At 32.9% G+C, this 123,279-nt stretch overlaps 12 protein-coding genes and 1 long non-coding RNA gene across 20 annotated transcripts; 8 read left to right on the top strand and 5 right to left on the bottom strand.

The window, feature by feature from the left end:
* Positions 1–1,618: 1,618 nt before the first annotated feature.
* Positions 1,619–5,521, top strand: LOC107621126 (uncharacterized). Of its 3 annotated transcripts, none has more exons than XM_016323165.3 (5): positions 1,619–2,035; positions 2,858–3,441; positions 3,523–3,780; positions 4,740–4,950; positions 5,034–5,521. In XM_016323165.3, the coding sequence occupies exons 1-5, from the start codon at positions 1,841–1,843 to the stop codon at positions 5,385–5,387; spliced, it is 1,602 nt and encodes a 533-aa protein (XP_016178651.1). In that variant the 5' UTR covers positions 1,619–1,840; the 3' UTR covers positions 5,388–5,521. The 3 variants fall into 3 exon arrangements, with proteins under 3 accessions (XP_016178651.1, XP_020970113.1, XP_020970110.1); XM_021114454.2 differs by having other exon boundaries at positions 1,722–2,035; positions 2,891–3,441; positions 5,031–5,521; XM_021114451.2 differs by having other exon boundaries at positions 1,722–2,035; positions 5,031–5,521.
* Positions 5,522–5,922: 401 nt separating this feature from the next.
* Positions 5,923–10,391, bottom strand: LOC107621155 (peroxisome biogenesis protein 19-2). Its single transcript, XM_016323195.3, has 5 exons — positions 10,143–10,391; positions 9,992–10,043; positions 9,618–9,903; positions 7,324–7,640; positions 5,923–6,299 (listed from the first exon to the last, which is right to left on the bottom strand). The coding sequence occupies exons 1-5, from the start codon at positions 10,189–10,191 to the stop codon at positions 6,254–6,256; spliced, it is 750 nt and encodes a 249-aa protein (XP_016178681.1). The 5' UTR covers positions 10,192–10,391; the 3' UTR covers positions 5,923–6,253.
* A 4,938-nt stretch (positions 10,392–15,329) lies between these two features.
* LOC107621108 (uncharacterized) lies at positions 15,330–17,535 on the top strand. The gene is made up of 5 exons (XM_088505066.1): positions 15,330–15,901; positions 16,023–16,283; positions 16,377–16,508; positions 16,622–16,804; positions 17,267–17,535. Exons 2-5 carry the CDS (start codon positions 16,035–16,037, stop codon positions 17,342–17,344), a joined length of 642 nt encoding a protein of 213 aa, XP_088361192.1. The 5' UTR covers positions 15,330–15,901; positions 16,023–16,034; the 3' UTR covers positions 17,345–17,535.
* Positions 17,536–22,517: 4,982 nt separating this feature from the next.
* Positions 22,518–26,280, top strand: LOC107621075 (propionyl-CoA carboxylase). Of its 3 annotated transcripts, none has more exons than XM_016323132.3 (12): positions 22,518–22,619; positions 23,051–23,117; positions 23,220–23,421; positions 23,637–23,711; positions 23,804–23,905; positions 24,126–24,166; positions 24,244–24,357; positions 24,439–24,744; positions 24,823–24,927; positions 25,006–25,313; positions 25,572–25,611; positions 25,704–26,280. In XM_016323132.3, exons 2-12 carry the CDS (start codon positions 23,073–23,075, stop codon positions 26,229–26,231), a joined length of 1,866 nt encoding a protein of 621 aa, XP_016178618.1. In that variant the 5' UTR covers positions 22,518–22,619; positions 23,051–23,072; the 3' UTR covers positions 26,232–26,280. The 3 variants fall into 3 exon arrangements, with proteins under 3 accessions (XP_016178618.1, XP_016178610.1, XP_020970104.1); XM_016323124.3 differs by having other exon boundaries at positions 22,519–22,619; positions 24,808–24,927; XM_021114445.2 differs by lacking the exon at positions 22,518–22,619 and adding an exon at positions 22,622–22,674 and having other exon boundaries at positions 24,808–24,927.
* An 841-nt stretch (positions 26,281–27,121) lies between these two features.
* Positions 27,122–28,608, top strand: PLIM2B (GATA type zinc finger transcription factor family protein). Its single transcript, XM_016323138.3, has 5 exons — positions 27,122–27,384; positions 27,500–27,599; positions 27,784–27,809; positions 27,903–27,992; positions 28,075–28,608. Exons 1-5 carry the CDS (start codon positions 27,250–27,252, stop codon positions 28,411–28,413), a joined length of 690 nt encoding a protein of 229 aa, XP_016178624.1. The 5' UTR covers positions 27,122–27,249; the 3' UTR covers positions 28,414–28,608.
* Positions 28,609–42,694: 14,086 nt separating this feature from the next.
* Positions 42,695–50,811, top strand: LOC107621069 (K(+) efflux antiporter 2, chloroplastic). Of its 2 annotated transcripts, none has more exons than XM_021114437.2 (21): positions 42,695–42,851; positions 43,023–44,657; positions 44,820–44,991; positions 45,082–45,172; positions 45,250–45,386; positions 45,477–45,536; positions 45,649–45,768; positions 46,068–46,136; positions 46,394–46,459; positions 46,900–46,989; positions 47,094–47,198; positions 47,323–47,451; positions 47,673–47,882; positions 48,145–48,294; positions 48,662–48,715; positions 48,789–48,847; positions 49,249–49,315; positions 49,395–49,571; positions 49,816–49,872; positions 50,304–50,378; positions 50,530–50,811. In XM_021114437.2, the coding sequence occupies exons 1-21, from the start codon at positions 42,796–42,798 to the stop codon at positions 50,656–50,658; spliced, it is 3,708 nt and encodes a 1,235-aa protein (XP_020970096.1). In that variant the 5' UTR covers positions 42,695–42,795; the 3' UTR covers positions 50,659–50,811. The 2 variants fall into 2 exon arrangements, with proteins under 2 accessions (XP_020970096.1, XP_088360619.1); XM_088504493.1 differs by having other exon boundaries at positions 42,714–42,851; positions 42,958–44,657.
* Positions 50,812–51,547: 736 nt separating this feature from the next.
* Positions 51,548–53,234, top strand: LOC107621057 (small ribosomal subunit protein uS19m). 3 transcript variants are annotated; one of them, XM_016323108.3, is made up of 2 exons: positions 51,548–51,685; positions 52,695–53,234. In XM_016323108.3, exon 2 carries the CDS (start codon positions 52,697–52,699, stop codon positions 53,087–53,089), a length of 393 nt encoding a protein of 130 aa, XP_016178594.1. In that variant the 5' UTR covers positions 51,548–51,685; positions 52,695–52,696; the 3' UTR covers positions 53,090–53,234. The 3 variants fall into 3 exon arrangements, with proteins under 3 accessions (XP_016178594.1, XP_016178590.1, XP_020970122.1); XM_016323104.3 differs by having other exon boundaries at positions 51,559–51,692; XM_021114463.2 differs by having other exon boundaries at positions 51,577–51,680.
* Positions 53,235–56,875: 3,641 nt separating this feature from the next.
* On the bottom strand, positions 56,876–61,308 carry LOC107621047 (N-terminal nucleophile aminohydrolases (Ntn hydrolases) superfamily protein). Its single transcript, XM_016323096.3, has 11 exons — positions 61,048–61,308; positions 60,902–60,952; positions 60,276–60,396; positions 59,932–60,016; positions 59,506–59,587; positions 59,300–59,426; positions 59,029–59,123; positions 58,759–58,922; positions 58,408–58,531; positions 57,538–57,642; positions 56,876–57,216 (listed from the first exon to the last, which is right to left on the bottom strand). Exons 1-11 carry the CDS (start codon positions 61,225–61,227, stop codon positions 57,142–57,144), a joined length of 1,209 nt encoding a protein of 402 aa, XP_016178582.1. The 5' UTR covers positions 61,228–61,308; the 3' UTR covers positions 56,876–57,141.
* A 4,005-nt stretch (positions 61,309–65,313) lies between these two features.
* On the bottom strand, positions 65,314–68,154 carry LOC107626524 (uncharacterized). The gene has a single exon (XM_016329428.2). It carries the CDS (start codon positions 68,152–68,154, stop codon positions 65,314–65,316), a length of 2,841 nt encoding a protein of 946 aa, XP_016184914.2.
* A 1,654-nt stretch (positions 68,155–69,808) lies between these two features.
* On the top strand, positions 69,809–70,635 carry LOC107626523 (uncharacterized). Its single transcript, XM_016329427.1, has 2 exons — positions 69,809–70,018; positions 70,144–70,635. The coding sequence occupies exons 1-2, from the start codon at positions 69,809–69,811 to the stop codon at positions 70,633–70,635; spliced, it is 702 nt and encodes a 233-aa protein (XP_016184913.1).
* A 6,560-nt stretch (positions 70,636–77,195) lies between these two features.
* On the top strand, positions 77,196–78,881 carry LOC148572775 (uncharacterized). The gene has a single exon (XM_088504763.1). It carries the CDS (start codon positions 77,196–77,198, stop codon positions 78,879–78,881), a length of 1,686 nt encoding a protein of 561 aa, XP_088360889.1.
* A 6,884-nt stretch (positions 78,882–85,765) lies between these two features.
* Positions 85,766–87,451, bottom strand: LOC148572774 (uncharacterized). The gene has a single exon (XM_088504762.1). It carries the CDS (start codon positions 87,449–87,451, stop codon positions 85,766–85,768), a length of 1,686 nt encoding a protein of 561 aa, XP_088360888.1.
* An 18,203-nt stretch (positions 87,452–105,654) lies between these two features.
* Positions 105,655–108,922, bottom strand: LOC148572773 (uncharacterized). The gene is made up of 4 exons (XR_015904758.1): positions 108,308–108,922; positions 108,143–108,240; positions 107,917–108,062; positions 105,655–105,885 (listed from the first exon to the last, which is right to left on the bottom strand). It is a non-coding gene; the product is annotated as an uncharacterized LOC148572773 (long non-coding RNA).
* Positions 108,923–123,279: the final 14,357 nt, after the last annotated feature.

Genomic DNA, 123,279 nt, shown 5'->3' with positions numbered 1-123,279 from the left:
AATAGAATCCAATTGTTGATTTTGTGTATGTATCTGCATATCCGATTCGCATATCCGTGTATCCGCAAAAATAAAGAAATAAATAAGTAAATATTTTTTTATGTTTTATTTCAACTAATAATGATCATATATGTTGTATTATTTTAATTTATTATTTAAAAAAAGTATGTTTAATATTATTTTAAGAGTAAACATATTTAAAATTAAAAGAATAAAAAAAATAAATTTTATTAATATTTTTTTTAATAAAAATAAACTTTTAAAAATATTTTTGTATTTTGCGATATATTTGATCCGATCCGCAAATGTGCGGATCAAATCGGATCCAAATTTAAAATTACGGATATTGGATCAGATCCGATCCAATAATTTTAGTACGGATTTGATTAAAATTTTGGCCATATCCAATCCAATGCGCTTTTCATCCCCTACATTACAGTATTACACACACATTCACTCACTCTCTCATATACACTAAAAGGAGTTCTATATTCCACTCTTGAAATTTAAATCCTGTTGTAGTTTAATGAGAGGCCTATAAATCTTTCATCTATATATATTCTATACCAAACCTTAGCTGCAGACAAAGTAAGACTGTAAGAGTATGATCATAGTGGACTTTCAAATGGATTTAATAATTTTTTTTTTATTTGTTATTCTCTTTTGCAATATTGAGTTTGAATTTTGCAAATAGAAAATATTTGTATTAAAAATGATAAGCATTATCTTTTTTAATCAAATTATGGGTTGAATTTTCATAATCAGAGATGCCAATGACGAATAGTAGTGATGAAATATAAAAAGATGACTACATATAGGAGTCTTCCGGAATCGCATATGTAATGTAACGTTTGATTTCCGGCATAGAATTGAGGAGCAAGTTAAGCCATGATACTAGAGCAAGCACCTATTACTATTTATAATATTTTACAATATTATGTGTTTACACAATGAGATTTTTTTTATATGAAAAGTATCCATCATCATCTTGTTTATTTGTTTATTTATTTTGCTGTTTTGATATAAATGTTATTTTCCATTTTCCCATTTCAACTTAATAATGGTTTTCAATTAGGCAGTTTTTTTTGTTGTCTCTTATTGACTACATTTTCCCAATAAAATAAAATACCATTATATACATAAATGAATAAACATGAATTTTGAAAGGAAAAATAAACATAAAAAAATTGTAGAGGAAAAAAAATAGAAAAAGTCTCAAAGTCCAACACTTTTATTAAAACCTATCAAAGAGTGCATGTATAAGGACATATGGCATAAACTTTCTCTTCTAGACGTCTTGTAGAATTGTTTAATTTTCTTTAATAAAAAAATATTATTTGCAAACCAATATATTTGTGTATAAATATATGTGTGGTTTAATTTATTTTTAATGTGTATTTATATTTCAATATATATTTTATATTGATAACTGATTTTGATGTACACATAACATAACTCTTCTTTAATTTAGTCAGGCTTCCTATTTCATAATGACAGCTCTAATGCTCTCTACTAGTGTTTAATTCTTACAGAAATTTGAGGGGACCATATGATATAATTGCATATGTTCATTCTCCATATATATATATATCCCATATAGTTTCTTCCTCGCTCCTTTATTCAATTCTCTATATATTTTCAGAATCCTTAGTGCTGAAAAGAAAGAACATAAACTCATATATATACAAATAATATATCAACTCCGCATGCAACACCTTAGAGATATATGTATGCATGTATATATATATGTATTGATTCTTAGCTTGGAGTTTGCAGGTACAAATTCAAATTCAATTTAAGAACTAATAATCATCAATCAAAATATATAGGATATAGAGGGATGAACAAGGACAATGAGACATACCTTAAACTCTTCTGGGGTGGTGGTAGCTCTTATTATCATCGTCATCAGCATCATCATCACTATCACCATAAGGCAAAGAACAAGAATACTATTATAGCAGTTGCAAGCACGTTGATTGTGCTCTTTTGCGTTGCTGTGGCCACTTTATTTGCTTCTGTAGCTTGGAATCAGGTCAGTTTATTTATATAATAATAATAATATGCACATTAAATCTGTGCCATTTTGTTTGTAATTTGGTTTTAATTTGTGCATGTTGATATACTGCTTCTTCCTCTCTCTTTTTTCTTCTTTTTATGTTTCTTAAAAAAAAAATTCCCTGTCTTCTCCCCCTCTGATCTCCCCTTTTCTTTCATTTTTTTCTTCTAGAAAACAGCCAAAGATGTATATGGTGAATCATCTACATATATATTATTTCATGCAAATATAATCTATATAAGTTGCACTTGCATGATCTTATTCTTAGTATAAGTTTATTTTTTGGTTGTTATTGGACGAAATTTAAAAAATAAAATAAAATGAAGAGAATCACTTCGAAATAGTATTTAATATAAGTAAATGTTGTTACAAAGACATTTTAATATAAAGATAACATTGTAAACCGTTAGATCTTTCGGTCAACATATTCAATTAAATATGTCAAACGATCTGACAGATTATAATTTTATCTTTATAGAAGTATTCATTTTAATTGTATTGGCATGAATATCTTCATAATATAATCCTTTAATTTTAGGGGAAATAATATTAATTAATCAGGAGAAGAAATTTCAAACCCAATTGTTTTCTTCCTTAATATATAGAGAAATATAAAGGAATATTATTTTTGTTGCTGAAAATTATTATTGTTTCTTTCCTAATACCATGAAAATATAAAATCATGGATATTCCTTGCTTATTAGCATTATTTCTAGTATAGGTAGCTAGATTATCTTTGGGGCAGCTTTTAATAATGTGATAAAAATAGTCTAATATTGAAATTGTTATATTGTGAAGTCCATCTTTGAAGTTTTTTTCATTCCAAGCCAGAACTATTCAACAGTCCACACAATTCCAATGGTATCCCGAAAACAAGAATTTCCACTTAGATGCAGCAATTTGAATTTGGAGAAGAATGAGACACAAACGTGTCCCAGAGATAACTACCCTACATCACATAACCCAACAAAGAACAGCAATCAGAGCCGTCCATTAATGTGTCCGTCATACTTCACATGGATCCATGAAGATCTAAAGGCGTGGAGAGAGACAGGGATCACAAGGGAAATGCTTGAAGGGGCAAAAAGGACATCTCACTTTAGGGTAGTGATCCTGAGCGGAAAGGTGTACGTGGAGAAGTATAGGAAATCAATACAAACAAGAGATATGTTTACTCTGTGGGGCATCGTACAACTACTAAGGTGGTACCCTGGCATGGTTCCTGATTTGGAGCTCTTGTTTGATTGTGATGATAGGCCTGTGATCCATAGGGACAGGTTTCAAGGCCCAAATGCTGTTACCCCACCACCCCCTCTGTTTAGATATTGCTCAGATCAATGGAGCTTCGACATTGTCTTCCCTGATTGGTCCTTTTGGGGATGGTAAATTTTAATTATTCTACTATGTATTTACAATGTTATAATGTGTTAGGCACATTAATAGAACTTGTACACTTTTAACAGGGCTGAAATAAATATGAAGCCATGGAGAGATACGTTGAGAGAAATCAAACAAGGGAACAAGAAGATGAAATGGAAGGATAGAGTACCATATGCTTATTGGAAGGGGAATCCTGATGTGGCTCCAACTAGGAAAAATCTTTTGAAATGTAATGTTACAGACAAAAATGACTGGAACACTCGTCTATACAGACAGGACTGGGACCAAGAATCTAATCAAGGATACAAAACATCCAACTTAGGAGACCAATGCACCCATAGGTATCTTCCTTTGCATTTGCATATATATGCCTGCGTTTGTTACTTTGTTTACATAGACAAAATATTAGGGGTGGCAAAGTAGGCGTGCCCCGTTAACTAAAATGGTTCAAAATATTAGTCCACTCCGTTTTGTACCGGATTGATGGGCCGGCCGGTTAATTTCTTTGATTTTTTTTTAAATAAAATTTATTAAAATTAATCAAAAAATAATAATTAAAAAAATTAAATACAAATAAAAAATAGTTAAATTATAATATAAATTTTTTATTATTTTTAATTTCAATAAAATTATTCATAATAATATTTATCAATAAAATTATCTTTATTTTAAAAAATAAGTCGCATAATTTAAGTATATATACGAAATTATAAATTAAAATAAATAAAATTAATAACTAAAAGAAGAATAAAAATAAAAAATAAAAATCCTTGGTCTGGCGGGCCAACCCGTCCCGTCCAACCAAAATCTGTAAAATTGGCAGTGCGGATTTAGCCAATTTTTTTAATTTGGCGGGTTCCAAATTCTAGTCCAACCCGCATTTTTTAGCGGGTTCGGCAGGTCGCCTCGACGAATTCGACCCATTTTTCTACCTCTACAGACTATGAGACAGAAACACAGAGACATAGAATCGTGTTTGATAGAGAAGACATGAATAGAGACACTGTATCCGAAGCACAAATTAGTGTATTTTGTGTTCATCCTGATAGGAAAGACACATAGACACTAACAAAAAACACATTTTTTTCTTTTATTATTTTTATTAATTTTTTATAATTACATTTTTTATTATTATATTTTTCGCTTAAATTTTTTAAATAAAAAAATAAAAATAAATTATAATTTCATAATTTATTTTAATTTATCACTAAATAGAATATAAAAAAAATTCTTTATGTTTTATTCTCAGCGTCTATCTTATAATATGAATGACATATTTTGGGGTTTTAATTTTGCACAGGTATAAGATATACATAGAAGGGTGGGCTTGGTCAGTAAGTGAGAAATACATTTTGGCATGTGATTCCATGACTTTATATGTTAAGCCCAAGTTCTATGATTTCTTTATAAGAGGCATGGAGCCATTACAGCACTATTGGCCCATCAGAGACAATAGCAAGTGCACTTCTCTTAAGTTTGCCGTCGAATGGGGCAATAACAACACTCATAAGGTCACCAACCTATTTCTCAATATTTCATTTTCTAATTCTTCTTTGTTCATCACTTTATATCCCTCAATTTAATTAATTAGCAGGCACAAGCAATAGGTGAGGCAGCTAGCAAATTCATACATGAAGATTTAAGCATGGAGTATGTGTATGATTACATGTTTCATCTGCTTAATGAATATGCAAAGCTCCAAAAGTTCAAGCCAACTATACCTCAAGGGGCAGTGGAGTATTGCCCTGAAACAATGGCATGTTCTGAACAAGGTATTGGGAGGAAATTCATGGAGGATTCAATGGTGAAATCTCCTAGTGATTCATATCCATGCACTATTCCTCCACCATATGATCCTTCAACACTTCAAGGCATTCTTCACAGAAAAGATAGTTTAACAAAGCAGGTTGAACTTTGGGAAGATGAATATTGGCGTAACAAACACTAAGAATACGTTTAATAACCCTCAAATAATTTTTTTGTTTTTTTTTTTTTTTTTTTTGGTGACTAATAATTTTTTTGTTTAAACATAGTGTTTGTAGACATCTTTTGTATGTTATAATTTAAAGACGGTTTACTTTATATTTTTATTCCATTTACATTGGCTGTTACAAATCATATTTGCTTAAATGACATTATTAAATAAAATGGCACTATAAATTACACAAATGCAACCTTTTGAGATTTGGTTATATTGAAATCATCTTCCATTGATTATTTTGATATTTACATAATTTAAATAAAAAAAATTGAAAAATTCATCCATTGATTGTTTTGATATTCGAAATGTTTCTGTAGCTGCCGCTGAGAAGTACCGAATTACTGTATTTTTAAACTAATAAAATTCACAAGCATTAGATATGAACATACAAGTCCAATGGTGCTTCCCCAGAGGTATATATAATTTATTTTACACCACCAATATTTATTGACTTGTGAGATTAAAAAACATGAAATCATAAAAATTGGAAGACAAAAAAAAATACTAGTTTATGCCTCAGGCCATTGGAAAATTATTATTAATTCACGAGGCAAACATTAATCAAACATCCAGCAACTAAATAGGAAATGATTATAAAAAAATCAGAAAGAAAATTTTGGTGGGGGCAACTAGCAATAACTAGTACCATGATTGCTGTCACAAAACGTTACAAAATCCCTGATATAATATACAAACTTAGCTTAACTATGAGTAGACAAAGGGGGAAAATAGTAATGCATAAAAGCCTTCTTATTCTAACAAGTTAAAAAACAAATGTTCCTAAGAATCTGAAAAACCAGCAGCTGCCAAAGTATAAGGAGGAAGAAATTGCTTCACATTATAGAACAATTTGTCTGAGAGTCCATCATTTCTGGAGGTCTGCAGAAGGAGAAAATGTTTTTATTAGAGTTGATACACATAAATACATATGTAACATGGCGAAAACAAATGCTAAGTTTAAGTAGCCTTTATACCCAGAAAATGAAAACAAATGCTACCAAGTAATTTTAAGTTTTAAAATCGTGTCCTGAAAGTATAAAGGCAGTTGCTCTATTGCATTTTCATCTGTCTGCATTTTGTGCATTCTTGTCTGGTTTCTTCCTCAAATTTCCATTTAAATTCTCAGATTCTCAACATCGTTCCCAATTGGTAGTGATAAGGCAACGGTCAGTGGCAAATGGAAACACCAGTGAACACTCGTGGTAGGTTGAGGCAGAGCATGGGGTAGTGCTTGTCAATCATACCAGCAGGTTGGTGCATATAGCAACTATTGCTGATAGAGTTTTTCTTATTAGGAATGTTGGAGCAGGATTGTAGGAAGCCACTAGTATGGGTTGGTGGTGACCAATGGCAACAAGAATGGTTTACATTTAGATTTTCAAATTTGCAGATATTACAACAACTCATCTTTTCATTGGTTTAGAAACAAGAAATGCATTAAACACCATACCAAGCGCCTTAATTAAAGAAAAATGATTCTATTTTTAAGTTATACTATCTGCAAACAAAGATAAAAATCATAAATAGCCAATTTTGGCCATTTATTGAGCAAGCCGTGCTTTGATGCACGAAGATAATCCCTGAATCCCATGGTATAAATCTTAGCATAATGTTATAATTTTTATAGTTTCTATTAGATCTACATCATTGGATTATCTTGGTGCATCATGCACAAAGTTTAACTTTGGTGACCCTAGAAACAGCTACTCTACATAGTCAACTTCTACCCATTAGTAAATTTCCATGACAGATCATTCATTTATTTCAGAATATATGGAGCTAACAATTTGATTTAGAAGTAAGAAAATTGAGGCTGCAGTTACAACTGTACAGTACAACATAAACACGAAAACAGCCATAGCAATCAGTTCAAAGATAAGATAAGATGGGATAGAACACTTACATCTGGCCAAGACTGGCTAGATCAAAATCAGGAGCAAGCTCTTGGACAATATCATTTGGTGGTTGTCCACATTCTTGCATCTTATGCATGAGGTCAACAATCTTGGTGAAGTTTTCAGAATCATTTTCATAGACTTCATTCAGATTCTGTATCAGTTCATACTGATGTGAATAACGATCATAGTCTTCTTTGCTTAAGCTGGATTTATGCTCTTCCAACCACTTTGGATATCTTTCTCCTATTTCCTTCATTGGATCATGAAGAATCTCCTTGGACAGAAGTTGCCGCATCATGGTCTCCACAATAGATTCCATGTCCTAAACAAATTAATGACATTATCAGCTTGACTTCCAGAAATCATGCCAAGATACAGTGTTCTCATGATGAGGAATTACGGAAGAGAACAAAAAGTGGGGGTAACAGAAGAGCCAACAAGGAGAAAAAGACAAAACATATGAGTATGTAGTATGTACACAATAATATGTTCCCCCTCCCTCATTCCCATATTTGAAAGAACAGAATAGAAGATATAGTACAAGTAGCTAAGTTTGTGAAACACATTTCCAGGCTGGGCTGCATGTCTCAGCTAAAATATTTTGCTAGTTGCTTTTCCATGTCAAACTCAAACAAAATCACATCTGCATGGAAGTAACCTCCTAAATGTGGGGTTCAAACTTCTCTTTTCAGAAAGTACGTTGCAGTTCCTAGAGTCCAAATTCCTGTTAGCATCTATTATCCAAGTCCAATAAATTTTCAACTTGAGTTCATAATTAAAAAAAATTTGGACACATTAATGCAAGGAAAGATGCTGATCCCTATTGCCAAACAAGCAAACTATAGGCGATTAATTGTAACATAAGATAAGAACCCTCATATTAATTGCTTTGATTTACAATAAAAAATAAAGCACTTAAAGAACTGATTTACAACAGAAATTACTTCTCTTCAGAATGCCATGGCAAGTATAAAGCAAAACATACAAATAAAGGACCACAGTCCCATAAAATAAACTTCATACAGTTTTACAAACCGGGAATATCAAACAAAAAATATTAAGAACATACAAAAGTAAAAAGTCATCTATCAATCTTAAGCTTAAATTTGTGACTATTTTGACAGCCTTCATTATTTAACAGCTGAAAATTGCAAATGTTCTATAAAATTTCAGTAATCAATACCTTTATTTTTGAATTCTTAAGCAAGATTATGAGTGAGATTTGCAGACGCAGTTAGCGCAATCTCTTTAAGTTAAGAAGCAGGAAATCCGTAAGAGTTCATTACATAATGTATTCTATACAAACAAAAAAAAGTACACTACCATTAAAAGATAAATAGGTTTTTTTCCCTCACAGTATAAGCACTATTTTAGTTCATTCAAATGCTATTTGGAAAGAAATATGGACAACTACATTTCATTAAAACAAATACTCTGGCATAATAACTAAGCTTTAGGAATTTTAATATGAAAACTGGATGCCAGAATATATGGTGAACTTGATTTCATATCCCATTCAAAATCAGACAAAACCAAATGCAAGAAGTGGAGAGCACTACCAACATGATTTCTATACCACGAGAATGCGGACTTGTCATTACATGAAAATAAGCAGCCCAATTTTCAATTTTAATATTAGAAAAAGAATCATAAAGGGAGAAAAAGCCATATAAACAAGAGTCATCAACCTCCTTGTCAATAATCTCTTGACCATTCCATACCTAAGTACACATTTCAGTCAAATCAAGATAAGAAAACTGAATATATTTGATCATCCAATGACAGCAACAGGAAAATTATTTCATGCTTGTAAAAAGTTAAGCAAACACCAAATACCATTTTAGTGGAATGATGAAACAAAATACAACTTTCCGCAAGACCCAACATTCACTATTCACTCCACTTCATAGCTTAATCATGTATTATCATGTATAGAAACCAAGCATTTCGTTACAGAATAACTCAATTTGTGCCAAGGACGTGAAATCCTTTTACTAATTCATGGTTTCATACATGTCTAGAAAATTATGGTAAAATTATATGCCCCAATGATAAGCTTAATGCTTACAGAAGACACTATAAAAAGAAGCAAAACACAAGGTGCCTGTAAAATCCATGAGTCTCTTACTCATTTCACAACTTCATGAACTCAACCATTTTACTCAAACTGTAAACCACAGCACAAGAAACAAAGATTTGACTTTAAACTAGCATAAGCGATTTTCAACTGCACCATTTCCCAACAACACAAAGCTTTCAACTTTAAAGGAAATGAATGGAAGGATGTAAACTTAGTTACCTGAGAGCCAGCAAGGTCCTCAAACTGCTTGACCCAATCCTCCATCATGGCATCCTTACCGAAATCATCGGCCGACGACGGAGCCATGAATTCGAGACCCTTGACAGCCTCCCTGGTCTGCTCCCTCAGCTTGTCGAGTGCCTCGCTGACGTGGGCATCTTTGGGAGCCTTCTGTTTCCCCTTTTTCTTGTTTTTCAAATCGGGTAACCCACCACCCATCCCCAATCCTTGAACCCTAGAAGGAAGAGAAGGTGCCTCCTTTTTCACCACAGTTGCTTCCCCGCTCCTAATAGATTATAACAAAGTAGAAAAATTCAGACAACAAAATTGAAAAGATTGAAAGGGAAAGTGATTATATTGAAGAAAATAGGGACCTCTGAGCGGAGGAATTATTAAGGTTGAAGGTTTGGAAATCATCCAAAGCACCTGAAATGATTAAATGCAAAAAAATAAAATTAAAAAAATTAAATAACAAGGTGATAAGTGTTAAGAGTGATGAACATAGAGAGAGGGAGAGGTCGTTACAGTCGAGGAGCTGGTCAAGGTCATCGGTGGAAGGGTTTCGGTCAGCCATGGTTGTCGCCGGAGAGAGGAGGAGGAGGAGCAGGAGGAAGAAGAAGAAGAAGAGGAGTGTGTGGCAGTGGGAAATGGATATTACGGATTGGAATGGAGTAAAATATCCCCGGCGGTGGTAAATGGCACGCTTTTCGATTGTGATTTCCGGAACTCAACCAAGTCTAATGAGTAATGACACACGGAAAACGAAAATTTCGTAAATTGATTTAATCTTAATTTTATTTTTAAACTATTTTATTTTCCCTGCCTTGTAAGGAGAGATTCAATTTAATTTAAATTATAAATATTATTATAAATTATATATATAATTATTAAAGTAGGTAATATTTTATGATTTTGTAATATTCATTTTCACAATTTTTTTTATCATTTCTATTTATGAGTTAATTTATTTTAATTTTTTAAAATTATTAAAAATTTAGCTATTAAAATTTTGAATTACATAAAAATACTTAATATTTGGTTTTAATATTCAGTTATTTACAATATAATGAATTAGTCCATATAACTCATTGTTTTGAGTAAATTATTTTTTTTAATTTTTGAAAAAAATGTTTTTTATATTTATTTTTTCATAATAAAATTTAATTACTTTAAATTAAAATTTAATTCAGTATTTATCTACCATATTTATTAAAATAAAAATATTATTTGTACACTAAAATTAGCTATTAAAATCAGCTACCAATGTATTTGTGTATAAATATATATGTGATTTAATTTATTTTTAATGTGTATTTACATTTAAACATGTATTTTATACTGATGGATGATTTTGGTATATACATAGCATAATCCTTATTAAAATTAGATCTTTTATATTTTACTTTAATCTTTTAATTTTATCAAAAGAATTTTATGATTTAAAAATATAATTATTAAGTAAATTAACAAATTATCGATGTGTGTACATTAAATTGAGTCGATTTTTTTTTAAATAAAATATGTTAATGTTATTTACTATTTTAAAGGTGGTGAGAACTGGATTGATCATTGAACCGATTAAGTGACTAATTTAATAGTTTAATGATTCAATCGAAATTAAATCATAATTGAACCGATTTAATTAAATATAGAATAAAATTATAAAAAAATTAATATATAATTTTAAATATTTAAATTTAATTATTTTTAAATTAATAACATTTAAAATTTAACAATTTCACATAATAAATTATCTATAATTTATTACTAAAAATTTATAAACAACTTCAAATATCAAAATTTATAATTAAAGAAAATCAAAACGAGCATATAAATGACAAACACAAAAGAGATGAAAACGCTGACATTTGTACTCATGAAAGTTCGAAACTAATCTTGTACCCATGATAGATGCTGTCCGTGTGACAAAAGTGCCCTGACTTTGATCTGAGCTTGGTTCGTGGGTTTCCGAACCTACGTGGCACTCCCACCCCTCCCCCCCCCCCAAAAGCCATATCTGAACCAACCATTCACCATCATCATCTTCATCTTCTTCACCATCATCCCCATCCATCACTGTCTCTTCCCAGCCACCATAACCTCCATCACCATCACCTCAGCACCGCCACAGCCACCTCCCTTCACCACAACCTTTGGCGACAACCCATACCGCCACGCCCCTTTTTCTTCTTCTTCCCCTCTTCTCACCTCCGCTGAGCCCAGAAACCACAGCGCCAGCTCCTCTTCTCCACCAAACAGCCGCGACACCCAACCTTCTCGTTCTTACGACGTTCCAACCCGTCACCACTCCCCTGTCCGAACCCTACCTCCCCCAAAGCTCCCAGCAGCATCAGACAAGCCAAAATTTTCAAACAGCAGCATGAATTAAAACAGCAAAATTTTCAAACAGCAGCATGAATCAAAACAAACCTAAATCCACTATCCAGCTCAGATTATCTAACAACCTAAGCAACTAACATGCATTTCTAACTAACCAAATTAAGCAAAATGAACTAAAAGCAATACAATGAAAGAAACAGAACTCAACAAATGAAAATGGGAACCTGGAAAGCAGAGAATGAACAAGTGAAGAGAAGATGATGGCTGAATTGGCCGGAGCAGAAGCGGTGGCCTGGTAGTGGCACTGCTTCAATTGCAGCAGCGGAGAGTGAACGCAGCCATGAAACAGGGGAAAACGGAGGGGATGAAAGACACAGGGGCTGCACCCTGTTCTGGTCGTTCCATGGGAGAACGGAAAACGGGGCTGGAATCGCGATGATGCTAGGCTGGTTCGCGATGGTGAGACGGGATGACAGAGAAGGAAGAAGAAAGGGGAAAAGGGGCTCATCGTCGATGTCGCTGTGGCTCGTCGACGGCACGGCGGTTCGGCCAGTGAGAGAGAGGGAGGAGAAGGTGGCCGGTTCGTTGGTGTGGCTGAGAAAGACAGAGAACACGCAAAGGGGAGAAAAGGGAAGAGAGTTGCGGTGGCTCGTAGAGGCCGACGGTGATGGTTGGCGGAACTAGGGTTCGAACAGGGGAGTGGTGACGGGTTGGAATGCCGTAAGGACCCTGCGAAGAAGGTTGGGTGTCGCGGCTGTTTGGTGGCAGACGAGAGGAGACCCAGGAATGGAGAAGGTGTGGGTTGTCGCCGGAGGTTGTGGTGAAGGGAGGTGGCTGTGGCGGTGTTGAGGTGATGGAGGTTATGGTGGCTGGAAAGAGACAGTGATAGATGGGGATGATGGTGAAGAAGATGAAGATGATGATGGTGAATGGTTGGCTCAGATATGGCTTTTGGGGAGTAAAGTACCAACCCGGTCCCTGTCCATTTCCCAAAATGACAAGACGATCCTTAACCAAAAACATGTTCCATTACGGTCCCTAACCCTGTACTCCGTCTGCCAACCCGGTCCTTCTGTCAGTTTTCCGGCGAAAATTCGATGGAAATTGCTGACGTGTCAGGTTAAAAAATGGACAGGGACCTAGTTGTCTCTAAATTTAAATTTGTTAGGGGTTTATTTGTCTTTATTATTCTTTAAACAATATTTTTAATTATATTTTTATTCATTATATTAATATTCTTTTTTTAATAAAAAAATACAAACTAATTAATAAATTATTCAAATTTAAAAATATCATTTATTATGAAGTCAAATAAATAATTTTTAAATATAATTTTTAAATATATAAATAATAAACATTAAAAATCAGTTAATACATTAATAATAATAACTAGTGACGGATCCAAAAAAATTTGATAGTGGGGTGAAATATATATAACATGATAATAATTTTTATAATAAAAATATTACATTTACATAAAAAATTAGCTATCAAATTATCTACTATAAATTTGAGTATAAATACATATATTAACTTATTTTTAATGTGTATTTTGTATTTCAAAATTTGTATTTTAAGATTTATTTTGTACAAGTGATTATTTTATATTTACGTAGCATAATTGTTGTTATAATTATATTTTATTATTATGAAATATGATTAGGTTTCAAGATATCTAATTACAAATTAAAATACGAAAATCGTAATTTAAATAATAACACATAATTTAAAATTAAATTTTTTATATTTCATATTTTGAAACCTTAACAATATAATCAAAATGTTCCTTTTTTTAGTTACAAAAAAATGTCTTTTTTTGTATATGTCTTTAAACAATCATTTAAAACTCAACTTTCATACAATTAGCTCTTGATGATATTCGTAGTTGAAAATTTTCATTCAATTAGTGTAGTTATTATAAAAAAAAAACTAAAGCTAATTTGAAAAGAAGAAACACAAATGGATAGATAATATTCTTTTGAGCTGATTTCTAAAAAAGAACACCAATCTTATTTAAATTTAAAAATTGATTATTATAATGGAAATCTAATTTGAAGTTCTCAAATTGATTATCAAGTGTCGAAAGTTGAATAAAGAATTATTGTGGGGTCAAATTTAATAATTTAATGGAGGCAAATAAATATTATTATTATATACTACTCAATAAAATTTCAAACTGTAGTGGGGGCGCTTGCCCCCACACCTATAGGAGTTGATCTATTGGTGATAATAACCCTATGATATACTATTAGTATTATAAATAATGAACACATTATTTGATATATAGTAAACTTTTTTTTACTAGTAACAAATTTAATTTTTTATCTCTTTAAACTAAATTAATAATTCTATTATGTTTTATTTCATTTAGTATTAGTAGCCTACTCATAGTGTATTTTAGTGTAAAGATATCAGAATTATTAATTTAGTTTAAAGAGATAAAAGATTAAATTTGTTATTAGTAAAAAGAAGTTTACTATATATTAAATAATGTGTTCATTAGTTTTCACTTTATTATAAAAATTAGCTAGATCATAATACTAATAGTATATCATAGGGTTATTATTATTATTAATGTATTAACTGAATTTTAATGTTTATTATTTATATATTTAAAAATTATTTATTTGGTTTTATAATAAATAATATTTTTAAATTTGAATAATTTATTAATTAGTTTGTACTCATTTATTTAAAAAAATATTAATATACTGAATAAAAAAATAATTAAAAAATATTATTTAAAGAATAATACGGACAAATAAACTCCTAACCAATTTAAATTTAGAGACAACTAGGTCCCTGTCCATTTTTTAACCTGACACGTCAGCAATTTCCGTCAAACTTTCGCCGGAAAACTGACAGAAGGACCGGGTTGGCAGACGCGAGTACAGGGTCAGGGACCGTAATAGAACGTGTTTTTGGTTAAGGGTTGTCTTGTCATTTTGGAAAATGGACAGAGACCGGATTGGTACTTTACTCGCTTTTGGGGGGTGGGAGTGCCACGTAGGTTCGGAAACCTACGAACCAAGCTCAGATCTAAGCCAGGACACTTTTGTCACACGAACATGATCTATCATAGATACAATATTAATTTTGAGCTTTCATGGGTACAAATGTCAGTATTTTCATCTCTCTCATGGATACAAATGGCCATTTATTTTTTAGAAATTTATATTTTTAAATACATTAATATAAGAATATACCAAATTTTTGTTGATGACTTGATGCTATAAATATTAAATAAAATGAAACGGAACCAAATTTTTTTTTGTCAAGATCCGGACCGCCAAGCCGGCTCAGATCCAAAGAGAGCGAAGCTCCAAATCCAACCCGACCCGGATTCTAAAACACACGGATTTGTCTACGAAGCATGCGATTCAAGGTGCGATCTTCTTCTCTTTGTGAAGCGCTACTGCCCGTATCCGCACCGTCGTCCATTTCATTGCCTTCGCCTGCCACGTTGTCGTCGCCTGCGTCACTGTCGTCGACCGCAACCTCGCCCACCCCTGTGTCGTGGTACTTGCCTTCCCTGCCGCCGTCGCCTGCGCCTCTGTTTTCGTCCACCACGCCGTCGTATCCTGCATCACCGTTGTCGCTTGAAGTCCGAACCTGCCGACATTGAAACTTCGCGTCGAGTTTCAATGAAGCTTCGCGCTTATCGCCCGGCCTGAACGAAGTGATTTGTTCCCTCTCTTCCTGCGCCGCCGGAGAACGGAACCAATTATAAACCTACAAGAACATCTACATGGTAGTAAAAATCATGAAAATAAACCCAACAAGCAGCCCAATAAAAAGGCCAACGTATAAGCCCAATAAACCACTTACCTCCGTGAATTCAACGTTGAAGGCACCAGGAAAAAATTAATAAAAACCCTAACCCCAATTCACCAGAATCAGAATCGTCGACCTCTTTGTTCATATCATACGCTCCGGTGATTGTCGTAAGTACTCCGCCTTCTCTTCTCCGATTCACACGTTTGATTTTGTGCATCATTGAATTGAAACTCCGTGTGCTTCTATCCTGTTTCGTTGTTATTTATTGATTGATTCTGAAATTGACAGTTAGAGAGAGATATGGCTCATGTCGGACCTAGAAGAGGTAGTGATGATGTGGATGGTAAACAGAAGAAAACGGTGAAAGAAACTTCTACTGTACACCGTCCGACTAGTAAGGCTTCTGTCGGAGCTAAAAGAGGTAGGGATGATGGGGATGGTAAACCGAAGAAAACGGTGAAAGAAACTTCTACTGTACACCGTCCGCCTGATGAGAAACTCACTAATGAACAAATTCATGAATATTATAGACAGTTCTTCCGCAGTCAGGTTCTTTTAAATTCACCACACGCTTTTTTTTTTTTTTTTTGATAATCTCATAATTTAACTCTTTAGGGTTTTTTATCTTTATGTTGTTTACAGGGATTCATTGTTCCTGACTATGGAGGTAGAATGTGTGGCGGAGTTGGACCCTATTCGATGACTGATAAGTATAGGCAGAAACTTGTGAAGGATATGATTCAGAAAAGCTTGCGAATCTACAATCGCAAAAATGTTGTGTCTATGATGGTTTTTGCTTTATTGTGTTTTATTTATGTCCATAATCTTATTTATGTCTATAATCTCATTCACTAATGATTATTTTTATTCTTGTTATTACTATGTAGAAGGTGAATTTTGAGTTTGATAAGCTTGTCAGCGTTAATGCTGGTGCTGTTGCTGGCCTTATGTTTTACATTACTTTCAATGCACGCTCTGGTGATGATGCACCTCAAACCTTTTACAGCAAAGTATGGAAAACATTCAATGGCTATATCAAAGTCCAGTTCTGTGTGATTGGTAATGCGCAGGTACCATCATCATTTATCCATATTTTGGGTGTATCTTAGCATTTTAATTTGTTTATTCTAATTATGACTTTGTTGTTTGTGTGTGGATACATTTTTACTTTGATAGTATGGTTTTGCTTTGTGATTACTTTATCATAAGGTTTGCTTATACTGTGACTCATAATTATGTGATTGTTAAGTTCCTTGCATGAGTAATCATAGCTACTGCCTATCATAAATCATCAAAACTATTAATGATATTGTATCTATTTTTTTCTTGTCAAGATGAAGATATTTCATTTGATTTTAGCTTCATGTTCCTTGTATATATATTGATAATTGGCTTCAAGTATTTCATAGTTTTGATTGAGTATTGTATTTAAACATTTCTCCTTATATTTCATGTGGTTGCGGTAGTCTATTTTTTTCATTGATTATTTGCATTGGAGTTAATGTAGATTCTCTTTTAATGTATTTATTCAGGAAGTTGGTACATCTCAGGATGCTGGTACATCTCAGGATGCTGGTACATCTCAGGATGCTGGTACTTTTCAGGCCTAAGTTGTGGAATCTGAGTTTAGGTTCATGTTCTATTTGTGTGTATATGGTTTCTTCACGAAGGAAAACTCTGATGTTATATAATTTCAATACTCATGAAATAGTGCAGTGTGTATTAGCACAATGATAGACATAACTGACAACTGATGAGCACTGTTTACAGAATTTATGGAATTTGTTAGTGTTCTAGCTTCTATCATTAACTTAGCTCCATTAATATAATTTTCGATTTGTGAATGGTGATTTTAGACTGGAAGTGCTTCAAAATTTTCTTTCAGAATACCAATTGACAATGTTCTGTGTTGTTTCAATAAAATAAATGACCCTAAAATTGAACATGGATAAGTTTTACTAGCTGCGAATTGTCAACTTTAAAAATTTTGAGCTTCTTCATGGTCTATAAAATATATTTTGATCATTAGGTAAATATATAAATGAGTCTTATTTGAATTGTGAATTTCTAATTATTGGTCTATAAATATTATATATTTTGATCATTCGGTCAATATATAAATGATTCTTATTTAAATTGTGAATTTCTAATTATTTGTTCTACTTCTGCAATTTGTAATTCAAGTTGGAGATGGGAAAAATTGGTGCCGAAAATTTTGTAATCAGTATGTTTGTGATGCATTGTCAATTATTTTCATTGCAATTGAAGATGATTATTTTGTTTGGACAAGATTTTTTTTATATAAGTCACCATTCTATTCTTAAATGAGAGCAATTTTATTATAATTTTAACATGAATGGAGTTTATTTTTTCAAAAATTTTAAATAGTATAAAAATTAATTACTCATAAGAATGCATTATTTTAAATTAAAATAAAATATTTATAAAAATTATTTATTTATTATTTGTTAATTTTGTGAAGTATTTTAAATTTAAATTAGTAAATCTTTTCATCCTATCACAATTTACATTAAATTGTTGTACCGGTCCTATAATGGTTTAACATGAGATATAATATTATTAAACGTATTAGTTATGTTTAATCAAATTTTTTGCTTGAGAGACTAACTGTATGGCCAACAACCAAAAAACTTATTTATAAATACACAATATTTCACCTACATTTTTTTTACTAAGTATAATATTTTTTATTGCATAAACTAATGTAATCTCTACTAAATTCGATTAGTTCACACATCATACACAAATCACAAAAAATGATAAAACATGACGTATGTCTAGTGGTAACTAAATCATACAACAATTAGGTTGATTTGAAAAAAATGGAATTGATAGTAGACAGAGTTAGTTACCACTGGAATAAATAATAAGGTTAGATTAGGGTATAATTTAGGTTTTAGTATTTTGTGATTTGTGTATGATGTGTGATCTAATAATTGAATTTTAGAGAGATTTCATTAATTTATACTAACATTTAGAGATCTTTAATAAATTTATAAGTCATTTTTCTTTTATTGTGTTAGAACTTGATGAGTGGGATAAATTAAAACAATTGTGATAGTTTTATTAAGTTTGTTTTTTAGATTTTTAACCGTTATTATGTTTCTAACTATTTTGTTTTCATGTGATATAAGAATGGACCTAAATTGAGATGTACATTGTGAAAGAATTTCACAAAATAATTCATTGAGTACATACAAAATTACCCAAATAGACAGTCTATTATTATATTAAAATTTAGAAAGCTTAAGAGTTTTAACTATAAATATTTATTTCTTTTTTATAGTATTTTTAGCTATACATATATAACTATAAATTCTAAATAATATATTATTTTGTAATTTATATTAGTGTTCCGGTGACGTTACTTAAGAACATAAACTAGTCAGATGACTTATATAATGGTACACAACTACAGGTTAAGAGACTTGAAAATCAATTGATTGAATGCAAAATAATAACAGAGATTAAAATAGGAGGAATTGCATTAATTCCAAAGATTATTATGGTTCCAAATAATAATAACATTCCAATCAAGTTTTAGAGAAAATAATTTCCAATGATAGTGTCTTTTGGTATGATAATAAACATGATTCAAGAATATATGCTGAAAACCGTGGATCTATACTTATCGAGATTGATTTTTATGCACGAACAGTTATATGTGACATTTTCAAGAGTTAAGAGCAACCAAAGGATAAAGGTTTTAATTCAGAATCACGAGGGATCTCTGAGAATTGTACGATTAATGTTAAGTATAGAGAAGTCTTTGAAGGTACAGTTTAATCAATTAGTATCTCTTTATTGTTAATTGTGTTTTTCATTTCTTTTTTTTTAGTTGGATAGAAAATTTTATATAAATAATATTTAAATTTTATTTGATATAGGAATAGAGATACAACCTATAAATTAAATGTGCAACGATTAATGTTAAAGACAAAAAAATATGTACGCACATTTTTTCATAGAAATTAAGACATTAATTTATTGTATATTATGTCTTTTTTTCAATAAATCTAATTATTTTGTGAATTTCTTTGATATATATTATTGTTTGGTATTTACATGAATAAAAAAAATAAATGGAGCTTAATTTAAAATTAAATATATTAAAAAATATATTTTTAAAAAATACTTCAGATATAAATAAAATATTAAATATTTTTCGTACATTGCACTGATACATACACCAGTATAAAGTTTATGAGTCTAAGTTTTAGAGGCAAAATATTTTATTTAATTTTTTAATATGTTATTTTTCATTGACAACTTCATAGAATAAGGTTGTATTCTTTGTTTTCTATTGAAAACTATTCTTTTAAGGTACAAGTTATAATTTTTTATGATATTTTATTGATATACCTATTCTATTATTCTTTTGATAATTTGATTATTGTTCTTACTCATGTTTATTTTTTTCATCTAACCTTATAGTGCGATTCTCTTTTGTCGCAATCGTTTACAATGCACCACATCCATTAAATACCACATCGAGTTGTATTCACTGATTCGGGTTCTAATTATATGGATGTAAGAGTTTAACAAAGGGACAATGAACTCTTTTTACTGAAGGATGGTTGGATCTATTCATATATTATGATCAACCCAATGAAATGTGGGTAAAATTAGTTTTTTCTTAGGAGGAGCTCGATTTTTTATTTAGCAATTGCTTCTAAAAAATTTTATAGGCCAAGTTCAAATTTCATCTCTTCTATGCTTTCTACGTCAGCCATAAAATCTTCGAAGTGGAATATATAATGAGATTGAGTTTTCTCAATTTAGGTTTAGTTTTCAAAAAATTATTTCATCCTTGAAAATACAATTTCAAAGATTAGTGCTTTGTTTAAATGTTTTTTTTTTTTTATTTTTCATAATTAAAATTATAATATATTGTGATTTTTTTTTCAGAAACTATTACCTTCTTGGTGCGTCAATGCAATGCCATTGATGAGAATAAAGGTCAATTTAGTTACTTGATATGACTATTCTATGTCTTGCCACATAACATAAATAACGGATTATAAAACTTATTTAACAAGAGAATAATCTAAATTTGCATAAATTCTAAATTTTAAGGTATGTCATTATCTTAGTTGATTATTGTTTCGAGAATGATTATAATCTATTTGTATCTAAAGTCTAGAATAACTAATATATTATTTAAATAATTTAGTTTTAATATTAACATTTGATTAGATTAGTTTTAGAAAATTTTAAATTGTTACTTCAATTTATATATTACAGCTATTATTTTTGGATATATTATTTTTAAATTTTTTAATATTTTTTTTGTTTATAAATTTATTTTTATTGACTCTCAGTATAACTAAAAAAAATTCAATAATTAAGTTAAAAACATTACTAATAGTAAATTATATTTTTAAATTATTAATTTAACAAAAACTAAATCCTAAAAAATACTATTAGTTGCACTAAAAAATTTTATTGACGTTGTAATAAAATATCTATACAAAATAATTTAAGATACGACGAAAATTTTAATCAATTATGTAAAGTTATTGTGAACAAATAATAAATAGTGGCTTCATTTCTGTATAATTTAAAATTATTAATACACAATAGTAATTCTGTAAATATTAATAGTTGTACTAAAAGTTTTATTAACGTATAAAGAAATACTCATCAAGTTAAAATTTAGTTATTTACGAATATATATTTATATATATAAAAAATAATCATAGGCATAAAATATATTAAGTTAATAGCTACAATTAATAACTATAATAAATATATAATTATATTAATTATCAATCATTTTAATTGTTAATTTAGTATTGATTAAAAATTTATTTTTCTTATTTTAAAGTAGACCAAACCTATCATTATTACTATTAAATAAATTTATAATTATAATTGATAATAATTTATGTAATCATAATACTCTCCAAAATTATTATTATTCTTATTATATTATTATTTGCTTGAATACATTATTATTTAAAAGAAAATTATCATATATTATTAAATTATTCACAAATCATACATGCTAATCAAAATTATTTATTTTATTATTATACATTTTTAAAGTGATAATTAATTAGTCTAATTTTTTTATTAGACACAATCAATTGGCGTACAAATCCATATAATGATTTATAAAGATTACCATGAGTCAAATAATAACTTTTCTTACAAAGTGAAATATTTTTTAATATTAACAAAAAAATATAATAATAATACATATATATATATATATATATAATCGATCAAATAGTATCTCTTTATTATTAATTGTATTTTTTTCGTATTTTCTTTTGTAGTTGGATAAAACTTTTAATATAAATAATGTTTAAATTATTTTTGATACAGGATCAAAGATATAGTCTATAAATATGTAATGATCAATGTTGCATATATAAATTAAAGTTTTGAATGTTTACAAAAAATATATACACACAATTTCTTATAAAAATTAAGACATTAATTTATTGTCTATTATACTTTTTTATTTAATTAATCTAATTATTTTATAAATTTTTTTGTTTTATACTTTTATTTAGTATTTGCATAAATAAATAAAAATATATGAGCTTAAATATATTGAATAATATTTTTTTATTAAATAAAACTTAAATTTAAATAAAAAATAAATATTTTTTTGTTGTAGTATATGAATAACAAATGATAAAATTTATTTAACAAAAAAATGGTCTAAATTTGCACGAATTCTAAATAATATTTACGTGTATAAATAAGCAATTATTAAAATTGTTTAATTTTGGATGGGACAAAACTGGTCCCTTCATATGTCATGCATAATAATGCTCAATCTTTTTGTGCCCCCTTCTCAGAATTATATCTGCAGTTTTATACTTATATCTCATTCCTTCCAAGTGGAAGAAGGTAACAATAACTTTTTCTTCGTTATGCTTGTATTACCATTATTCACTTATAGCATGTAAATGATTGCTTTCTTGATGCCTTAATTCCTTATCATCATTCAGTACTGTTAGCACCGATGGTTCTTGTTTAATTAGTCTCTGCTGCTTAATTTTATCTCTTGTAGAAAAGAATTAAAAGTGCTGTGTTCTTGTGAAATTGAAAGTAAATTTCAATTATATATATGTTGATTTGATATTATAAATAGTTGAAGGTAACATTAGCTAGGTCGGATTGGCGCTAGATTAGGAAAAGTCGCAGTATTCTATCATGACTCATGAACCATGTTTTAATAAAACCATTAAATAGTGTATGTTGCATTAAAACGTTCCTTTTCTTAATAACTCAGGGAGCTACTTCTTCATGTTGGACTAACTTGTTTTATGTTTGTTCAGATTTCATTGTAGAAGAAATTAAATGGAACCTGATGAAGATGAGATTCATAATTGTTTGATCAAGCTGGTTAGCTAAATACTCCTCACATTTGGTTTTGTTTCTAGTTGTGTTGTGTTTTAAAGCACCAAGGAGATATTCAATTAACCATGTTGTTATTAAATTGGACAGAGAAGTAGTCCTGAAAGACGGAGGAATAAGGTTTACATTGGTTGTGGAGCAGGGTTCGGGGGTGACAGGCCTTTGGCTGCTCTTAAGTTGCTTCAAAGAGTCAAGGAACTAAACTATCTGGTTCTCGAATGCCTGGCGGAGCGCACTCTTGCCGATCGCTATCAAATCATGATGTCTGGTGGCGACGGTTATGACTCTCAGAGTAGGTGTTTCCGTTAGTGTAGTGTTCATCTTTGTTGACCTTGTAAGGTAGAAACTCAGGTACAGTTATCTTCATGTGAAGTTGATAGCTGAGAGTTGTTAAATGATTTGACAGGGCTCTCATCTATCAACTTCACATGAAGTTAACTGTTCCTGAGTTTCCACCACCTTGTAAAGTATCAATCAAATTCCGACCTTGTTATTTTTCCTTGGCAGTTTCAGACTGGATGCATACACTGTTGCCTCTGGCTTTGGAAAGAGGAACTTGCATAATTACCAATATGGGTGCTAGTAAGAATATCTAAATTCTGTGTTTAAATGGATCACGTTATAATTGTAGATATATTATATGGTTTAATTTTCTCAATTGTATTTATCTATAGTGGATCCTCAGGGCGCACAACACAAGGTATTAGAACTAGCTAGAGACATGGGGCTTAATGTTTCTGTGGCTGTAGCTCATGAAGTGCCTACTTCAATTTTAGGTATTTGAGTTTCGCTGTCAAATTTTGTTTTTTTTCACACTGTTACCTGTGAAAAGTCTACTTTTGGATAAAGGTGTGTGGTGTGAATGTGATAGTTCTTGTAATTTCAATTTTTTATCTATCTTATTACTAGTATTTTTAAGCCATAGAAATAAACCAAGTTGCTTGCGAGTTTTGCTTATTATTATTCTCTGCATTCTACAAATTACAATATTTTCAGGTTCAGGATTGTCACATGTGAAGTCCTATACCATGGAGGGTGTAAGATTCTGTTTCCTTGTATTGTGTTGTAATGAAGGCATGCATTCACTTAGCAATTATTTGTTTTCCATATGAAGGGTATCAGCACATACATGGGTGCTGCTCCTATTGTTGCCTGTCTTGAGAAATACCAACCCAACGTAGTAATCACTTCAAGAGTTGCAGATGCTGCTTTATTCTTAGCACCTATGGTATTTATATATCCTTTTTCTTACGCTATTCATCTATATATACCTCCTTCTGAATGATGAAGCTGGTATTTATATTGGTAGGTTTATGAGCTAGGTTGGAACTGGGATGAATGGGAGCATCTTGCTCAAGGATCCATGGCAGGGCATCTTCTAGAGTGTGGTTGTCAACTCACAGGGGGATATTTCATGCATCCAGGAGACAAGTACCGAGATATGTCCTTTGAGCAGCTACTGGATTTATCACTTCCTTATGCAGAAATCTCTTATGATGGGCAAGTATGTGTGGCCAAAGCTGAAGGAAGTGGTGGAGTTCTGAATTTCAGTACATGTGCCCAACAATTATTGTACGAGATTGGAGACCCCAGTGCTTATGTGACCCCAGATGTAGTAAGTGAGAGGTTTTCCTTTCGATCTCATGAAGCATAGATAGTAAGATAACAAAAGGAACAGGTAATTGATTTTCAGGATGTATCATTCGTTCCATTATCGAGCTGCAGAGTTGTGTGTCACGGGGCAAAACCATCTACTACTAATTCAGCTCCTGATAAACTTTTGCAGTTGGTTCCAAAGGTGAATTTCTTGTTATTATGATTGTTGTTCTTGATGGATGATGCAATGCAATGCTCACCCCTGACCTCAACTTGACAGGAATGTGGATGGAAAGGATGGGGAGAGATATCATATGGTGGATATGAATGCGTTAAACGCGGTAAAGCAGCAGAATATGTGGTTAGATCATGGATGGAAGAAACATTCCCCGGAGGCGGACTCAATGAGTGTATACATTCTTGTATCATTGGATTTGATAGCCTCAAGGCTTGCAGCCTAGACAATACTAGTCAAGATATTAGGTTACGCATGGATGGACTTTTCCAGCACAAGGACCACGCTCTCCGCTTTACCACGCAATTTACGGCATTGTATACAAATGGACCGGCTGGCGGTGGTGGTGTCAGGTGGTGGAATCCATAGAGGAGTGCTAGGGGGCAGCAATTTTTGTAATTTGTAGCCATCAATTAGCCATCATTAGTGTTTTTAATGGTGTGAGATTACATCTAATAGTATAGAATTGCTTACTTTCTTTTTACTGGTTAAGTGCGGGCCAAATTTTAATAAAACTGCTGCCCTATAGACTTTCTCGACTTGGATATTCTACGAATTACACTACTTACTGTTGTTCGTTGTTGATGTATTTTTTATTTCTTTCAATGCAGTACTGGATATAAGAAAGAGATTCTTCTAGAAAAGCAGCTGGTACTTTCTTTCTTTCTTTCTTTCTTTCAAGTTTGGAGTCATCCACTCATCCATTACCATTTTTAATAATAAAGTGCTTTCTGTTACTTCAGGTTAGGCGTGAAGATGTTTTCTGGCGAATCGCACTGAAGCAGAACACAAATAGTAGTCTGTCCAATAAATTGGTTCATCCTGAATGCAGCTTCACAGCACTCTCACAAGCTGATACTCAACAAGTTGCTTGCTCCCCGGCGCCGTCGGGTCGAAACATTCCACTCTATGAGGTAGCACACAGCAGAGCCGGAGACAAAGGAAATGACATCAACTTCTCTATCATCCCACATTTTGGTCCTGATATTCACAAGTTGAAGCAAATTGTTACACCTGAGTGGATAAAGTCAGTGGTCGCACCACTCATAGACTCCTCTTCAAATCCTGATCTTGATACAAGAAAAAATAGAGACAAATGGGTCCATGAAAATGTTAAGGTTGAGATATATCAAGTTAAGGGAATCCAAGCATTGAATGTTGTTGTTAGGAACATTCTAGATGGTGGTGTCAATTGTTCCAGAAGAGTTGATAGGCATGGAAAGACAATTTCAGATCTTATACTTTGCCAACAAGTTGTGTTGCCACCATGATATTACCTGATCTTTTTAAAGAATAAAATAATGCAAAATTTGCTACTAATTAATGTTGCTATGTTTCTTGTGTAATGGTGATTATTAGAACTACTTTATCTGATGTAGAAAAGAAACAATTAACAAAAGAAGTAGTTACAACTTACAACATTGGTTCTATTGAGGTTTGTGGCAAATGTTTTGAACAATTACACTTTTGTATGGTATATAATGCATGGCGAGCTTTTTTTTTTTTATGTTGAAATAATCAAATTAATTTGGATTTGTCTCCTCTAATTATAGGCCAAAGTCCAAAACTTATAGTTGGAGACGATAAATCAAATGAAATAACATATTACATTCTCTTCTTAATTTATTCTAAATATGATTTTTTTTTAAAATGATTAATTTAAACGTTGCCTTTCTGACAATTCTAACATCTAAAAGATATCTTGGACTCAATCCATGACTAACTTAATTATGCAACCATGAACCAATACATTCAACTAACAGGAATTTTTTTAAATAAATGATAAATAGTAATTTTTCGAATAAGCATCACCAATACATGTAACAAAATACCAACAGAAATAAAAAAGAAAATTGATGAGAAAAACACTGAGCAAAGTATGGGGGTTCACAATTTTTTATGTTCCATGTTGATTACTAAATATTAATCAATTTTTATTTTTGTAACATTTCTATAATTTTACACAAGAATTGAAATGGTCAAAGGCACCAGCCTGTTTTCACTCCAAACAAGTAGATTATATCCACAAATTAAAGCACTAATTTTTGCAAGTTTTCCTCAATATTTTTGGTGTCCAATCACCCTCTCCACCAATTACTAATCCACTAATAGTTTGATATAAGTTTCTTTTTCTTAGACATATCCAAGACTTTGTTCAATACCCCCTCTTTTAATAATTTGTCTGAGGTGTGTGTGCACCTTTGTTGGAAATTCTTACATTTTGTTTCCTCAGACAACAAGTTTGCTGGATTAGAGAAATTCAAGAAAGTTCCCATTTGAAGAAAAACAATGTCATTCACAGGAACTCTTGATAAATGCACTGCTTGTGAAAAGACTGTTTATGTGGTTGATTTGTTAACTCTTGAAGGCATACCTTACCATAAAAATTGCTTCAAATGCAGTCACTGCAAGGGAACTCTCACGGTATATATCCCTTAAAATTTAATCATATTTGTCTCCTTAATTCATATGCTTATTTTAATTGTTCTGTATGGCAAAAGGGTGGCCAATGATACCAACATTTTGATGTTGTTTTCAGATGAGCACATACTCCTCAATGGATGGAGTCCTCTATTGCAGGCCACATTTTGAACAGCTCTTCAAGGAATCTGGCAACTTCAGCAAGAACTTCCAGAATGGTTAGATGATCAAACTCCAATTTATTTATTTTTTTCTTAAATAATTAAAATGTCATCAATGCAACAAGTTAAAAGTCTCTTTGTTTTCTGTTTATTCACCCTCAAAAATTAATTCACATGTCACATTATGTTACTTCATTTGGCTAACTGGATGTGTTGGTTTCATGAATTTGAAATGTGGCAGCAAAGTCTTCTGAGAAAAATGACCTGGTGTGTTACATTATCCTACCAATTTTTATTATTATTTTATTTGATTGTTCAATTATTCTTGTTTCTAAGATGGAAATATAATGATAATTTCAGAACAGGACCCCAAGTAGACTCTCTTCCATGTTCAGTGGAACCTTGGACAAATGTTCGGTTTGCTCAAAAACAGTGTATCCACTGGAGAAGGTTTGTGATGAAAATTTGCACACAATAACTAATCTATATATATAAAAAAAAAAGACTTGAATTGACAAAAAGAATGAAACAGGTGACACTGGAGGGAGAATGCTTTCACAAGAGTTGCTTTAGGTGTGCTCATGCAGGGTGCCCACTGACACATTCTTCCTATGCTGCCTTAGATGGTGTCCTCTATTGTAGGCACCACTTTGCACAACTCTTCATGGAGAAAGGGAACTACAGCCATGTCCTCCAAGCTGCTGCTCACAAGAGGACTAATTCCTCTGATCCTTCCGAGATCCCCGACGAGACGGTGCAGCAGCCGGAGCCTGAGGCGGAGCCTGAAGCCGACAAGGAAGAGAAGAAAGCGGAGGATGAAACCGAGGAGGAGAAGAAAGAAAAAGAGGAAGAAGAAGAGGCTTCCTCTTGAATGAAAATATAGGGAACATGATTTCATTTTTATCCCTTTCTTTCCAAAGCAAGAAGGGTCTTTTCTTTGCTCCAATCCCATTGTCATCACACATCTGATCACTCATTATTTTTGAGTTTACTTGTTGTAAGAGGTTTGGTTTATGTATTCAAATTATTCAAAGTTTCAAACAACACATCAATTGAGCAAATACAATATCTATATATACATATTCTTTTCTCTGTGTTTATACGTATTTGTGTTTTGCCACCTAACAATAAATTATCATTTATATCCATAAAAGATATTAATGTACCCATCTAAAAATAAAATTACAGAAAATAATTTTTGTGTGTCAAAAATACTTGATCAATTGCGTAACCAATATCTGAGTATTATTGACACACAAAGACCATCTTTCATAGTTATAATTGCTATATTTTTTATGGGTATAAATAATAATTTATTCGCCACATAATCATGTTAGTCATATCTCTTCTATAACAATCACGTGCCATTGGAATATAGAATTAATTAACCACCATAAATATATAAATTTATCCGCCCTTTTCATGTTACAGTACAATAATAGAAATTTAATTGATAGTTGATTTTTTTTAACACCTAGTACGATTGTTATATATCTTATACAAATTTGATTTTGCTAATCTCAAACTAAATCACTTGTTTAAGTAATAGATGATTCATATACTCATTTAGTTTCATATTATTCAAACTCACATAAAATTACCATAGTTATTAAATATGTACAAAGATCTTTTTTCAAAATAATTCTGTTTCACTTTATTTTTTGTAACCTCGACAAAATGTTGAATTAAGTTTGTATTAATATTTCAGTTCGCAAAAAACAAATTCGACTCACCTAAAAAAGAGTAGATTCAATCTAAAAATTATTTATGTTTGTGCCAAAATGAATAAAATGTATGAAATGCGAATAAATAAAAATATCGAAAAGTAAATAAAATTCAAAGAAAGCAATAGTTAAAATTAAAATAAACAAAAATACTCTATAAAAAAAATCAAAATAAAATAATCGTAAAGATAAAAATAACAAAACAGAAAATAGATGAATAAATAAAAATTGTAAATAAAACAGTAAATAATTTAAAATTTAAAATAAATAAAAAAAATTAAAGTACTTGAAAGGAAAACAAAAGCAATAAAATAAATTAGAAATAAAAGAGAAAATAAAAGAAAAAATAAAAATGAACAACAGAAAATTGACTCCATACACTCACTTGTACTGAAATTTCATAATTTTTGTTGACGTCAGTGTGACTTAGATTTTTGCAGAAAGTTAGTGTGATTGTGAAGTATTTTGATTGAAGTCGCTAAATTGTTTTGAACTTCTCTTATTTATAGACCATAAGAAGTGAATCGTAGAATGCTCCTCTCTTGACACGATCTAACTTTCTCTTTTTTCTCGGGGTCTTTATGACCTACGACCTTGTCTTGACTACGAAGAATCTTGACTCCCAAGTCTTGACATTCCACATCTTCTCTTACCTAGGTCTCTAAGTCCCATGTTTTCTATACCACTTCTGGATACGTGCAATTAGCGCATTTCGACTTTAGAGACTTCTGACTCAACCCATCTTATAATTGATATTCCACTTCCTTATGCTCAAGCTTTTATGGTAAGTCGAAACTTCTAATATAGATTAACCCTTGGGTCATATTATTTCGACCTGCACAATACTTCGACTTTCTCATGGATCGGACGATATTTTTTGCTTTACCATGGTCGAATTGTCTGACCTGTCAACTTTTATACCAACAAATACTCATCTATTTATCTATCTATTTATAATTATAATATATAAAAAAGAGATATTACCACAAAGTTTCACATTATCGTTGTATTGATGGCTGATTTTTAACTGGTCTATCAGCGACAACAAAATCGTTGACATATCATGTGATTGATCGTCAAAATCAAAATTTTTTTTAACAAGTCATTTTTATTGACAGCTTGATTAACTTTAGCACGAATTGGACCAATGCCATTCTCAATGGGTTAAATTTAAAAAATTAATTTGTAAACAAGTTATTCATGATAAAACTGCCAAAACTTTTTTTATTTGTATTTTAAAAAAATCTTAATTTATTATTTTAATATGTACTTTTAAGATATAAGTTAGATAAACCCTTAAATTTAAATGTCTTTACTGAAATTAAAGTGTCAAATTATTGGTATAATTAAAGTATTAAATTTTTTTTTAGTGACTAATTAAAGTATTAAATTTAATTTTTTAAATATGTTACTTACGGTTGTGTCAATACTCAATAACAAATTTAATTTGATTTTTATCTTTTAGAAATTCAAATTATTTTTTGAACAATGAAACCATCAGTAATAATTAAATTATTTTAGTTCAAATTTCATGCGTGATTAATTTACCAATAGTTAGGTCAGTCGTAAAATTGAGAATTTTTTTAAAATAAATTAAATAAATATTTTATTTATCGAAATAAATATTTTTTTCAGTTTTTTACGAAAATGCGTCTTATTTTGTTTACAGTGTAAAAAAAATAATACTCTATATATTTCGTTTACACTATAAACAAAATAAGACTAAAAAAATGGTGGCCGTATAACATTTACACATGTGTTGTGTAATGAATTTATTTCGTTTACAGTGTAAACAAAATACGTGTCATGGCTCGAACCCAGCCATGACTGGCGCTCAAGGGACAAGTCCCTCCCAAACGACCAAATTTTTCAGAAAAACGGACAGAATTTTCTCTGTTTCTAGGACATTACCCACATAAATATTAACTCTCTGTATCAACAATAAACATCCATTTCCAACGACAACAACAACAACATACTCCAATCATATCCACAACCAAATATATCCAGAGTACGCATCATATATATATATCAAGTTGATAACTAGAGTATATAGTTAAAACCATAAGTCTTACATCACCAAATCATAATTACTACCTAAACAGTTCAAGATTCAAAATAACATAACCCACACGAGGATCCTGCCTGTGACATATGGAGCATTGACATAATCTAAATTTTGAGCAAGGTTCCATTACATAATTACTTAGCCCTTGGAAAGAAGAAGGGCTCACCAAAGTGACTAAGATCTACTGAGAGGCAGGTGGAATGGAACCTGGAATGACTCCTGTATCTGAAAAACATATGAATATAATAGGGTGAGTTTTGCAACTCAGTGAGCAAACATTACATCTATAACCCACACGAGACAATACAGAGTTTACCTTGAAAATTATATTTCCTTTCATAGATGAGAAATTCATAATAATTAATTATGCAAACAAATAGATAAGTAGTTAAGCGGATGAACTGAAATGGGAGTTCTCATTCCAGAAGTCAAATCAAATCAAATATTACACACCTAGGGCGGCTCCACCTCTAAGGGTAGCCCTTTCCTCTAGTGTGCCCGTACGGTACAACAGATCCAACGTGTGGCCTACACGTTGGGCTAGCAACGCCCCTGCTAGCTGAGGTCTGAGTTAGATGCATTTAAGTTAACGTCATAACTGCCGTTAACTACGATTTTCTAGTCAGAGTCTCCCAAACCAATCCAAACCAAATCATTTATAGCAAATCTCTAATAATTATAACATATTACTAAATTTTCATATTAAATAAAAATTATACATAAGAATACATACTAAAATTTAATTAAAATTTAATAAAGTCAAATAAAAAAACATGTATGCTTTACAAAATACGTAAATAACCTCTCGTGTGTATTTTTATAAAATTGTAAGTTTCACAAATCAATATTTATTTCAAAAATTCAACAATCACAATAATAAAATATTTCCAAACTCCAAAATTAATGGTTCAACAAAAATATTGATAATAATATATTTAAAAACAATTATAGATATAATATCCACTCACAACTTGATTCCAAAGAACCGGAAGCAACTCTGAGCGCGTCAACGAGCTACCAAATGATGTCCAATAATTCTACAACTCTAAAAATATGACAATAATGATATTTGTGAGCTACTAATATTGTCAATTAACATAATCTTACTCACCTTGACAAAAGCCCCAAATTTCCTAATCCTAATAACCCTAATTTCGGATTTTGCTATACCCACAAGTATGGGGATGCTAAAAATTTGAGATATAGCTAATTATTGAGTCAAAGAGTTACCTTGAAGCCTCAATAATAATAGAAACTCAGAATTTGAATGCTTCCTTTACTCATTAGTATGAACTTCTTGATTTGGGGTTGTGAAAAATAAAAATTTACTTTGGATATAGATGATATATTAAAATAGAGATAAAATAAAAGGGTAAAATGAAATTGGTGTGTTGTGGTTGGATGAAGATTTTGAAATGAAGAAGATGGAATGAAAGAGGAGACGAAGGAAAAGAGAGGGTTTGGTTTTGATTTGTATAAAGGAAATGAAAATAAAAGAGAGAGGGAGGGATAGGCTCGAGAGAATAAGAAGGGAGAAGGGGTTTAAGTGGGGGCATGTGCCCCCCACGTGACTATGCACTTCCGTTTCCCTTTTTTTTTTTTGTGTGGGTATAACATTCCCTCCCCCTTAAGAAATTCGGTCCCCGAATTTTGAACTCATATACTATGGTAGATGTGATTATTACCTTCAGACTCAAATAAATACGGATATTTGTCGCGCATGGCATCCTCCACTTCCCAAGTTGCTTCTTCTATCGAATGATTCTTCCAAACAACTTTCACAGATGCTATCTCTTTAGAACGTAGTTTCTTTACTTGGCGATCAACTATAGCCACTGGTTCCTCTTCAAATGATAAATCCTCCTTTAGCTCTATGGCTTGTGGTGCAAGCACATGAGATGGGTACGGAAGGTATTTGCGCAACATTGATACGTGAAAAACTGGATAAATCATAAACAACTCAGACGGTAGTGCCAAGCGATAAGCAACTGCACCTATCCTGTCCAAAATCTCAAATGGACCAATGTAACGAGGATTAAGCTTGCCTCTTTTCCCAAACCTCATCACTCCTTTCATAGGCGACACTCGAAGAAATACCTGATCACCCACTGAAAACTCTAAGTTACGCCTTCTGTTATCAACATAAGCCTTCTGCCTACTCTGAGCTGCTAATAAACATTCTCTTATTACGCGAACCTTCTCAACTGCATCTTGTACCAAATTTGGCCCCAAAAGCTTAACCTCACCAACTTCAAACCACCCAATAGGTGACCTGCATCTTCTCCCATAAAGAGCCTCAAATGGTGCCATTTGGATGCTGGCTTGATAACTATTATTATAAGAGAACTCGATCAAAGGTAGATAGCTGTCCCAATTTCCACCAAAATCTAGAACACAACACCTTAACATGTCTTCCAATGTCTGGATCGTCCTCTCTGATTGTCCATCGGTTTGAGGGTGAAAAGCTGTGCTAAGATCCAGACGAGTTCCTAACGCTTTTTGAAAAGATTTCCAAAAATGAGAGGTAAACTGGGGCCCGCGATCTGAAATAATGGACACTGGAATTCCATGTAGTTTAACTATCTCATCAACATAAAGTTGAGCATATCGAGCTGCACTGAAAGTTGTTTTCACCGGAAGAAAGTGAGCTGACTTTGTCATTCTATCCACAATTATCCAAATTGAATCAAAACCTTTAAAACTACGAGGTAAACCTGTTACAAAATCCATTGTAATCCTTTCCCACTTCCATTCAGGTATCTCAATCTGTTGCAATAACCCAGCAGGTCTTTGATGTTCAGCTTTCACCTGTTGGTAAGTTAAGCAATGAGAAACAAAAACGCCTATGTCTTTCTTCATGCCTTCCCACCAAAACAATTGTTTCAAATCTTGATACATCTTATTGGAGCCTGGATGAACGGTATACTTAGAATTGTGAGCCTCCTCCAAAATAGCTTTCTTCAAGTCGGGGTTATTTGGCACACATAAGCGTTGACCGCAACGCAATACATCTTGATCAAGAGAAAAGTCTGAGTTCCTCCCATTGCGAACATCTTCCATAAGCTTTCTTAATTTCGAATCATCACTTTGTGCAACCTTGATCTGTTCTATCAGGGAAGATTGGGCTCGAACATGTGCTAAGAAAACTCTTGATTCTCCAAGATCAAATTGAATTCCACCGGCCTCCAATTGATGGACTTCTTCAACAATTGATCTCCTTCCAAGAGTGATATGGGCCAAGCTACCCATAGATTTTCTACTGAGGGCATCTGCTACAACATTTGCCTTTTCAGGATGATACAAAATGGTACAATCGTAATCTTTTAGCAACTCCATCCATCTCCGTTGCCTCAAATTTAAATCCTTCTGTTGAAATATATACTTTAAACTCTTGTGATCCGTATAGATTTCACAGGTCTCACCATAAAGGTAGTGCCTCCAAATCTTTAAAGCAAAGACGACTGCTGCCATTTTCAGGTCATGAGTTGGATAATTCTGTTCATGCTTCTTGAGTTGTCGCGAGGCATAGGCAATAACGCGGCCATGCTGCATCAATACGCAACCAAGTCCTATCCGAGATGCATCACAAAAGACTGAGAATCCCCCAGACCCAGAAGGTAAAACAAGAACTGGTGCTGAGGTTAGACAAGCCTTAAGTGTCTGGAAACTTTCCTCACAAGCTTCTGACCATTGAAACTTCACGTTCTTTTGAGTTAACTTGGTTAATGGTGCCAAAATTCTCGAGAAGTCCTTGATGAATCGCCGATAGTAACCGGCCAACCCTAGAAAACTACGAATTTCTGTCACTGTAGTAGGCCTTGGCCACTTCTGAACGGCTTCAACCTTCTTTGGGTCCACCATGATTCCATCTTTTGATATCACATGCCCCAAGAATGTCACTTGATCAAGCCAAAACTCACATTTAGAAAACTTAGCATAGAGCTTGTGATCCCTTAAGGTTTGTAACACAATCCTCAAATGATACTCATGCTCCGTAGCACTTTTCGAATACACCAAGATATCATCGATGAAGACGATAACAAAGCGATCTAAGAAAGGTTTGAAGACTCGATTCATTAAGTCCATGAAAGCTGCAGGCGCATTCGTCAGACCAAAAAACATTACTAAGAACTCATAGTGTCCATAACGAGTACGAAAAGCAGTTTTTGGAATGTCTCCCTCTTTTATCTTCAATTGATGGTACCCTGAACGCAAGTCGATTTTTGAGAAATAGGTAGCTCCTTGAAGTTGATCAAACAAATCATCAATCATTGGCAATGGATACTTGTTGCGAACAGTTATTTTATTAAGCTGACGATAATCTACACATAGTCGCATCGTTCCATCCTTCTTCTTTACGAATAGAACGGGAGCTCCCCACGGAGAAGTGCTAGGACGAATGAATCCTTTCTCTAGCATATCTTCCAATTGAACTTTTAATTCTCGTAACTCAGTTGGAGCCATACAATAGGGAGGAATGGACACAGGTTGGACTCCCGGAGCCAATTCTATGGAAAACTCAACTTCACGGTCAGGCGGCATCCCCGATAGCTCATCAGGGAACACGTCAGGGAATTCTCTAACAATAAGAACCTGATCAAGACTAGGCACTTCGGCATCAACATCTCTAACAACTGCCAGAAATTCTTGGTTTCCCTTATCCATCAATTGCATAGCACTCATAGATGAGATGATGCTAGCTAAAGTGGAACAATCATCACCCTTAAAAACAAAAGGTGAGATACCCGGTATGTCAAACTTCACAGTTTTGGAATAGCAGCCCATATCAGCACGACAAGCTGCTAACCAATCCATGCCTAAGATGACATCAATATCTTCCATTGGTTCTAAAAGGATCAAATCAGCTAAGGATTCAACCGTATTAATTCTAACAACACAAGACCGAAACACGACTCGAACCACCGTGGAGACTCCAAGTGGAGTGCCAACATGAAATGGGTGGGATAACAGTTGAGGTTGTTTATCGAAACGAGATGCAAGATATGGAGATACATATGAATAATGAGAACCCGTATCAAATAACACTCGAGCATCTAAAGAACAAACTTGTAAAGTACCTGCCACCACAGCATTAGAAGCTTGAGCATCTTGACGTGTTAAAGCATACACACGTGGCTGACCTCTTCCTCTTTGGCTCCCTCCTCTGTTATAAGTCTGACTCCTGCCACCAGCTCCTCTGCCACTAGGACCAGAAGAATTTCCAATAGACATAGCTGAAGATGATGGTATTGGTGTTGTAGGACGTGCAATACCTGGAGCAAAGCCTCTTCTAGGATTTGGACAATCCCTCCTAAGATGACCAGATTGACCACAACCAAAACATGCACCAGTAGCCTTGAAACATATACTGGAATGGTAAATCCCACATTGCTGGCAGTAAGATTTAGTTGGTCTTGTCTGATTAGAACCATGTCCGCTAGATTGAGGGGTGCCCCCAATAAAAGGTCTTGGACTCGAAACACTCATAGGAACAGATCCAAAAGAAGCAACCCCACCAAAAGATGTTTGAGAACGAGCTCGATATCCCGAATAACCTTGCTGATTAGTCTGACCATGATGAGACTGAAATCCTCCTGAACTAGCTCCACCAGAAAATTGTCCCTTCATCTTAGGCTTCTTACCAACGTCCTTAAAAGCATTTCTCTCCGCTATCCCAGCTTCAATTCCATAAGCAGAGTTTAGGACATCCTTAAAAGACATGCGTCCAACTTCAGGCATAAGAGTAGTGAACATAGGTTCTGTCAATCCACGAACGAAATGACGAACTTTCATCTCTTCTGAATTCACCAAGTACGGAGCACTCTTAGAAAGTCTAGTAAACTCCTTAGCATACTCAGTCACTGTCATATTCTCTTGCCTTAATCTTTCAAAGGCAATTGAATTTTCTGCTTGCTTGTTAGCTGGATAAAATCGAGCGAGAAACTCTTCAGTGAACTCTTCCCAAGAAGGAGGAGGAAGTTCAGCTGCTTCTTTGCTTTCAAGAAGAGACTCATACCAATATCTTGCTGAACCACGCAAGTTGTAGGATACTAACTCAACAGCCCATTCCTTGGTGCATTTGAGAGCTCGAATAGCTTTCTTTGCATCCTCTAGATATTGTTGTGGATCTTCATCCAATGAATCTCCATTGAAAGTGGACGAATTCAACTTCAAATATTTTTCAATTGGCGGCTCTTGATCCCCAAACAATTGATGAACTCTATGAGGCTGAGGATTTGGCATATTAGGAATTCCTGCTCCGCCCCTGATTTGGTTTGTTAGAACCTGTAATACCGCATTAAGGGTTTGATTCATTCCCCTTAATTCAGCTGCTAAGTCCGGTTGAGTCTCTCTTACTGCGGGGTTCTCTTGAACTCTCTCGCGGGGTATCTCTCCTTCGCGCCTATCAGCTATTCTTTGGCTCCTTGGCCTTTGTCGAAGTGCTCCAAGTGGCGGAGAAACTGCCCTATTGGATTCAGCAGTATCAGGAGCACCAACAGCTCCACCACGCCTTTTCTTAGGTGGCATCTTCCACCTATCGAGTAAGTAAAGCGATTGAATCACCAACGACATATGTATTTGGAGTTCAAAGAGAATAGGACAGACAGAAAGAATCATGAGAACAAAGGATTGATGACAACTTCCTATAGGCCTCTAGTAACATCACACTTTGTGAAAATGGGCCGGCTTCCATTTGCACAATTGTGATCTTACTAAAGAACACTTGCTCCATATTACACAGGAAAACCTAAAGCTCTGATACCACTTTGTCATGGCTCGAACCCAGCCATGACTGGCGCTCAAGGGACAAGTCCCTCAGCAAGCCAAACGACCAAATTTTTCAGAAAAACGGACAGAATTTTCTCTGTTTCTAGGACCTTACCCACATAAATATTAACTCTCTGTATCAACAATAAACATCAATTTCCAACGACAACAACAACAACATACTCCAATCATATCCACAACCAAATATATCCAGAGTACGCATCATATATATATATCAAGTTGATAACTAGAGTATATAGTTAAAACCATAAGTCTTACATCACCAAATCATAATTACTACCTAAACAGTTCAAGATTCAAAATAACATAACCCACACGAGGATCCTGCCTGTGACATATGGAGCATTGACATAATCTAAATTTTGAGCAAGGTTCCATTACATAATTACTTAGCCCTTGGAAAGAAGAAGGGCTCACCAAAGTGACTAAGATCTACTGAGAGGCAGGTGGAATGGAACCTGGAATGACTCCTGTATCTGAAAAACATAGGAATATAATAGGGTGAGTTTTGCAACTCAGTGAGCAAACATTACATCTATAACCCACACGAGACAATACAGAGTTTACCTTGAAAATTATATTTCCTTTCATAGATGAGAAATTCATAATAATTAATTATGCAAACAAATAGATAAGTAGTTAAGCGGATGAACTGAAATGAGAGTTCTCATTCCAGAAGTCAAATCAAATCAAATATTACACACCTAGGACGGCTCCACCTCTAAGGGTAGCCCTTTCCTCTAGTGTGCCCGTACGGTACAACAGATCCAACGTGTGGCCTACACGTTGGGCTAGCAACGCCCCTGCTAGCTGAGGTCTGAGTTAGATGCATCTAAGTTAACGTCATAACCGCCGTTAACTACGGTTTTCTAGTCAGAGTCTCCCAAACCAATCCAAACCAAATCATTTATAACAAATCTCTAATAATTATAACATATTACTAAATTTTCATATTAAATAAAATTATACATAAGAATACATACTAAAATTTAATTAAAATTTAATAAAGTCAAATAAAAAAACATGTATGCTTTACAAAATACGTAAATAACCTCTCGTGTGTATTTTTATAAAATTGTAAGTTTCACAAATCAATATTTATTTCAAAAATTCAACAATCACAATAATAAAATATTTCCAAACTCCAAAATTAATGGTTCAACAAAAATATTAATAATAATATATTTAAAAACAATTATAGATATAATATCCACTCACAACTTGATTCCAAAGAACCGGAAGCAACTCTGAGCGCGTCAACGAGCTACCAAATGATGTCCAATAATTCTACAACTCTAGAAATATGACAATAATGATATTTGTGAGCTACTAATATTGTCAATTAACATAATCTTACTCACCTTGACAAAAGCCCGAAATTTCCTAATCCTAATAACCCTAATTTCGGATTTTGCTATACCCACAAGTATGGGATGCTAAAAATTTGAGATATAGCTAATTATTGAGTCAAAGAGTTACCTTGAAGTCTCAATAATAATAGAAACTCAGAATTTGAATGCTTCCTTTACTCATTAGTATGAACTTCTTGATTTGAGGTTGTGAAAAATAAAAATTTACTTTGGATATAGATGATATATTAAAATAGAGATAAAATAAAAGGATAAAATGAAATTGGTGTGTTGTGGTTGGATGAAGATTTTGAAATGAAGAAGATGGAATGAAAGAGGAGATGAACGAAAAGAGAGGGTTTGGTTTTGATTTGTATGAAGGAAATGAAAAATAAAAGAGAGAAGGAGGGATAGGCTCGAGAGAATAAGAAGGGAGAAGGGGTTTAAGTGGGGGCATGTGCCCCCCACGTGACTATGCACTTCCGTTTCCCTTTTTTTTTTGTGGGTATAACAATACGTGAAGTATTATTTCGTTTACACTGTAAACGAAATAAGACCACGCGTGCCTATATATAGGAGTTTCGTTCACAGCACAAAGAAAAATCTTAAACCGTATGTTTCCTGAAATTTTCTCCTCTTTTTATCCTTCTCTAATCAAATTTACAATTTACTTCAAGATTATGACACGCGCCGATCAGCAAGATGCGGACATTAATTGACTGAACGCGACGTGGCACGTTGCCGGGACAACCAACTTTGAGGTTGGTCTTGTTCTTCATTTAATGTTTATGTTAAACATGAAATGTATTGCCATAGTGTGGGTACTTTATAGAAGTACTGTGGAGTAGATATTAGACGTAGGAATATATTGTTCGAAATAGTTTAAACAACCCAGTGTAATGTTAGACATATTTTGACATGGATTTGGTAGTTAAATATTTATTTCGGTATGTTTTCCTTTGATGTAGGTTACTAAGTTTTTTTTTAACGACTTTAGTTATAAAAAAAGGGATTATTAAAAATTATTGGTAAACTTGATTATGTCCGAATATGTAGAGGTTTGTATTTAGTCAAGATAAAAATTCCTAAATTTTTAATTTAAAGTTGTTATAACTTAGATTAAGTTATTAAGTTGATGGTGTAGTCGTTGTTCTTTATTTTAGTAAATGTTTTTACGTAATCTACCTTATGAATTAGATGAAAAATGAAAGTTGTTATTTGTTTAAGTGATTATGTTTATTTACTTTAAATTACATAAACATTTGCTAATTTAGTTACGAATTTTTTATTTAGACATTTTTATTTAGATTTAATTATATAGACGTTTATTAATTTAGTTATTCATTTCTTAATTAACTGGTTTTATTTAAATGATTTTATATTGTAGACGTATGTCTAGTTATTTGTTAACTTAATTTTATAATTCAATTTAAGTTGTTATGTAAACGTCTGATGGTAGGATTATGTAAACCGAAATTTTTATAGCTTTATAGGTTGACACACTTTTGATTTGGATTTTTTATTATTTACCAGAGGGGTTGTCTATTTTTGCCCAGGAGAGTTAGTCACAGATTTTCACTACCGGATGTCATTTTCTCCTACCTGAGGGAGACTGGATTTGACGACACCGTAACACTGAGGGACTTCGTCTTTGATAACTCCATGATCACAACATTTATGGAAAGTTGGCGTTTAGAGACCCACACCTTTCACATACCGTGGGATGAGTGCACGATCACCCTCCAAGACGTTTCCTACCACCTCGAGCTATGTGCTAACGGAGAGTCCGTTGGTGGGTGCTTTAATTACTTTCATACTTGGTATCGGATCGGAATTTGGGAGTTGGTTGAGCGTTTATTTGATACCAGACCTCCTGTAAAGCATGGAACGCAAAAGAGAGAGATTTTCTCATTAAAATTTACATGACTTCGAGAACGTGTCCAACAAATACCGCCCAATACTAATGATTCAGAACCCTCTATCAATATGCAAAATGCTATATCATGTTGTTGATGATAAAAAATTACCCATTTACTGATAAGTCTAACAATACGGTCCATCCCCTATTCCCACTGCTAAATGACTTTGGAAGGTGTCATTCTTTTTACCCAAACCAGCACTTAGCTAACCATATATGCTCTAAGGGCATTAATATTGTGTATAAAAAAATTAAAATTTTTTAAGTTTTAATAATGTTTATTTTTAAAAAAGAAACATATAAAAATTAGAAATAAAAAATAGAGTATTTTATTAACTAATGCCCTTAGAACATTTGTCAATAAAAATTCTAAAAAAACTATTAACAATTTCAATTTTTCACACACTTTTAATATATGAAATAATGCATTAAAATCTTTTGAAAGTTATTAGTGATGACTATTTCTAAATTAAGATTATTTTATACGTCGTCTTTATAAATATATGAAAAACATGATCACGAGAAACACAAAGAAACTGAAAAAATATCATGTATTGTGATTCTAAAAATCCAATGAAAGAAAAGGAATATACACAAGCATATTGTGAATAGAACTCTAATCAAGACAAATTTTGGGTTTGGATATTTTTGTTCGCAATTTCGATATCCATTCATTACCATGTCCTAAAATAACGTAAAGGCATTAAGACTAACATCACGCGCTCACATTTAGTTCAATTTTTTTTTTTTTTTTGTGAAAAAATAATTCTGAATGCCAAAAGAAAGGTGTCGATAAGAAATGATTGCATATTCATAATTCATCATATAAAATTAGGTGATATTCCTATGAAGATATTATAATTATTTTTATGTGATATTTTTTTTTTGATTTTTGGATGATGAATTATAAAATTAGATTTTGATATGTTATAAAAATGTTGTTTTTATTTAAAATGTGGCTAAATTAATAAATCACATTTTTATATAAAACATCTTTATAAAAAGATATTTTTTACATTTTCATTTGAGTAGCTCCTATAAAATTAAGTTATGTGGTCGTTGAATAATGTTACTTTTTCTTTGGTCAGTGAGGAAAAGTTCATATAAACCAAGAAACCAAAAAGGATTATTATGATTATTATTCCTATTTGTTTTAGGAAAAAGTCTGAGCTTATCCTTAGTGAACAAGGTCAAGGATATAATTGGACGTTGTTATCCACGCGCGGAAACTGCGAGGGGAAAACGAAACTCGTAATGAATATCCATTGGCTTAGAAATTTCATTACAAAGCAACACATTTTCTCAGCTCAGAAATTTCATTTTCTTAGCTTCCAAACACAAATATATCTCTTTAAATTATTAATATAACCAATTAACCATCGCTATACTTGAAAGTTGATATTGAATGCATGCATATTCAGTTTTCAGCTCAAAAGCTCCATATCCATTTCAAATTTCCCGGTAATTTAACCAAAAACTGCTCCTTTTCTTTTAATCATAGATGAATGTGGAAAATGAAGTAGTGCTAGTTTGATTCTCTGATTCTATTTTCTGAAATTCTTTTCAGGCAATTTTTTTAGTAGAAGGAAAATAGTTTGAAAAATTGAGTTTGAATTTTGAAATGTGTTGAAGCTTGCCGCCCTCAAACATGGTGGTGGATCGTTTCGATTCTTGCATTGCTTTTGGTGGGAAGGGTTTTGGTTGTGCTTTTCTCGGGAACTCAAGAACTATCCTGAAAGCGCGGTTTAGCGGCATGAACAAGATTGGTATTGCTGCTGCATGTAGTAGTAGTAGTAGTAGTTGGAGGAGTAATAATTCAAGATTGGCTTGTGTAGGAGAGTTCAACTTTTCAAATGTGAAGAGAATAGGGAAACTTTGTGGCAACAGTTCTAATTTTCGCGTTGTGGGAGGTAGGGGATTTTTGTCTAGGTGCCAGGGTGATGATGATTCTTTAGCATATATTAATGGCAATGGCCGGAATATTGATAATGCTGGAGGTGGTCCAAACAAGGTGGGTTCTGATTTGGGTTCCATTTCAGGAGCTGCATCGAGTGAACCCTTGGAAGACGAAAGAACAATTGGGGGTGAAATAAAGCAAGAGGTACAGACAGTGGATGAATTGAAAGAACTGTTGCAAAAGGCCTTGAAGGAACTCGAAGTTGCTAGGCATAATAGTGCCATGTATGAGGAGAGGGTCAAGAAGATATCGGAGAGTGCGATTTCCTTTCAGGATGAAGCATCAAGAGCATGGAATGATGTTAATTCTACTCTTGATATCATCCAGGAAATTGTGGGTGAAGAATTTGTTGCCAAGGAAGCTGTTCAGAAAGCGACTATGGCTCTTTCTTTTGCCGAGGCTAGGCTTCAAGTAGCCATGGAGTCTTTGGAGGTTGTAAAAGGAACTTATGATCCTCGGTCACAAGGTGCCAAAGAGAGTAATGGCGATGAAGATATATTGGAAGAGGAGCAATTGCTTGTGGTTGCTCAAGAAGATATCAAGGAGTGTCAGTCAAATTTAGCGAATTGCGAGACAGAGCTAAGGTGCTTGCAAAAAAGAAAGGAGAATTTGCAGAATGAAGTGAACAAGTTGCATGAAATTGCGGAAAAGGCCCAGACGAATGCAGTAAAAGCCGAGGAGGACGTCACAAACATAATGCTTTTAGCTGAGCAAGCTGTTGCTGATGAACTTAAGGCTGCACAAGTCGTAAATGATGCAGAGATTGCATTATCGAAAGCAGATAAGTCTTCCTCTAGCATTATTGCTGACTCTGGTATCACTCTACAAGAACAAGAGGTTTTGGACGATCCTAAGGAGGAGGTGGTTCAAAATGTTTCTGGTGATGACACTGTTGATACAGACACAGATTCCCAAATTGACAATGAAACTTTGCTTGGCAAGCAATCATCAGACAAGTTTTCTGATAAAACCAGCCAAATTATTGAAGATACGGCACAGTCTGATTATCTGAGTGATCATGAAAATGGACAGTTAGTCTTAGACCCATCTAAAGAAGCTGAAGTTGAAGTAGAGAAAATAATGAATTCAGTTCAAATGAAAAAACAGGAAACACAGAAAGATGTAAGAGACAATCCACCACTTGTTCCCAAGGCATTGTTGAATAAATCTTCCAGATTTTTTCCTGCATCATTCTTCTCTTTTACTATCGAAGGTGATGATTATACACCAGAATCATTTTTCCAAAGTTTCGTGGAGTCAGCACGGAAGCTGTTACCCAAGCTAGTTATTGGGATATTGTTACTTGGAGGGTGTGTATGATCTATCTACATCTAGTTTCCTTTTTTGTTGCAGTTGTTCTTACTTCATGAGTTGTTCTGTCAATTTTAAGGATGATTATATTGTGCTATCTCATCCTAATATTCATCATGAAGATTCCTTTGGTATTCAAGAATGGTGTAATTCCCTTGCAGGATTGCCTTCTATGCAAACAGAGCAGAGAGGGGTGCGCAATTACTTCAGCAACCAGGAGTAATTACAACCACTGCTGAAGAAGTTTCCACAAGTGCAAAACCTTTGGTTAGACAGCTTCAGAATCTCCCCACGAGGATCAAGAATATTATTGCATCATTACCTGATCAAGAGGTATGTTTCTTCTCATGTTTCCCACCTTTACTACATTTATTCTTCTGCTGTATTTGCTATGTCTAACTGAATGCCATGATATTTATTCAGGTGGATGAGGAGGAAGCATCCCTTTTTGATATGCTTTGGTTATTACTTGCTAGTGTTATTTTTGTGCCAGTGTTTCAGAAAATCCCTGGAGGTAACTGATTTTCTTTTCAAAATGTTAAATTGAATCCGTAAAATTATAACAAATTGATTGTCTAACATTTTGTATAGGCAGTCCCGTTCTTGGCTACTTGGCTGCTGGTATCCTTATTGGGCCCTATGGTCTGTCCATCATTCGTCATGTTCATGGGACGAAAGCAATAGCTGAATTTGGAGTTGTTTTCCTGTTATTCAATATTGGCCTTGAGGTGGAGTTTCCTTTAAGTTGTTCGTCTACCTTAGTTTTGGTCATCTTTATAACCAATAGTTAAACTGAAGCTGTGAACTGTTTTATTTAGCTCTCTTTTGAAAGGCTTAGTTCAATGAAGAAATATGTCTTTGGATTAGGCTCAGCTCAGGTAATGGGAAACTCCATTTTCCTTCTCTCTTCTTTCTTTTTATCTTTTGTTTTTACTTGGGTTCTTCTTAACATATTAGCCAGCAATCCTTAGCTTTTGTGAACAAATGCAGGTTTTGGTGACTGCTGTTGTTGTTGGCCTAGTAGCTCATTATGTTTGTGGTCAAGCAGGTCCTGCTGCTATTGTCATTGGGAATGGCCTCGCATTATCATCAACCGCTGTTGTTCTGCAAGTAAATTATCAGACCAGTTCTTGTGCTTCTATTTATTCCAGATTTTCTAAACTTATACCTTCTTTTTCTGGACACAGTAGCTTTAAAATGATCCTGCATCTGCTAATAACTGAATTTATGGTAAATACTATTTTATAAAGCTTGATTCCTCAAGTTGGAACATATGCTCCCGTTGGAAAGATTCTACGAGTTTAAATATTAAGCATGACAGTCAAGCTGTGTTCTATCCTTTTTATACTTCTGTTTTCATGTCTGCTGAGTTTGCCATGCTACAACAATTCCAGTGAACTGTTTTGCAGGTATTACAGGAGAGAGGTGAGAGCACATCACGCCATGGACGAGCCACATTTTCTGTGTTACTTTTTCAGGTTACTTTGTACCCTACCCATCTACCCATCTTTCTGGATACTAACGATTCTTGTGGATTGAAGTAACAAAAACATTATAATCTAGATTTACCATATAGTATAGTTCTGCTTATATCCCCAATTATCGTCCTATACTTTGTAGCTGGTTGATATTCAGTCAATATGCAGTTTCTGAAATTGATTGTTCATTATTAGCTATTATTAGCTCTTGACTGCATTCGTTATTGCAATAAATTGATTTCTGTATTTCTTTTCAGGACTTGGCGGTTGTGGTCTTGCTAATTCTCATACCTCTTATTTCACCAAATTCATCTAAAGGAGGGGTAACATTTTCTAGCACTCCTTATCTGAATATATATGTATCAGATAGGTTATAGTTAGACTATGAACTACTATAAAAAAATAATTTTATGTCTATAAAAGAATACGAGAACATGGGAGTCAAAGATAAAAATTTCAAAACATTACTTAATGATAAATGTCATGGGTGAATCTTTTCTTCACTCTGAATCCTTGATGTTTTAGAGGACATGCATTTAATTGGATAATTCTCTTTCAGTTTATTTTTTACTACGTATCAATGTATGCATTGAATGGTTTAAGACACGTTTATCTCTTTCCAATTGAAGTTGGTTCATGCTGAACGCTGGACTGGAAGTCAATGACTTACCATACTTCTGTCATTTTCGTCATTATTCACCATATATATGTTGCTGTTCTGCCTATATTATCTTCAAAAGAAATAAGTAATCTCCATTGCCAGGTTGGTTTTCAAGCTATTGCTGAAGCTCTTGGTCTGGCTGCTGTTAAGGCAGCAGTTGCCATCACTGTCATTATTGCAGGTGGACGATTGGTAAGTGATATTCAGAATTGAGGTGTGTGATGTATGCGGAGTCCTATTATTTTTTGTCCTTCAATTGTTTTACTTTGTAATGTTTCCCACCCTTCTTTGTACAGCTACTTCGACCAATATATAGGCAGATTGCAGAAAATCAAAATGCAGAAATATTTTCTGCCAATACACTCTTTGTTATTCTTGGGACAAGTCTTCTCACAGCCAGGGTAGGTGTTTGAACCTATTCTTTTCCTTGTATTCCTTTCTTTTGACTTTTGAGACAAAAACAAGGTTTGACCATTTTCTTATGTCCATTGATGTTATTTTACTTCTTATGTTGTTCTTGAACAGGCAGGGCTTTCCATGGCACTAGGAGCATTTTTGGCTGGTTTACTACTAGCTGAAACTGAATTTTCCTTACAAGTGGAATCTGACATTGCTCCATATCGTGGTCTTCTGTTAGGTCTGTTCTTTATGACGGTAGGTTCTCTAATACTAGTATTCACACGTTCATTAGTCGTATTATTTATCTATCAACAAACAAATAGCCATATTATGATTTGTTAATCAGATGGTCAATTATTCAATTCTTATGGAGATCTTGTACAAGTAATGGTCATCTAATCATCTTGAGGTGTGATTTTTCGAATAAACCAGCTTAAATTATGCAATTAATGCAAAGTAGTTTTTGTGATTTTCAGGTTGGAATGTCAATTGATCCAAAACTTCTTGTTTCAAAATTTAAAGTCATTATGGGGACGCTGGCACTCTTACTATGTGGCAAGACACTGTTGATTACTGTGATTGGTAGAATTTTCGGTATTTCACTCATTAATGCCATAAGAGTTGGCCTCCTTCTTGCTCCTGGGGGAGAATTTGCATTTGTGGCCTTTGGTGAAGCTGTTAATCAGGTTTTGTTCCTGAAACATTATTCTGTCAAGAATTCTCTGGTTTACAGACAACATTCATTTAAAATAGCTCATTTTAAAAATTCTGATAGGTTGCAAACTTAAATAACCTATGCTTTATTTATTTATATCCCAAGAAGAGTGACCTTAAGAAATAACAAAATCTGAATGCATACCAGCTTATAAAAAGCGGCAAGATTTTGTTTCCTTACAACTGGAAATTCAATTGGATATAAAATAATATTTCTCATTGACACTGCTTCAGGGCATAATGTCTTCCCAGATGTCCTCTCTGCTGTTTCTTCTTGTGGGAATTTCAATGGCCCTCACACCATGGCTAGCTGAAGGAGGACAGATGATTGCTTCCCGTTTTGAGCTACATGATGTTAGAAGTTTATTACCTGTAGAAAGTGAGGTAAGATTGTTTGTATGAGTGGCTGAAACTGACTTTATTAACTGCAAATGGTTATAAATTTATAGCTTCACCACTATCCATTGTTGGGCTTTCTTCCTGGTTAACTTTTTTTTTTGCCTGTATTTAGTTTAATTAGGAGATTCTTTTGTAGTGCCTCCTGCATTTGTGGTTGTAGAAACTTTATTTGGTTAGATCATATTTGTTTAGCATCTATTACGTTTTATTTAATTTAGTTAGATCATATTGGGTCGGATGTTATTCCACTTTGTATCCATTTTCGGGATGCTATTCGTCATTCATTATTTTTTGTTTAGATTTGTCTTTAAAAATTAGTAGCTAACTTTGTTTTGGAGGAATTCTTTTATAGACAGACGATCTGCAAGATCATATCATTATTTGTGGATTTGGACGAGTTGGCCAGGTGATCTATTGCTTTTTTGGTTTAATTTATTTTCAATGATATGTTTGACGCTTTACCTACTTGTTATTTTTAGATCATTGCACAACTTCTTTCGGAGCGACTTATTCCTTTTGTTGCACTAGACGTCAGAAGGTAACTCAACTTACAATCATTTTTCTGGTTGCTTCTTTAGTTCTTTGTGATAAATTATTTTGTAATTATTTAGTGGTTTTTGTTATTAATGAATGCCATTTCTGTGAAAATGAACACAATTACAGGTATAGACAAGCATTAATCGTTTAGTAGAAATCAATTCAATTTTGATTTCCTTCATAATGCTTGGATTCTTTGTTTATTTCTCAATACATAATTCTAGAGAGAACACAATTCTTGTTAAAGAATGCTGATACTTGTTGAACAAAATGAGGGAGAAAGATTCATTCTTTAGTTTTCTTCAAAGAAGTATAAGCTACGATATATCATATGTACACTCTTAGATGGAAAACAACGAGTACATGACCTGCCCTTTCTTTCGTATTTGCTAATTTCCTCAGTGATAGAGTGGCAATTGGGCGTGCCCTGGATCTCCCAGTGTACTTCGGAGATGCTGGTAGCCGAGAGGTATTTCTTTCAGTGCCTGAGAATTGAAATCATATATATATGTCCATTACCCCTGACATGCTTTATACTGCATAACAAGGTCCTACATAAGGTCGGGGCTGAAAGGGCGAGCGCTGCTGCAGTAACTCTAGATTCTCCTGGTGCAAATTATAGAACAGTTTGGGCTTTAAGCAAGCACTTCCCGAAAGTAAAGACCTTCGTCCGTGCTCATGATGTTGATCATGGATTGAACTTAGAAAAGGCTGGAGCCACTGCTGTAATATTCTGATACTCTTCTATCTTCTGTTTGGATTATTTCCTCATGATATAGTTCAGGAAAAAAGATGAAAAATGGATTGTTGCTCCAAGCTAACCTACCATACTGTTTAACAAGGAAAAAAATGATCCTATGTAATGTACAGGTTCAGAGGTTCTGCACTGGTTTTTAGTACAACTGGCTATTATAGAAATGATTTTCTTGAATTTTGTCTATTTGAACTCTCTATTACATGCATTTGTAGGTTGTCCCAGAGACCTTAGAACCAAGTCTTCAACTAGCAGCTGCAGTGCTAGCTCAGGTAATGTCATTGGAGCAGATTTATTGAACTTATGAATAAACTTTGTATGTCCCAATATTTTGTTGACACTTATCTATAGAGGGGGAGAAAAAAGAAAGAGAAAAAGGAAAAAACTTAATGAATCTTTATGTCACAGGCTGAAATTTTGTTTGTTTTTTACCTCAAATTATTCAGTTTGTGGTCAAAGTCAAATTTTTTCATACTGATGGTATGAGCATATTTTCACTCTCTAATGCATAGTGAGATTAGCCACATCTTACTGAGGACTAAAGCTTCTTTTGAAACTGAAAACAAGAGAAAAAAAGAATTGAAAAGAAAATACTCAGAAAAGGTTTCTACATTGTGTAATTTTTCAAGTTAATGACATCATGACACAACGTTATAGCATGGAGATGGGCAATCTTAGCTTTCTAACCATTTGTAATCTTCAGGCTAAGCTTCCAACAACAGAGATTGCAGCAATCATAAATGAATTCAGATCACGCCATTTAGCCGAGCTCACCGAAGTACTTCTTCCTTTTAAACACTTACGCAGCCATTCACAATGGACTTGTCATAGTCCTCAGAAATTGCAAAATCTCTATCTACATTTTTTTTCACTCGTATTTATACTTGATGTTTTAATTGATTCATGTTACTTTTTTTCTATTTCTTCAGCTATGTGAAGCAAGTGGAAGTTCTCTTGGATATGGATTCAACAGAGCTATGACTATGAGCAAACCCAAATCTCAATCCTCAGATTTCTCAGATGATAACCAAGTCTCTGATGGAACAGTGGCAATATGAAGATTCCACCCTTATACACAAAACACAAGGAATAATGATACAAAATTTTGAAAAATTGTATAGAAGATGATATGTTCTATCATTATTATGTACAGAAGGAGCATATTATTATTTGAATGGAAAATGCATCATCTTTCTTTGTCTTGGCAGAAATTCTTTGTTCATGCTCCTTGGGTTTTGGAAAGCATGTATAAGATGGCCTATTTTTATTGCTCGTATCATTCCTATCTAGTTCTAATCAAGTATGAATCATGAATGTATAGATATTTCTCATTAAGATAAATAAAGCAAAATAACCGAAATTATAATTTTTATATTTACAATTTTACATGACCAATTTCATGTTTACAGGTGATATTAATGTCATATTCCACAAAATGCATGAAAAATCGATATTATATCTTATAAAATATTAAAGAAAAACACTTAAATGTCTCAAGAAATATAAAGATATAAGTATTATATGTTTTACATTTTTAGGAGAAATTGTTATATGTTTTTTTATAATTGAAAAAATTCTAAAGAGATATAATTTTAGTTTGTAAAAATAATTTATTTATTCAATAAACAAATAAATTATTGTAATATTTATTAAACTAAAATGTAACTTTGCTAAGAATTAAAATAGAGTAAATTTTTAAATTTGTCCCGACAATTTTTGCTTTGAAAAAATGTCTTATACTTTTTTTTTTAGTTATATTCAAATTCTTAACCATATAAATTATGAGATAAAATTATTTATTGATCGTTTAAAAATGAAAAATTTATCACTTATTTTTTCTTGTTATATAATTTTATTATCTTCTAGTAAAAATTCAAAATTTAGAAGTTGTAAATTCATATAAAAAAAGGGGTATGTATATTAGACCTTCCTTATGTATAAATATCTTGGTATATATAATTTCATTTTCACTATTAGGAAAAGTGGTATATCACTCAATGCTTCCGTGAGAACTGGACTTGCTTGCCGCTATGATTTGATCGGAACACTCAATTTTCGCCGCCGAAAGCTTTATTCAACAGTTAAGTAAGTGGTATATCACTGAATCCTTCCTCTTCCTTTTCTGCTTATTCAATGTCTTGTTCCTACGTTACGGTTTCCCCAAATTCCTTTCTTTTTCTTCTTTGATATTCTGCTCTGTTGGTCGGTTAGTTTCGGGTGCAGAAGAAGAGAGGAACCCTAGGCTTTGCTCCATTTCCGCCTCTCTCTCTCTCTCAAGCCTGGAAATCCTCAACCCTAGGCTTTGCTCCATTTTCGCCTCTCTCTCTCTCTGCTGTTTTTTTCTTCTAAATCCGCTGAATATGTAGTTGTTCTAAATATGCTGAATTGCTTTTGTGTGAATCTGCTCTGTTAGGCATATGATATACTGATAGTGTTCTGAATTGCTGAAGTGCTTTTGTTGAATTATTGAGTTGTTGTTTGTTCTTCAATTATTGTGTTGCTTTTGTTGTTCTAGTTTGTGGATCTGTTTGTAAGGTATAAATTATAGTTGTGTTACTTGTGACTTTGAGTTAGACATTTATGCCAATTATGTGTGATTAGTTTAGGTGAGACTTATGAAATTAATTTTATGTTGTCAATGTATATAATTTGCTAGTTCTATTTACATCCTACACTAGCCTTCCGAATCAAGGTAAAAAACTACGAGTTCACTCCCTTCTGTTGTTTCATCTTTTTCTTTTAGGTTTGTTTTCTTCTTTTTTTTTTTCCCCCTTCCCCGTGAATGGCCGTGATTGTGCAATTAATTATCAGCAAAGATAATTGAACATGTAAAACCTTAATCTAGTCCTTGACCAAAACTGTTTTGTAAGGGAAAACTAATTTCTCACCCTTTTCGATTGGTAATGGATGAAAATTTTGAATTTAGGAGTTAAATTGGACTTTTGCTCTTACATGAATAGTGTAGTAAGTAGTGTGTGGAACTGTGGATTTTAGAACTAGAGAATGAATGCGATAAACACGGAGTGTTTAAAATTTTGTCTAATGATTCTTCAAAATCAATTTATTTGTATTACTTTTGTTTGTGTTTGACTAGAAATGAGGCCTACAATGATGCTTAGGGCTCTCAACAAGCAGTTCATTGGATTGATCTCGGACAAAAGCTTGACCAGTGCATCCAATGCTGCTGTGAAGAAGCCACTGCCGCTCACGGCCTCTCGCAAACCAGCGTTCATTGATGCATTCCTTCACAAGATGAAGAACAACAAGACCCTTCTCATGAACAAGACAATTTGGTCTCGGAGATCCACCATCTTGCCCGAATTTGTGGATACCACTGTCAGAATCTACAATGGCAAAACCACCGTTCGCTGCAAGATCAATGAGGGAAAAGTTGGTCACAAATTCGGGGAGTTTGCACTCACCAGGAAGCGCAAGACCAGAGAACAACAATCCAATGCTAAGAATGTCAAGCCCAAGAAAAAGAAGTGATTTTTTTATCTGGGTCTTGGAGATTCCAAACTGATGGGTATTTTTTAGATGATGGTAGTTGTTTCGTAGGAACACTATGTTGTTGTAGAATGTTTAACAATTTTGCTTTCAGATAATAATAATATGACAGAGCGATTCCATGAAATTTGATTATAACAATTCTTTCCTTTATTGTTCTTGAATGAAATGAGTTTTATTTATTATTATTTTTAACAACTTTTTTTACTCTTGTTTCTTTTTTAGTTTATATTGTAGCTCATTGTTCTTTCCTTGATGAATTTGGGCTTGAGAGGAAGTGTGGAGCAGAAATTTATATCTGTATTATCTGTTTATGCTGAATGTCCTGCTTGCTTAGAGCTGATCCTGGGAATGGTATATTTAGAGAGGGAATAATACTTAAGAACTTAAAGTCTTAAGAGAGGATGACAAAAAAATTATAGAACTTGGAGTCTCTATCACTAGGAGGACTTTTTCAAAATAGTGATATTTAAGTAAAAAAAGCCTTGAAATATACTAGGAGAATTTTGCGTAAGTTTTGGTCCTTCATCCAAGTTGGTCTTTGGTAATTTTTATAACTCTGAAGATATTATCGAAAAAAAAAAAACATTGACAGTTAAAAGATTTAACAGAAAAATCAAAATGTATTTAAAATATGGAAAAAAGACAGATAGGTCCCTGACTTTTCAAATTTTTGACAAATACATCCCTGACAAAATTTAAATACAAAAAAGTTCCTGACTTTAACAAACGGAGGACAATTTAGTCCTTCCGTCTATTTGCCTCTCATACACCAAACGGAACTGGCTGACGTGGCTGAAACGGTGTCCAGGTGTCCGTTACGGTGCCACATTGGAAGGGGAATAAAGTTTGAAGGACAAATAAGTCCTTGACGTCATTTTGCAAATAAAGTTCGAAGGACAAATAGGTCCTTGAGAAATTTTTTTTCCATTATACTTCTATTATGAGAATTTAGTTTATAAAATTATGCTTGTATTTTGAAATCTAGTTAACTTGTTGTATTTTGCAATTTAAATTATTTGTATTAAAATTGTAGAAATTGGACTTGTTCTGTTTCTATTTTTTTTTTCTTAAATTGCATTAGTTCAGTTTTAGTGTATTTGTGTATTATATTAGAATTTGTTAAATTGCATTAGTTCAATTTTCATCATATCAGTGACATACTGACATTAGTTAGTATCAGTTCATTTATACATCAAGTTAGCATTAGTTTATTTGTGCATCATTCATGTATTAAGTTAACATTAGTGCATTTGTGTATTATATTAGAATTAGTATTTTTATCCATAATAACATTACGAGAATAAATTTTTTTAAAATTATAGTTCACCCTATTATATATATAATAATTGCTATAATTGTCTTTTCTAGTGTCAAAATTGCAACAAAAAAATATTATACATACACAAAATATCAGTCGCTCACATCTTTATATATAACTACATGCATTATTTCACATATTTTAGAATTAACATATATTTACACAAATAATTAATTTAATAACTAATTTTTAATTTACATTATACACCAAAAATAGTTTAATATAATTCAATTATTGTTAAGGTTGCAACTCACAATCATTCCTTCTCCCAAAACCATTATCTAAGTTTCTAAGTAAATGATAAACACAGTTTGGTTAACTTTGTTCCATCAGCATGTTGTTTCAATCATATTGATTATCATTACTATCAATCTCTCAATAATTATCAATTTTTGCTAGTTAATATTCGTTAAAATTTTGATCTATTAGAATATTAATATAGATTAAAGGATAGAGTTAACATCTTAATTAAAAAATGATTCTATTTTAGTTAAGATGTTAATTTTTATTGGGTTAAATTAACTCAAACTAAAACTAAAATCCAATTAAAATGTGCCACGTCATAGAGGATAATTTACATGTTGTTTTAGAGGAGGTTGGGTAGAACTCACCTTAATTTTAACATTCGTTATCTAAAATTTAAAATAATTTAATGTGTATACTTTTACATTTAAAATATTTTAATTATAAAAAAATATCGAATGACATATTTTGATTTCTCAAATTACTAATATAAAATATAATTATATATAGAGTAAAAATAGTAGAGAGAAATATAAAAATGAAGAGAGGTAGATGAAAGAATTTAGGAAAGGAGTTTATTAATTTTGAAAAAAAAAATTCTCAAGGACCTATTTGTCCTTTGAACTTTATTTGCAAAATGACGTCAAGGACTTATTTGTCCTTCGAACTTTATTCTCCTTCCAGCGTGGCACCGTAACGGACACCTGGACACCGTTTCAGCCACGTCAGCCAGTTCCGTTTGATGTATGAGAGGCAAATAGACGAAAGAACTAAATTGTCCTCCGTTTGTTAAAGTCAGGAACTTTTTTGTATTTAAATTTTGTCAAGAATGTATTTATCAAAAATTTAAAAAGTCAGGGAGTTATCTGTCTTTTTCCCTTAAAATATTAATGATAAAATCAAAGCGTATTATTTGCATTAGACTTTAGGCGTAACATTTTGGCGTTAGAAAGAAACAAATTTTTCTTACAGCTTGCTTGGACAAGCTTCAATGAAAAGATTTTATTTTAAAAGGATCTTAATTAAATCCTGTTATTAAGAAGTAAAAGCTGTTTTACCTTTAGATGTAAATTATTTTTTAGAAAAACTTTATGTTTAAATACAATATTGAAAGATTTTATTTTATTTTTGAATATCCTATTCTAAAAGATGAAAATTATAATTTTGCGGGAAGAAAACATATGCTTACTTTTTCTAATAATTTTACTTTTATTAAAAAAAATTTGTCAAACATATATTGAAAGACAAAATGATAATTTCACCTAAACATGAAGCAAGAGCAACTGAAAAAGTTGCTTGCTCAATAAGTCAATAGTGAATAGACAATACTTTATAGGGAGAGAAGGCGCATTTTCGTCCCGCAGTTAATTGTTCATTCTTAGTAGCGACTGTTTTCAAGTGCTTTTATATTAAATCTCTCGACTGCAGTTCCATTTTTCTTGAATCCATGATAAGAGCTTTTTCTGCTATGCTAAGTTATATTTTAGTAGCGACTGTTTTCAAGTGCTTAGGAAACTATGTTAAACTTTTCAGACATGAAACAGTAATATCTTGGATTGTTTAATGTCTTAAAGGAAGCACCATATATTTGTTGACAAAGTCATCTTCATTTTAATTTATCATGTGACAGCACATAAACGAGCAGAACATCTTGAACACTGTAAGCATCAAGAAGGATGTTGATGGTTTTCATCCCTTAAATATTGGTTGCCTTGCCATGCGTGGAAGAGATCAGAACCCCTGTTTATTTTGAAGTTTATATATTAAAAAAAAAATTGATTCCATTGACTGATCTTTTCCGGTTTTCCCTTTTTTGTGCACTTGTGTTTCTACATATATCTATAGGGAAATACAAAAAGAAAAAGAAAAAGGAAGGAGTTTAAAGAGGCAGCAGCTGCCATGTTTCACTTTTCATGTTTAATAACGTTATTTGTACAACTAAGAGTTATCTAACTTCTTTCTTTATTGTTGTTATTGTTATTATTTTGAGATTAATTAGTGTGATTCTCTCTCAACTTTATTATTTTCCTTGTTGCAAACTATTATGAGTTACCAATTAAAATATGTTCATTGTAGGCAACTTTAGATTGTTGCACAAGTAACATTTTCATTCCATGTTTATCAGTTTATATAGTTTGATCGGATGTGCTTTTCACAAAGGTAACCAAACATGGCAAACGAATTAAGATTCTAAAACATAGATATTTCAGAACCAATGGCAGCATCATTTTAAGAAGTGCCAAAGTGGATATTTCATCTGTTAAAGTTAAGAGGTTCAACTAATCTTAAAGATCTGTTCGTTTGCAGCATTGTAACATAGTTTCAGTCCCCAACCAATACATGGTACAATAAATAGCAGTGACAAAATTTTAAGGGAAAATCTTTGTAAGAGTTTTTAATGTAAGTGTCATATGAATTCCAATTCTTCATCTTTGACAAAATTTAACTGGAGATCTCAATAATCATCCATTTAAAGATCTATTCGTGCTCCAAACTGATCAACCGAAGTCTTCCCCTTTTGTTTTGTACTCCGAAGAATTGAAACCTGCAAGATATCACAACGGAAAAAAACCATCATTTTTCAAAAGGTTAGTTCAGAAGAGGATCAAGCTAGCAGAGCTAGATAAACGTTTTTTGCACTCATTCTAAATTGCATACTGAGCTAAACACACAGATTAATAGATGTGTGTTGGCTCAAAGTACGAGGTTCTGTAACTCGAGGATAAACAAGATGCTGAAGGGTCTAATAACCATGCTAGATTAGAAGTATGAGCATCCATTTCTAATATACCAAGTTAAAATTCAATCAAACTAACGATATTAAGTATTCTAAAGAAAAATCACAAAATCATTTTAGCTATGTTACCTTGGGCCGTTCCATAGAGCTTCCAAAATACCCTACCCCAAAGGACAAGGAAGTGTAAGCAGCTGCAATTTCCACAGCATTCAGCCTTGATGATTTTCCTGAATCCTAAAGAAATTAACATTTAAATAAAAAGATCAGATGATCTCCAGGGTTTTTTTAATTAAATAAATAATTAATTATTCATTTTCAAAAATGATTAATTATTTTTGGCAACAGGGTATTGTGTTTAAAAAATTAAACTGTATTTTGCACAAGAGATTTGAGAAAATTGAGTTAACTTATTTCGCATTTGTTCCACATTTCACATGAAGGTAGTGGGAAATATGTTGATTTTTTTCAAGCTAAAACCACATCACAGACATGCAGAGTGTCCTTGAGTTTTATGTGAAACTCAAACCCCATGGGGGCACATGCGAAATGAGCGGAACAAGTTAAAAAAATTAAACTCAATTTTCCTAAGTCCCTCATGTAAAATGCTCATAGTTGTATGAAATATGGAAATGGATCCTCTCCATTTTTTTTTTCACTGAAGAGAATAAAGTGTGATCTCTCACCTTTAATTCTATAAGTGGGACCAGAAATTAATAAGAGAGAGAACAATGAATAGTGAGATCAAACACTGGACACTATCCAGTTTTTTTTCCACTGGAGAGGATCCACTCCCTATGAAATATGTTGATTTTGCAACTCCCTGGTGCGAAATGCAGTTTAATTTTTCAATGCAATATCCTATTTGCGAAATAATAAAGTTGTGTATAGTTGCAACTTCTACAACTTTTGCGTATGTTTGGAAATAATTCTTTTTTTATTTAATTGAATTAAAAAGAAATCTTCAGACATAATTATTAACTGAGAGCTGAAGGGACTCACAATTGTAGATAAATCCGACTGCACAACCAAGATCCCATCATTGCTATCTATGCCACTTTGATTGCTATCCTCAGCAACTGCACGTAAGACTTTGGCGCAAGCAGAGGCAGCACCAGACTGTGAACTGAGGGAAAGTAAAGTTTAAAACTAAAAAGATACCAACTGTTACTAGAATGTACCTAGTTAGGAGGAAGAAGAAGATAGGAATAATGCTAAAAATTAACTATATCACTAAAATGACACTATAAATGAAGTGCACAGAAACCCTCTATAATTGGACGATAATCCATATAAAGATTCTCTCCCTATTTCTTATATATATATAAACAGTAATCAAGGAATTAACCATACAGCGACAATGAAACACAGCACTCCCTAGCTGCGAATCCTTTCATTAGGTGCTCTCCCGCACCTGAGACGCAACAGCCAACCTTGAATGGAGATCCAAAGGGACCTTTTGATGATGCCCAACAACCTGAACCAAACATTGCTGCTAACCCAACTCGTCCACTAACCTGTTGGATAATTAGTGGTATATTTAATTATGACAAATTATTTACTATTCTACCACGAAAGTGCAAAGCACTAGAAGAAAAGTAAATTACGAAAACAAGCCTTCACCTTCAGGGCAATACCACCACTGGAGGCCCCTGTTGCTACATGCCCCTCATTGTCTACACAAATAACTCCAACTGTGTCCATTACTTGATCTTCCACTGCATAAGTAAATTAGCCTGTTATGTGCAAAGACTTTATCTCAGACGAGTACCCATCTCTCTTCTTTTCCTTTTTTTCTTCTCTCTTTTTTTTCAGAATAAGATTGGTTGATATTTGATATGCATGTAGGCTCCCCCCCACGGGAACTGTTTACCATCGAAGTGTTCCAATATACCTGCCATTGCGGTACTTCCACATACCCCAGAACATTTGTTGGGAGAGTCTTCTGTTTTAGATCTTGCAGCTTCAATCATATATTTGTATTTTGACCATTGTGCTTTAGCCCTTTCTGTGACCAGCCACTGTTATGATACATTCTAAAGTTTTAATATTTAGTGACAAGCTCCAAGCATAAGTGAAATCATAATATGAAACTAAGACCTCATTGGCCTCCGTTATACTAGATGGCAAATCAATGCCCTTCGACTTGGCCCATGAACGAGCTCCTTCACCCACCAAGAAACTGCAGATTTACAAATTTCTTTATGTTAGGCAATAGAGATTATCATTTCAGTGAGTCCTAATGAGGTAAATTTAATTTTAAAAAGTTATGCTAACAGTGTACTAAAGGCACTTGTTAAAAATACACAAGTAGAAAAAGTTTTTAGAGGGAAAAAAAAAAGAATAGGGAGTCCCAGTTAACAAGTAAATCGGTAAAGAATGAAGGTCGGTATTCTAGATCATTTTTAAGTAGCCTGATTTAAATTTATTGTTAAAATCCGTTTAACAATTCCATTTTGGATTCAGAGACAAGGTGATGGAAAAGCCTTTGCTCACAGATGCAAGAGATGTTAAGTAGTAATTTACATTGGTGGAATTCGGCCCAAAAGTGGAGATCCAGTCATTTGCTCTTTGGCCAACAAAGCAGCAATTTGGATAGCATTTCGGACACCTGGTCTATAGTAAATGCAATAAATACATAGAAACAACTTAACAGAAAATTTGACATATAATAACAAATTCCAAAACTCTTGCCTAAGCAAGCATATATTAACAAAAGACATAAGCCTTCCCAGGTAAGTAATCATTTATCATTTTACCCAGACTTTGTTGTGCTAAATTTGTTTTCACTTTCCCATTTTGCAAAATATTTCATGATTTGAATGTTGAAACTCTTGAATCTATCATGTAATGCAACAGCATGCAAGTACCTGGCACAGCTCCAACAGCACCAAAAGCTCCAGATTTGCCATCCATGATACTGGCATCACACTCAATGCCGCCATCTTCTGTCAAATTAGAGCCCCTTCCTGCATTTGTGCTTGGATCATCCTTCAACACAAGTACCCAAAATCAATTCCTTTCAATTATTACAAGCTTACAACAGACAGTATCTTATCCTAAATGTAAGTCATATTCCGCTACGTAGTGTCTTATGCTAGAACAAATGTTTGGTTTCTAACTCTCAAAATCAACTCTTGCCTATAGAATTGATCTTGGCATAACTGAAAGAGTACCAAACATAAATCACTTTACATTAAAATCAATTCTAACTAAGGGTGCGTTTGTTTCAGCATATACAGGAAAAAAAAAAGAGAGAAAAAAAAAGGGGGGGGGGGGGGTCATTTTACGGCTCAACTTTTCTATGTGATTGAAAATTTTCAAAACATAATTTTATGAAATTCTTAATTCTTTAAAAGTATCCTAAGCTAAAACGGACGCAGTCTATATTAATTCTACAAAACCTGAAAAAAAAAAAAAAGAAGATAAAAATGAGAAAGGATTGATTTTTACGCTAGGAATAAATATAGGGAACAAGAGAAATAAAGTGGAGGACCTCCAAGACTTGAATGGCAGCCACAACAGCGTCTATGCATTGTCCTGAACCCTATATCAACCAAATTAAAATAATAAAAAAAAATGGAATTAAAATTGGAATTGAAAATCGAAATTGAGAACCGGAAAATTAAAATTTGTGGTTACATCGGAAAGGAGTTGAGAGGCGGTGATGCAAGCGCGGTTCATGGCGGACCTGAGGGGTTTGTCGTTAGAAGGAGAGTGGTAACCGGCGCCAACATGAACCGCCACGAAGAACCTTTTTCGTTCATTTCCTTTTTCTTTTTCATTTTGCTGGTCCTTACTACTACCATTCCCACCAACCATTGCTATTTCTTCTTCTTCTTCTTTGCGCGCTCTTGTTACTGCATGAGTACTTGCTTCTTGTCCTTCGGTGTAAATATTATTATTTTTTGGTTTCCACCAGGATATCTATCATGCCAGAGGTCCAATGACTAATCCCTCGAGTACTGTAGAAGTACACAAAGTGGACGATCCTCCTAAGCAATCTTTATTCCAATCCTCCAGTGAATATCAAACCCAGAAGAGATGATTAAAAAACACAAACTCTCATCCATCTATGCCAACTTGTATTATTATTATTATTATTATTATTATTATTGTTAATTTTTAGTGTTACATTTTATTATATATCTGTCCATTGTTTTTTTTTTAATCATCATCATCATCATTGTATGGATACAAAATTAATCAGTTAACAAATTAAATTTTAATTATTATATTTTATTTTTATTTTTTAGTTATTTTATTTTTTATATTGATTATAAATATTGAATGTAAAAATAAAAAAAAATATTGATTGTTAATTTGTTATCTATTTTATTTATTTACAATTACATTAAATTTGATATAATTATAGTAAATATCTATAATTATAGCAATTTATATCTACTTCGTATATAGCAATAGTATTATATATATATTTATATATCTCCTTTTTTAGCTCTTTTCTAAAAATATTGGCATATAATTAATGTAGATAATATATATACTTAGCAAGTATCTCTATTGAATTAATTATAAAGGTTAATAAAAGATAATCCATATTTTTTTTTCTAATTGTAGCAAGTAACTCCATTAAAGATATTGGCTAATTATTACCATGTACAATTAGTGTGTATGTGTGTGTATATATATATATATATACGAATTAGTCGTGAATTATTACAATTATTTATCATCTAGAAAATTCGTACCTCATACATAGTTCTTTTTCTTTATTTTTTTTTATACCTAATTGCTGCTAACTACGATTCTATCAACAGTATTATTTAACAATGAAAAAGTTTGAAAAATAAAAGCAAAGATTATAAAGTTATGGAAAGTCCTATCCAAATTTGACAAGAGTAAGACGGCTTACCTAAAAATAGTTATCATAGATGATAAGGTAAGTTGACTATTTTCCATGATTTTTTTAAGTGATGTTAGATCCAGTTAATAAATATTTTTTTGTTCATATTTTAAGTTTATTTGCTAAGTAAACCCTTGCACGAATTAAAGACAATACGATTTAATAGAGTTATAAGTGCTAGTAGCCTTTATATTTAATTTGTTTTACAGTGTGATAAAATTCGTTGTTCAATCAAGAATTATTTGGCAAAGATGTTTGAGAATGATCTGATCGAGGGGAAGGTTTATGTCTTGTCAAATTTTCTGATTGAGGAATCAAACGGAATTTATCTTCCGACTGCACACGTGTGTAGAATAACTTTTAAGAAAGAGTCACGTATAGTCCATACGGTCAATGATCGTAAAATTCCTGACAATCATTTTAATTTTCTTGCTCATGATGATATATTGAGACAAACAAATGAAAAATCTAACTTATTTGGTACATAATTAATTTGTATTATTATTATTGTGTTATTCATTTATTTGTCCTTAATTTTATGCTTTTAATTCATTTTTTTTTTCAATTAGATGTTATTGGACTCTTGACCAAAAAAGGAGAACTTATATCATGGTCAAAAACAGGAAAAAGTGACCATTACATTGTGGTCGATCTCCATGATTTGCAGTACGTGAAGGTTTACAATTTCACAAATAGAATTTGTTTTGTAACAATTATAAATTCATATGCAAAATCTTTTATTCTTTTGTTATATATTACTAATTATTTCTCTTAATTTTCGCTTTTATTTAGAAATGAGGAAAAAATAAAATGCACACCGTAAGATCAATTTGCAACTCAATTACTCAATTATCTACGTGATCACCAAGCAACTGAATACATACTTATTCTCCAATTTACAAAATTTAACAAGGGCATTGGTAAGTATATTGATTTAACCTTTTATTCAACATATTTATTTATATTATATTTGTAATCATATTATATTTATTTTTATGAATATATCTTTTTAAAAAATACTATTAACATTAACATATGATGTATTAAATAAATATATTAAAAATAACTATAACCTATAAAAAAGATAAAAATTAACTTAAATAGATATTAAAAAAAAAATACATCTATAGAACTTCTTGATAACAATTGCAAGCTATAGAGAATTCTGATGAAGAATTGAAACAGTACAAGTGTAGTATAACAACACCAATATAGTATAGCAGTATTAGGAAATAGTCCAAGTAATCAGAGTATGAGAGAATTAGATGGAAAGAATGAAGGAATCAATGAATGTAGTCCAGGTTCACCTGCAAAGGGGATCTGAATTAGAATGTGAAGTTTTCAGAGAGAGAGAGCACAGAGAGAAAAGATAACAAGTCAGAAGAGAAGACTCACATTACACACACACCCCATAAGGGCCTTTTTTTCCTTCTTAAGCCCCTTTTGTCACACCCCTTTCTTTCCTCTTTGTATCAACACCGCTGCCCCGGACATTGACCTTGTCCTCAAGGTCGAAGGAGGGATGAAGCCGTCGCATGTCCTCATATCCTTCCCATGTCGCTTCCTCCAATGACAGATGTTGCCATTGAATTAACACCTGATTCTGCCAAGTATCGTCCACTTTGATCATACGATGGCCTAACACCCGGAGGGCCAGCAACTTGCAACCGTTCTCATCAACGGTTAGAGGTTCCGGTAGGGTAACACAAGGTGGTCTGCCCACACACTTCTTAAGGAGAGAAATATGGAAAACGGGGTGTATTTTGGCAGTGGAAGGAAGCTCCAGCTTGTAAGCGACTTTACCCACACGCTGCACCACGGGAAAAGATCCGAAGTAGCGCATAGACAGCTTCTGGTTTTTTTCGAAAGGCCACGGAACGTTGACGGTATGGTTGGAGTTTGACATAAACAAGGTCGCCAATCTGAAATTCCAGGTCACGGCGCTTTCCATCAGCCGTGGCCTTCATCCGGGCTTGAGCTCTCCCCAAGTGGAATTTCAAGGCTGTTATCAGGGAGTCGCGCTGTTGCAATTGTTCCTGGACAGCCGGAGCGTCTATAGAGGTGGCGACATATCGGAGCAGAGGCGGAGGATCCCGCCCAAACAAGGCCTTAAAGGGAGACATGCCGATTGCCGAATGAAAGGAATTATTATAACTGAACTGCGCCCATGGAAGCATTTTACACCAAGTCCTGGGATTGTCTTGAGTATAACAACGAAGGTACATCTCTAGACACCTGTTAAGCACCTCGGTCTGGCCATCAGACTGAGGGTGGTAAGCCGAGCTCCGAGCTAGCGTGATACCTTGGCGGATACAACATTGCTCCCAAAACTTGCTGGTGAATACCTTATCGCGATCAGACACAATAGATTGTGGCATGCCATGAATACTCACTACATGTTTGATAAATGTTTCAGCAACTTTGGGGGCTGTAAAATCAGCTGCTAATGGCAGGAAATGGGCAAACTTTGATAGTCGGTCCACTACCACGAAGATGACCGAATACCCTTGTGTTAGCGATAACCCAGTTACAAAATCCATAGAAATATCCTGCCAAACATCGGTAGGAATCGGAAGAGGTTGGAGGAGACCGGCAGGCGGTAGTGTGGAGTACTTCGCCTGTTGGCAGATAGAGCACTGGCGTACATAGTCCTTGACCATACGAGCCATATCCTTCCAGAAAAATTGGGGTGTTCATCGGCACAATGTCTTTTGATAACCACCATGGCCACCAATGGCTGAGTCATGGCACTCATAAAGAAGCTTCAGGATGAGGGACGAAGTAGAAGGGATTATCAGTTGGTCCTTCCAAAACCAAAGACCCTGCCGGTGCTGTAAATTGTCAGACCGAAGATCCACCTCAAAAAATATATCCGAGGGGTTGAAGTGCTGGAGATCGGACCGTAGCTGCGTGAGAATGTCGCAAGTGAGTGATGTGACAGCAAGAAATTGGCGAGACAGCCCATCGGCACCTTGATTATCCGAGCCCTTTTTGTATTCTATCTCAAAGTCATAGCCCAAGAGTTTGGCCAACCAAGTCTGCTACTCTGGCGTTTGAATGGTCTGAGCTTGGAGTTCCTTGAGGCTCTTGTGATCCGTCCATATCACGAACCTGTGACCAAGCAAGTAGTGGCGGAACTTAGCCACCGCCGCTAAGATTGCTTGCATTTTCCGGGCATAGACGGATTGCTTCTGAGCCGTGGAGGAGAGTTTCTTCGAAAAATAAGCAATGGGATGTCCAGCTTGACTGAGAATCCCCCCAAGACCGGTACCCAAAGCATCTGTCTCGAGCACAAAAGGTTTAGAGAAGTCGGGAAGTGCCAGGACTGGTGCATGAGTTAGAGCCTCTTTCAATGTCACAAAAGCATCCGAGGCTGATGGCGACCACACAAACCCCTCTTTGCGCAACAAGTCAGTGAGTGGCGCGGCCAGAGTGGCAAAATTGCATATGAACTTTCGATAGTAACTCGCCAATCCCAAAAACGCCCGAAGTTTCTTTACTGAGGTTGGAATCGGCCAACAACGAATTGCTTCAATTTTTGAGTCATCCACTCTCACTCCCTCAAGTGAAACCACATGGCCCAGGTACTCAACTTGTGTTTTTCCGAATGAGCATTTAGAAAGTTTGGCAAATAGAGAATGGTGCTTGAGCACGCGTAAGACATACACTAGATGATGGAGATGAGACTGCCAATCTGCACTATAAACCAGGATATCATCAAAGAAGACGAGCACAAATTTTCGTAAGACCTCAGAAAAGATAGCATTCATCAAACACTGAAAGGTAGCAGGGCCATTAGTCAGACCAAATGGCATAACAAGCCATTCGTATAAGCCGTGGTGGGTTCGGAAAGCCGTCTTAAAACAATCCTCCGGTCTGACACGAATCTGATGGTACCCCGAGCGGAGGTCGAGTTTAGAGAAAAACCGAGCACCGAACAATTCATCGAGTAATTCGTCCACCGTCGGCATAGGAAAGGAATCCTTGATGGTGGCATGATTGAGGGCCCGATAATCAGTGCAGAACCGCCATGAGCCGTCTTTCTTTTTCACCAAAAGCACGGGAGAAGAGAAGGGGCTAGTGCTTGGCTGTATGATGCCCTCGGCTAGCATCTCAGAGACGATCCGCTCAATCTCAGACTTTTGGCTATGAGGATATCGATAGGGGCGGACCTTAATAGGCGTCGTTCCGGGTAACAAGGTAATGGTGTGATCATGCACTCTCGGCGGGGGCAAGCCTTTTGGAACCTGAAAAACAACTGAGTAATCCTGCAATATAGAAGCCAAGTCGGGCGCCAAATCAGAAGGTAATTCCAAAAGAGGAGGGGTGTCTGTAACCATTTCTTGGAGTTGAAGTGTGTACATTTCCATAATCTCATCTGTTATGTGCAAACGCCGCAACTGATGAAATTGTGCCTGAGCTGGGTTGACATCTTTTTCACCCTGCAAAGTAACCATCTCAGCCCCAACCACGAAGGTAATGAATTTTTCCTTGTAATTAACCAAATGGGTGTCTAGTGTCTCAAGCCAAATGTCACCTAAAACCAGCTCCTCACTAGCAATGGGGAGTACGAAGGCCGATATAAGGAGCAAATGATTCTGAATGGAAACCGGTAAATCACGAACCTCACCCTCGCATTGTAGCAAAGCACCATTACCCACCTCAACCTTGAATCTTGGGGAATAATGAATGGGCACTGCCAGGCGTCGAACCAAAGTCGGGTGGATGAAATTATCCGAGCTGCCGCCATCCATGAGTACGAGGATGTCCCTGCCTTGCACCAGACCTCGGAACCTAATCGACCGTCGGGTAGGGATGCCGGCCATGGCATTGTACGAAAGGTGGAGGGGCTCGACCATTACCTCAGCTAGTACCGGCGGGGTTTGGTCTTCTTCAGTAATCTCAATTGCAGAGTCCTGGTCAGTAGGAACTTCCTCCACAGTTTGGACTAGAAAATAGTGCTTGGAAGCACATTTGTGGGAAGGAGAATAGCGCTCGTCACAGGTAAAACATATGCCCTTTTCTCTCCGAAACTGTATCTCCATTGGGGTTAATTTGTGCATTGTGTTAGTCTTTGGAGGGGTGGGGAGGAGTGGAGGATTTTGAGGCGGTGGCTGTGCAGGGGAAACGGTAGTGAGTGGTTTTGGGGCTAAGGCGGCGGTAAGCCGAGCCGGCGGTTGCTGGGGCTGAGCAACGGCAGAGCGCCAACGTTGGGTCTGAGGCAGAAACTTTTCCTCAAACAATTTAGCAAGAGAAATCGCTTGCAACAAAGAGATCGGGGAACGGGCTTTCACCTCCCGTTTCAGTTCCGGATGAAGACCACCCACAAAGCAATCAAGTAGCAGAGCATCATCTAAGCCGTATGCACGGGCGGCCAAATTGTTTAAGGATTCAAAGTAAGCATTCACAGTGGTGGATTGTTTCAATTTCAGTAGCTCCTCCCGGGGGTTTTCAAAATGGGACGGCCCGAATTGCATTTGCAAGGCAGTGGAGATGGCAAGCCAATCGGCCATAGGTTCGAGTCTCTCCCACATCTGAAACCAAGTAAGGGCCCGGCCTTCCAAATTGACGGCCACCAGATCCAACCGTTGGTCCTCAGAGATATCATAGATGCGGAAGAAGCGTTCTACGTGATAGATCCATTGGGAAACATCCTCCGTGCCAGAGAAACGAGGGAAATCCACTTTCATCTGACGGGGGTGGCCAAAGACAGGGGAGGAAGGGCCACGTCTCGGGGATTCTGCCAAGTGCTGCACGAACTGCTCCTGTAACAAACCAAGTGTTTGTGTGATAGAGGCGAATTGCTTGGTGTAGCCATCCGATTGCTCGGTTAAACGAGAAATTGCAGCTTGCAACGTTTGGAGACGAGTGTTCTCTGTCATTGGAACTCAATAGAAGCACCAAATGATAACAATTGCAAGCTATAGAGAATTCTGATGAAGAATTGAAACAGTACAAGTGTAGTATAACAACACCAATATAGTATAGCAGTATTAGGAAATAGTCCAAGTAATCAGAGTATGAGAGAATTAGATGGAAAGAATGAAGGAATCAATGAATGTAGTCCAGGTTCACCTGCAAAGGGGATCTGAATTAGAATGTGGAGTTTTCAGAGAGAGAGCACAGAGAGAAAAGATAACAAGTCAGAAGAGAAGACTCACATTACACACACACCCCATAAGGGCCTTTTTTTCCTTCTTAAGCCCCTTTTGTCACACCCCTTTCTTTCCTCTTTGTATCACTTCTTTTCTCTTTTTTTAATACGGGACAGTCCAAATAAACTCCATTTAGGCAAAAATCTTCCTAACCCGCCCAATTATTCTGACTTATTCTGAGTTTTCAACAAAGTTTGTTTGGAATGGAGAGCATCATATGTGGACTCATAGAAAGCAAGGGTATGCCATAGGAAGAATATCTTATATGCCACCAATGAATAAAGAAGATTACTATCTAAGGCTACTTTTGAACATTCAAAAGGGATGCACGAGTTTCAGTGATCTAAGAACAGTTGATGGTGTGGTTTATAACTCCTTCAGAGATGCATGCTATGCACTAGGACTGTTGTAGGATGATAGAAAATTCATTAATGCAATCTCTGAAGCAGGAACATGGCACTCTGCAACTTTTTTAAGGAGACTTTTTGTTGTTCTATTAATATCAAATAACATGAATAGACCAGAGTTTGTTTGGCAAAAGACTTGAAACTTTCTCTCTCATGACGTACTATACTAACAAAGAAGATTATTGCAAATGAAAGATAACTATAGTCTATTACGAATTTTTTTTCATTGTAGAATTCAATTTAGCCTATAATTATAACAAAAATATTGGATAATGAATGTTGAGAGTGATTCTCTAGAACAAAATGCCTTTTTTGGAAGTAAAATTATCGTGTATATATGGCAAAATTGTTTGTTGGTGTTCACTTTAACTTTTTCTCTTTCTCTGATAATATTTAGAAAATTTAACAAAACAAACTATATTTAAAACTATTAGTCGAAAGTTGGATTATATATATATATATATATATATATATATATTAATTTCATACTTTCTTTACTTACTCCTCTTAATATATATTTTGATTCATTGTCGTAAATCGTATCTACTGCATCTAAGAAATCATAACTAACTCGACATACGTTGAGTACTTGCATTTGCATCGGTTGTCTCTGTACTTTTTTTTTTTATGTATTATAATGATTTTGATATCCATGTTAATCACAACAATAATTTTTAAAAGGACATGTTACTAATGAAATATTTTTTAGACCAAAAACAATGAGTGTTATTTATTATTTAACAATGCATTTCAGATTTTTTTTTATTAGAGACTTATTTAATAAATTTTCAAATAATTATGTAATTTTAAATTAAAAAAATACAGATTTGATGATGTCAGAAGTCCAAATAAAAGATATTACACTTACAAAAATTGAAGATTTGCTCCAGTCAAATGGCAGGTCATTGAAAGAATATTGCGGAATGCCATATCCTCCAAAAAATTCGGTGTCTAGCTTAGAAGACAGAATTATAATGGAAGAGTTGAACTTTGATATTAATGCTCTTGCGAGTGAACTAGATGGGTATTTAGAGAAGCTAACTGATGAGCAAAAATCTGCATACGATAAGATAATTGGCGCTGTTAGCGGTAATATGGGTGGGTTTTCTTTTTATATGGTCAAGGTGGTTGTGGAAAAACATTCTTATGGTCAACTATCTCATGCTCAATTAGGTCTAAAGGAGGTATAGTGTTAAATGTTGCTTCAAGTGGGATTGCTACACTTCTGTTGCCTAATGGAAAAACTGCACATTCAAGGTTTAAAATTTCTTTGACCATAAATGAAGATTCTTTGTGTAACATTAAACAGGGAAGTCCTCTTGCAAGGTTAATAACTAAGGCCAAATTAATCATATGGGATGAAGCTCTAATAATAAGTAAGTATTGTTACGAAGCTTTAGACAAATATCTCAGAGACATCTTGAGGTGCTCAGATTCGTATAATGCTCATTTGCAATTTGGAGGTAAAGTTGTTGTCCTGAGAGGAGACTTTAGACAAATTTTACTTGTGATTCCCAGAGGCTCAAGACAAGATATAATTCAGTCTTCTATTAATTCTTCATATTTGTGGCATAACTGTAAGATTCTGAAGCTTACAAAAAATATGAGATTATCACTAGGTGAAACCAACAACGTACAAGAACTCAGAAATTTTATAGAATGGCTACTCAAAATTGGTGATGGTTTGGCTGGTGATACAACAGACGGTGAATCGATCATTCATATACCATCTGACATTTTGGTTAAGAACTCCGAGATAGTTTTGGATGACCTCATTGATTTTGTGTATCCAGATATGTGATCCAATTTATCCGTTGAAAATTATTTCAAAGATAGAGCAATTCTTGCACCAACAATGGATTGTGTCACTGATGTCAACAACAAGATGACTGCAGGGTTACCTGGACAAGAAAGAGTCTACTTAAGTTCAGACTCTGTGTGTGTTGAGAAGGAAAATATGGAATTTGAGTTAGATGCTTTCTCACCGAAGATTCTAAATGGAATAAATTGTTCAGGTCTACCACCACATAAGTTGGTCGTGAAGGTTGGCGCTCTTGTTATGTTGATGCGAAATATAGACCAAACTAATGGTTTGTACAATGAAACGAGAATGCAAGTTAGAAGAATGGAAAACCATGTGATAGAATACAAGACTTTAACCGGTAACAAAGTTGGGAGTATTGTTCTTATCCCAAGACTGAATCTAATTCCAAATAACGAAACATTACCGGTCAGATTTCAAAGAAGACAATTCCCAATTATTATGTCATTTGCAATGACAATAAATAAGTCACAGGGACAAACTCTATCAAAAGTTGGAATATACCTTTCAAGGCCAGTTTTCACCCATGGTCAATTGTATGTTGCGTTATCAAGAGTAACAAGTAAAGATGGCATGCGAGTGCTGTTGCAAGATCACAGACACTTGGAAGATAACTGCACGATGAATGTGGTATATAGAGAAGTTTTTGAGAGCTTATAATGAAAAAGTAATAACGAAATCTCTTTGATTAAATTTATTTATTTATTTAAATTTATTACTATCAATTAAAAAAATTGACAAATTCTAGGTGCTAATTGATAATACATTCTTATTGTACATTAATAGCTTGAGAATATTAAAATTATCATAAAAATTCGCATTATTTTATTCTCCTGATAAACAATTTTATAATTACGTTAATCATATAATTTTGTATACTAACATTGATATAGTGTTGTTTCAGGTATATATTTTGCAGACATCAAAGGATAGTGTTGAGTTGTTATTCAGTGGGTTTAAATTATTTATTGTTTATTGGAGAACTTTCTGCATTAGTATTTTCTACTAATTTGTTGTTCATTTTGAGCTGATTTTGAAATGTTCTTACTTCATAATAAACCCACATATAAAAATTTGTTGGTGGACTTAAGTGTTACTAGATTATTTACGATTACATTGAGTAAATATGTCTGATTTATTGAAGAAAGTAGATTACTAAAATTGGTTAATAACTATTATAGAGTTAATACAATTAGCACCAGGCTAAGAAAAAACAAACAATGCATAGCATGTTATTTTTTATTAATCAAATTATTATAATTCAAATTAATTTTAACAAAATAACTTAAAATTATAATTTCAATCTTATCACGTGCATGACACGGGTTATTATACTTGTTATTATTGCTTTATTTGAGCAAACCGGATAAGTTTTTAGAGTTCCTTTTAGTGTTCCTTTTTAGTGTTACTTTTTACTATATATCTGTTCCATTGTTTCTTTTCAGTCACCTCCTTATTATTATATTGCTGTTGTTATTGTTGTTGTTGTTGTTGCTGTCTTTGAACAAACTGGGTAAGTTTTTAGTGTTTCTTTTTAGTGATACTTTTTACTATATATCCGTCCCATTGTTTCTTTTCAGTCACCTCATTATTATTATTATTATTATTATTATTATTATTATTATTATTATTATTATTATTATTATTATTATTATTATTATAATGGGTGGTGGGGGTAATAGGGGTAATGGGTGCCAGGTTGGGCGTTTAAAACGGCCCTTATGAATGATGAGGAAAGATTGGACGTTTGGGCGCCACTAATAAGCGTTTGAAACGCTGGCCAAAAGGCACAAGAAATGAAGCTCCCGAAGTATCGAAGGCACCTCTTGAGGAAAGCGCTTCACTTCACGGGGGAGTCGGAAACGCCAAGGCTTCAATATGCTGCATGCTTCGTTGGTTTCAATTAGAAAGGGGTGGGGGTAATGGATGAGATACTACGGGTACTGGGTAGTGATAATATGAAAGGGGTTTTATGTCATTTCGAAAATTATTATAGACAAAATGATGATTTTATAACGTTTTATAACGTTGAGGATTATTTTAATAACAAAAAAAGTCAGGGACGATTTTGATTTTCACCCAAAACGTTAAGATGAAAAAAATACTTAACCCTTATTATTATTATTGCTGTATTTGAGCAAATCGGGTAAGTTTTTAGTAGGGGTGTTATCGGTTCAGTTTGGTTCGGTTTTAGACCAAAAACCAACCGAACCGATTTATTCGGTTTTTATATAATACCAACCAATCGGTTTGCTGTTTGCGCAACAACCGAACCGAACCGAACCGAACCAAAAGCGGTTTGGTTCGGTCGGTTTTTTCGGTTTTTAAATTCTAATTAATAGAAAATTAATCTTAGTAAAATGATGTTCAAAACAATCAATAAACTGAAATAATATTACATTACATTCAAATTCAACACAATTTCAACTCATTCCAACAACTAAACATAAAACAAACACATTTGTTAAGTCTAAAATTTTCATTTTTAATGTATTACTAAACCATTTCTGCGGTTCGGTTCGGTTTCTGCTGAGCCAACCGAAAACCGAACCGAACCGATCGGTTTATTTCAGAAAAAACCAAAAAAACCGATTTTTTTCGGTTTTTATTCGGTTGTTGTAAACTTCGGTTCGGTTTTGTGGTAAATTTCGGTTTGGCTCGGTAACTTACACCCCTAGTTTTTAGTGTTATTTTTTACTATTTATTCGTTCCATTGTTTCTTTTCAATCACCTCCTTATTATTATTATTATTATTATTATTATTATTATTATTATTATTATTATTATTATTATTATTATTATTATTATTATTATTATTATTATTATTATTGTTATTGTTGTTATTCTTATTATTGTTATTGGTTTTGTTATTATTATTATTGTTGTTATTATTGTTATTATTATTATTATTGTCTTTGAGTAAACTGGGTAAATTTTTAGTGTTATTTTTTACTATATATCCGTCTCATTGTTTCTTTTCCGTCACCTCATTATTATTATTATTATTGTTGTTGTTGTTGTTGTTGTTGTTGTTGTTGTTGTTGTTAAGAACATATTATTAATATGGTTATCACATATTAACCATATTATTATATTAAGAACATATTAAGAACATATTGTTATGTTCTTAATATGTTATAACAATATGTTCTTAATATGTTTTTAATATGTTCTTAACATATTATTTCATATTAATATAAAAACATGTAATAATATGTTCTTATATAAAATAATATGTTATAACATAACTTAATTTATATGTCCTTATATATATTTGTATAGGTTGAGTTTAAGGTGAAAAATTCTGAAGAGGTGTTCGATATATGGGAAATTGTTGAAAAACAACCCGTGATTGCAAATATTTTATTAACGCGTGCATTTCGGAAGCTAAAAGGTGTGAGTATAAATTTGCATTTATATAAATTTTTTTTCTCTATTTTTACAATGCTAATTTTATTCTTTATAAATTTATGTATTTTTTATCTAATTTTTTTCTGTATTTACAATTTAGGATTCTATATATAAAGGTCTCATTATAGAAGAAGAGATAAAAGAATATCGTTATCACACAATTTTAGTTGTAGGACGTGTTACCAGAAAAATTAGAAGCAAAGTGAGAGAATATTATATAATTAAAAACTCCTAGAGAACAAAGTAGGAAAAGAATGACGGTGAAAAAATCAATCGTAAGCCATTTACATACAAAAAAAAAACAAAGAGATAGAAAATAGAAGGCCATATCTATTGAGCTATTAACAGAAGGATTAATTCCTGTTAATGTTTCTATGTTAAAAGGGCAGGTATCATCATCATTTATCTATATTTTGAGTGTATCTTGGTATTTTAATTTGTTATTTTAATTATGAGTAAGCTACTGTCTATCATAAATCATCAAAATTATTAATGATATTGCTTCTATTTTTTTTCTAGTCAAGATATCTCATTTGATTTTAGTCTCATGTTATTTAATATATATATATATATATATATATATATATATATATATATATATATATATTATCATTAAACTATCTCTGAGGTTCATGGATCTGGAAATTATCTTTACTGTTCATGTTCTTATTTTTACTGTTCATGTTCTTATTTCTTGTATATATCAAAACAACCACTCTTTAAATCTGGAAGTACAGGCTGTTTAATTTTTATCACTTAAAGGAACTGTAGCAGTAAGACCTTTGTTGATGGGCAGTAAGGCTAATTTGACGATGTTCTTGAAAGTGATAAGATCCAAACGTAAGAACTCCTGGTGGCTATGGATTTAGAGATTGCAAAAAAAAAAAAAAATCTTCAGCAAATCATGCAAATGATTGAAGAAGACAAAAAATACAAAGATGATCACACCTCCTCAGCAGAATCCTCAAGCAGTTATAACCAGAATGAAGACGACTGCTTTGGAATCGACCTAGGAGAAGATTAGTCTTTAAATCTTCAAAATCCATGTAATCAAAAAATCCATTGTTAACTTGTACTGTAGAAATAGTACCGGTAATGTGCACCTGTACTGTAGAAACAGTAGAATCTCCAATTATAAAAGGAAGCCTTGCATTCATTGAGAGGCATCCTTCAGTTTACACATCATAGAGAGAAGTTAGAGAGAGAGGTTCTGAGAGTTCCCTTTTAAGCTCTCCAGCTCTTCTTCTTCCCTCTTCTTTTATTTCAATCATTCAATAAAACTTTCAATCAGTTCTTTATTTTCGAGTCTTCATATTTACATTTCTGCAGCTGCATATGTGTGCGGACTACCGCCACATCTAACTTCATACTAACAAGCATATGCGTGCGGACTACCGCCGCATCTAACTTCATATTTACTTTCCTGCTCTTGCATCTACCATACTGTATTCATATTCTTATTAACCTTGTTCTCTCCTTCTTCCCCTTTCCCTCCTTGATCCACTACGGGACATCTGGTATCAGAGTCTGATGGGGAAGTAGGAATATTAATATTATCATTAAACTATCTCTGAGGTTCATGGATCTGGAAATTATCTTTACTGTTCATGTTCTTATTTTTACTGTTCATGTTCTTATTTCTTGTATATATCAAAACAACCACTCTTTAAATCTGGAAGTACAGGCTGTTTAATTTTTATCACTTAAAGGAACTGTAGCAGTAAGACCTTTGTTGATGAGGCAGTAAGGCTAATTTGACGATGTTCTTGAAAGTGATAAGATCCAAATGTAAGAACTCCTGGTGGCTATGGATTTAGAGATTGCAAAAAAAAAAAAAGAGTTAAAACCCCAGATCCAAAAATTTGAGTGATAGTTTAGTGATAATGTTTATATTCTTTCTGAACCAAAGGAGGGCAATGATATCAGATTTTATGGAAATATGTCTAAACTCTTCCGTTCTCTTTCTAGACGCCTTTCTTTTTCTTCTCCGTCTTCCTCCTCCACCTCTCCAATCCATTCTTCCTCCAATCCCCTTACTGAGAAAGTGGCTAGGCCTGACGAACTTTCTCCCAAACACAATATCTTTGAAGAAGAAGTTTGCTTCGAAGATATCAATCAAGCCATCGATAATTGGGAGATACCCAAAATCCCCCAAGATGAGCTTTATGTCCCTGACGACAACAAAAGAAAATCAGACTATATCATCAAAACCGCTGAAAATAATATTCCTCTGGGACCGGATTCCGGTGAGGAATTCCATCTCTTAACCAAACAATCTGTCAGAGAACATGCCCGTCACTACAGATATCTTCACATAGGGTGTGTCCAAGTTGCAGTTAAACCTCTCATCCGAGAAGGCTTGAATGCTTCCATCCTCATGTGTCTTCGAGACATTAGACACAATGATTTCCAAGACTCCCTTATTGGAACAGTTGAAACAAGTCTTGGACATGGTCTAGTTTATTTCAATTGTTTCCCTAACAAAACGGTCAGCTTGTTAGACACCAACATCCTTGATTCTCTCTTCCTGAACATCCGAATTCATGGTCTAAACATGAAGGAAGGATCCATTCCAGCCGCTTTAATCTATAGGATTCAATACAAGGTTATGAATACTTGTAATTCTAGAGTCCTTCTCAAAACCCAAGATCGTGAAACTACTTTGTTTGTCACTGACATGACAAAGGCCAACGTCATGATTCCAAGGCTCATAAGGTGGGATGAAATTGATCTCCCCCAGTCATGGTCTATTGACAGAGCGATCCCTACACAACCTAGACAAGCACCCCTCTTACGAGAAATAAAACAGGATGAATCAGGGAAGTAGAAATTTTCTTCGACAGACGAAATTCTTTTTCCTCCAGGTCTGAAGCAGGGACATCTAATGATTTTGCTTCAGCAAGAAGGTCTTTTTCCGTAACTTCTCAATCTCAGTTTTCAAAATGCTCAAAACCTGTACATTCTGAAATCAATATTTCGGGATTACAAAATAATTCAAACATTTCTCAAGCAGTTTATCAAACCGATGATAAGCATTCAGATGATGATATTGAGATAGAATCTTCCATTCAATCTCCAACATACTCATCTATGCAGGGTGCTCAATATTCTTCTGTGAATAATGCCCAATGAGTAGCACAGAATTTATCATAGATAGAGAAGCTTTACGTAAAAACCTTGATTCTGAGGAATATGATCTCCACAGAGAATGGTATTTACGTACGCATACAGCTGCTCAAATTGCATCATTCAAAGAAAAATATTACAATTTTCTAAAAGAAGTTAAGATGCATATTCCTTTCTTTGAATGGTTTCATGCTTATTCCATCAAAAACAATCTTGCTTATCCTTTCAAAAACAAAGAAAACATGCTTTCAGCAAATGTTATTTCAACTTGGAAGATTAAAGATGGGAATTTAGTTAGATATGAGTTTCCTCCAAAAGGACCCTTTGTAATTTCAAACACGGAAGGACATAACCCTATTATGGCCTCTCCTTTTAAATCAAAAAATATTGATGAAGCCGTCGCCTCAAAAGATATTAAAAATCTTATTGAACAATCAAATTACACCAATAGATTTTTACAATGTCTAGGTGACAACCTTTCATCTTCGAGATCTACTTTTTCTTTGAAAAATGTTTCTGAAGCCTCTACTTCTAAAAGTATTGAGAAACCCCTTTTTAAACCTTTTAAAATTAGTAGTAAGGCAAAGCAAAGTCTTAAAACTTCCATTTTAAAACAACAATCTGGTGATTCAGAAGTTATTCAAAAAATTGACCAACTTTTAAACCGTTTCTCTACTGTCCCTGAAACTCCTAACTCTGGTGAGTCTACTTCTCGTATTCAAACACGCTCATCCAAAGCCGTTAATGCCCTTTGTCATGAGTCCAATGACTCCTCCTCCGAACAAAGTGATGATTCTCACAAATCATCCTTCAAAATCAGCCCTATTCTGACAAACTCCCTAACCAAGTGGAAGGGTTTAACCAAACCCTCTGCGTATGGTTACAATCGTGTTTCCGCTCCCGACCTAGCTCTCGAAGAAAGGGAACTAGGTTTTGTCAGCTTCAATTCCAATGTCTATGAATGGAACATAGATGGTAAAACTGAATATAACATCATGAGTATGCTTCAGCATATGACTATGGTAGGCACAGCTTATCAAGCTGCCCATGAGACTTCTGAAGAAGCAATAGCCAATGTTATTGTTTCCGGTTTCAGTGGCCAACTCAAAGGATGGTGGGATAACTACCTTTCGGATAACCAAAAACACTCAATATTCTCTGCCATAAAAGTCAATGATCAGAACGAACCTATCATTGGTGATGACGGGGAACCCATCCCCGATGCTGTTAATACCCTGATCTTTACCATAGCAAGTCATTTCATTGGGGATCCATCTCTCTGGAAAGATCGTTTGGCTGAACTACTTTCCAATCTCAGATGCAAAACTTTGTCTGATTTTCGGTGGTATAAAGACACCTTTCTTACTAGGGTTTACACCAGGGAAGACAGTCAACAACCTTTTTGGAAAGAAAAGTTCCTTGCTGGACTCCCAAAATCCCTAGGAGATAAAGTAAGGGACAAAATACGTAGCTTAATCCCGGATGGGATAATACCCTATGACGAGTTAAGTTATGGTCAACTGGTTTCTTTTATCCAGAAGGTTGCTCTAAAGATTTGTCAAGATGACAAAATCCAAAGGCAACTTGCTCGAGAGAAAAACCAAAATCGTATTGATCTGGGAACTTTCTGTGAACAATTCGGTCTTCCTGCATGTCATCCAAGGAAATCCAAAAGACCATCCAATTGAAAAGTTTTTATTAAACCTAATCCTGAAAAGAATTTCAGAAGAACTAGAAAAGGTTTTCAAAGACCTAAAAATGAAAAGAATTTCCAAAATTACCCACAAAAGAACCCCATTATTTGCTATACATGTAAGAAACCTGGACATATTAGCAAATACTGCCGGTTAAAAAGAAAGATTAATAATCTAAACCTTGATCCTCTGATTGAGGAACAGATTAATAATCTGATGTTAGAAAGTTCAGAAAATGATTCTGACCGAGAATCTTCGGATGATATCAATAACATCGAAATCGATGACATTGAATCATCCTCAGATTCGGATGTCAAGCAAATTGGTGTTTTATCCAAAGATCAAGATCTCCTATTTGATGCTATTGAGGCTATTGACAATCCTGAACAAAAGAAAGACTTTCTTTTGAAACTAAAAAAATCTTTACAAAAGGAGAAAAAACCCAAAAATTTGGTCCTTAGCAATAAATATGATGTTAAACCTATTTTCAAAAAATTAGAAAAACAAGTTATTCGTCCCATAACTATTCAAGACCTCCAGTCTGAAGTCAACAACCTCAAAAGAGAAATCAAGAGAAACCAAGACAATCATCAACTTATTCTCTCTCAATTAGTGCAAGGGGGAGAATCTGGCGATGATTCAATTGATCTCCTTGATCAAACAGAGTGTTCTAAGGGACAAGAAAATAAAATTTCTGATGACAATGAGGGAAAAGAAATTTTGAGAATAATCAATGTATTTTCTTTTATGAAACATCGTGTTCATGTCCGAATTGTCGTCAAAGATTTTGTTTTCGACACCATTGCACTCTTTGACTCAGGTGCAGATTCAAACTGTATTAAGGAAGGTTTGATCCCCACAAAATATTTCGAAAAATCTACTGAACGTCTTAGCTCAATAACGGGCGAAAGGCTAAGTGTCAATTTCAAACTAACAGATGTTTTTGTTGAAAAGGGTAATATCAGAATTCCCACCGAATTTATTATTGCAAAAGATATCAAAAATGATGTGGTCTTGGGGACACCTTTCATAATCCTTTTGTTTCCTTATCTAGCAGACTTTCCGGGACTTACCTCTTTTGTGGGAGGACAAGTAACCTTCTTTGAATTCCTGGATTCACCAAAATAAAAATCTTTAAACCTAATTGAATCTAAGACAAGACAGATTTGTTTCTTAAAAGAAGAAATCTCTTTTAAAACCCTTGAATCCCAACTCTCCCAACCAAAGATTCAGGACAAAATTAAGAATCTTTTAAATCAAATTGAGAAGTCTATTTGTTCAGATCTGCCTCATGCTTTTTGGAATAGGAGAGAACATGTTGTTGATCTTCCCTATGAAAAGAATTTCAAAGAATCAAAAATCCCTACAAAAGCCCGCCCCATTCAAATGAATGAGCAGCTTTTGCAGCATTGTCAAAAAGAAATAAAAGATCTTTTGGATAAAGGCTTAATTCGTCCTAGCAAGAGTCCTTGGTCTTGCTCTGCTTTTTATGTTAATAAGCAAGCTGAGATAGAACGAGGAACTCCTAGGCTCGTCATCAATTATAAACCTTTGAATGAAGCCTTACAATGGATTCGTTATCCTATTCCAAACAAAAAAGATTTGCTTAATAGATTAAATTCTGCAAACATTTTTTCAAAATTTGATATGAAATCTGGTTTTTGGCAGATCCAAATCACAGAATCAGACCGATACAAAATAGCATTTACAGTTCCATTTGGACAATACGAATGGAATGTAATGCCTTTTGGTCTGAAAAATGCCCCATCCGAATTTCAAAAAATTATGAACGATATTTTCAACCCATATTCAAACTTTGCCATCGTTTACATTGATGATGTTTTAATCTTTTCCCAATCTTTACATGAACACTTCAAGCATGTTAAAACCTTTATGTATATCATAAAAAAAAACGGTCTTGCTGTCTCTAAGCCAAAAATTGTTCTCTTCCAAACAAAAATCCGATTCCTTGGTCATACAATCTTCCAAGGCACTATAACTCCAATTGAAAGATCAATTTTGTTTGCAGAAAAGTTTCCAGATTATATCCTTGATAAACCTCAGCTCCAGAGGTTCCTAGGATGTCTCAATTATGTTTCGGAATTCATCCCAAATCTTAACAACCTCATTAAGCCTCTCCATGATAGGCTTAAGAAAAATCCTCCACCTTGGACAAAAAAACATTCTGATATTATCAGGTTCCTTAAAACCAAAGTCCGCAATCTTCCTTGTCTTTACTTACCTGTTCCTCATGCATTCAAAATAGTGGAAACAGATGCATCAGATTTAGGATATGGCGGTATCCTAAAACAAAAATTGCATGATAAAGAATGTATCATTGCATTTACATCCAAACATTGGAATAGTACTCAACAAAAATATTCCACTATCAAAAAAGAAATTTTAGCCATTGTTTTATGCATCACAAAATTTCAATCTGACTTACTCAATCAAAAATTTTTAGTCCGAGTTGATTGTAAATCGGCTAAAGATGTTTTACAAAATGATGTTAAAAATCTTGCATCAAAACAAGTTTTTGCCAGGTGGCAAGCTATTTTAAGTGTCTTTGATTTTGATATTGAGCACATCAAGGGCAACTCAAACTCTCTCGCTGACTTTCTCACACGTGAATATTTGCAGGGAGATAAGCAGAAAGACGATGCCTAAAAAGGCAACCTTAGCCTCAGCAAGAGGCAGAGGCATTCGCCTAGCCTTACCAGGGCCAATCAGAAGATCTGGGTCTAGCACCCTAACGGAGTCATCTACCCAACAACCTACTCAACAATCTGGGTCATCTACCCAACAACCCACCCAACAAGCTGGGTCATCTACCCAAGGTGTGATCATCTTTGTATTTTTTGTCTTCTTCAATCATTTGCATGATTTGCTAAAGATGTTTTGCTAGAGTTTCTTTCGATTGAGCTCCTACGAGGGCTGCAGCAATTTGGGCTTTTTGATTGAGGAACAGGGCAGTTTCTGGATCAGAAATCTTTTAACTTTCAAGATTGGATTTGAACCACTCTCTGACCTTCTCTGGGTAGGCCATTGAGGCATCAAATTGAGACCACCATTTGACATAGCCATGCCTTTGTAGGATTGGATATAATTTGGGGTGGTTTGGTTTTGCATATTTGTATTGCCATGAGAATACCCATGCCAATGAAAATGTTGAGAAAAATTTTAACATTACAGGAACACATGTCTCCTGACTGTTAAAGTTTGATTGAAAAAGTTTATACCCTTCATCTGTTGGTGAGGGTAAAATTTCTTGGATTGGTCCAAAGAAGTCCCACCATTGGTAGAACCAGTTTGGAAAAACATAATTGGTTTTTCTTTTAAAATAAATTAACCATGAATGTCTGAACTGAGTATTTTGAAACCAAAATACTTTAGTCCAGGCTTCCATGTAGTCCCAATAATTAAAACCTATTGGGTCATAATTTTGAGAAAATTTTTGAATTTTGTTTAAGTTGTTCCCAAATTGCTTTGGGGACAAAATTTTGAGAATTTGGATGGTTGAATGGGTTATAAATTCAGGATTGGTTTTATCCTTGTAATGTTTAATAGATACTGAGTCAGTATCTATTAAGATGAATTCGTAAAATTGACGAGTTTTGTTAGGTGCTAAGGGCCTGAAGTGGAATCCAGTAGGGAAAATCTTTGGGATGACTTTGTTTGGAGAGCTATCCCAGAATTCAGGCTCTATGTGGATAATATTTACGGTTTTATTTGTAGATAAGTAATTGGTTTGGGTTTTTTGAGTTTTGGTAGTGGTTGAGGATGTTTGGGATGTCAAGACGACAGACTTTTGTTTTCCTATTTGGATGACTGTTTTACGATTGGCTACTTGAGATATCAATTGAGATAAGTCAATTTCTTCATCAGACTCACTGTAAAGGTCAGCCCAAGATTTTTTGTTGAGTTTAGTGAGACCCTGGTCCTGTAAGGCCAGGAGGGTTTCGATTGGGATGGCATAGTCTGCTTTGGATTGTTTGGCTTGACTGTTTTTTGGTTCAAAAGATTTTTGGGTGGGTTGTTGGATAGATGACCCAGCTTGTTGGGTGGGTTGTTGGGTAGATGACCTAGATTGTTGAGTAGGTTGTTGGGTAGATGACTCCGTTGGGGTGCTAGACCCAGATCTTCTGATTGGCCCTGGTAGGGCTAGGCGAATGCCTCTACCTCTTGCTGAGGCTAAGGTTGCCTTTTTAGGCATCGTCTTTCTGCTTATCTCCCTGCAAATATTCACGTGTGAGAAAGTCAGGGAGAGAGTTTGAGTTGCCCTTGATGTGCTCAATATCAAAATCAAAGACGCTTAAAATAGCTTGCCACCTGGCAAAAACTTATTTTGATGCAAGATTTTTAACATCATTTTGTAAAACATCTTTAGCCGATTTACAATCAACTCGGACTAAAAATTTTTGATTGAGTAAGTCAGATTGAAATTTTGTGGTGCATAAAACAATGGCTAAAATTTTTTTTTTGATAGTGGAATATTTTTTTTGAGTACTATTCCAATGTTTGGATGTAAATGCAATGATACATTCTTTATCATGCAATTTTTGTTTTAGGATACCGCCATATCCTAAATCTGATGCATCTGTTTCCACTATTTTGAATGCATGAGGAACAGGTAAGTAAAGACAAGGAAGATTGCGGACTTTGGTTTTAAGGAACCTGATAATATCAGAATATTTTTCTGTCCAAGGTGGAGGATTTTTCTTAAGCCTATCATGGAGAGGCTTAATGAGGTTGTTAAGATTTGGGATGAATTCCGAAACATAATTGAGACATCCTAGGAACCTCTGGAGCTGAGGTTTATCAAGGATATAATCTGGAAACTTTTCTGCAAACAAAATTGATCTTTCAATTGGAGTTATAGTGCCTTGGAAGATTGTATGACCAAGGAATCGGATTTTTGTTTGGAAGAGAACAATTTTTGGCTTAGAGACAGCAAGACCGTTTTTTTTGATGATATACATAAAGGTTTTAACATGCTTGAAGTGTTCATGTAAAGATTGGAAAAAGATTAAAACATCATCAATGTAAACGATGGCAAAGTTTGAATATGGGTTGAAAATATCGTTCATAATTTTTTGAAATTCGGATGGGGCATTTTTCAGACCAAAAGGCATTACATTCCATTCGTATTGTCCAAATGGAACTGTAAATGCTGTTTTGTATCGGTCTGATTCTGTGATTTGGATCTGCCAAAAACCAGATTTCATATCAAATTTTGAAAAAATGTTTGCAGAATTTAATCTATTAAGCAAATCTTTTTTGTTTGGAATAGGATAACGAATTCATTGTAAGGCTTCATTCAAAGGTTTATAATTGATGACGAGCCTAGGAGTTCCTCGTTCTATCTCAGCTTGCTTATTAACATAAAAAGCAGAGCAAGACCAAGGACTCTTGCTAGGACGAATTAAGCCTTTATCCAAAAGATCTTTTATTTCTTTTTGACAATGCTGCAAAAGCTGCTCATTCATTTGAATGGGGCGGGCTTTTGTAGGGATTTTTGATTCTTTGAAATTCTTTTCATAGGGAAGATCAACAACGTGTTCTCTCCTATTCCAAAAAGCATGAGGCAGATCTGAACAAATAGACTTCTCAATTTGATTTAAAAGATTCTTAATTTTGTCCTGAATCTTTGGTTGGGAGAGTTGGGATTCAAGGGTTTTAAAAGAGATTTCTTCTTTTAAGAAACAAATCTGTCTTGTCTTAGATTCAATTAGGTTTAAAGATTTTTGTTTTGGTGAATCCAGGAATTCAAAGAAGGTTACTTGTCCTCCCACAAAAGAGGTAAGTCCCGGAAAGTCTGCTAGATAAGGAAACAAAAGGATTATGAAAGGTGTCCCCAAGACCACATCATTTTTGATATCTTTTGCAATAATAAATTCGGTGGGAATTCTGATATTACCCTTTTCAACAAAAACATCTGTTAGTTTGAAATTGACACTTAGCCTTTCGCCCGTTATTGAGCTAAGGCGTTCAGTAGATTTTTCGAAATATTTTGTGGGGATCAAACCTTCCTTAATACAGTTTGAATCTGCACCTGAGTCAAAGAGTGCAATGGTGTCGAAAACAAAATCTTTGACGACAATTCGGACATGAACACGATGTTTCATAAAAGAAAATACATTGATTATTCTCAAAATTTCTTTTCCCTCATTGTCATCAGAAATTTTATTTTCTTGTCCCTTAGAACACTCTGTTTGATCAAGGAGATCAATTGAATCATCGCCAGATTCTCCCCCTTGCACTAATTGAGAGAGAATAAGTTGATGATTGTCTTGGTTTCTCTTGATTTCTCTTTTGAGGTTGTTGACTTCAGACTGGAGGTCTTGAATAGTTATGGGACGAATAACTTGTTTTTCTAATTTTTTGAAAATAGGTTTAACATCATATTTATTGCTAAGGACCAAATTTTTGGGTTTTTTCTCCTTTTGTAAAGATTTTTTTAGTTTCAAAAGAAAGTCTTTCTTTTGTTCAGGATTGTCAATAGCCTCAATAGCATCAAATAGGAGATCTTGATCTTTGGATAAAACACCAATTTGCTTGACATCCGAATCTGAGGATGATTCAATGTCATCGATTTCGATGTTATTGATATCATCCGAAGATTCTCGGTCAGAATCATTTTCTGAACTTTCTAACATCAGATTATTAATCTGTTCCTCAATCAGAGGATCAAGGTTTGGATTATTAATCTTTCTTTTTAACCGGCAGTATTTGCTAATATGTCCAGGTTTCTTACATGTATAGCAAATAATGGGGTTCTTTTGTGGGTAATTTTGGAAATTCTTTTCATTTTTAGGTCTTTGAAAACCTTTTCTAGTTCTTCTGAAATTCTTTTCAGGATTAGGTTTAATAAAAACTTTTCAATTGGATGGTCTTTTGGATTTCCTTGGATGACATGCAGGAAGACCGAATTGTTCACAGAAAGTTCCCAGATCAATACGATTTTGGTTTTTCTCTCGAGCAAGTTGCCTTTGGATTTTGTCATCTTGACAAATCTTTAGAGCAACCTTCTGGATAAAAGAAACCAGTTGACCATAACTTAACTCGTCATAGGGTATTATCCCATCCGGGATTAAGCTACGTATTTTGTCCCTTACTTTATCTCCTAGGGATTTTGGGAGTCCAGCAAGGAACTTTTCTTTCCAAAAAGGTTGTTGACTGTCTTCCCTGGTGTAAACCCTAGTAAGAAAGGTGTCTTTATACCACCGAAAATCAGATAAAGTTTTGCATCTGAGATTGGAAAGTAGTTCAGCCGAACGATCTTTCCAGAGAGATGGATCCCCAATGAAATGACTTGCTATGGTAAAGATCAGGGTATTAACAGCATCGGGGATGGGTTCCCCGTCATCACCAATGATAGGTTCGTTCTGATCATTGACTTTTATGGCAGAGAAGATTGAGTGTTTTTGGTTATCCGAAAGGTAGTTATCCCACCATCCTTTGAGTTGGCCACTGAAACCGGAAACAATAACATTGGCTATTGCTTCTTCAGAAGTCTCATGGGCAGCTTGATAAGCTGTGCCTACCATAGTCATATGCTGAAGCATACTCATGATGTTATATTCAGTTTTACCATCTATGTTCCATTCATAGACATTGGAATTGAAGCTGACAAAACCTAGTTCCCTTTCTTCGAGAGCTAGGTCGGGAGCGGAAACACGATTGTAACCATACGCAGAGGGTTTGGTTAAACCCTTCCACTTGGTTAGGGAGTTTGTCAGAATAGGGCTGATTTTGAGGGATGATTTGTGGGAATCATCACTTTGTTCAGAGGAGGAGTCATTGGACTCATGACAAAGGGCATTAACGGCTTTGGATGAGCGTGTTTGAATACGAGAAGTAGACTCACCAGAGTTAGGAGTTTCAGGGACAGTAGAGAAACAGTTTAAAAGTTGGTCAATTTTTTGAATAACTTCTGAATCACCAGATTGTTGTTTTAAAATGGAAGTTTTAAGACTTTGCTTTGCCTTACTACTAATTTTAAAAGGTTTAAAAAGGGGTTTCTCAATACTTTTAGAAGTAGAGGCTTCAGAAATATTTTTCAAAGAAAAAGTAGATCCCGAAGATGAAAGGTTGTCACCTAGACATTGTAAAAATCTATTGGTGTAATTTGATTGTTCAATAAGATTTTTAATATCTTTTGGGGCGACGGCTTCATCAATATTTTTTGATTTAAAAGGAGAGGCCATAATAGGGTTATGTCCTTCCGTGTTTGAAATTACAAAGGGTCCTTTTGGAGGAAACTCAGATCTAACTAAATTCCCATCTTTAATCTTCCAAGTTGAAATAACATTTGCTGAAAGCATGTTTTCTTTGTTTTTGAAAGGATAAGCAAGATTGTTTTTGATGGAATAAGCATGAAACCATTCAAAGAAAGGAATATGCATCTTAACTTCTTTTAGAAAATTGTAATATTTTTCTTTGAATGATGCAATTTGAGCAGCTGTATGCGTACGTAAATACCATTCTCTGTGGAGATCATATTCCTCAGAATCAAGGTTTTTACGTAAAGCTTCTCTATCTATGATAAATTCTGTGCTACTCATTGGGCATTATTCACAGAAGAATATTGAGCACCCTGCATAGATGAGTATGTTGGAGATTGAATGGAAGATTCTATCTCAATATCATCATCTGAATGCTTATCATCGGTTTGATAAACTGCTTGAGAAATGTTTGAATTATTTTGTAATCCCGAAATATTGATTTCAGAATGTACAGGTTTTGAGCATTTTGAAAACTGAGATTGAGAAGTTACGGAAAAAGACCTTCTTGCTGAAGCAAAATCATTAGATGTCCCTGCTTCAGACCTGGAGGAAAAAGAATTTCGTCTGTTGAAGAAAATTTCTACTTTCCCTGATTCATCCTGTTTTATTTCTCGTAAGAGGGGTGCTTGTCTAGGTTGTGTAGGGATCGCTCTGTCAATAGACCATGACTAGGGGAGATCAATTTCATCCCACCTTATGAGCCTTGGAATCATGACGTTGGCCTTTGTCATGTCAGTGACAAACAAAGTAGTTTCACGATCTTGGGTTTTAAGAAGGACTCTAGAATTACAAGTATTCATAACCTTGTATTGAATCCTATAGATTAAAGCGGCTGGAATGGATCCTTCCTTCATGTTTAGACCATGAATTCGGATGTTCAGGAAGAGAGAGTCAAGGATGTTGGTGTCTAACAAGCTGACCGTTTTGTTAGGGAAACAATTGAAATAAACTGGACCATGTCCAAGACTTGTTTCAACTGTTCCAATAAGGGAGTCTTGGAAATCATTGTGTCTAATGTCTCGAAGACACATGAGGATGGAAGCATTCAAGCCTTCTCGGATGAGAGGTTTAACTGCAACTTGGACACACCCTATGTGAAGATATCTGTAGTGACGGGCATGTTCTCTGACAGATTGTTTGGTTAAGAGATGGAATTCCTCACCGGAATTCGGTCCCAGAGGAATATTATTTTCAGCGGTTTTGATGATATAGCCTGATTTTCTTTTGTTGTCGTCAGGGATATAAAGCTCATCTTGGGGGATTTTGGGTATCTCCCAATTATCGATGGCTTGATTGATATCTTCGAAGCAAACTTCTTCTTCAAAGATATTGTGTTTGGGAGAAAGTTCGTCAGGCCTAGCCACTTTCTCAGTAAGGGGATTGGAGGAAGAATGGATTGGAGAGGTGGAGGAGGGAGACGGAGAAGAAAAAGAAAGGCGTCTAGAAAGAGAACGGAAGAGTTTAGACATATTTCCATAAAATCTGATATCATTGCCCTCCTTTGGTTCAGAAAGAATATAAACATTATCACTAAACTATCACTCAAATTTTTGGATCTGGGGTTTTAACCCTTTTTTTTTCTTTTGCAATCTCTAAATCCATAGCCACCAGGAGTTCTTACGTTTGGATCTTATCACTTTCAAGAACATCGTCAAATTAGCCTTACTGCCTCATCAACAAAGGTCTTACTGCTACAGTTCCTTTAAGTGATAAAAATTAAACAGCCTGTACTTCCAGATTTAAAGAGTGGTTGTTTTGATATATACAAGAAATAAGAACATGAACAGTAAAAATAAGAACATGAATAGTAAAGATAATTTCCAGATCCATGAACCTCAGAGATAGTTTAATGATAATATTAATATTCTTACTTCCCCATCAGGCTCTGATACCAGATGTCCCGTAGTGGATCAAGGAGGGAAAGGGGAAGAAGGAGAGAACAAGGTTAATAAGAATATGAATGCAGTATGGTAGATGCAAGAGCAGGAAAGTAAATATGAAGTTAGATGCGGCGGTAGTCCGCACGCATATGCTTGTTAGTATGAAGTTAGATGTGGCGGTAGTCCGCACACATATGCAGCTGCAGAAATGTAAATATGAAGACTCGAAAATAAAGAACTGATTTAAAGTTTTATTGAATGATTGAAATAAAAGAAGAGGGAAGAAGAAGAGTTGGAGAGCTTAAAAGGGAACTCTCATAACCTCTCTCTCTAACTTCTCTCTATGATGTGTAAACTGAAGGATGCCTCTCAATGAATGCAAGGCTTCCTTTTATAATTGGAGATTCTACTGTTTCTACAGTACAGGTGCACATTACCGGTACTATTTCTACAGTACAAGTTAACAATGGATTTTTTGATTACATGGATTTTGAAGATTTAAAGACTAATCTTCTCCTAGGTCGATTCCAAAGCAGTCGTCTTCATTCTGGTTATAACTGCTTGAGGATTCTGCTGAGGAGGTGTGATCATCTTTGTATTTTTTGTCTTCTTCAATCATTTGCATGATTTGCTGAAGATGTTTTGCTAGAGTTTCTTTCGATTGAGCTCCTGCGAGGGCTGCAGCAATTTGGGCTTTTTGATTGAGGAACAGGGCAGTTTCTGGATCGGAAATATATATATATATATATTGATAATTGGCATCAAGTATTTTATAGTTTTTATTTAGATTTGTATTTAAACATTTCTCCCCTATATTTCATGTGGTTAGTCTACTTTTTCCCTTGATTATTTGAATTGGAGTTAATGTAACATGCTGAGATTCTCTTTTAATGTATTTATCCAGCAATTTAGTACATCTCAGGAAGCTGGTATATCTCAGGCCTAAGTTGTGGAATCTGAATTTAGGTTCAAGTTCTTTTGTGTGTTTGTAGTCTTTTCACGAAGAAAAACTCTGATGTTATTATATAATTTTAATACTCATGAAATATGTTATAATATAATTTAATAATTGTGAAAAAAATGTGAGAGAGAATACAAAGAGTGAAAACATAAGCAATATTTCTTAATTAATCACTCTAAACTAACTACTAATAAATTAGTTTATTATACATATATCATCCTTAGAAATTATAATCTTTTGTAAAATGTAGAGAGTGGTATACAAATTGTAAAAGATAAGTTAATATCAATGAAGTATATTGGGCTATAACAGTAGCAGCTGCCATAGAAACTAGGTACTATTAATATTAATTGATTTTTTAAATTTAGATCGCTATTGGGCTATAACAGTAGCAGCTGCCATAGAAACTAGGTACAACCATATGAGAAATGACCGAATTAAGAAACAAAAGAATGGTAAAAAATGCCTGCAAAGAATAAGAGTTGGTTGACTGGATGAATAGTATTGTTATACAGTAATACCTTATAATATATTAAGATGGGTGATTACAAATAAATGCGTAAAAGAGAGCATATGCAAGTTTATAGTAAATAGACAATGTAACAATCAACAGAAAGATATCCATTTAATTAAATATTGTTATTATTTAAAATTTTTTTTATTGTAATAAAATAATATTTTTTGACATATAAAATAATATTTTATAACACAAAGTATAAATGCAAGAGAAAATAACATATATAAATATAAGAACATATTTGCATAAAATAAGAACATATTATTACTGAGAAAACATATTATTTTAATATTAATATAAGAACATATTAAGAATATTAAGAATATATTAAGAACATATTGTTAACATGGTAATAACATGTTAACCATATAAACCATATTGTTATATTAAGAACATATTGTTATGTTCTTAATATGTTATAATATTTTATTAATATTGTTATGTTCTTAATATTGTTAATATGGTTAATATTATTATGTTAACATAACAATATGTTCTTAAAATGGTTCTTAATATGTTCTTAACATATATTTTCATATTAATATAAGAACATGTAATAATATGTTCTTATATAAAATAATATGTTATAACATAACTTAACTTATATGTCTTTATATATATTTGTGCAGGTTGAATTTAAGGTGAAAATTTGTGAAGAGATGTCCGATATATGGGAAACTGTTGAAAAACAACCCGTGATTGCAAATATTTTATTAACACATGCATTTCAGAAGCTAAAATGTGCGAGTATAAATTTACATTTATATAAATTTTTTCCTTTTTTTTACAATGCTAATTTTATTCTATGTAAATTTCTGTATATTTTATCTAATTTAAAAGAATATCGTTATTACACAGTTTTAGTAGTAGGACGTGTTACCAAAAAAATTGGAAGCGAAGTAAGAGAATATTATATAATTAAAAACTCCTGGAGAACAAAGTGGGAAAAGAATGATGTGAAAAAAATCATTGGTAAGCCATTTACATACAAGAAAATTCAAAGAGATAGAAAATAAAAGACCATATCTATTGAGCTATTAACAGAAGGATTAATTTCTATTAATGTTTCTATGTTAAAAGGGCAGGTATCATCATCATTTATCCATATTTTGAGTGTATCTTGGTATTTAATTTATTATTTTAATTATGAGTAAGCTACTGTCTATCATAAATCATCAAAATTATTAATGATATTGCTTCTATTTTTTTTCTAGTCAAGATATCTCATTTAATTTTAGTCTCATGTTGTTTACTATATATATATATATATATATATTGATAATTGGCATCAAGTATTTTATAGTTTTTATTTAGAATTGTATTTAAACATTTCTCCCCTAAGTTGAATTGGAGTTATTGTAACATGTTGAGATTCTCTTTTAATGTATTTATCCAGTAATCTGGTACATCTCAGGAAGCTGGTACATCTCAGGCCTAAGTTGTGAAATCTGAGTTTATGTTCATGTTCTTTTGTGTGTTTGTAGTCTTTTCATGAAGGAAAACTCTTATGTTATTATATAATTTTAATACTCATGAAATATGTTATAATATAATTTAACAATTGTGAAAAAAAAGTGAGAGAGAATACAAAGAGTGAAAATATAAGCAATATTTCTTAATTAATCACTCTAAACTAACTACTAATAAATTAGTTTATTATATACATATCATCCTTAGGAATTATAATCTTTTGTAAAATGTAGGGAGAAGTATACAAATTGTAAAAGATAAGTTAATATTAATGAAGTATATAAAATTTGTTAATTGAAATTAATTAACATGTTATAATAATATTATTTTTTAGATTTTTGTTTATTCTAGTATGGTTAAAATATATATATATATATTAACTGATTTTTTAAATTTAGATTGCTGTTGGGCTATAACAGTAGCAGCTGCCATAGAAACTAGGTACAACCATTTGAAAAATGATCGAATGGAGAAACGTAAGAATGACGAAAAATGCCTGCGAATAATAGGAGTTGGTTGACTGGATGAACAGTATTGTTATACAGCAATACCTTATAATATTTTAAGATGGGTGATTACAAATAGATGTGGTGAAAAACGCATGTGCAAGTTTATAGTACAAAGACAATGTAACATAATCAACAGAAAGGTATCCATTTAATTAAATATTGTTATTATTTAAAGATTTTTTTATTATAATAAAATAATATTTTTTGACATATAAAATAATATTTTATAACACAAAGAATAAATACAAGAGAAAAGAACATATATAAATATAAGAACATATTTGCATAAAATAAGAACATATTACGGAAAGAACATTTTATTTTAATATTAATATAAGAACATATTAAAAATATATTAAGAACATATTGTTAATATGGTTACAACATATTAACCATATTAACCATAATGTTTTATTAAGAACATATTAAGAACATATTGTTATGTTCTTAATATGTTATAATAAGTTATTAATATTGTTATTATGTTCTTAATGTTATAATATGTTATTAATATTGTTATTAAGAACATATTAAAAACATATTATCTATATTGTTATAAATATTGTTATGTTCTTATATTGTTATGTTCTTAATATTGTTAATATGGTTAATATGGTAAATATTGTTATGTTAACATAACAATATGTTCTTAAAATGTTCTTAACATATATTTTCATACTAATATAAGAACATGTAATAATATGTTCCTATATAAAATATTATGTTATAATATAACTTAACTTATATGTTCTTATATATATTTGTGCAGGTTAAGTTTAAGGTAAAAAATTGTGGAGAAGTGTCCGATATATGGGAAACTGTTGAAAAACAACCCGTGATTGCAAATATTTTATTAACGCGTGCATTTCAGAAGCTAAAAGATGCGAGTATAAATTTACATTTATATAAACTTTTTTTTTTATTTTCACAATGCTAATTTTATTCTATGTAAATTTTTGTATATTTTATCTAATTTTTTCTGTATTTTTACAATGTAGGATTTTATATATAAAGGTCTCGTTACAGAAGAAGAGATAAAAGAATATCGTTATCATACAGTTTTAGTAGTAGGACGTGTTACTAGAAAAATTGGAAGCGAAGTGATAGAAATTTATATAATTAAAAACTCCTGGAGAACAAAATAGGAAAAGAATGACTGTGAAAAAATCAATTGTAAGCCATTTATATACAAGAAAAAACAAAGAGATAGAAAATAGATGACCATATCTATTGAGCAGCAGCACAAAATCAACAAAAATTAGCAATTTCACAATTTCTATTTAAAAATCAGCAAACAGAGGCAGGCTCTAGGGAGAGAAGACGGAGACACGAACAAAAACGAAAAAGTGAAAGCAGTGACACTAACCTTCGACGGAGACACGGACGACGACGAGCGTCGCACGGAGAGCTGCTCCAAGCCAAGAAAACAGAGCACGGAGGACGGACGGAGGACAGGGGGAAGGAGGACGCCGAGCTACAAGAGAGGACTTAGCCACGGACGGCGCTGACAGCAAGGATGGCGGCAGAACGGCAGCAGAAACGTCGTAGGGAGAACCTAGGGTTTTGATTTGGGAATTTTAATTTGCTTCAGAGTGATTCAGGAATTGGTAGGTGTTGGAGAAAGGGGATGAGGCCGTGATGGAGTGAGGGCAACGCTAGGTTTTTTTTTTCTTTCTTTAGAAAAATCAAAACGATACCGTATTAATATTAATATAAGAACATATTGTTAATATGGTTATAACATATTAACCATATTTTTATATTAAGAATATATTAAGAACATATTGTTATGATCTTAATAAGTTATAATATGTTAATAATATTGTTATTAAGAACATATTATCTATATTGTTATTAATATTGTTATGTTCTTAATATTGTTAATATTGTTATGTTAACATAACAATATGTTCTTAATATGGTTCTTAATATGTTCATAACATATTTTTTCATATTAACGTAAGAACATGTAATAATATGTTCTTATATAAAATAATATGTTATAACATAACTTAACTTATATGTCTTTATATATATTTGTGCAGGTTGAGTTTAAGGTGAAAAATTGTGAAGAGGTGTCCGATATTTGGAAAACTGTTGAAAAACTACCGTGATTGCAAATATTTTATTAACGCGTGCATTTCAGAAGCTAAAAGGTGTGAGTATAAATTTACATTTATATAAATTTTTTTCTTTATTTTTACAATGCTAATTTTATTCTATGTAAATTTTCTGTATTTTTTAACTAATTTTTTCTGTATTTTTACAATGTAGGATTCTATGTATAAAAGTCTCGTTACAAAAGAAGAGATAAAAGAATATCGTTATCACACAGTTTTAGTAGTAGGACGTGTTACCAAAAAAATTGGAAGCGAAGTGATAGAAATTTATATAATTAAAAACTCCTGAATAACAAAATAGGAAAAGAATGACTGTGGAAAAATCAATCGTAAGTCATTTACAAACAAGAAAAAATAGAGATAGAAAATAGATGACCATATCTATTGAGCAGCATCACAAAATCAGCAAAAATTAGCAATTTCACAATTTTCCTTTAAAAATCAGCAAACAGAGGCAGGCTCTGGAGAGAGAAGACGGAGACACGAACAGAAACGAAGAAGTGAAACCAGTGACGCTAACCTTCGACAGAAACACGGACGACGACGAACAGCGCACGGAGAGCTGCTCCAAGCCAAGAAAACAGAGCACGGAGGACAGACGAAGGACTGGGGAAAAGAGGACGCCGAACTACAAGAGAGGGCTTGGCCACGGACGGCGCTGACAGCAAGGATTGCGGCAGAACGGCGGCAGAAACGTTGTAGGGAGAACCTAGTATTTTGATTTGGGGATTTTAATTTGCTTCAGAGTGATTCAGGAATTGGTAAGAGGTGTTGGAGGAAGGGGGTGAGGCCGTGATGGAGTAAGGGCAACGCTAGTTTTTTTTTCTTTCTTTAAAAAAATCAAAACGGCGCCGTATTAATATTAATATAAGAACATATTGTTAATATGGTTATAACATATTAACCATATTAACTATATTGTTATATTAAGAATATATTAAGAACATATTGTTATGTTCTTAATATGTTATAATATGTTATTAATATTGTTATTAAGAACATATTATCTATATTGTTATTAATATTGTTATGTTCTTAATATGTTCTTAATATTGTTAATATGGTTAATATGTTCTTAATATGTTCTTAAAATATTCATAACATATTTTTTCATATTAATATAAGAACATGTAATAATATGTTCTTATATAAAATAATATGTTATAACATAACTTAACTTATACGTCTTTATATATATTTGTGCAGGTTGAGTTTAAGGTGAAAAATTGTGAAGAGGTGTCTGATATATGGAAAACTGTTGAAAAACAACCGTCATTGCAAATATTTTATTAACGCGTGCATTTCAGGAATCGATAGTGGGTGTTGGAGGAAAGGGGTGAGGCCGTGAGGGAGTAAGGGCAACGCTAGGTTTTTTTTTCTTTAAAAAAATCAAAACGGCACCGTATTAATATTAATATAAGAACATATTGTTGATATGGTTATAACATATTAACCATATTAACCGTATTGTTATATTAAGAACATATTAAGAACATATTGTTATGTTCTTAATATGTTATAATATGATTTTAATATTGTTATTAGGAACATATTATCTATATTGTTATTAATACTGTTATGTTCTTAATATTGTTAATATGGTTAATATGGTTAATATGTTCTTAATATGTTCATAACATATTTTTTCATATTAATATAAGAACATATAATAATATGTTCTTATATAAAATAATATGTTATAACATAACTTAACTTATATGTCTTTATATATATTTGTGCAGGTTGAGTTTAAGGTGAAAAATTGTGAAGAGGTGTCTGATATATGGGAAAGTGTTGAAAAACAACCGTGATTGCAAATATTTTATTAACGCGTACATTTCAGAAGCTAAAAGGTGTGAGTATAAATTTACATTTATATAAATTTTTTCTTTATGTTTACAATGCTAATTTTATTCTATGTAAATTTCTGTATTTTTTACCTAATTTTCTCTGTATTTTTACAATATAGGATTCTATATATATAAAGGTCTCGTTACAGAAGAAGAGATAAAAGAATATCGTTATCACACAGTTTTAGTAGTAGGACGTGTTAACAGAAAAATTGGAAGCGAAGTGATAGAAATTTATATAATTAAAAACTCATGGGAACAAAATAGGAAAAGAATGACTCTGGAAAAATCAATCGTAAGCCATTTACATACAAGAAAAAACAAAGAGATAGAAAATAGATGACCATATCTATTGAGCAGCAGCACAAAATCAGAAAAAATTAGCAATTTCACATTTCCCTTTAAAAATCAGCAAACAGAGGCAGACTCTGGAGAGAGAAGACGGAGACATGAACAGAAAAGAAGAAGTGAAAGCAGTGACACTAACCTTCAACGAAGGCACGGACGACAACGAGCGGCGCACGGAGAGCTGCTCCAAGTCAAGTAAGCATAGCGCGGAGGACGGACGGAGGACATGGGGAAGGAGGACGCCGAGCTAAAAGAGAGAGCTGGCCACGGACGGCGCTGACAGCAAGGATGGCGGCAGAACGGTGGCAGAAACGTCGTAGGGAGAACCTAGGGTTTTGATTTGGGGATTTTAATTTACTTCAGAGTGATTCAGGAATTGGTAGAGGGTGTTGGAGGAAGGGGGTGAGGCCGTGAGGGAGTAAGGGCAACGCTAGGTTTTTTTTTCTTTCTTTAAAAAAATCAAAACGGCGCCGTATTAATATTAATATAAGAACATATTGTTAATATGGTTATAACATATTAACCATATTAACCATATTGTTATATTAAGAATATATTAAGAACATATTGTTATGTTCTTAATATGTTATAATATGTTATTAATATATTTATTAAGAACATATTATTTATATTGTTATTAATATTGTTATGTTCTTAATATGGTTCTTAATAGGTTCATAACATATTTTTTCATATTAATATAAGAACATGTAATAATATGTTCTTATATAAAATAATATGTTATAACATAACTTAACTTATATGTCTTTCTATATATTTGTGCAGGTTGAGTTTAAGGTGAAAAATTGTGAAAATGTGTCCGATATATGAGAAATTGTTGAAAAACAACCGTGATTGCAAATATGTTATTAAGCGTGCATTTCAGAAGCTAAAATGTGTTAGCATAAATTTACATTTATATAAATTTTTTTCTTTATTTTCACAATGATAATTTTATTCTATGTAAATTTCTGTATTTTTTATCTATTTTTTTCTGTATTTTTACAATGTAGGATTCTATATATAAAGGTCTCGTTACAGAAGAAGAGATAAAAGAATATCGTTATCATATAGTTTTAGTAGTAGGACGTGTTATCAGAAAAAATTGGAAGCGAAGTGATAGAAATTTATATAATTAAAAACTCCTGGAGAACAAAATAGAAAAAAAATGATTGTGGAAAAACCAATCGTAAGCCATTTACATTAAAGAAAAAACAAATAGATAGAAAATAGATGACCATATCTATGGAGCAGCAGTGCAAAATCAGCAAAAATTAGCAATTTTACAATTTTCCTTTAAAAATAAGCAAACAGAGGCAGGCTCTGGGGAGAAAAGACGGAGACACGAACAGAAACGAAGAAGTGAAAGCAGTGACACTAACCTTCGACGGAGACACGGACGATGACGAGCGGCGCACAGAGAGCTGCTCCAAGCCAATAAAATAGAGCACGGAGGACGGACGGAGGACAGGGGGAAGGAGGACGCCGAGCTACAAGAGAAGACTTGGCCACAGACGGCGCTGAGAGCAAGGATGGCGGCAGAACGGCGTAGAAACGTCGTAGGGTGAACCTAGGGTTTTGATTTGTGGATTTTAATTTGCTTCAGTGTGATTCAGGAATTGGTAGGAGGTGTTAGAGGAAGGAAGGGAGGCCGTGAGGGAGTAAGGGCAACGCTATGTTTTTTTTTCTTTCTTTAAAAAATCAAAACAGTGCCGTATTAATATTAATATAAGAACATATTGTTAATATGGTTATAACATATTAACCATATTAACCATATTATTATATTAAGAATATATTAAGAACATATTGTTATGATCTTAATATGTTATAATATGTTATTAATATTGTTAATAAGAACATATTATCTATATTGTTATTAATATTGTTATGTTCTTAATATGTTCTTAATATTGTTAATATGGTTAATATGGTTAATATTGTTATGTTAACATAACAATATGTTCTTAATATGTTCTTAATATGATTCTTAATATGTTCATAACATATTTTTTCATATTAATATAAGAACATGTAATAATATGTTCTTATATAAAATAACATGTTATAACATAAAATTAACTTATATGTCTTTATATATATTTGTGCAGGTTGAGTTTAAGGTGAAAAATTGTGAAGAGGTGTCCGATATATGGGAAACTGTTGAAAAACAACTGTGATTGCAAATATTTTATTAAGCGTGCATTTCAGAAGCTAAAAGGTGTGAGTATAAATTTACATTTATGTAAATTTTTTTCTTTATTTTCACAATGATAATTTTATTCTATGTAAATTTCTATATTTTTTATCTAATTTTTTCTGTATTTTTACAACGTAGGATTCTATATATAAAGGTCTCGTTACAGAAGAAGAGATAAAAGAATATCGTTATCACACAGTTTTAGTAGTAGTACGTGTTATCAGAAAAATTGGAAGCGAAGTGATAGAAATTTATATAATTAAAAACTCCTGGAGAACAAAATAGGAAAAGAATGACTCTGAAAAAATCAATCGTAAGCCATTTACATACAAGAAAAAACAGAGATAGAAAATAGATGACCATATCTATTGAGCAGTAGCACAAAATCAGCAAAAATTAGCAATTTCACAATCTCCATTTAAAAATCAGCAAACAGAGGCAGGTTCTGGGAAGAGAAGACGGAGACACAAACAGAAACGAAGAAGTAAAAGCAGTGACACAAACCTTCGACGGAGACACGGGCGACGACGAGCGGCGCACGGAGAGCTGCTCCAAGCCAATAAAATAGAGCACGGAGGACGGACGGAGGACAGGGGGAAGGAGGACGCCGAGCTACAAGAGAGGGCTTGGCCACAGACGGCGCTGACAGCAAGGATGGCGGCAGAACGGCGGCAGAAACGTCGTAGGGAGAACCTAGGGTTTTGATTTGGGAATTTTAATTTTCTTCAGTGTGATTCAGGAATTGGTAGGAGGTGTTGGAGGAAGGAGGTGAGGCCGTGAGGGAGTAAGGGCAACGCTAGGTTTTTTTTTTCTTTCTTTAAAAAAATTAAAACAGCGCCGTATTAATATTAATATAAGAACATATTGTTAATATGGTTATAACATATTAACCATATTAAGCATATTGTTATATTAAGAATATATTAAGAACATATTGTTATGATCTTAATATGTTATAATATGTTATTAATATTGTTATTAAGAACATATTATCTATATTGTTATTAATATTGCTATGTTCTTAATATGTTCTTAATATTGTTAATATGGTTAATATGGTTAATATTGTTATGTTAACATAACAATATGTTCTTAATATGATTCTTAATATGTTCATGACATATTTTTTCATATTAATATAAGAACATGTAATAATATGTTCTTATATAAAATAACATGTTATAACATAAATTAACTTATATGTCTTTATATATATTTGTGCAGGTTGAGTTTAAGGTGAAAAATTGTGAAGAGGTGTCCGATATATGGGAAACTGTTGAAAAACAACCGTAATTGCAAATATTTTATTAAGCGTGCATTTCAGAAGCTAAAAGGTGTGAGTATAAATTTACATTTATATAAATTTTTTTCTTTATTTTCACAATGCTAATTTTATTCTATGTAAATTTCTGTATTTTTTATCTGATTTTTTCTGTATTTTTAGAATATAGGATTCTATATATAAAGGTCTCGTTACAGAAAAAGAGATAAAAGAATATCGTTATCACACAGTTTTAGTAGTAGGACGTGTTACCAGAAAAATTGGTAGCGAAGTGATAGAAATTTATATAATTAAAAACTCCTGGAGAACAAAATAGGAAAAAAATGACTCTGGAAAAATCAATCGTAAGCCATTTACATACAAGAAAAAACAAAGAGATAGAAAATAGATGACCATATCTACTGAGAAGCAGCACAAAATCAGCAAAAATTAGCAATTTCACAATCTCCATTTAAAAATCAGGAAACAGAGGCAGGCTCTGGGGAGAGAAGACGGAGACACGAACAAAAACGAAGAAGTGAAAGCAGTGACACTAACATTTGACGGAGACACGGACGACGACGAGCGGCGCACGGAGAGCTGCTCCAAGCCAATAAAATAGAGCACGGAGGACGGACGGAGGACAGGGGGAAGGAGGACGCCGAGCTACAAGAGAGGGCTTGGCCACGGACGGCGCTGACAGCAAGGATGGCGGCAGAAACATCGTAGGGAGAACCTAGGGTTTTGATTTGGGGATTTTAATTTGCCTCAGAGTTATTCAGGAATTGGTAGGGGGTGTTAGAGGAAGGGGGTGAGTCCGTGAGGGAGTAAGGGCAACGCTATGTTTTTTTTTCTTTCTTTAAAAAAATCAAAACGGCGCCGTATTAATGTTAATATTAGAACATATTGTTAATATGGTTATAACATATTAACCATATTGTTATATTAAGAACATATTATCTATATTGTTATTCATATTGTTATATTCTTAATATGTTCTTAATTTTGTTAATATGGTTAATATTGTTATGTTAACATAACAATATGTTTTTAATATGGTTCTTAATATTTTCATAACATATTTTTTCATATTAATATAAGAACATGCAATAATATGTTCTTATCTAAAATAATATGTTATAACATAACTTAACTTGTATGTCTTTATATATATTTGTACAGATTAAGTTTAAGGTGAAAACATGTGAAGAGATGTTCGATATATAGGAAACTGTTGAAAAACAACCGTGATTGCAAATATTTTTTTAACGCGTGCATTTCAGAAGGTAAAAGGTGTGAGTATAAATTTACATTTATATAAATTTTTTTCTCTACTTTTACAATGCTAATTTTATTCTATGTAAATTTCTGTATTTTTTATCTAATTTTTTTCTGTATTTTGACAATGTAGGATTATATATATAAAGGTCTCATTACAGAAGAAGAGATAAAAGAATATCGTTATCACATGGTTTTAGTAGCGGGACGTGTTACCAGAAAAATTAGAATAGAAGTGAGAGAATATTATATAATTAAAAACTTATGGAGAACAAAGGGAAAAACAAATGACTTCGAAAAAATCAATCGTAAGCCATTTACATACAAGAAAAAACAGAGAGATAGAAAAAAGAAGACCATATATATTGAGCTATTAACAGAAAGATTAATTCCTATTTATGTTTCTATGTTAAAAGGGCAGGTATCATCAGCATTTATCCATATTTTGAGTGTATCTTGGTATTTTAATTTGTTATTTTAATTATGAATAAGCTACTGTTTATCATAAATCATCAAAATTATTAATGATATTGCTTCTATTTTCTTCCTAGTCAAGATGTCTCATTTGATTTTAGTCTCATGTTGTTTACTTTATATATATATATATTTTGATAATTGGCATCAAGTATTTTATAGTTTTTATTTAGAATTGTATTTAAATATTTCTCCTCTATATTTCATGTGGTTAGTCTATTTTTTTTCCTTGATTATTTGCATTGGAGTTAATGTAACATGCTGAGATTCTCTTTTAATGTATTTATTCAGAAATCTAGTACATCTCAAGAAGTTGGTACATCTCAGGCCTAAGTTGTGGAATCTGAGTTTAGATTCATGTTTTTTTGTGTTTGTAGTCTTTTCACGAAGAAAAACTCTGATGTTATTATATAATTTTAATACTCATGAAATAGTACAATATGTATTAGCTCAATGATAGACATAACTAACCGCAAATGAGCATGATTTTAGAATTTACTGAAATTTATATTTATTTAGTGTTCTAGGTACTGAATTCTTCTTCTTATTATTATTATTCTTATTATTGTTGTCTTTCAGCGAATTGGGTAAGTTTTTTGTGTTCCTTTTTTGTGTTACTTTTTACTATATATCCTTCCCATTATTTCTTTTCAGTCACCTCATTATTATTATTATTGTTATTATTAATCTAATTGTTATTATTGTTCTTATTATTATTTTTATTATTGTTATTGTTATTATTATTATTATTATTGTTATTGTTGTTGTTATTATTATTATTATTTTTATTTTTGTTATTATTATTATTATTATTGTTGTTGTTGTTGTTGTTGTTGTTGTTGTTAATAATAATTGATAAAACATATCGATCTTAATTTCAATTGCTAATTCAGGACTATGGCTCCAAAAAGAAAGAAAACTATATCGCAATTAAAGGTATCTATCTTTTAAATTATAATTTTATTTTATACTGACTGATGTAAAAGTTTTTTTGATAAAATTTTTCTTTTTTCATTTTAATGATATTTTGAGAGAGATATTAATTTTATTCTCAACATATTACATATCATTTATTTGAAGGAAGATTCGGAAGAGATAAGGCATCAAAACGGATGCAGTAAGAATTTATGTTTAATTAAAGTAAAACCTAATATTCAATAGAATGTGTAATTAATTATAATTATTTTTAAATTGTTCATATTTTTATTTTATTAGATACATAATTGTTAATATACATATTACAATATAAAACTTTTCATCATAATGTTGTTAGTTATTATACGATAATTTATATTGTTATTATACTTAGGTCTTAAACAATTTAAAACCATTAATTATTATTTCTTTTATTATTGTTAATTTTTGAAATTCCTTAACTATGATTTTATACATCCTTTAAGTAATTTTAGTTTTATAATTAGAATAAAAATACAATTAAAATTTTTGATAATTGAGTTTAATAAAAATGCATATAATTAAATAAATAATAAAATAATAAATCAAAAGTTATATGTTATAATATAATTTAACAATTATGAAAAAAAAAAAGTGAGAGAGAATACAAAGAGTGAAAACATAAGCAATATTTCTTAATTAATCACTCTAAACTAACTACTAATAAATTAGTTTATTATACATATATCATCCTTAGGAATTATAATTTTTGTAAAATATAGTGAGTGGTGTACAAATTGTAAAAGATAAGTTAATATCAATGAAGTATATAAAATTTGTTAATTGAAATTAATTAACATGTTATAATAATATTATTTTTTAGATTTTTATTTATTCTAGTATGGTTAAAAAGTATATATATATATATATATATATATATAATTACTTATTAATATTAATTGATTTTTTAAATTTAAATTGCTGTTGGACTATAACAGTGGCCGCTGACATAGAAACTAGGTACAACTATTTGCGGAATGACCGAATGGAAAAACGAAGGAATGACAAAAAATGCCTACGAAGAATAGGAGTTAGTTGACTGGATGAACAATATTGTTATACAACAATACCTTATAATGTTTTAAGATGAGTGATTACAAATGGATGTATAAAAGAAAGCATGTGCTAGTTTATAGTACAAAGACAATGTAACATAATCAACAGAAAGATATCCATTTAATTAAATATTGTTATTAGTTAAATTTTTTATTTATGTAATAAAATAATATTTTTTACATATAAAATAAAATTTTATAACACAAAGTATAAATGCAAGAGAAAAGAACATATATAAATATAAGAATATATTTCCATAAAATAAGAACATATTATTACTGAGAGAACATGTTATTTTAATATTAATATAAGAACATATTGTTATGTTAAGAACATATTAATATTAATATTAATATTAATATTAATATAAGAACATATTAAGAACATATTGTTAATATGGTTATAACATATTAACCATATTGTTATATTAAGAACATATTAAAAACATATTGTTATGTTCTTAATATGTTATAATATATTATTAATATTGTTATTAAGAACATATTAAGAACATATTAACCATATTGTTATTAATATTGCTATGTTCTTATATTGTTATGTTCTTAATATGTTATAACAATATGGTTAATATGTTATAACCATATTAACCATATGTTCTTAATATATTGTTAATATGGTTAATATGGTTAATATTTTTATGTTAACATAACAATATGTTCTTAATATGGTTTTTAATATGTTCTTAACATATTATTTCATATTAATATAAGAACATGTAATAATATGTTCTTATATAAAGTGATATGTTATAAGATAACTTAACTTATATATCTTTATATATATTTGTACAAGTTGAGTTTAAGGTGAAAAATTGTGAAGAGGTGTCCGATATATGGAAAATTGTTGAAAAATAATCTGTGATTACAAATATTTTATTAACGTGTTCATTTCAGAAGCTAAAAGGTGTGAGTATAAACTTACATTTATATAAATTTTTTTATTATTTTTACAATGTTAATTTTATTCTATGTAAATTTCTGTATTTTTTATCTAATTTTTTTCTATATTTTTACAATGTAGGATTCTATATATAAATGTCTCATTACAGAAGAAGAGATAAAAGAATATTGTTATCACACAGTTTTAGTAGTAGGGCGTGTTACCAGAAAAATTGGAAGAGAAGTGAGAAAATATTATATAATTATAAACTCATGGAGAACAAAGTGGAAAAAAAATGACTGTGAAAAAATCAATCATAAGCCATTTACATACAAGAAAAAACAAAGAGATAGAAAATAGAAGACCATATCTATTGAGCTATTAACAGAAGGATTAATTCCTATTAATGTTTCTATGTTAAAAGGAAAGGTATCATCATCATTTATCCATATTTTGAGTGTATCTCGGTATTTTAATTTGTTATTTTAATTATGAGTAAGTTACTGTCTATCATAAATCATCAAAATTATTAATGATATTGCTTCTATTTTTTTCTAGTCATGATATCTCATTTGATTTTAGTCTCATGTTATTTATGTAACATCACGCTTCTTGCTGCGCCACTTTGATTGCAAGAAGTATTACAACTACTTTATATACTTAATATTAAAATAGGAGTCTGTGACTCAACACTGTATCGCTGATTTCTTTGAAAACCGGAAATAAAAACTTTATAAAAAAAAAAACAAACACATAGATTCAAATACAAGACTTTTTACATAATATCTTATAATATAATATATATAAAACATACAACTCCTATCCCTCTTACAAAATTGTAATAACAAAGGCGAGGGAAGAAAATAATCTATTTAATTCAACAACATATAAACCAAACGCAGTATAACTCCTCTTAATGCTTCTTCTTCCGGTTCCTGAAAAGGTAAAGCTGTAGGGGGGTGAGAACCTAACCACACGGTCTCACCACGGAGTTTTAAAGTTGTCATAAGAAGATATTTAATAAGAAAACTTTTTTCAAGCTCAGTGATTATCATTTCCTTATGAATCTTTTAAAAACCAACAAGTAAACGTTCAAAACTTTTTCAAAGAAACAATGTTTAATCTTTCAGAAATCCGAAACCTTTCCTTTCTTAAAAGAAAATCTCAATCAGAAACCAACCACGCAATCAACAACACAATCATTAATTTAGCACCAAAGTTCATTCTCAAATGTAGCACGTCAGGATAAACACAGGCAAGACAGACAAGGAAAACACAAGTAGGTAGCAATTACAGCAAATAGTTCAAGTAGCAGTTAAGAAAAGTTTAGCAATTAGGCAAACCCAAATAAGTTCAAACCCAAACAAAGCATACAAATGCATATGATGCATGCCTGTCCTATGGCTGATGAGGCTCATCTGTCGGTTATCCAGCCAACCCGATAAGTCTGAATTGTCCTTTGACTGTCCCCTGTCGCGCATCCCCATGAGTCTATGCATAGATTTTACATTCATACATCATTCAAATCATTCACTGGGGGCTATCCATACTCGGAAATTTATACGTGCCCGGTCACCCTTACGACGTAGGGTCAACAGAGTATCGAGATCTAACCTGGAACACGGGGTGGCAAGCCACGGTTCTTTACCCAGGGAACTCGTATCTCAGATAAACGTGCAGAAGCCACATATGTTTATTCATAATCATTCATCCATCATCATTTCCGCATTTCATTAACAATTCATATCAAACCAATCATTATTCAAGCCATAAGTCACTTTTTATTTCTCAAGTCTCTTCAATCTCATAACTTTCCTCAAAATCAATTCCTTTTCAAATCTTAGTCGTTTAATATAACATTTTACAAAACTTCCAAGAGACTTTCAATCATCACCTTAAAACGAAACTTTCTTTGAGAAGACACAAGACTTTAGGGAAGAATAACCTGCCTCACTTCTCAAACTCTTTAGAAATCCTCGGAATCATAATTACTCAAATTGAAATTATTTGAAATGGAGACTTAAAAACCAAAACCAAGGCATGTAGGCTAAAAGTTCTGAGCCACTTTCAAAACCAACTTATTTATGCTTCAAAGCCAATTTCATTTCGTTTGTAAATCGGAAACCTTTTCAAAGCTCGGAGTTGTTTAGTCTTGTTAAGTCAAAATTTAAAGAATACTTCAAAAGCAAAACGAACCTAATTAATCAAAGTTCAACTTCTTTTAAAATCCACTAAAACTCTTCCAAAAGTACTTCTTTAATCAAACTTCAAAACATAGGCCCCTTCATATTTAAATCAATCGGGAAACATAAATTTTTATTAAACAGCTCAAACTCGAAACACCAATTTCTTAATAAATTAAGAACCAATTCGTAGAACCTCTCAAATCCCAATCCTTTTCTAAATCACATTTTAAAACAGAATCTAAATTTTTTTATGAAAATTCGGCAGCATCTCCCCTAAAACTTGGACTTTGCCACTCTTTTCGGGTCCCATCCAAACATTTCTCAAACCTTTATCTCAACCATTTCCAAATCTCATTTATTTTCCAAAATTCAACCAGTTCCAATATCAAATTGTTTTCAACGCGAATCAGTGCCAATAATAAATCTCTTTTAAAATCAAACCAGCTCAAATACTAAATTATTTATAAAATCAGACTAACTCAAAATTAAACCATTTCCAAAATTAATTCAGTTTCATATTTCAAATCATTTCCAAGCCGATTCGTTTACATTATCAAAAACAGCTTCAAAACCAAGAAAGCCATTTTTCATAATAATCAATTGAATACCTTTCAAACTAATTTCTTTTAAGCAATCACAAACTACTCAAGCAATCAGTCATTCAGTCCAACAAACAACCACATTTATAAGACAATCATAATCCCAGACATATGTTTCTCACTTTAATATCTATTTATAACAACTCTGTAATGTAAAATAGATTTTAAGAAAAACCCCTACCTCGATAAGCAAAACCATAACCCAAACATGTCAACTAAACTCTTTTCGCTCGGCCTGAATTCAACCGCAACCGAAACCTCAGCTCCGCTTGCTTTCTCAATAGCAGAACAGCCTCAATCGCGACATGCAACACTCGATTTCTAATCCTTAAAAATATCAATGTTGCAAATACTTTAATACATGTAATGAAACACTAACGCGGGGTCTCCGAAACAGAAATACTTACTGCAATACAAAGACGAAATAGCGGCGGTCTCTGAACTGGTTTGACGGCCTCGGCATCCACCTCACGCGGCAGTGGCGACCGGTTTGCGGTGGCAGCAACTGAAACCAACAAGCAGTGCTTGTAACGTTTCCAAAACTTGAAAGAAACAAAATCCAATACTCAAACCCTTATCGACGGTGGTCGTAGGTAACGGAGGTGGCATTTCTCGGCGGCGAAGGCTCGGCCACCCATCACCAGCGGCGGCGACGGAGGGTACGACGGCGGCTGGATAGATCGGCAGTGAGGAGAACCAGCTCAGTCTCGGATCTCTCTCTCTCTCCTCCACGCGCGACTCTCCTTGCATCGGCTCCCTTTTCCCGGTGACAGCGGCAGATCTGGCGACGGTTTGGGACAAAGACAACGACGGCGGCTGGTCGAGCTATACGGACCGGTGACGACGGGTCAGCCACACGTCTCCTCTCCCCGCAACTGAGCTCCCTGGCGCGTGTTCTTCCTCTCTCTTCCCTCTGTTCTTCGCACTTTCTCCCTCCTCTGTGCAGCACGGTGGCGCGACGGTGACTGGTCGCGGTGGCAAGGTGGCGTCCTGAGCAGCGCGGCGGTGGTGCGACGGCTCCTCCCTCTTACTCGGCGCTCTCCCTCTCACGGATCCCCCCTCCTCTCTTCCCCTTTCTTTCTCTTTTCTTTCTTTCTTAGCTGCTTCTAGGTTAGGTTTAATTTGTGTGTGTTGAGTGTGTGTGACCGAGGGTGAAGGAGTTGGGTGAGAGAGATGAGTGTAGTGTTAGGGTTTGGGGGTAGTTTAGGTATTTTCATTAAAAATAGGGTTATTAGTGTAATTTCATAAAATAATTAGGAAGATAAAATAATAATTAAAAAAAAAACAAATTAAGTATAAAATTTCTATCTTTAACATACCTTCCAATTACAAGCTGTAAATTATTTTCCATTCGAATACTAATTTAATAAGAATTAGAAATAAGTAAATTAATTCTCCTTTATTTATAAAATAAGGTCAAAAATCTAAATATTAAAATTAAGGTATATAAAATATTCACTATTTTTTTTCAATTATAAGAACTCTATATAATAAATAATAATTTACTCAACCTATATATAAAAATCTCTAAAAATATAATCTTAAAATAAATACAATAGCTTGTAAATAATTTATTAATAACTTTTTAAAATCCGGGGTCTTACAATTTACTATATATATATATATTGATAATTGGCATCAAGTATTTTATAGTTTTTATTTAGAATTGTATTTAAACATTTCTCCCTTATATCTCATATGGTTAGTCTATTTTTTTCCTTGATTATTTGCATTGGAGTTAATGTAACATGATGAGATTTTCTTTTAATGTATTTATCCAGCAATCTGGTACATCTCAGGAAGCTGATACATCTTAGGCCTAAGTTGTAGAATCTGAGTTTAAGTTCATGTTCTTTTGTGTGTTTGCAGTCTTTTCACGAAGGAAAGCTCTTATGTTATTATATAATTTTAATACTCATGAAATAGTGCAATGTGTATTAACACAATGATAGACATAACCAACCGCAAATGAACATGGTTTTAGAATTTACTGAAATTTATATTTATTTAGTGTTCTAGGTACTGAATTCTTATGTTATTATTATTATTATTATTATTATTATTATTATTATTATTATTATTGTCTTTGAGCGAATTTGATAAGTTTTTTGTGTTCCTTTTTTGTGCTACTTTTTATTATATATCCATCTCATTGTTTTTTTTCAGTCACCTCATTATTATTATTGTTATTGTTATTATTATTATTCTTGTTATTTTTAATCTAATTGTTATTATTGTTCTTATTATTATTCTTATTATTCTTATTGTTATCATTGTTATTTTTTTATTATTATTGTTATTGTCATTGTTATTGTTATTGTCTTTGAATAAACTGGGTAGGTTTTTAGTGTTACTTTTTACTATATATCCATCCCATTGTTTCTTTTCAGTCACCTCATTATTATTATTATTATTATTATTATTGTTGTTGTTGTTTTCTTTTTTTTTAATAATTGATAAAACATATCGATCTTAATTTCAATTGCTATTTTAGGACTATGGTTCCAAAAAAGAAGAAAACTATATCGCAATCAAAGGTATCTATCTTTTAAATTATAATTTTATTCTATACTGAATGATGTAAAAGTTCTTTTTGTTAAAATTATTCTTTTTTTTCTCTTAATGATATTTTGAGAGCGATATTGATTTTATTCTCAACACACTACTGATCATTGGTTGGAAGGAAGATTCGGAAGAAATGAAGCATCAAAAGGGATGCAGTAAGAATTTATGTTTAATTAAAGTAAAACCTAATATTCAATAGAATGTGTAATTAATTATTATTATTTTAAAATTTTTCATATTGTTATTTTATTAGATACATAATTGTTAATATACATATTACGATATAAAACTTTTCATCTTAAATTTGTTAGTTATTAGACGATAATTTATATTGTTATTATACTTAGGTATTAAAAAATTAAAAACTGTTAATTATTATTTCTTTTATTTTTGTTAATTTTTGAAATTCCTTAACTATAATTTTATACATCCTTTAAGTAATTTTAGTTTTATACTTAGAATAAAAATACAATTAAAATTTTTGATAATTGACTATAATAAAAATGCATATAATTAAATAACTAATAAAATAGTAAATCAAAAGTTATATGTTATAATATAATTTAACAATTGTGAAAAAAAAAGTGAGAGAGAATACAATGAGTGAAAACATAAGCAATATTTCTTAATTAATCACTCTAAACTAACTACTAATAAATTAGTTTATTATACACATATCATTCTTAGGAATTATAATCTTTTGTAATATGTACTAAGTGGTGTATAAATTGTAAAAGATAAGTTAATATCATTGAAGTATATAGATTTTGTTAATTGAAATTAATTAACATATTATAATAATGTTATTATTTTTTAGATTTTTATTTATTCTATTATGGTTAAAAAGTATATATACATATATATATATAATTACTTATTAATATTAATGGATCTTTTAAATTTAGATTGCTGTTGGACTATAACAGTGGCAGCTGCCATAGAAACTAGGTACAACCATTTGAGGAATGACCGAATGGAGAAAGAAAGGAATGACGAAAAATGTCTGCGAAGAATAGGAGTTGGTTGACTGGATGAACAGTATTGTTATACAGCAATACCTTATAATGTTTTAAGATGGGTGATTATAAATGGGTGTGTAAAAGAGAGTATGTGCAAGTTTATAGCACAAAGACAATGTAACATAATCAATAGAAAGATATTCATTTAATTAAATATTGTTATTAGTTTAATATTTTTATTTATTGTAATAAAATAATATTTTTTTACATATAAAATAATATGTTATAACATAACTTAACTTATATATCCTTATATATTTATGCAGGCTGAGTTTAAGGTGAAAAATTGTGAAGAGGTGTTCGATATATGGGAAACTGTCGAAAAACAGCCACTGATTACAAATATTTTATTAACGCGTACATTTCAGAAGCTAAAAGATGTGAGTATAAATTTACATTTATATAATTTTTTTTCTTTATTTTTACAATGCTAATTTTATTCTATATAAATTTCTGTATTTTTTATCTAATTTTTTTTATATTTTTACAATGTAGGATTCTATATATAAGGGTCTCATTGCTGAAGAAGAGATAAAAGAATATCGTTATCACATAGTTTTAGTAGTGGGACGTGTTACCAGAAAAATTGGAAGAGAAGCGAGAGAATATTATATAAAATTAGTGACATAAATTCGCATAGAGCAGAAGTATCTTAGCATCTTCGTCTTTTTGAGAGGAATCACCCACAGCAACAGAAGGATTAGGTTGATAAATCATAGTCGTGACAGGGGTAGCATCTTCCCCAAAAACAACAATGGTATTACTAGCAGCAACTGGGTAGCAGCAGCATGGGCCGCAGCCTTATTCTAGGAATCCTAGATTTTTCTTTGGATCCTTGAGTATCATTGCTAACGCTCAAATTTTGCCACTTATCCTGAATTACCACAGAAGAACAAAAATTAAAAATCCTAACCCCTCGATTCAGATTTCTCACACTCAAATTTCACCATTTATCCAGAAAACAGAATACATAAAGAGGAACTAGGCACATTGTGATGAAATTTAAAACCCTAAATTGAGATAAGACGCAAAATTGAAAAGGCTAATTAGGAATATTTTGCACCTTGAAGACGATGTTGGAACGTGAACTGAGAAAGGGTGTGAATTGAGGATCTTTGAGAATCTGTTTCTGATTACCCATTTTCGATTTCGTTCTTCTTTCTTTCTTGAATTCTTCAGCTCAATGAATTCAGTTTAAGAAAAATTGAAGAGTTTCCTCCAAAGCTGTGGAGGTAACCAAGACTTCGATAGTGACGCCTGTGTTATGGAGTTGCCACTAACAGGGAAGAGCAGTGTAGCACAGACCAAGGACATCGGACGACGACAGATGCTCATGCTGCCAAGGACAACGACACCAGCGAACAGAGGAGAAACGCCACTAACTTCAGAGAACAACTGGCTAGGGTTCTACAAAATGTCAAGGGTAGTTTTGGAATTTTGAAAAATTAGAGGTGGGTTTAGTTTGCTTTTTTAACCCAATTATAAGAATATTCAATTTTTTAACGGAATATTCTGTTATCTCAAACGATTTTGTCACGTCAGGGACTAAATTGAAAAAAAAATTAATGTCTAGGGATCCAATTGAAAAGAAAAAAAAGTATAGGGACCTAATTGAAAATTCGGTAAAACTATAAGGACCTGTAGAGTAATTAAACCTATTATATAATTAAAAACTTCGGGAGAACAAAGTGGGGAGGGAATGGCTGTCGAAAAATTAATCGTAAGCCATCTACATACAAGAAAAAACAAAGAGATAGAAAATAGAAGAAAATATCTATTGAGCTATTAACGGAAGGATTAATTCCTATTAATGTTTCTATGTTAGAAGAGTAGGTATCATCATCATTTATCCATATTTTAAGTGTATCTTGGTATTTTAAATTGTTATTTTAATTATGAGTAAGCTACTGTCTATCATAAATCATCAAAATTATTAATGATATTGCTTCTATTTTTTTTAGTCATTTGATTTTAGTCTCATATTGTTTATTATATATATTGATAATTGGCATCAAGTATTTTATAGTTTTTATTTAGAATTGTATTCAAATATTTCTCCATATATTTCATGTGGTTAGTCTATTTTTTTCTTTGATTATTTGCATTGGAGTTAATGTAACATGCTGAGATTCTCTTTTAATGTATTTATCCAGCAATCTGGTACATCTCAGGCCTAAGTTATGGAATTTGAGTTTAAGTTCATGTTCTTTTGTCTGTCTGTGGTCTTTTCACGAAGGATCAATGTTAAGTTAAGAATTCAAGGATCAATGCATGTATGATAAATTGAAAATAAAAGTTGATACATGAGTAAGGAATATGAAAGGAAAATTTTGGGTAGCTAGGTATGAAATTTGAGTTATAGAATGTACATATGTGTGAGTTAAAGCTTAGGTTAATCAAAGATTCAATCTACAAGCTTACTTAACCATATATGTAACCTTACCCCTACCTTGGCCCCGTTACAACCTAGAAAAGACCTCATGATGTTTGCATTGGTATATTAATTGTTGTTGATTGGTTAGGTGAAGAACAAAATTTATAAAGCATGATTAGAGAAGGATAGAGTGATTACCCTATACACTAGAGAGATTAGAGTGCACATACATCATCAGTGAGGGTTCAATGCTTAAATTCTATGTTCCCTGCTTTCATGAGCTATCTTCTTGCATCTTTATCTGTTCTTATTGTATAAGAATTGAATTAGTGGAATTTGATTTGTGTTTGTCTCGAAGAGCTTATTTACTTTTGACCAAGTGGACAAAAATCATATAGTTGCATTCACATATATAGGTTGCATTGCATTGCATGAGTTTTACATGTTCCTACTCATTTGTTTTATCTCCTTCAACTAAGCATGAGGACATGCTAATGTCTAAGTGTGGGGAGGTTGATAAACCACTATTTTATGGTTTATATTGTGTTTAATTGTGTGGTTTTATCAAATCTTTACCCATTTATTCATATGATAAGCATACATTTATAATTCCTTCCTAAAAATACTTTATGGTTGAAAACTTGCTTCCTAGAGATTTTTAATTATGTATTTTAATTCTCCTTTATCCCATTCGATGCTGTGATCTGTGTGCTAAGTGTTTTAGGCTTTATAGGGCATGAATGACTTGGAGATTAGAAAGGAAGCTTGCAAAAATGGAAGGAACACAAGAAATTGAGGAGATGACCAGCGAGAAGTGACGCGGCCGCATGGCTCACGCGACCGCGCAACATAGAGGAAATTGCAGCGACGCGAACGCATGGCTCACGCGACCGCGCGGATTGGAAACTGCACAAGTGACGCGAATGCGTGGACGACGCGCACGCGTGGCAAGGCAAAACGCTGGATGACGCGATCGCGTGACGTGCGCGATCTGCAGAATCTACAGATTTCGCTAGGGGCGATTTTGGGCCCTATTTTGACCCAGTTTTCGGCCCAGAAAAACAGACTAGAGCTAGGGAACATGCAGAAACCAGAGACACAATTCATTCCACATAAGTTTTAGTTTTAGATCTGATTTTACTGCTCTTCTAGGTTTTTCTCTCTACACACACATTCATAGTTCTGAGGATTTCAATTTTATTGCTTTTTGGATTGGAACATTGGGAAGAGTTATTACCTCCGTCAAGACTTCGTCATTTTAGTTTGTTTCCTTACCTGTCTCATACTCTTCCATGTCCTTTATTTACTCAGAATTATTATTGGATTATTTTTAGAATTTATTAATACAAGAACAACTTTTATTTTTAATTGATTCCTTTGATCATTATTTATCATGTCTTTCAATATTTCCTTTTATTATTTTATGGATTTTACAAACATAATGAGCGAGTAGTTCTATAACTTGATTGGGAGATGATTGAAAGGAAACCTTGAGTTGGATTACTTAAAAGAAAAATTGTAATTGGGTTTATTGTTGGATCACCTTCTAGTCATTGACACTAGTCCCTCCCAAGGGAGAGTATTAGGACTTGTGACTAGAAATAGCTTCCAACTTGCTTGACTTTCCTTTACCTAGTAAGGGATAACTAAGCAGAGCAACCTTCAATTATCAATTAATCTTGAAAGTACTGCAACAAGAATAGGGCTTCTAACTAATCTACTCCCAGTCAAGGTCTTTATTTAAATTATCTAAATTCCCTGATTTAATTTTCTGTTTATCAACTCAACCCATTTTAGAAAGCATCTGATTAATAAAATAACACACCTTTCTGCAACTCGTTGGGAGACGACCTGAGATTCATACTCCCAGTATTTTAATTTAAATTTTGTGACAACCCCTCTAAATTGATAAGTGGATTTTCGGCTGGTTAAGAACTGTACTTGCAACGCATCTCTTATAATAATTTCTTAACTTGCCAATTTCTGTCGCGTCAATTTTTGGCGCCGTTGCCGGGGATCGAACCTGGGTCACCCGCGTGACAGGCGAGAATACTCCGATGCTGATGCTGTTATATAATTTTAATACTTATGAAATAGTGCAATGTGTACAATGCTAGAAATAACTTACTGTCAATGAGCATTGTTTTTAGGATTTACTGAATTTTATATTTATTTAGTGTTCTAGGTTCCGAATTCTTATGTTGTTATTATTATTATTATTATTATTATTATTATTATTATTATTATTATTATTATTATTATTGTCTTTGATCAAATCGAATAAGTTTTTAGTGTTACTTTTTACTATATATCTGTCTTATTGTTTCTTTTCAGTCACTTGCTTGCCCTTGCCTTGAGTTCGTTCAGCTTCTTCTTTTCCTTTAGGTAAGTTTTTAGTGTTCCTTTTTAGTATTACTTTTTATTATATATCCGTCTCATTGTTTCTTTTCAGTCGCCTCATTATTATTATTGTTATTGTTATTATTATTATTATTCTTGTTATCATTATTATAATTATTATTATTATTATTGTTATTGTTGTTGTTGTTGCTATAGTTGAGCAAATCAGACAAGTTTTTAATGTTCGTTTTTAGTGTTATTTTTTATTATATATCCGTTCCATTGTTTCTTTTCAGTCACCTTATTATTATTATTATTATTATTATTATTATTATTATTGTTATTATTATTATTATTGTCTTTGAGCAAACCGAATAAGTTTTTAGTGTTTCTTTTATTGTTCCTTTTTAGTGTTACTTTTTACTATATATCTGTCCCGTTGTTTCTTTTTAGTCACCTGATTGCCCTTGCCTTAAGTTCGTTCAACTTCTTCTTTTCCTTTGAGTAAGTTGTTAGGGTTCCATTTAGTGTTCCTTTTTAGTATTATTTTTTTATTATATATCTGTCCCATTGTTTTTTTTTTTTCAGTCACCTCATTATTATTATTATTATTGTTGTTGTTGTTATTGTTATTGTTATTATTGTTATTGTTATTATTATTATTATAGCTGTATTTGAGCAAACCGGCTAAGTTTTTAGTGTTCCTTTTTAGTGTTATTTTTTTTTACTATATATCCATCACATTGTTTCTTTTCAGTCATCTCCTTATTCTTATTATTATTATTATTATTATTTTTTTAATATTGTTATTGTTATTATTATTATTATTATTCTTGTTATTATTTTTATAGTTATTATTATTATTATTGTAATTATTGTTATTGTTTTTGTTATTGTTATTATTATTATTGTTGTTGTTGTTATTGTTGTTATGGAAGGTAAGTTTTTAGTGTTTCTTTTAGTGTTATTTTTTAGTGTTACTTTTTACTATATATCCGTCCCATTGTTTCTTTTAAGTCATCTCATTATTATTATTATTATTATTATTATTATTATTATTGTTGTTGTTGTTGTTGTTGTTGTTGTTGTTGTTGTTGTTGTTGTTGTTGTTGTTGTTGTTGTTATTCTTATTATTGTTATTCTTATTTTTTTTTCTAAAGATAGTAGGTTATATTTCATTAATTATTGAAAAATAAAATACAAAGATGTCCAAAGCAGGATAGCATAATAAAAGGTGGGGATTTTCCAAAAATAATACATTGAAGGTATTCATTCAACGGTGCGTGGTCGAAAAATGAAGAAAAATCTTAAAGAAGAAAGAACGATAAATCAAATTGGATGCAACTAAGAGCTTGCCTCATGGAGATGACAACCTAAACTGGGAGTTCTTTGGATTTTACGGAGCAACTTGACAAAGCTTGCAAGAATGGCAGACGGCATTGAAGTAGAACCTTCAAAAATCAACTGGTTGCAAGCTTTCCAGCAGTTCCAGCTAATGATGGCAAGCAATTGAGGATTACGGTCAGCATTCTTCAACGGGTTAAGCATCTCTGTTGATGCAGTTCACCATGTCCAAAAGTCGTTAGGACTCTAAGGGGGAAGACAGTCTCGAAGATAACTCTAAGACCATACATCTTTAATTCTAGAACAATCGATCAAACAATGAGCGACTGTTTCTGTTGCTTCATGACAGCAGGGGCATATTGGTGATATAGATGGGATGCGGTGATGAATCTGAGTAAGCACCGGAAGCCGGCCATGGAGAGCTTTCCAGATAAATAGCTTAATTTTGTGAGGCAAGTTCAACTTTCATAGATCAATCCACGACTTTTTCTGCTGCATATAATTAGGGCAAAGCTCCAGAGGTGGATGGTAAAATAAATAGCCAATTCTGTAACCTGAAGCTGTCTCATATTGCTTGGATTTGTTCAAATCCCATTGCAATTTGTCCATACTCTGCTGAGTTTTAACTGACAAAATCCTGTTTGTAACGTCTTGGGAAAATAATTGTTGAATGAGATTCTGATTCCAATTCCTATCTTCAGTAATTAGATCTTTAACTCTTGGAACCAACTCAGAAATAGCCTGTCTATTTGGTATGTCAGAAATCATTAAAGGATACGGAAGAGGCAGCCAAGGATCCTCAAAGGTTCGGATATTCTCTCCAGTACTCACAGCCCAATTAAGACCTTTTTCAACAATCTTTCGGCCTTCCAGTATGCTCCTACATCCCCAAGAAGGTAAGACTCCAATTTCTGCCGTTATAGTATTACCATTACTAAAGTATTTACCTCTTAGGATTTTGGATAATAAGGAAGTAGGTTGTGTTACGAGTCGCCAAAACTGTTTGCCTAAAAGTGCCAGATTTTGGATTCTGAGATCTTTAAATCCAAGGCCTCCTTCTTTTTGTGGGCGAGTCATAGTGTCCCAACTAATCCAAGCCATCCGCCTTTCAGAACCTTTTGTCCCTACCAGAACTGAGAAAGTAGAGAGTGAATTTCTGAAATTAAACCATCAAGTAACTTGAAGCAAGACAATGTATAAATAGGAATAGCTTCTCCCACTGCCTTAAGTAATACGTGTCTACCACCTGACAATAAAAGACTGCGCTTCCACCCTTGGATTCTTTTCCAAACCTTTTCTTTGATCATACTAAAAGAAGCCTTTTTCGATTTAGAGACTGTATAAGGCAAACCAAGGTATTTATCCTAAGCCCTAATATGATTAATATTCATAGAGTTAGCCAGTAGTGTACAAGTAGTGGAGGAAGTGTTGTGGCTAAATAATACAGCAGATTTATTAAGATTTACCCTCTGGCCACTGATGCTTTCATAAGAATTCAATAAATGCAGGATATTTGTACATGCTTCAGGATTAGCCTTACAAAATAAGATGGAATCATCAGCAAAGAGGAGGTGGTTGACCTTGGGACATCGCCTATGTATCTGAAGATCCTGAATTAGTCTGTTTTATTCTGTCTTGTGTAGCAAGAAGGAGAGACCTTCTACACAGAAAAGAAAAAGATAGAGAGATAGAGGATCTCCTTATCAAATACCTCTATTTGGTTTGAAGAAACCATAAGGTTGTCCTTCCACAATAACAGAATAAAAAATAGTTGTCACTAATTCTCGAATCCACATGATCCACCGGGAGTCAAAACCAAACTTCTCCAATATAAACCAAAGAAAGTGACATTCCACCTTATCATATGCCTTACTCATATCTAATTTTAGCGCCATTTCATTTTCGAGTCCCCTTTTTTGTTCTTCAAGTAATGCATACACTCGTGAGCAATTAGGATATTATCAGAGATTAATCTGCCTTTAATAAAAGCACTCTGCGTATGGCTAATTAGTCTATTCATCATACCCTGAAGTCTATGTACAAATACTTTGGAGATAATCTTGTAAAAGACTGAAGATAGGCTTATTGGTCTTACTTGAGTCATATCTTTAGCATCAGAAAACTTAGGAATAAGACAGATCCGAGTGTAGTTAAAACCCTTCAAAAGTCTGCCCCCTAAAAAAAAGCTCTTAACTGCTCGAAACACATCACCACTAAGTATGTTCCAGAAGCTTTGAAAAAATTTTGCTGTCATACCATCATCTCCTAGAGCACTTTGAGGATGAATGCTAAATGTTGCACGTTTCACTTCCTCCATAGTCACTGGTCTTTGAAGCCTACGATTCATGTGAGCTGTAACCTTAGGTTCAAAATCAGTAAACAGAGGTTCGGGGTTCTCATGACAAGTGGAGGAAAAGATGTCATTGAAATAAGATTCAGCCACAGAAGCAATACCAGCATTTGAAGTAGCCACTTCACCATCTGATGGAAGAAAGCTGTATTCTGATCACCAGATTTGAGCCATTTGACTATAGACTTATCTTTCCAATAAGATTCCTCATTTTGCAATGCTTTTTCAAGTTTGTCCTCTATTTCTGAAATGATGTCGCCTCCATGAATTCCTGCTAAACGAAGTTCCTCGAATTCAGACTGTACTAAATCAATCTCCACCTTCGAATTAGATCTGTGTTCTTGCTGCCATTTGACAATCTTATGCCGACAATGATTTATTTTTTGAGCTAGGATATATATGGATGAACCATCAATCTGTTCGTGCCAAACCTCTCTAACAATCTTTCTTGGAATTTGAATCGGTGTTTAGATCTCTCAGTTCTTGGATTAGAGTCTAAGAGAATAGGGGAGTGATCCGAGCCTGATTCTGATAGTCTAAGAACCGTTGCATTGGGATAGAGTTGCTGCCAATCAACTCCTACCAGGAATCGGTCCAGTCTTTTTTGTATCAACTCATCACCCCTCCGTCTATTCGACCAAGTGAATGGTCTTCCGACCATACCAATATCAATCAGGGAATTATCATCAATAAAACTGTTAAAGGTTTCAATAGAAGAAAGAGATTTAGCACCCCCACCTGTTTTCTCCAATTGATTAGAAATGGCATTAAAATCACCCATTAACTCAACCTTACCATCGAACTGTTGGGTGATTGAAGTTAATTCAGCAAACTAAGACATTCTATGTTAATCATTTGAACTGAGATAAACACCTAGAACACCATAGGGATCATTAGAACCAGCTGTCAGAACTGATGCCGCAATGAAGAATCTACCATGCTGTAAAATCTGAACAGTGCAACCATCCCTCCATGCCATTGCCAAACCCCCTGATAATCCATCCGGATCCACAATAAACCATTCCTTGAAACCACAAGATCTTAGTTTTTCTTCAACTTATCGAGATTGATTTTTTGTTTCACAGATAAAACCAGCCTCGGGGGAGTAGGATTTGCAAATCCCTTTAAGATTGTGGATTGTTAGGTGTCTCCTCAAACCCCGACAATTCCACGAGAGCAGTTTCATATTTCTTTGGATGCCACTTGAAGGCTGGCACCCTCCACCGTTATAGCATCAGAGACAATATCATTGAGACAAATTTTCTTTGAAATATCTTCAGTACCATTACCTCCACTCCTCCGTTTGAAACCTATCACAGACTTTCTGGCAAGTTGTTTCAGGTTTGGCTTTTTGTTCTCCTTTTTAAGCTTGGATATGACGTTGTTATTGTGTTGGACATTATTCATGGGATAGGATATCTCCAATAAAGCATTAGAAGAAGAATTAATATCAGTAGCAGTACCTGTGTTTTCTAATTCACCCTCATTTTCTGCTCTAAAACCCGAATTGGCAGCAATTTTTTCATTATTCTATTTTTTTTAATCATCTTGCACACTCATTTTTGAGAAACTATCAAAAATCCAAGCAGGTGAAAATTTTTTATTCGATTGATCTGGAATAGTACCATCCCGAGGTTGGTTAGGATTGAAGGAAGCTCTCTTTTCAGTTAAACGCCTACCGACTTGATCTGCCTCAAGCCATTCACCAACTTTATCTTCCTTGATATTGTTTTGGGCATAATCATCAATAAAAAAATTGGCAGTTCTTAGATTCATGCCCCAATTTCGCACAATAAGTACAGAACACACCTATACGTTCATAGCATACTCTAATTTCCAGCATTTTTTAATTAGGATCAAGCAATTTTAGTGTATCCCTCACTTTTTTATCACCGTTCAGTTCCATTTTAGCCTTCACTATGCGTGTATCTTTGCCTCTAACTTCAAATAGAGCAACATCTTCAATTTGACAAAGTCTCCCACCCAATTTTCGGCCAACCTCAAGTGTTTTGTATTGTTCAGAAAATCCCCAAAATTGTGCCCATACAGGAAAATAAGAGATGTGATTATCCTCCATGTTTATTGACTGCTTCCATCTGCGAACATGAATAATAAAATTCTTGAATAACCAAGGCAAACCCCTCTTAATTCGAGTCACATCAGAGTCATTCTCAAAGAAAAATTGAAACTGGTTCCTAGATTTTTCGACTACTTTGAATCCTTCTGGTTTATTCCATATTGCATAGAGAGCTCCTTCCATGGTACCTACGGAAAAGATCCAATCTGAGAAAATTCTTCCGGACAGGCTCCGTGTACAAGCTTGAATTCCTTCAGAAACATCTTCATAAGCTAAAACGTTCAAATCATCCTCCTGATCACTATCAATTATATGAGGGTTCTGAGTCTCTGATTTGTTGTTCATGGTGTAGAGAAAATCAGAATTGGTATTTAATGATTTCAGAGAGAAATAAGATATATGGAATGAGTGAATTAGAAAATGGAATGAATTAAAAGAGGAATGAATTGGGAGAGAAAACGAAAATTAGGGAATTAAGTGGAAAAGAAATTAAGAGAATAAAGTAGAAGAAGATGGAAAAGACTTTGACGAAGAAAAGACAAAGAAAGGTGTAACCATGGAGGCGGCGCAGTGAAACCCTAGCAGAGCGTGAACGAACTCATGGGGCGCTATTGTTAATCTTGTTATTGTTATTATTGTTGTTGTTATTGTTATTCTTGTTATTGTTATTGATATTGTTGTTATTATTATTATTATTATTATTATTGTTATTATTATTATTATTATTATTATTATTATTATTATTATTATTATTATTATCTTTGAGCAAAATGGATAAGTTTTTAGTTTTCTTTTTTATTATATATCTGTCCCATTGTTTCTTTTCAGTCACCTCCTTATTATTATTATTGTTATTTTTATTATTATTGTTGTTGTTATTATTGTTATTCTTATTATTGTTATTTTTATTATTGTTATTATTGTTATTGTTATTATTATTGTTATTATTATTATTTGTTATTATTGTTATTGTTTGTTATTATAGTTATTCTTGTCATAAAAAACATGTCGAGTACTCGACCTAATCCTACGAAAGGCAGTGTGCCCGATGTGAAGCACCAACACCATAAGAGATTAGCTCGACCTATAAATGCTTGAGTCCGACCTAATGAAGCTCGGTCTCCAATAAGGGTATTGTTCATACTCTAACTCAAAATATAGCCAGACCCAAAATGAATAAAGTCCTATCCAGAGATGACATCCAATCAATACATACTATTCACTTAAGGTTTGTAATGTGCTAAAATTAAGAACAAATGGGTTTAGCATAGGCTCAAAGTTCGCTAATAATAGAAGATAAAAGGTAGGCTATTTGGGTAAAGTGAGCTATATGAAACAATGGCCTCAATCATATACATGCATTCATACACAAAATAATGGACATATAGATTCATGCAAATCAAAGATTACAATCATAAAAGGAGTTTAATCACAACAGAACAAACTTTATGGTAGAGAATATGCAACCATCAATT

The sequence above is a fragment of the Arachis ipaensis genome, chromosome B2, assembly GCF_059453495.1.
Source record: "Arachis ipaensis isolate K30076 ecotype BB chromosome B2, ASM5945349v1, whole genome shotgun sequence".
Lineage (NCBI taxonomy): Eukaryota > Viridiplantae > Streptophyta > Magnoliopsida > Fabales > Fabaceae > Arachis > Arachis ipaensis.
This window is presented reverse-complemented; position numbering and strand designations above follow the sequence as displayed.

What these genes read in the sequence shown, in the direction of transcription:
- LOC107621126 (XM_021114451.2), top strand. Translation starts at nt 1,841, where the DNA reads ATGAACAAGGACAATGAGACATACCTTAAACTCTTCTGGGGTGGTGGT. An exon ending in CTTCTGTAGCTTGGAATCAG is followed by an intron (nt 2,036 to 2,857) that starts GTCAGTTTATTT and finishes TATATTGTGAAG; the next exon opens with TCCATCTTTGAAGTTTTTTT. An exon ending in GCAATAACAACACTCATAAG is followed by an intron (nt 4,951 to 5,030) that starts GTCACCAACCTA and finishes TTAATTAATTAG; the next exon opens with CAGGCACAAGCAATAGGTGA.
- LOC107621155 (XM_016323195.3), bottom strand. Translation starts at nt 10,191, where the DNA reads ATGGCTGACCGAAACCCTTCCACCGATGACCTTGACCAGCTCCTCGAC. An exon ending in AGGACCTTGCTGGCTCTCAG is followed by an intron (nt 7,641 to 9,617) that starts GTAACTAAGTTT and finishes TAATTTGTTTAG; the next exon opens with GACATGGAATCTATTGTGGA. An exon ending in CTAGCCAGTCTTGGCCAGAT is followed by an intron (nt 6,300 to 7,323) that starts GTAAGTGTTCTA and finishes CTCCTTCTGCAG; the next exon opens with ACCTCCAGAAATGATGGACT.
- LOC107621108 (XM_088505066.1), top strand. Translation starts at nt 16,035, where the DNA reads ATGGCTCATGTCGGACCTAGAAGAGGTAGTGATGATGTGGATGGTAAA. An exon ending in GAATCTACAATCGCAAAAAT is followed by an intron (nt 16,509 to 16,621) that starts GTTGTGTCTATG and finishes ATTACTATGTAG; the next exon opens with AAGGTGAATTTTGAGTTTGA. An exon ending in GTGTGATTGGTAATGCGCAG is followed by an intron (nt 16,805 to 17,266) that starts GTACCATCATCA and finishes GTATTTATTCAG; the next exon opens with GAAGTTGGTACATCTCAGGA.
- LOC107621075 (XM_016323124.3), top strand. Translation starts at nt 23,073, where the DNA reads ATGGAACCTGATGAAGATGAGATTCATAATTGTTTGATCAAGCTG. An exon ending in AGTCCTATACCATGGAGGGT is followed by an intron (nt 24,167 to 24,243) that starts GTAAGATTCTGT and finishes TTCCATATGAAG; the next exon opens with GGTATCAGCACATACATGGG. An exon ending in CTTTATTCTTAGCACCTATG is followed by an intron (nt 24,358 to 24,438) that starts GTATTTATATAT and finishes TTATATTGGTAG; the next exon opens with GTTTATGAGCTAGGTTGGAA.
- PLIM2B (XM_016323138.3), top strand. Translation starts at nt 27,250, where the DNA reads ATGTCATTCACAGGAACTCTTGATAAATGCACTGCTTGTGAAAAGACT. An exon ending in CAGCAAGAACTTCCAGAATG is followed by an intron (nt 27,600 to 27,783) that starts GTTAGATGATCA and finishes GAAATGTGGCAG; the next exon opens with CAAAGTCTTCTGAGAAAAAT. An exon ending in CAGTGTATCCACTGGAGAAG is followed by an intron (nt 27,993 to 28,074) that starts GTTTGTGATGAA and finishes AGAATGAAACAG; the next exon opens with GTGACACTGGAGGGAGAATG.
- LOC107621069 (XM_021114437.2), top strand. Translation starts at nt 42,796, where the DNA reads ATGCATGCATATTCAGTTTTCAGCTCAAAAGCTCCATATCCATTTCAA. An exon ending in CAAATTCATCTAAAGGAGGG is followed by an intron (nt 46,460 to 46,899) that starts GTAACATTTTCT and finishes CTCCATTGCCAG; the next exon opens with GTTGGTTTTCAAGCTATTGC. An exon ending in CAAGTCTTCTCACAGCCAGG is followed by an intron (nt 47,199 to 47,322) that starts GTAGGTGTTTGA and finishes GTTCTTGAACAG; the next exon opens with GCAGGGCTTTCCATGGCACT.
- LOC107621057 (XM_016323108.3), top strand. Translation starts at nt 52,697, where the DNA reads ATGAGGCCTACAATGATGCTTAGGGCTCTCAACAAGCAGTTCATTGGA.
- LOC107621047 (XM_016323096.3), bottom strand. Translation starts at nt 61,227, where the DNA reads ATGGTTGGTGGGAATGGTAGTAGTAAGGACCAGCAAAATGAAAAAGAA. An exon ending in CCTCTCAACTCCTTTCCGAT is followed by an intron (nt 60,953 to 61,047) that starts GTAACCACAAAT and finishes TGGTTGATATAG; the next exon opens with GGTTCAGGACAATGCATAGA. An exon ending in TTGGGCCGAATTCCACCAAT is followed by an intron (nt 59,588 to 59,931) that starts GTAAATTACTAC and finishes GTAAATCTGCAG; the next exon opens with TTTCTTGGTGGGTGAAGGAG.
- LOC107626524 (XM_016329428.2), bottom strand. Translation starts at nt 68,154, where the DNA reads ATGACAGAGAACACTCGTCTCCAAACGTTGCAAGCTGCAATTTCTCGT.
- LOC107626523 (XM_016329427.1), top strand. Translation starts at nt 69,809, where the DNA reads ATGGAAGAGTTGAACTTTGATATTAATGCTCTTGCGAGTGAACTAGAT. An exon ending in CTCAATTAGGTCTAAAGGAG is followed by an intron (nt 70,019 to 70,143) that starts GTATAGTGTTAA and finishes AACATTAAACAG; the next exon opens with GGAAGTCCTCTTGCAAGGTT.
- LOC148572775 (XM_088504763.1), top strand. Translation starts at nt 77,196, where the DNA reads ATGAGTAGCACAGAATTTATCATAGATAGAGAAGCTTTACGTAAAAAC.
- LOC148572774 (XM_088504762.1), bottom strand. Translation starts at nt 87,451, where the DNA reads ATGAGTAGCACAGAATTTATCATAGATAGAGAAGCTTTACGTAAAAAC.